The sequence below is a fragment of the Nuphar pumila genome, chromosome 3 (assembly GCF_984573655.1).
Source record: "Nuphar pumila chromosome 3, dmNupPumi1.hap1.1, whole genome shotgun sequence".
NCBI classification, from domain to species: domain Eukaryota; kingdom Viridiplantae; phylum Streptophyta; class Magnoliopsida; order Nymphaeales; family Nymphaeaceae; genus Nuphar; species Nuphar pumila.
This window is the reverse complement of record NC_143251.1, coordinates 110,342,450-110,480,062: the sequence shown is the minus strand read 5'-3', so window position 1 is coordinate 110,480,062 and position 137,613 is coordinate 110,342,450. Positions and strand designations below refer to the sequence as shown.

At 37.1% G+C, this 137,613-nt stretch overlaps 3 protein-coding genes across 3 annotated transcripts; 2 read left to right on the top strand and 1 right to left on the bottom strand.

Moving 5' to 3' along the window:
• Positions 1-51,645: 51,645 nt before the first annotated feature.
• On the top strand, positions 51,646-99,450 carry LOC149843282 (actin-related protein 2/3 complex subunit 4). The gene is made up of 8 exons (XM_090001766.1): positions 51,646-51,671; positions 52,469-52,534; positions 54,910-54,962; positions 61,946-61,973; positions 64,080-64,154; positions 69,009-69,113; positions 98,130-98,219; positions 98,636-99,450. Exons 1-8 carry the CDS (start codon positions 51,669-51,671, stop codon positions 98,723-98,725), a joined length of 510 nt encoding a protein of 169 aa, XP_089857892.1. The 5' UTR covers positions 51,646-51,668; the 3' UTR covers positions 98,726-99,450.
• A 3,688-nt stretch (positions 99,451-103,138) lies between these two features.
• On the bottom strand, positions 103,139-105,386 carry LOC149843281 (pentatricopeptide repeat-containing protein At1g04840-like). Its single transcript, XM_090000871.1, has 2 exons — positions 103,442-105,386; positions 103,139-103,290 (listed from the first exon to the last, which is right to left on the bottom strand). Exons 1-2 carry the CDS (start codon positions 105,384-105,386, stop codon positions 103,139-103,141), a joined length of 2,097 nt encoding a protein of 698 aa, XP_089856997.1.
• Positions 105,387-113,020: 7,634 nt separating this feature from the next.
• LOC149843280 (uncharacterized) lies at positions 113,021-136,851 on the top strand. The gene is made up of 13 exons (XM_089999693.1): positions 113,021-113,301; positions 113,400-113,450; positions 113,560-113,713; positions 113,822-113,917; positions 114,965-115,041; positions 117,174-117,256; positions 118,239-118,299; positions 133,098-133,165; positions 133,300-133,381; positions 135,288-135,371; positions 135,448-135,525; positions 136,332-136,451; positions 136,526-136,851. Exons 1-13 carry the CDS (start codon positions 113,185-113,187, stop codon positions 136,700-136,702), a joined length of 1,248 nt encoding a protein of 415 aa, XP_089855819.1. The 5' UTR covers positions 113,021-113,184; the 3' UTR covers positions 136,703-136,851.
• The last annotated feature ends 762 nt before the right edge of the window (positions 136,852-137,613 follow it).

The window sequence follows — 137,613 nt, the reverse complement described above, 5'->3', positions numbered from 1 at the left end:
AATTCATCTACAAATAGTTCTTGAGACATTGATAAAACATTGGTTGTGTGCCAAGTTTTCAAAGTGTGAGTTTTGGCTAGATCACATTATGTTTTTGAGGCACATCATTTCTAGCAGTGGCGTGGAGGTAGATCTAGCCAAAGTCGAGGTAGTCTTGTCATGGGAACAACTGAAGATTGTCTCAGAGATTCACAGTTTCTTGGGATTTACCAGGTATTATCACTGGTTTATCCAAGAATTTGTGAGGATAGAAGCCCCTATCACTAAGTTGTTGAAAAAGAAAGCCAAGTTTATATGGAATCTTCTGTGTGAGGAGGGTTTTTAAGAATTGAAGAGGAAGTTGACCACTGTGTTAGCATTCCTAGTGGATTCGGAGGTTTTATCGTATATATCGATGCTTCAGGTATCGAGTTAGGTTGTGTGTTGATGCAGTACAAAAAAGTGATCGCTTATGCCTCTAGACAATTGAAAGTTTATGAGCAAAACTATCTCACCCATGACCTTGAGTTAGCAGTCGTGGCGTTCACTTTGAAGATTTCGTATCTTTACTTATATGGTGAGAAGTTTGAGGTTTTCTCTTACCATAAAAGCCAAAAATATATGTTTTCCCAAAAAGAGTTGAATCTGACATAGAGAAGATGGTTAACATTTTTGAAAAACTATGTCTTCTCCATTACCTATCACCCTGAGAAGGTGAATGTTTTCGCCAATGCCTAATCAAGAAGGTTACAACCTCTTGTTTGATTAGTCAGAGTTGGGGACTAATTAAAGAATTGATAGCATGACAACCATTCGTGGGTGAGTCAGGGTGAATTCAGTGTTCGAACTTGAGTGCATGACCTGAGTTGTTTTTCAGAATCACCCAATTGTAGAAGTCAAACGTGGAACTCAATAAGTTTATTGTTGCTACATGGGATTCAGAGTCCCATTTTGTCTGTCATAAGGATGTGACCATCAAGTTTATAGGAAGATGGTGAGTCTTAAATGATCAAGCCTTTCGAGATGAGTTACTCACATAGGCACATAGATCCAAATATTTTGTTCACTTAAAGAGTATGAAGATGTACAAGGATATGCAATGTACTTTCGGGGACAAATTTATTTTAGGGAGTAAGGATGTAATATTTGAAAATTGTAAAATACGAAATTATATGGTGACATGATGTGTCTCACACTCATTTTTTTTTTCCAGATCCAAATGTGTAGGCGAAAGATCATTGTAGTATGAGGACTTCAGTTTTTGAGATGAACTAGATTGGACATCTTTTATATAATTTTGGTTGTGTTTATAACTCTGAGTTTTATTTATAAAATAAATGAAATGGGTTTTTGAATGTGTATTGTAAATGTCTTGAATGATTTGATTCTTTATTTGTGATGTGCTTGAGTTTGAGGATTGTTTTCGAATATTTTTTAAAAGACTTCTAATATCTTTCATTTAAAACAAAAAAAAATCCCTCAAAATTTTGGAGCATCACACTACTAGTTATACAACCATATTATTTGGGTTTTCAACTTGCAACGTCCCAACACAAGGTGATGTGCACTAACTTCCTTTTAGTGCATGAACCTTCTTCACCAAAAATGCTTTTACATTTGACAACTGAAGCACGTATGCACGTGCATGTATACAAACATAAGTGTGTGTGTGAATATATATATATATATATATATATATATATATATATATATATATATATATATATAGAGAGAGAGAGAGAGAGAGGGTTGTTAGCTGCCTACTATGTTTTGTGCCTACTGCAAGGGGGCCTTTGGGTTATTTTTCGCAAGGGGCACCAAGTGAGAGAACAAGGGAGCCTTTGGGTTGTTTTTGGCAAATATGACCATGCAGATGCATTTGACATGGTCGATTTGCTAGGTTACAACACTTGGATTGTGTATATTTATAAAAATTTATATCATTAATTTTCAAATCTTATAAAAACCTATACCCATGCAACAAAATTGGACCATGCAAGAGTTGATTCCTATAAAATCAAACGTAAAACTGCATGGTGGTTGGCACAAACTAGAATAGGCAGCTACTCTCTCTCTCTCTCTCTCTCTCTCTCTCTCTCTCTCTCTCTCTCTCTCTCTATCGCTATCGCTATCTATCTCTATCTCTATCTATCTATCTATCTATCTATGTGTGTGTGTGTAAGGGTGTCAATAGGTTGGGTTTGATGTGGACCCAACCCGTATCAAACCTTATAGGGACAGGGTTTGGTGATAAATGAGAAGGTTCGACAACAATCCGGGTCAGACCCGAAGGGTCGATTAATATATGGAGCCAAGTATTGTTTGTGAAATTCCATTCCAAGACTCACACCTGACCCAAGTTCTGACTAAGATCCACAAGTTTTCTATGTAAAAAGGATAAAAAATTTATTTTATTGAGTATGGTTCTGGTCTGGTTCATGTAATCCTTATAGGATTCAGGTAAGGTTTCTCTCATGGTGGGTCTAATTGGACTCAGTTTCGGTCCTCGTACCAGCATCTCAAATTATGTCTGGGTCTGGTTCCACTTGGGTCCGAATGAATTTTTTGTATTTGAATAAGTGAAATAATAGTACATTTATTTCATACATGGTAGGTTTATTAGTATTTATGCACCTCAAGTAGGTTTAGATGATTCCATTAAGCGTCAATTTTGGGAAGATTTAGATGGAATAGTACAAGGAATATCTTATAGAGAAAGGCTTTTCATCGGCGGTGACCTTAATAGGCATGTAGGCATTAGTAGGGATGGATTTGAGAGTATCCATGGAGGCTATGGTATAGGAGAAAGAAACGAAAGTGGAGAAAGAATTTTAAATTTTGGTTTGTCCTATGATATGATCTTAGCAAACACTCGGTTTAGGAAGAGGGAGTCTCACCTAGTAACATTTAAAAGTGGGGTTAATACGAGTCAGATAGATTTTTTCTGACTTAGAAAGAGAGATAGGGGTTGTTGCATCGATTGTAAGGTTATACCCGAAGAAAGTGTAGCTACACAACATAGAGTCTTAATTTTAGATCTTAGAATTAGACAATGCCGCAAAAGGGATAGACACAGGATAGATTCTAGAATTAAGTGGTGGGCACTAAAAGGAGCTAAACAAGGAATGTTTGTAGAGCGGGTAGTTAAGGAAGTTGATTGGTGTCTCGAGGAGGATTCAGAATCAATATGGAATAAGATAGTGTGTGGAATGAGAAAGGTGGCTAAGGAGGTATTGGGTGAGTCTAAAGGCGGTGCATCGCTAGGTAAGGATACATCATGGTGGAACGAGGATGTCAAATTAGCTATTAAGGTTAAAAGAGAGTGTTATAGAAATCTAAGTAAGAGTCGTGATAATGAAAATTTGGAGAAGTATATGATAGCAAAGAAGGAAGCTAAAAAAGTAGTTCGAAACATGAGGGATAAGATATATAAGGAGGTTTGTGACAAGTTGGATACCAAAGAGGGCGAGAAGGATATTTATAGGCTTGCAAAGATGAGAGATAGGAAATCGAGGGATCTGGGTATGGTTAGATGTATCAAAGATGAAACACAAAGGGTTTTAGTCAAAGATGAGGAGATTAAGAAGACATGGAAAGATTATTTTGATAAGCTATTTAATGAAAGTCATGCTCAGGATCTGGGAGACTTCTCTGTTCCTTTTCATGAGATGAATCGTGACTTCATGCGCAAGATTCAAAAGAAAGAAATTGCAGAGGCTTTGAAAAAAATGAAATCAAGAAGGGCAGTTGGCCCAGATGGTATTCCTATCGAGGCTTGGAAATGTTTGGGAGAGAAAGGTTTAGAATGGTTGACAAATCTTTTTAACAAGATTTGACGGACAAATAAGATGCCTAATGAGTGGAGGAAGAGTACTTTGGTGCCTCTATATAAGAATAAGGGTGATATACAAGATTGCACAAACTATCATGGTATAAAACTCATGAGTCATACTATGAAACTTTGGGAGAGGGTGATTGAGTCTAGGTTGAGGAAGGTTGTCATGATATCAGAGAATCAATTTGGTTTTATGCCTGGAAGATCAACTATGGAAGCTATACATCTTCTTAGACAACTTATTGAGAGAAATAGAGAGAGGAACAAAGATTTTCATATGGTTTTTATTGATTTAGAGAAGGCATACGATAGAGTACCTAGGGACGTTCTCTGGTGGACAATGATGAAGAAAGGTGTTTCTGTCAAGTACATTAGTATAATTAAAGATATGTATGAAGGAGTAGTAACCAATGTTCGCACTTGTGGAGGGGTGACAACCAATTTTCCTATAACGGTTGGGTTACATCAAGGATCCGCTTTAAGCCCTTTCCTATTTGCTATAGTGATGGATGAGCTTACGAGACCAATTCAAGAAAATGTGTCGTGGTGTATGTTGTTTGCTGATGATATTGTTTTGATTGATGAGTCTAGAGCTGGGGTTAATGCTAAGTTAGAATTATGGAGAGAGACATTGGAAGCAAGAGGTTTTAAGTTGAGTAAGAGTAAGACAGAATACATGAAATGTCGATTTAGTAAGCAACGAAGTAGTGATGAGAGTGTAGTGAAGCTTGGTGAGCAAGAAATACCGGTGGATGATTGTTTCAAATATTTGGGATCTATCATTCAAAAGTATGGAGAAATTGATGGAGATGTAAATCATAAGATAAAGGTTGGGTGGATGAAATGGAAGAGTGCAACTGGAGTGTTGTGCGATCGTAGAATGCCATTGCGGTTGAAGGGAAAGTTTTATAGGACGACTATTAGGCCCGCTTTACTATATGCTACGAAATGTTGGGCTGCCAAGAGACATCATATTCAAAAAATGAGTGTAGCTGAGACGCATATGCTGAGATGGATGTGTGAAAATACAATAAAAGATAAGATTTGGAACGAGGAGATACGTAAGAAGGTAGGTGTTGCACCCATTGAAAATACGATGAGAGAGAATCGTTTACGGTGGTTTGGACATATTCGACGAAGGCCTAATGATGCTCCAGTTAGAAGGATGGAGAAATGGGAAAATATATTAGTTAAAAGAGGTCGGGGTAGGCCTAGGAAGACATGGATGGAGGTGATAGGAAAGGATATGAATGCTTTGAACCTCACCGCGGACATGGCATTGGATAAAAATGATTGGAGGAGAAGGCTTTATGTGGAAGACCCAGAATGATTTTCTTTTTTGGTTCATATCGCCGACCCCAATTGTTTTGGGATGAAGGCATAGTTGTTGTTGTTCTTTCATACCTGGTATCTATGATTTATACGGGAATAGAATAGATGGGTAGCCGGTATGTACGACTACACAAAAAAAAACATGACATTTAGCACCATTTGCCAACACCACTGACACCTTTATTGCTCTTTTCAAACATTGAAAAATAAAATCACATGAGAAACTGAATCTCTGATTTCCCTTCAGTGCACGTGGGATATCTTTTTGGCCTTCGCCTGGGCAGGAGGTGAAGTTTGATATGGAGGAACAAGCCTGCCAATTGGATTTGGTCTCAGGATTACTTTTAAGCAAGGTTGCCGGGAAGGAAAACAAAAACAAGAAACGGGTTGGGAAACAGAAACAGGAAACTAGACTTTCTAAAGTTCATGTAAAATGGGAAATGTGACACACACACACACACACACACACACACACACACACACACACACACACACACACACACACACACACACATATATATATATCATTAGGTCTCATTAGGCCCTTTCAAAAATCATAGTTTTAAGTATTTATTCTCACGTCTAACACCGTAGATGTGATCTAGGTTTTGTTTAGTGGGAACCGACTTTTGAATCACCGGAATCTGACCTGTATTCAATTTTTTTTGGTGAATCCAAAATCAATGGCTATGAAGGTACCGGTTTTTTCTTGCTCAAAAAATATAATTTTTGGTCAAAAAAACCCCATGCAAGAGTTGATTCCCACTAAATCCAGAATGCTAAACACATATAATGGTTGAGATCTATTATAAAACACTTAAAACCTTTAGGGCAGAACAGGGGCAAAATGAGAAATGAGGCCTAATATGTTTAGTTCTCATATATATGTGTGTGTGCATGTCGAGCAAAAGTTTAAATATCGGTATTGTGCACCAAGAATATTATAAGTTTACAAAAATTTACTTCTTTACTAATATTATGATAAATAGCAAGAATTAATACAAATATTTGTTAAAAAATATATGAACATTAACAACTATAAAACTATTATAAAGTTATTTTATATAAATGACTGTAGAATCAGTTTACATTTCATAAAATATCAAATATCATAAACAACATATTTAAATGCAACATAAATTTAGATAGAATATAAAACAAGAAACAATAATATAGTTGCATTAAATTTTGAAATTTCTCCATTTCATCCAACACACAACATTAACATATATCTCAACTTTTAATCAAATGAAGAAATTTCTTATTTAATGAAAACATGCAAACAATATATGAAAAACTTCTTTTCCAAATAAGGGGAACGAGTTTCCCACATAAAGTAAATTGGTTTCTCATGTGATGTGAAACGAGTTTCTCACTCGACGAAAACAAGTTTTTCATTCATTTTTATAAGTTTCCAACAAGTTTCAGAAATGCTTGCTTTCGGGTTTTGAAGCCATTTCTCAAAAAATGAGTTTTCCATGTGTAAGTCGAGTTTGTGGTAACCTTGCTTTTGAGTTGTAACCCTTCTACATATTTTGTTATTGTATATTTGTCTATATATTAATAAAGGTCAGTGGCATAGTCCAAGCACTTCCCTTTATGGAAAAAAATAGGATATATATATAAGGAAATGAAAACCTCCCAAACCTACTCAATAAAAAATATTTATAGGATTTTTGGTGTTTTTTTAAATTATGACCTTACATATGTATTCAGCATGATTGGTTTACTAGAAATAGACACTTGGGTCATGCATTTTGGATGAAAAAATTGTATTTGGAGACTCAAAATTTTATGAAATTGTCGACGTTGATTTTTAAAACCTTATAAAAACATATACATGCATTGGAATTAAATGCTCCAAAAATTGATTCCTATAAAAACAAGCGCATAGATGACATCTGTAAGGTCATAATTTCAAAAAAATATAAAAAATTTGATAAATGTTTCTTATTGGGTAAGTTTGGTAGCTTTACATTCTCATATATATATATATATATATATATATATATATATATATATAGAGAGAGAGAGAGAGAGAGAGAGGGAGAGAGAGAGACGAGTGGAGTGTTGTTGGGTGTCCATTGCGGGAATGATGTACGCTCAGTAGAACCCCCCTAAAAAATGTTGGAACATTTTTTTGTGAAAAAAAAACCTTTAGCGACAATTTTGGACCACCGCCAAAGGTTCCGGCTAACCTCCTAAGCCCACAACACTAAGTAATCCAAGACAACCCGCATTACTAACGCTTCACTTTACGTGTGCTTTGGGCAAAGAAATATCAATGCAGCTATAAAGCTATGGAACTTTATGAGAAATTGTCAATAGAAAGTGGCTAGTCCATCAAAACTCCTCACTTCAATAATGCTCTTTGAGGTTGGCCATTCAACAATAGCTTTGGTCTAAACTGTACTGCTCGATCATTTTGTTCCTTCTTTTTCTTCACATGGGTAGTTAATCACCTACTCCACAAATTCAGGGATGGCGCTTGCGCTGTCAGGCGATGGACAAGCGAAGCAGGTTATATGTTCCCCCCGAAACACACAGATGCGTGTTCTCGGGTCTGAATGAGCGTCACATATGTAATCATGTGGGGCTCATTTTTTCGTGTGTGCTTGCATCACTTAGCATCGAAGTCTGGTATGTTTGCAAAGATTTAAGTACCCTTTCCCACCATTAGCGTCATAAAACGATGTTTTGAGGAAATGACAAAAATGACTGCCTACCAGAAAGGGTTAAAATCATCATCGTTTTTGCCCTAAGGAGTAAACTCCTCTACTTTAACAGGAGCTTCTCACAATATGTCATCCTAAACATTTCAGATCACCCTTTGACGATGCACCATCTGCTGTAACAGGCGCTCCGATTGATGATGCACACTTTGTCGTCGGCTACTGCCGTCGGAGCACCCTTTGTCACTGTCTACTGTCACTGGACCACCCTTTGCCATCGTCTGTTGTCGTCAGAGCACATTTTGTCGTCGTCATTGTCTATTATTGTCGGGGCATCCTTTATCGTCATCTATTCATGAGAAATAGTTGAACTACAAGAAAAACCAACATTCGGTCTATTGTTCATCATGATACCAGGGTGCAAGCGTCGAACTGAGTAGACAATGAATAATGATTTACAACAAAGATAATGGTGCAATGTCAAACTGAGTAGAGTAGCGATTTACAATAGAAATCAGATAAGAGAGTAGCGATTTACAATATAAATCATATCAGAGAGTAACAATTTACAGTAAAAATCAAATAAGACAGTAGCAATTTATAGTAGAAATCAGATCAGAGAGTATCAATTTATAATAAAATTCAAATCAGAGAGTAACGATTTATAGTAGAAATCAAATCAGAGAGTAGCAATTTACAATAGAAATCAGAACAGAGAGTAGCGATTTATAATAAAAATCATATCAGAAAGTAGCGATTTACAGTAGAAATCATATCAGAAAATAGTGATTTACAGTAGAAATCAAATCAGAGAGTAGCGAATTACAGTACAAATCAGATCGTCATTCGATTTGCAACATCCTTCAGCAAATCGTTGTTCGATTTGTAGTGTCCTTCAGCAAATCTTCATTCGACTTGCTATTTTTCTTTAGCAAATCGTTATTTCGATTTGTAGTGTTCTTCGAAAAATCACCATTACGATTTGTAGTCCTCTTTAGCAAATCGTCATTCAATTTGCGATATTCTTCAATAAATTGCAATTACGATTTATAATTTTCTTTAGTAAATCGCAATTGCGATTTACATTGTGACTTAGTAAATTGTTGTGCGATTTACAATTGTTTTCAGTAAATCGCTATTGTGATTTACAATGTCTTTAGTAAATTGCTATTATGATTTACAGTGTCTTCAACAAATCGCTATTGTGATTTATGGTGTTATTCAGCAAATCGTTATTCAAATCAGGGTCAACTTGCCGTAGACGTATCTTCCTAACCGAAGATCGTATTTTCGATCTGTAAAAAGCACTGTCTTTGTGATTAAATCTAGTTTATTTTTGCTAATTTGAAGTGATTTTTATGGTCATTTCACACCCCATTTTAATTAAAAACCAGACCTCTATCATTCTACATTATTTATATTACTCAGATTTTAGTCCATTTTCCCAGAGTCATATCTCCCCAACGGGAGATCATTTTCCAGATCTGTAAAAAGGGTTGTCTTCTTTTATGTGTCTAGTTTATTCCTGCCAATTTTTATAAATTTTTATATCTAATTATTATTTTAATTCTGTTTAAAATCAAAACTAGTTACAAAACTTCAGGTTCTGTAATAAGTTCATTTCTTGAAACAGAATGGTGACTTCCCGAAGTCACAATTTCTAAACCAGAACTGATTTTATCATTATGTAACTTGAAAAAGTTTCCTAATCATGTTAGAAAATTTCTCCCACAAATTTGGTACAATTTGAATTCATATGGCCTCTGAAACATCTAAATTATAGAAGTTTGTTTACTTTTTCTCAAATTCTTGTTTTTGACAAAAGGCCTTTAGTTTCGAATTTTCCTTCCATGATTTCTCAAAAATCTTCAATCTTAAATGGTTTTAAGATAAGTTCAAAGTCTTTATAATGATTATGAGCATTTTGATACATCATTTATTTTATTTTACTTAATTTTCCTTGTTTTGGAGCTTAAAATGCCTATTTTGGATGATTTCCTTCAATTTTCCAATATTGAAGGAAAATTCGACTAAGCCTACATTTATTACAAATATGTTTACTCAATTTTGCAGGTATTTTATTTTCTTTATTATTTTCCTTTTTAGTTATTGTATTCAATTCGAGGGTTGTAATTAAATACTCAATGAAAATTTTTACTTTATGCTTAGTTTAGGAATGAATGAGCATTTAGTTTAAGCTTAATTTTATGATTACCTTGTTTCATTTATTTTTATTTTTATTCAAATACATAATGAAAAAACACAAATGACACATGCACCATTCTAATAAGAGGTAAATAACCCTAAGTAAATGATTCACATTTATGACCATAGTCAAAATGTGAACAATACTTAGGATTTTTATCTTTCATGGGATAAAATTTGACCTCCACTTCAGGTCCCTTTTTTAAAATCATCATACTTGTCTAAAATAAATTTTTTTTCTTCATCTATCAGAATTTAAGATATAAATTATTTTGAGATATATTTGTGGCACAACAACCACAACAACATACTCTGGCACAACAACCCTTACGAGTCTAATTGTATAACAGTATCCATGAGCATGCATATGACTCAATCTCAACGGATCAGATGCTCGGCGTGAATCACCACAATGAGCAGTTGGCCTATTCATGGCACAACAACGACTATGGCTCTGCGACCCTTATAAGTCGTGGCCTAGTCAAGGCACAATAACTATTCTGAGTCTGCGGCCTTTATGAGTAAAGTGTCTTTACAGGCGAAACATGGAAATAGGCCATTCTGGCAGTGTTCTAACAATATGACATCTTTGTGCCATTCAACTAGTTCTGACAGCTCTTCTGCCAACCATTTTGATAGCACTTCCCCTGCTTCAACGATAGGAGTGAGTCAAACATTTCTACATTATAGAAAGTACTTGACGGAATATGGGTGACACCTCCTCTATATGATGGAGTAACATGCTACGCTCTTTTCGAGCTTGGTTGAGCTTCTTCAGAATTTTCTGGAGCACTCCCTCTCTTTATTTGATGAAGCATGTGTTTCCTTTAAGCTCGGTGAGCAACTTTTCAGAATTCCAGCAGCACTTCTCCTCATTGACAGGAAAATCGCTACGCTTTAACTCGAGAATGGATGCGCACTATTGTGCGTACTTTGCATCCATTAAGGTTCGATAAAACCTTGGGCCATATCGAGGCCATGCACAAGTGACTTAGTTCTTATGAAAAAGCAATTTTGCACAAACGTGAAGCCTTTCCAATAGGGGCTTTAAATTCAAAATGAAATTGAAAATGAAATTGAAAAATGAAATAAAAAGATAAATTTAAATTTATAATTAGAAATAAAAAATGACTTTGAATTTAGAAATGAAAACTGTTTTTGAAAACTTATTTCAAAAATCACTTGGAAATTTAAAAATAATTTGAAATAATTTGAAAAAAGATAAAAATTACTGATGCAATTCTATCTTAATTGATGAATACACAATATTTTTCCATTGTGTATTTGAAACAAAATAAAAATAAATGAAACAAGGTAATCATAAAATTAAGCTTAAACTAAATGCTCATTCATTCCTAAACTAAGCATAAAGTAAAAAATTTCATTGAGTATTTAATTACAACCCTCGAATTTAATACAACAACTAAAAAGGAAAATAATAACGAAAATAAAATACCTGCAAAATTGAGTGAACATATTAGTAATAAATGTAGGCTTAGTCGAATTTTCCTTCAATATTGGAAAATTGAAGGAAATCATCCAAAATAGGCATTTTAAGCTCCAAAACAAGGAAAATTAAGTAAAATAAAATAAATGATGTATCAAAATGCTCATAATCATTATAAAGACTTTGAACTTATCTTAAAACCATTTAAGATTGAAGATTTTTGAGAAATCATGGAAGGAAAATTCGAAACTAAAGGCCTTTTGTCAAAAACAAGAATTTGAGAAAAAGTAAACAAACTTCTATAATTTAGATGTTTCAGAGGCCATATGAATTCAAATTGTACCAAATTTGTGGGAGAAATTTTCTAACATGATTAGGAAACTTTTTCAAGTTACATAATGATAAAATCAGTTCTGGTTTAGAAATTGTGACTTCGGGAAGTCACCATTCTGTTTCAAGAAATGAACTTATTACAGAACCTGAAGTTTTGTAACTAGTTTTGATTTTAAACAGAATTAAAATAATAATTAGATATAAAAATTTATAAAAATTGGCAGGAATAAACTAGACACATAAAAGAAGACAACCCTTTTTATAGATCTGGAAAATGATTTCCCGTTGGGGAGATATGACTCTGGGAAAATGGACTAAAATCTGTGCAATATAAATAATGTAGAATGATAGAGGTCTGGTTTTTAATTAAAATAGGGTATGAAATGACCATAAAAATCACTTCAAATTAGCAAAAATAAACTAGATTCAATCACAAAGACAGTGCTTTTTACAGATCGAAAATACAATCTTCGATTAGGAAGATACGTTTACGGCAAGTTGACCCTGATTTGAATAACGATTTGCTGAATAACACCATAAATCATAATAGCGATTTATAGAAGACACTATAAATCATAATAGCAATTTACTAAAGACATTGTAAATCACAATAGCGATTTACTAAAAACAATTATAAATCGCAATAGTTGAATAATGATTTATTGAATGACACTACAAATCGAACAACGGTTTGCTGAAGGATGTTGCAAATCGAATGACGATATGATTTCTACTGTAGATTGCTACTCTCTGATCTGATTTATACTATAAATCGCTACTCTCTGATTTGATATCCACTGTAAATTACTACTCTCTGATCTGATTTCTATTGTAAATCGCTACTCTCTGATCTAATTTCTACTGTAAATCGCTACTCTCTGGTCGGATTTCTATTGTAAATCACGACTCTCTGATTTGATTTCTACTGTAAATCGCTACTCTCTTATCTGATTTCTACCGTAAATCACTAATCTTTGATTTGATTTCTACTGTAAATCGATACTCTCTGATTTGATTTATACTATAAATCGCTCTTTTCAATAGAGAAAATAAAAAAAACCATGACCGCTTAGAGAGAAATCTTATTACTCTTTTCAACAGTTGCAAGAGAGAAAGAAAAGAAAAAATTTATACAAGGCAAGGGTGACAACCCTAAACCTAAACAAGTTGGGTCTGATCCATAAGAAACCGAGTCTCAAACATAAGCCCAAAAAAAAAAATCTTCAGGGGGGGGGGGGCGCTGCTCCCCACAACCCCCCCACCCACCCCAGACCCCCACCCGCTGACCGCGCAGCGGGACCCGCACTGAGGGAAACCCTCGAACCCCCTTTCTGTAAGAGAAAAAACTATGAATCAGGCTCTAAAACTCATCAGGTAGGAACGAGAAGGCGGTCATGTGTTGTAACACAAGCTAAAAACAAAGGTGAAACGTGCAAATCTATTCACGGGGAGTGGAAAGACATTTTCATTCAACATATCTATTTTACGAAAGGACATTTTCATCAAAAGCATATCTATTTTTTTTATATGTTATTTTATTATAAAATCAGTGTAGGCAACATTGGCACGTGAATTATCGCGGGTCCCAAGATATTCCTCCGTACACACAGGAACACATGAATTTGTGTTCCGGGGAGAACACACACCACCCTCCCATGGACAAGGGTTGAGGATCGGATAAGGAATAGAGATACCGCAGGAGACACTTATTAATTGTTCATGATTGATGCATGCAAGTATTGAAAACTAGCTTGAATGATGGGACCGTTTATATATGTAGAAAGCGAGAGAGTAATGTGTTGGTTTTGCCCCTGTTATGTCCCTTAAAATTATAGTTTTTGGTATTTTTTTCTCATACCTAACAACATAGATATGATCTATAGGTTTTGTTTAGTAGAAATCGACTTTTGGATCATTGGAATCAGACCTACATACAGGTTTTTCTGGTGATCCAAAATCAATGGCTATGAAGGCATAAATTTTTTCTAGCTCATAAAAATATATTTTTTGTCAAAACATAATTCAAAAGTAGATTCTCACTAAATAGAGCATGCTAATGCTAAACACATCTAATTATTCAGATCTATCATGAAACACTTAAAACTATGAGGCCTAATGGATCAGAACCAGAAAAGAGGGCTTAATATGTTCAGTTGTCATATATATATATATATATATATATATATATATATATATATATATATATATATATATATATATATATATATATATATATATATATACATACACACACACAACGCAATTCCAGGCATAAACCCCAACTCAATCCAGTTGGGGCTCCAAATACTGCGCCCAACAGGGACAGGCATCTGTAGCCCGCAAGCTGCCCACCTAGGGGTGGCAAAATCTGACATGACCCGCCAACCCAACCTGCCAACCCGCTTCTTAGTCGGGTTTGGGTTTGGCTTAAACGGATTCATGTTGTAAACAGGTCGACCCGCCTAACCCGTTTATTAAACGGGTCGGGTTCGTGTTAGGGGTATGCCAACTCGTTTGACCCGTTTAATAAATGGGTTAGGCGGGTGGGTCAACCCGTCTACACGAACCTGTCAACCCGCAACTCGTTTATATTTAACATGGTTCTTTGGGATGATTAAATCCGCAACCCGTTTGTAATCTAAACTGGTAATCGTGTCGACTCATTTTAAATATACAGGACACTTTTAAATATTTAAAACCTTCCCTGCAGAGGTGACAAGACTTGAGAGCAATAGCATTAAATGTGAGAGAAAGAAAGAGGTGAAAAGTTAATCAGTGGAGTCCCACTGCAGAGGTGACAAGACTTGAAAGCAATAGCATTAAATGTTCTCATCTGAAAAAAGCATTAATTTTTTTTACATCAAATCAAACTAAAAGTATAACTCTTTTTAATTTCTTCTTACTTAAAATAATCTTCCCTTCTTATTTTCTGCTTGCAACATCTTTTAACGGAGAGATATAATCATGTCGGGTCGATCCGACCCGTTTATTAAACGAGTTAACCGTGTCGGGTCGGGTTACCCGTTTAATAAATGGGTCGTGTTCGTGTTTGCCACATCCGACCCATTTAATAAACGAGTTTGGTTCGTGTTGAGGTGTTCTGACCCGCCGACCTGACATGATTGCCACCCCTATGCCCACCTCTGGTTGCCTGCGTTCCCAACCACCGACCCCAGCAAAGCCTTTGAAAACCCTTACATCTCTAATAAAAAATTCCCCAATCAAAGAGGTAGAAACACTTTTTCTTTCTTTCTCATTCCTCCAAAACTGCTAAACTCATAGATTCCAAAACACTTACCCACCAAATGCAATACCTTAACCAGATTGATTGAAAACAAGAAGTGTTGAATCTTCAAAGCTGCTAAATTGGTTCAGCCATTGGTTGGCATAACTCATTAGAAAAAACAGACGATTCAACCAAACTCCCAGCATTTCTTCTTCTTAAAAAAAAAAAATCTTATAACAAATCTTCTTGTTTTGCTAATTCCACCAATTCCAATCGAAGACCAAGAAAGAAGAAACTACCTAATTCCCTTGTAAATGTGTAAGAGTAACAGTGGCATCAATAAAAACGCCTTTGAACGTGGCTAACATTTTTATATACTACATTCATTTCTAAGCATGCCAACACAATTACCGCTTAAACAATCTTGGTGTAGTAGGCTGTCATATTCTATTTATCATCTCATGCTCCATGTGAATGGTCGAGTCCTTCCCAATTATTGGCAATTATGGACTATACACTTCAAAGTCAAGTTAGCTCATCTCATTCTTTTAGAAGAGTGTTGACCTCCAATAAACTCCATGGATGACTCTGATGTGAGCTAGGTGGTCGTGGTCTTGGAGACTCAGCTTGAATTTCGGGCTGCATGACTCTGAAGTCGGCTAGGTGAGCTTGGTCTTGGGGACTCGGCTGACATTTTTGGCAAAAAACAAATAAAACATGATTAATGTAAATTCTGATGGGGTTTGCCATGCCAATCTTCTTTTGTAGATGGGACTTGATCTTGAGCTCAAATGTTAGCTTCATTCTTTGGTGAAGTCAAGCAGATTAAGATCTAGCATTAATCTTCAATGCATTGTCCAATTTTAGCACCAGTCAATTCGATGAGGGGATTTGGTCACTCATTATACAAAGTCTTCAAACTATAAGTTTGAATGCATTTGGCCAAATACCAGTAGCAAAAGAGTTGAAAGATTTATGTTGACCACCCAAGTCATCCAAATAAATTTATATTCAGGTAACAATTTGAGTAAAACAAGTACTTCTGGTTATATTCGAAAACAAGGTATTCACTTCAAAACAAATTCAAATACTCTGCTTTTCCTCTGTGAGGGAGCATGTCCTTCGGATATGTAAGGATGAGGATCACCCAACCGTATGGAGATGGCGAAGTGCAGGCTTGTGGCTGCCTAGTGCCTCCTCCAGAGTCCTGGCTTAATCTTTTTAGTATCTATGGTCGATCTTGGATCTTAGGATACATGATTCGCGATGCCTGGACCTCTTGATCCGTTGCCTGGTTCAATTTGATAATCCTGGTGCATCATGTTTCCCGACGTCACAATCGTTTGGCCAATCTCTTGTATCCACTTCTTTGGGTAGATTGCTAGGTAGGGGTGTCAACGGGCCTGGTTTACCCGGATCTGACCTGAACCAAACCCTATAGGGTCTGGGTATGGTGATAAATATGAAGACCCGATTAAGACCCGGGTTTGGACCCAAAGGTCTTGGGTACAGTTTGTGAAAATTTATACCACACCTGGACCCGATCGACCGCAGTTTTGTTTAAGGTCCACAAATTTTTAATATAAAAATGATAAAAAAAAATAAGATTTTATTGGGTATGGTCCAAGTTTAGTTCATGTAGTTTTTATCAGGTCCGGGTATGGTTTTTCTTATATTGGACCCAATTAAACCTGGGTCCAGACCTGATACCATACCCAAAAATCTAGTCCAATTCTGGTTTCACCAGGGTCCCAACCAAATCCGACCCATTGACACTCCTATTGCTAGGTGGTTGAGCAAAGTACCCAAATCAGGTAGGGCCTTTTATGAAGTACAGCAGATCAGGTGCAATCACATTGTCCACTTTTGTGTGCCCCTGCATCTGATCTGCCCTTAATTTTCTGTTGGGCCTCACATCTGACAGCCTGTACCCCATAGATGGAGGGCAGTCAGGTGCAGCGGCACACCCAAAAGTGTGCAATGTGATTGCACCAGATCTGCCCTTGAGCTCGGAGAAAAAACAAGACCCTGTCAAGTCCAGCCAACTACACCTCAGATCTTTGCATATATTAAAGGATTTCAGTCCCAAACCCAAGTATGTTCTGATTACTGACCGCTCCCAGTCTCCAACTGTGGGCCCAAACCCAGCCCAGGTCAAGATAGGCAGCCAAAACTCAGCCTAGTTTGACACGAGGAAAGCAATTGAATGGCATTAAGAAGTGATTTTGAGATGTCTGAGTTCCCACATCCTGCCTACATATTTCTGTTCATTTTTACAAATTCTAGATTATTTGAGAACATATACAGAAAGCACACACACGATAATGGACTTGGTTTAACGTAGTTGGGCTATTATTGCCTACATCTATGACCAGAAAGTTTCTCTCCTCGCTCTCACGAGGTTCCTTATATCATAAGAGTTTTATATAAAAATAAGGAGATTTTTCCAATTAAACCTATCTCCTGCAATCAAGGTCAAAACCTTTTAGGATTGTAGACACTCAATTTTTCACAATGCTAGAATGCTGATCTCTTTTGAAGAATTTGCTCTCAAGTCCTAAGGCGAAGATTCTAGAAGAAATATCATAATTTTAAGAAAATCCTAAAAAAAAATCACTCTTTTTACATAGAACAACAAAGTCCTTTAAGGTCCGAACTATAGGATGACAAAGACCTTTGCAGTCGGACGTCCCATGGGCCAGCAAAGCCCTTTGTTGTCCTTCTGTGGGACAACAATAAGCTTCATCGTCCGATATTGGGACGACATAACACTATGATGTCCGAAACTTGGGATGACAATCATCTTTGTCATCCAATCCTAAAACGGCAATATGCTTTGTCATCCATTCACGGGATGACAATCTCCTTTACCGTTTGTCTAGTCAAAGATAAGGATAAGCCTCAAAAGAGACATGTTCCAATCATACTCGAACTTCTCCTGTAAGTTTCCAAGTAGGCATGTATCCCCCTTCGTAGGATAAGCACAAATCCATTTTGGGTTGGATTCAAATCAAGAAAATTCTTGATCTGGGCATCCCATCTATGATTCCTAAGGTTGACCTTTAGAGCATTAGGATATGAAAATTCCCTACTTGAGTGCTAGTCTTAGAGAGAATGCATAGCCTAGCCTTGACCTCACTCAATCCCTTACTCGTCCTGATCCCTAAACTACCATACCTACGTAGAGATGCTGTTGGATTAAAAAGAAGCTATTCTTTAATCATCGTACAAGCCTCGAGAGGGGTCCTAGGCCAAGAAAAACTTGTCCCCAAAGTCCGAAAAAGATTAACTTTTAAATTTGTTTGATCATTTATTCATTTTATTTTGTTTTTTTACATTCTTTATTATTTTCTACATAAGTGCTTATACACGTGATTTTATTGCATATCTCGCATCTAGGGGGGTTGGAATCTCTAAGTTGGGTTGTTTGGACAATAAGCTTTGAGTTGCAAAATTCGAAACCTGCTTCTGTTTTACCTTCTCGTGAAGAAGGATAACCAAAGCTTGAAACAAGTTCAACATTTTTTAAACAAATTTGAAAAAGGTTTTGCAAAATTAAGGTGAATACATATTTATTTCACCGCAAAATTTTTATTGACAATGACGCATACATAAGTTTCTTTATTTAATTTTAATTTACCAACTTTTCTGCCATGTTGATCCTCACTAGACTTCGCCGAATTTGGACATTCTAGAGCCTTTTGTGAACTTTGGATCTGGACAATACTTTGGATTTGGATCACGGTCTCTCTCAATAATCTTTGAATTGGTTGTGCATTAATTTTTTCTTTTAACACGTTTAGAAAAAATATGACTTTTTAAAAAAAGAATAACAAGACAATCTTTCTCCAATCTTTTATATTTGATTTTTGCATGTATCACTTCCTATAAGGTCGAAGCTGGGTGTGCTCTCTAGCGAACAAGGAGGATATGGTGTCTTATGCCAATGGAAGCTGCAAATAGAAAATAAGTCAACTGATTGTACGTTCCAACAAACACAAAAACTATAGATCTCTCTTTCTCTATATATATATATATTAGAGAGAGTAATGTGTTCCTTAGGCCCCCTTTTTTGTTAAGTCTCATTAAGCCCTTTCAAAGATTGTAGTTTTAAGTATTTTTTCTAGCATCTAACACTGTAGATGTGATCTATAGGTTTTGTTTAGTGAGAACCAGCTTTTGAATCGCTGGAATCTGACCTATATTCAGGTTTTTTCAGTGATCCAAAATCAATAGTTATGAAGGTACCGGTTTTTCCTGGCTAAGAAAAATATATTTTTTCATTGAAAAAACATGATCTAAGAGTTGATTCCCATTAAATGGAGCATGCTAAACACATCTAAGAGTTCAGATCTACCATAAAACACTTAAAACCTACGGGGCAGAGCGAGAAATGGGGCCTAATTTGTGAAGCTCTCTCTCTCTCTCTCTCTCTCTCTCTCTCTCTCTCTCTCTCTCTCTCTTTTGCGTGATGGGGGTATTATGACATATATCGGCTATGACTCAAAAGAGGTATGAACAGAAAAACTAAAAAATCAAAAGATGAAAGGCCAAGAAAATATCAACGGAATTGCTTCTATTTTGAGTATGATATTGAAAACAATGTAAAATGTATCCATCCCTTTTCATTCTGATTGGAAGAATATGCTTTTTATGTACTATCTTACTCAGTATTTCTCAAATTTCATTGTTCACCTAATATGGACAAAATGGCGTTCGTGCACGCACGAGAGAGAGTGAGAGGTCATATATTATTGGAGCTCAACCTAAATACATTTCTTTGTGCCCTTAGTCCAAGTTCATAATATCCTATGATTTCTTTTACACAATATTTTACATGTATAATACAACCCTTGTGTGTAAAAACTTTAGCCCAATACTACACTATAATATTTATAGACAAAGTACTTGAACTGATTACTTTAAGGTTAATGGAGTTATTTTGGATATTTTATATGGTCTCGCATAACTTTTTGATGAAAATCCATGGATATTCAAATATGACCTTGATTATGTTCATGAATTGTGTTTTGGTATTACTTGTAACTAAAATTTATGCAATATCTTATCATGGTTTTACCATTTTTAGTTGCAAGATGAGTTCTTTAGAAACTTATATAAGTTGTGTTAATTTGAACATGGAAAAAAAAGCCTAGCATTAAAATTTTGGATACACTGTTTTTTATGTCTTACAAATCTAGTTAGGGGTATAAGCCTGAGTGAGTTAGGGTGATGCAGTGTATATTCTCTTTTTGTAGTAGGGTCACTTGAAGATGAGGACTTTAAGAGATAGACCAATATGAGAAAATTAATTGATGACTCAAAAGACCGTGAAGCATATAACACACATGCTTGAGTAGACCCGACATTATCTCTCTATCAATTAGGCAATTTGATATGCGTGGGGATAGGTAGCCCTATTGAGAGGCAATGGTTAATAGCCACACTAGTTAGTAACATTCAAGATATGATTGACTCTTAAACAATTAGTGTGTCCTATATTAGTACCATATGTTTATGTACTGGGTGACCAAAACTTTTTTAATGCTCGTAACGGTAGCTAACATGAGCACATTATATTAAGGTCATACCTTAAGTACATCTTTCAATGTGGTCTCAGTTAGTATCTTAGTAAATATGCATATATTGAGTCAAAGTCATGATTTGCCCAACACGATTTTTGTAAATTATATTTTTTAGACTTGTTTATAATTAGTGTTTGTTAAATTTGGTTTTTGCTATCTTCAGAATATCTATAATTTTTAGAGTTTTATTTTAATTAAAAATATTACCTAATGAGAGCTAACCTTATCAATTTAAAAAGTGTGGTCAGAGATTGGCATCAACTGAGACATTTTTTCTTAGTGGGTGACTTGAGTCCTAATACTCTATAAATAGTCGAATTGACATAGTCAATTTGCAAAAGCCATAACTCTGCAATCATATATCAAAATTCATTGATTTTTTATGCATTAGAAACCTTATTCAATTCTGTAATTCTTTCTTTTTATGTTTGAAATTGCATGATAATCAAATGATTTTTATTTTAACAAATTTGGTTGCGTATTTAAATAAGCTTGATTTTATTTTTTATCTTAACTAAAATCATATTGATAATTGTTGATTATAATTATTTTTTATTTATAATTTTAAATATATATTATTTAAAAATTTGATTCATCTAAATATGTTCAGATATTTTAATTAGTTATTTATGTACTTATATACTAATTTACTATATTGATTTGGTCATTGTGATTTCATTTGCATATTTAAATTGACATGTCATATAGATCATGCATTGTAAAACCCACGTTAAATATATATATATATATATATACATATATATATATATATATACATATATCGGACCCGGGTCGGGTCGGGTCGGGACCCGACCCAGGCCCGCCCTCGTTGGGGTTTTTAAAATCCAACGCAGGGGAGGATTTGTTTAAAAACAAACCCTCTCCCCTGTACGCCGCACCCCCACCACCCCCCCCCCCCCCACTCGTGTCGCTCCACCCTCCTCGGCAGGATAAGGAAACCCCTTGAGGGTTTCCCCGATTGTCGCCTCCCCCGAGCTCTTTAAGAGCATGGCAGAAAGGGAGGGGGGTACACCTCCCTTCTCTTCTCCTCCTCCTTGCTCTCCTTGCGCCGACGACCCTTCTCGCAAACCCCGCCATCTCCTCTCGTCCCCCGTGACTGTTGTCGTCGACAAACAAAGCTGCCAGCCACCTCACCTTCTCTCCTTCCTTTGTGGCCACCAGCGACCGTCGCCGCCGGCGACCTCACCTCTCTGCCTCTCCCATCTCTCGTTTCTTCGGCGTCCACTGACGACCAGAGCAGATGACCTCCCCATCATCGTCCCTCCCTTTCGTCTCCCATTCTTTTGGTTTTCGCCCGCAACCCTTATCAAAACTTCGGTGAGCTACCCCTGACACCGCCTATTCCTCTCCTTGCCTCTTCATATCCTGCTTGTCGCTTGCAAACACAGTCGTCGCTGGCGACCTCCGCAAGCCCCAATCATCGCAGTCATGTCGTTCGACCATCGTTGTATCGACATCGGCGACCTCGAGTCCCCTCAACTCCCCCGCTTTGACATCCTCGTCGGCACCTCCTCTTTGACAGCCCCAGGTAAGCCCTCCCACCTCTTCTTCTACCTTCTCTTCTCCCGACAGCCACAGGCAGGGGCCAAAGGCCCCTGCGTCTCTCTCTCTGCTTACCTTCCGGCAGGGGCCATCGACCCCCGTCCCTCTTTTTTTAAAACCCAGTAGGGGTCGATGCCCCCTGCCCTCCTCCTCTTTTAAAGACCAACAGGGGCTGATGGCCCCTGCCCTTTTTTTTTCATGAACGACAGAGACCATTGGCCCCTACCTCCTCTTTTGAAAGCCGCAGGGGGCCTTTGGCCCCTGCGCTCCCTCTCTCTGCTCATTTTTCCAGCAGGGGCCATCGGCCCCTGCCATTTCTCTTTCTGGTAGGGGCTGATGACCCCTGCCCTTCCTTTAAAGCCAGCAGAAGCCTTCGGCTCCTGCCTCCCTTTTCGGAAACCCAGCAGGGGCCGATGGCCCCTGCCCCTCTCTTAGTCGTCGAGCAGGGGCTGATGGCCCCTGCCCTTCTTTAAATATCCGGCAGGGGCCGATGGCCCCTGTACCTGTTTCCTTTGGCGGCATGGGTCATTGGACTCTACCCCGTTCTGTTTCAAGTCAGCAGTGATCGTTGATCCCTGCCTTATTTTGCAGAGAAGCCGAGACCCCGGTCCTTTGTTGTCGTTTTCCCTATTCATTTAAATGCATACTAATAACGTACCTTTGCAGCTTACGCAACAGGCCCCGTTCGTGCTCCGCGGCCAGACCCTCGTATTATCCTCACACGTAGGCGTACGCAGCTACACAACATTCTGAGGTAGGGTAAAGTCGCATAAAGGGCAATAAATGAACCTATTTAAGTTGAAATAATTAAGATGCCCGTGCTAGACATGCTTAGAGTTATATTGCTTCTGCATTGAGTATTTTCTTGTTTTCATGCTCATGGGTCGAGGTACAATTTCATTCTTCGATCATTATTTTGCATAGTTGCTTATGAGTTTGAGGTGTGGTTTCGTACTTCGTGCAATACCTATGCTCTTGTTTGCGTGCATACATTTTTGCCTGCACGTTTCCTTTGAGTGAGTTACGACTTCATGTCTCATGTATTACTTATGACCTTATGTGTTTTCCTATCTAAGTGGCCAAGGTATGGTTTTGGTACCTCGTGTATTACTTATGTGCTTTTCCCTCGATGTGCGGCATCGCAAGTCGAGAGTTGCTTGTCATGTTATAACCTGCATATGCTCACATTTATGGTAAATATGTACTTACATAAATGTAGTCTTGTGCCTATCCTGTTATCACTTGTTTTCAAAACACTAGAAGTTGTGCTTGTGCATTGCAGTTCTTTAAAAGCGAGTTTCCTTCTGCCAACTCAGTGCTCTTCAAATTGCACAACTTTTGCAAAGTTAAGTTTTAAGTCTCGCAGGATTGCGAAGTCACATTTGGGCCCTCCCAAGTCCACACTTGGGAGAAATGTTTTATAACCTCGATTCAAGTTGCGGCTCAATTTGAATAACCCCGATTGGGGGCAGGAGTCGGTGATCGAGTGAGGTTCTGTTAAAGGACCCATTCTTCATTTATTAAACTTAGTGTCGTGTGTCGTGCGAATCATGTCGATATTAAGATAAATTTTGAATGCAAGATTGATAGTGATGTGCCTTGTGTGAATGACTCAATGTGGCATTGTGGCTTTTAAGGATGAATCGTGCCAAATGAGCACTCCTATATTCTCTTGATCGTTATGAAGTTGTGTGTTGGGTGTTCCTTTTGAGAATCCTATACACCCCCCCTTTTTGGTGTAGCGTACTTTTAGTCATGCACGACGTGTTAAGTACTTTGTTGATCGGACAAGAGATCCGAGACGACCTTGTATCATGAAATATGCAAAATATTGTTGAAATGAATTCAAGACTGATCTTGCCAAATTGTATTGTGTTACTTCTTTTGCAGATAATATCTGTTGGGGTTTCTTTGGTGAAATCATTTCCCTTTCATCGTAGTCGTACTTTTGACAAGTACATCCATACTTTTTGACAAGTATGTCTTCTTACGTTGCGATGATTGGATGAGTAGGTTGTGGCAACCTTGATGAGTGCAAATAACAAAATGTTGAGATCACCTAAATAAGTGATGATTTCTGCCTTCACCATCAAGATACTCGAGTTGGATCGAAAGACCAGAGTATGTAGAATGGGTCTTCAGTTAACTACCCCCGATGTACTCATTTGAACCGCTGACTCCTGTCAGGAGAGAGGACGGAAAGGTACAAAAACTTCGATGGACAAGCCATTAATGGCAGTTACGACCAAAAGACTCGGCTTTCCCAGTCATCGGAGTTAGGGGAAGGGGACTACCATAATTATCCTAGGTGGTAGCTCTCCATGTTCAGGATGCATCCATTGTTTATGCTGCTTTGGGGATTTCTCTCTTGGTCACTGACCATCCTCTCAGGTGCGGACTCAGTCAGCTATCCGGGTTATCTTAAAATACATAGCATAATAAACCCTCAGACCAGTCTAGGTTGTTTCTAGAGTCGTGCCTTGTGTGTACCCACTTGGCCAGCTAATATCGAAACATAATTTAAATCCGATCACATAATTTATTGAGTTATGCACGTATGAAAGCTATAGCATGCAACGGGTTTCAATACTTATGGAATTGTGTGTGTGGTTGATGTAACATCGTATTTTGCTAGTTAAATTGCTTATGCAGTGCTTTGCTTATAATAATTAGCCTACTTGTGCCAGTGAAATGCTTGTAATAGTTTTAGCATTTTGCTCATGATAGTTGCTCCATGAATCTGTTGAAATTAAATTGCTATATCATTGCCTGTCTACTTGACATATTAAATTATTTTGCTTAACTATGTTCTATATCGTCTTGTATGTGCACCTACCAGTTTTTAGTGAAACTGACCCATTTTATGGGCAGGTAATGGATAGGTATTACAGTCTGTGATGGCACGCTGGTGTGATGAGATCAAGATAGAGTTTTTTCCCTAACGTTTCGCTTCTGAGGACATGTTGGTAAATTTGGTATAAAGTGTATTTCAAAATTTCTCTTTTTATTAAACCTTGAGTTACTAAAACTGTTTTAGTAAACTTTTTCTTGGTTTCAACAAACAAATTCTTAATCATTGAAATTGCATTTTAAAACCATTTGATTTCAATAGTTGTGCGAAATTCGGCAAAGGAAAGTTTATGCTGTAATGCGCTCAAGGTCCATTGACTTGTGGTTTTAAAAATATCATTTTCCGCTGAAGTACTATTTAAACACTGATAGTCGTATGATTTCAAAGCCTTCTAAACCATTCTAAAAGTTACAAGTCCTGGATTTTTGGGGCGTTACATGCATACATGTGTATGGCCTTAATAAAGATATCCCTATGTCATAGATTTTTTGGGTATACCTCACAAGGATATATCTTACTGAAAATCCCCTTGGAGAGGGTAGGCGGTACCTCCCTTGTGTGACAAGTGTTATTGTTTGGTAAGTGTATTATTGCATTGTGTCTCACTTGGTATCTAGTCCATAGGTGATAGGAAACCCACACTACCGAATGTTGTCGTAGGTGGTAAGTCCATGTCTTATGTAGAAGTGTTAGGATGGATCTTGTTTGCTACCACTTGTGGATTTTCTCTCAGTATTAGACCCCCTCAATGGATCCACTTTAGTAAGTTACTCATAAAAATTAAAAATATATAGTATAATAAACACCTGAGTAGTCTTTTATATTATAATAATTTGGCCTATGTGTACCTACAGGCGTAATAAAAAAAGAAACAAAAACCTTATGCAAGAACACATTTATTGTATGCAAACTTATGTGAAAACTTGCCTTAATAATTCAAATGCATATACATGTAATTATTTTTGTTTTTTGATATGTTGCATGAGGCATTGACTATGCATGTTCATTTTAAAATATTGTTGTGATTATGTGAAATATATGAGTTCTTATTGCTATTGATGTCATTCTTAGTTTGTATATGCATGCATGATTATTGTGTAGCCTATTGAGACTTGTGAAGTTTGACCCCTACTTTAATATAGATACTGGTAATGAGTGAGCAATTATGGAGTGGTTGCAAGATGCTGCAGGGGTGCCGTGTAAACCAATCATTAGGATCCCGGGGACATTCTTTTGATTATTTGCATTATTAAATTTTAAAGAGGATGTATGCACTTTTATTTATGTGATGAACATTTAAATTTTATTTATGAATGAATGTGATGTGCTTAAGTACATGTAACCCACCTAGAATATTTAATCGATTTTAAATTAATGAATTCTATTGTGATTTCAAAATTTATTTGAATAAAGGATTTTATAAATTAGATATCTTTTCTCAAACTTATTTTTAAGGAGCTATTAAACATTGGTGTTTGTGCAAGATAACTACTTAGAGCTTAATTTGGTTAAGGTAATGTCATTGATGTGACATTGCATTTAATTGCGCATGAAAAAATAGCAATTTTTTGGGTTAAAATTTGGGGTATTATAGACTTGGTATTAAACCCCAATGATTAATTTTTTGGTTTGTGGCTCATCCAGCTACCCAACATCAGTTTGTAAGTATGTTTTATTTAAATTGTTTGAATTCAATATTTGTATTAAATTATTGTGAAGAACTTGTTGTGTGCAAATTCAATACTTAAAAATAAAGAGCTAGATACATTACATAATAGGCTTATTTATAATACATACATCAAATTTAATTTTAGATGGCACAATATGGAAATGGTAATACAAACATCGCTGATGATTGGTAGAGACATAAGGGCTTCACCAACTAGTGTAAATCATAATCTTGGTCCAGTCACATATGAGAAATTTATGAAACTGGACCCTCCCATGTATTCAAGAAAAGTCAACCTTGAAGTTGCTAGGAGCTGGCTCAAGGAGATCGAGCGAGCCTATTGAGTTTTGTCAGTACCCGAGGACCGATAGATAGATTTTGGTACGTACCGACTGAAGGGTGATGCCCGAAAGTGGTGAGACATGACTCAATTGATTCGGTTCTCAAGGGCAGGGCAGATTCCTTAAGAAAAATTCTGAAAGATTTTCCTAGAGACGTATTTTCCTCAACATTTTCGAGACTGAAAGCAACAGGAATTCTTAGAGCCTATGCAGAAAAGCATGCGTTTAGTAGACCACCAAATTTTGGAGTTTACAGTGTTACTACATGAACCTTTTCATTAATGATAAGGCTAGGGCTACCAAGTTCATTCAGGTAAGATGAACTTCGGTATCAGGTAATGACCAACAGACCATCAACTTTTGCGGATGCAATAGAGGTTGTCACAACTCTGTCTGAAGAGTGGGAGAAATCAAAGAGGGATCAGTCTAAGAAGTCAGTTGGTAATGGTGAGGCCCAGAAGCAATAATTTTTTTACAAAAAGAAGTACACCCTACCTACCAAAAAGCAGAAGCAGCAGGCAGAAAGGGAATGGTCATATCCAAACTAGTCAGTTGTGCTCTTGTGAGGGGAGTTTCTTCCATTACTGAGGAAAGTCAGTACACTATATTTGGGACTACTGCAAGAAGGCGGCAGATGATCACTAGGGGGAGGTCAGCCCCAATGTCAGCAGCATCAGCCTCAGTAGCAACACCAGCAACATATCATAGTGGCTGATCGTGTCTATGCCACCATGGCAAATTAGTTGCAGAGAGGTGACTTGGTCCAATGTAGGGTGTTTATGATGGGACAAGCCTCTTTGTATTATTTGACTGTGGGGCAACTCATTCTTTTATTTCTATGGTTTTTGCTAAACAATTAGGATTACATATAGATCCACTAAACTTTGCATTAAATGTATACAACCCGGTTGGGGATAATTCATTATTAGTGACATACATGCCGGAAGTAAACATAGAGTTACAGGGACTGTACCTACCTGCCAATCTGGTCCTACTTGTTATCACAGAGTATGATGTTATATTAGGTATAGATTGGTTATATGAGCACTATGTCATTGTTATGTGTCGGGAAGGGAAGGTCATACTATCTAGACCAGGTGTCCCGAAGATAGAGTTTAGGATATGTAGACCCATCTTGAAAGACAACATCATCTTAGCGTTGAAGGCTTATAGGTGTTTGAAGACAGGGTGCATTGTGTTTCTAGTTAGTATAACTGAGCTTGAGCCAGCGACCCAACCCATTGAGGGGATGAAAATTGTCAACGAGTATCCCCACATTTTTTCAGGGGAGCTACATGGACTTCCACCACATAGAGAGGTAGAATGCAATACTAACTTGATGTCTAGAACTGGACCAATTTCCAAGGCACCCTATCGTATGGTGTCGATAGAGTTGAAGGAGCTAAAGAGGTTGTTACAAGAGTTGATGGAATGAGGATTCATTCAACCGAGTGTTTCGTCGTGGAGAGCATCAATTTTGTCTGTATAGAAGAAACATAGTTCGATGAGGTTGTGCATCGACTACAGAATGCCTAACCAGATCACCATAAAAAACAAATATCCTTTGCCCTATATTGAGTGCATGTTCAACTAGTTGCAGAAAAAGGTGTTCTTGAAGATGGATCTTCGGTCTGGCTACCATCAACTCCAGGTTAAAGATGATGATATCCTGAAGATGACATTCAGGATGAGGTATAGGCATTATGAGTTCGTAGTGATGCCTTTTGGACTCACAAATGCTTTAGCTGTATTCATAGACCTAATAAATTGGGTATTTCGGCCCTACCTAGATTTCTTTATGTTTTTATAGACGATATTTTAGTATATCTTACAAGCAAGGAACAACATCGATACCACTTAAGGATTGTGTTAAGAACACTCAAGGAACATCAGTTGTATTCTCAGTTAACTAAGTATGAATTTTGGCTTGAGAAAGTCGTGTTCTTGGGTCATGTGATCTCGAAAGATGGTGTTTTTGTGGACCCTACTAAAGTAAGAATGCTTTCTCACCAAATTTTTGATAAATAAATATGAAAAATCGTATTTTGTTGGATTCTAATAAGTAAATCTCAGATAATTTAATAGGTGGATGCAATATTGAATCATGAGCATTTGAAGAATGTCGGTGATATTGGGTGCTTACTTGGGTTGGTAGGCTACTACAAATGGTTTATTCAGGACTTTTTATGAATAGCCTTGCCTATAACCAAGCTCCTACAGAAGGAAACCAAGTTTGAGTGCACCGATAAGTGTGAAGATACTTTCAAACTCTGAAAGAGAAGCTCATAATGGCTCCAGTATTAACCTTGCCATCTAGACATGGCGGCTTTGTGGTCTATACGGATGCCTCAGATGTAGATCTAGGATACATCTTAATGCAACACAGAAAGGTCATAGATTTCGCATCTCGACATCTGAAGATGCATGAAAGGAACTATCTCACACATGATCTAAGGTTGGTTGTCAAGGTGTTTGTACTAAAGATATGACAACATTATCTATATAAGGAGCAATTCGAGGTATTCACCGATCATAAGAGTCTGAAGTATTTGTTCTCTGAGAAGAGCTCAACATGCTATAAAAGACGGTGGTTAGAGTTTATCAAAGGCTATGAGTTTACCATCTCATATCATATAGGGAAGGCCAACATCGTAGCGAATGCTCTTAGTCACCAGGTAAAAGTTATTAGAAGACTTTGTTGATTGAAAGCTCTTTTTTTATAATTCTGGAGCTATTCGGTTGTCCAATTTAATGGTTCAACCAAAGTTTATCACCAGAATCATCAAGGCATAAAAGGAAGACCCTCAGTGTGAGAAGCTGAAGGCACTCGCTCAGTAGGAGCATACCTCCTTTATACTGAAAGAAGATGAGAGTTTATGAATGAAAGAGCAGATCTGGGTATCAAATGACCCCAAACTGAGAGAAGAACTACTAAAGAAGGCTCATAAGTCTAAGTACACCATACATCCGGGTAGTATAAATATATATAAAGATCTATAGTGGAGGTATTGGTAGAATAGAATGAAATAGGAGATCATGAGGTAAGTTGTGTTTAATAGATTCTTGAGTGTTTTTATAATATATCAAAGACCTATATAACATTGTATTTTAACTTGAATTGCCAGGTACGCCTCAAGATGTTTGACTTGTCAGAAGGTCAAGACCGAACATTAGAGACCTGATGGTATGATGCAGCAGATGGAGATCCCATAGTAGAAATGAGAGGATATCACAATGGATTTTGAGAAAGGTTTGCTTAAGACTCGATGACAACATGATGCGATTTGGGTGAATTGTTGATAGACTCATCAAATCGTCTCACTTCCTACCCATTCGAATCAACCAGTCATTGAAGAGTTTAGCAGAGTTATATATTAGGGAGATTGTTCCACTGCATGGGATGTCAGTCTCAATCATATCAGGACGAGATGCTCTCTTCACTTTATGATTTTGAGGGCAATTGTAGAAGGCCTTAGGTACGAAGCTGAAGTTTAGTGTGACATTTCATCTCCAAATAGATGGACAGTTGAAGAGGATGATACAAACACTCGAGGAGATATTCAGAGCTTGTGTCCTCACCTAGAAGGATGATTGGGACATGCATGTAGCATTGCTTGAATTTGCTTATAATAACAACTGCTATAGTAGTGTTGGGATGACATCCTATGAGGTTGTTGATCCTCGATTTATTGGAATGAGGTTGGTGAGCGGGTAGTGAAATCACTAATCATACTGTAACACTATACCTAGTAGTTGTAGATGATTCTTGACAGGTTGTGTATGGCCCAGAGTCAATACAAGAGCTACGCGAACCAGAGGCGCATGGAACTCACTTTTATGGTGAGAGATCTAGTTTTTGTTAGAGTATCTCCTACCAGAGTGTGTTTTGGTTTGGTAAGATGGGAAAGTTGAGTCTCAGGTATGTCAGACTGTTTGAGATATTGGAGCATATTAGTGAGGTTGGATATTGAATAGCTCTACCTCTTCAGATACATAATGCCTTCTATGTATCAATAATGAGAAAATATGTCCATGATCTATCTCATGTGATATAGTACGAGGATGTGGATATTCAAGAAGACCTGACCACGAAGGAGAGACCAGTGACAATCTTGGATTGAAAAGAACAGGTGTTGAGGACGAAGACCATTCCTCTTATCAATGTGCGAAGACAACACCATGGCAGCGAGGAATGCACATGGGAACTAGAGGATAGCATGCAAGAAAAATACCCCCACTTGTTTGAGTAGTACTTGTATCGAATTTCTGACACAAATCTTTTAAGGGAGAAGGATGTAATACTCTCATTTTTTTGGCAATTATTAAAATTAATTAAGAGAAATTTTATGTCTCAATTATGGATTTAATTGTATTTAAAATTGTATTAGAATGTGTATGTTAATTTGAAATTTAATCTCATGTTAACTAGAAGTTTATTCAATTCAATTTAAAGTTTAAATTAGTTTGAATTTAATTGAAATTTAGATTTAATTAAGTATAAATTTGATTTAAAAACAATTTGGATTTGGATTGGATATAGGATCTAAAATTAATTGGATATAGTATTTGATTTGAAATCCAAAAGAAAATTTTAATAGGATTTAATTAGTGTAATTAATCAATTAGAAGACCTAAGAGTGTGGGATGCCCCTCCCTAGGTGGGGCCATCCTACTTGGCTGGAATTATATCTTCAAAAGTCCTAGATTAGTGAGGAGCATATCTTAATTTAAAAGTCTTCTATTATAAGTGTCTTAGATTAATTATGAGTCCTAATTAATTAGGTAGTTTTGTAGTATGTTTGGACTCTAGGTGAGACCCCCCTATGTGAACCCCACCTAGGCTGATAGGAGTGCATACAGAATGGACTCCATTATGAAAAAGGTTTCTCAAAGGGGTGCGATATCCCCACCTACCGTATCTAAAAAAATGAAAACCCATATGGATTGGGAGTCCAAATTGGCTCAACCCAATTTGGAACTCATTTTGGGGTTGGAGACCTACCCAATATGGGAGTCACTTACACCCCCACACAATTTTGGAGTGGGAATCCACATGAGATTGAGAATCACATGTAAACAAATCTATATAAGGGAGGCAAAATTACCCCCCTCCATTACCTCTCTCAAGTTGTCTCCTCTCTCTATTCTCCTTTTCCTCTATCTTCCATGTCCTTTAGACCTTCTTGGAAGGTCTGGAGCTGGTATGAAGATCCTCCATTGTTAGCAGCTTAGTGAAGAAAGACCATCTCCCTCCTATGGCCATGATTATCATTTTAATCATGTTTTTTTTTTGCTTTTTGAGGTAGGTGCGCTCTGACCATCGATGCATATCAGATACTAAGGAGTATGTGAATGTTGTGGGAGGATTTTTATATGCATACTTATATGAAAATCAGTCATGAAAGGGCTAATATTATACGGATGGGGGTTTTAAAACTCCAAAAATAATTTTTACCAAAAATGATTTTGGTTATTGCTTAAATTAAGAAATTTCTTTATAAAATCATTTTATGTGATTCTTGACCGACGTATGTCTTAAATTTAGTCATGAATAACATGTTTTAATGTAGACTCAGGCTAGATCTGATGTATTTGATCATTCTTGATGTATTATATTAAATCAAATCTTATAAAAACATACTTATATTATTTATTTTATGAAAAACATAGTTTCTTGTGTAGAAACCATGAATTTGATGGGTGAATCATGCTATGAATGTGAGTTTTTTGTTTCCAGCATGTTTGAACATGTACATGTATGATAGGGATGTGGATATATTGAATTAAACCATATTAAAGCATATTTAAATTGTTTATTTTATAAAAACCATGAAATAAATAATATTTTGTAATTTGAGTAAATGTTGTCCTGAATTTTATTCCAACCAGTTTTCAAGAACTTTATCATTTTTCTAAACGGCGAATCCAAAAAAATTCAAATTTTAGAGGGATATTTCAAACACATAGAGGAAGTCTAAAACAAAAATTGACTATGTTTGAGTCTGGATTGGGAGATACAGCCTTTGTAAGTTAGGACAAAAATTTTATCCTGTCAGAAATTTTGTAGCCAACTGCACTGCCTTTCAAATTTTATATCTCCTAAATTGTTTTATGGTTATGTCCAAAAATTTTATATGTTAGATTACATATTGAAGATCTTTTAATAAAATTTTGATGCATAGATTCATTACAATCTGTGAAATAAAAATTAAAAAATATGACTCCAAAACCTAAAAAGTTCTAAAACTCAACCTATCTAAACACATGACCAGATTGCAGTCCTTGAATCTAATTCGTAGTTGAGATAGAGTTTAGACTTGATCTCTATGAGAGATTTTGTTAGACATATTCACCTAGCTACCATAAAATTTATAGAAATTTTCTTATTCTATAAATTTGTTGTTCAATGCTTTATCAGAGGGACTCAACTGGATAGGTCAGTTCAGTGAACCAAAACCTAGTTTTGATAAAACATTTATTTCTTCCTAATTCAGAATCTGATTAAGGCAAGGTTTGTGGGTATAGTTAGGTAATACATTTAAGCATATAGTTAGGTATGATATCCGTTTATAAATTTTGTTGATGCACATATATGAAATATGTCAATATTACATGTGAAAAACTTGTTTGATATGTGATATTTGAAATGTTGTTGATGTGAACCCAGAAATATGCCTAGGACTCATATTTATTGTATAATCTTTTTTTCGCGAGATGGTTTGGGTATGAAGGGTCAATGACCTAATGAATACTCCCATCAGTTTAAATGATTATATAAATTTTGAAGACAAAATTTCTTTTAAGGTTTAATAGTGTATTATGGTTCATGAAACCTTATTAGTTAAATGTGTGATTTTATGATTTAAGTATTATATGAAGTGATGTATGATGTGATATATATTGATTGTATACATGCTTGTGTGCATGTTGGTGGCTATCGACCCTGAGAGTAGTCAATTGTATTGATGCATGTATGTTAATAATTTTCACTATATATGGTACTCGTTGAGGAACTATTCTCAAACGATTATCTGTGAGGGTGTGCATGACCAGATCAGGTAATCCAGCTAGAGTGGTAAGTCTTTGTGAGGAAGGGCATTGTTCAAGAGCCGATAGCCCACAAAGACGGTATATTTTTGTGAGGAAGTGCATTGTCCAAGACCAGATAGACCATCTGTCTAGGGTGGTAATTCCTTTTACTGTTGTATATTTCCCAGGCTAGGCAATCCAGTGTGGGTCTTGTGAACATTTATATGATTAAATAAAATGTTATGATGAATTATGATTTTCTTCTGAGTTGATTGAGATAGTGACTTATGAATCTATAGATTTGGCTTTTCTGTTGTAACATGATTATATACTGAACTCAAATGTAAGAATTAGATCATTACTGATTTTAGATCTTGATATGAGGTTATGATTGTGATGCTTATGTTAGCGCATAGGTGAATGATACATCACGCCTACAAATGACTAGTTTTGACTTATTAGGTGAATGACACACCATGCCTACTTAGTTTCGTTGCAAATTATTATATTATGATTGTTTGAGTGAATATATCATACCTATGTATCATGATTGATGTGTATTATGAATATCTAACTAAATTGCTTAAAAGGTATTTGCATTGTTTCACGTTAGAAATGGTCAAATATGATTTGACTTATTGTTTATAAGAATTATAAATGCATATTAAAATGATGTGATGATCTGAATGCCTTAGATGCATATAAATATTTATGCGATGACTTGTACGACTTGAATGCATATAGATTATACTTTATTATGTGAGTTAAGGTTAAGTAAAATATTAAGTGATGAAATGCTTTTAAATGCTTTATGTTTGAATGCTTGAAATAAATGACTCAAAGGACGTTGTTTTCTTATCTATCACTTGATTGGTGAACAATATATCATGTCTTTACCTTTAAATGCTTGATATGTTTTCTTTAAGTTTGAGTTTGGGTTGTTTTACCAGACTTTAGCGAGTCTAGCCTCATTTTATGAGAGACAGATAATGCAGGTAAAGTATGATGAGCAGTTGGAGCGAAGGATTGGTCAAGCTGCATCCTCGAGGGTCCATTGTTACCTTGCGATCTTGGTAGACATGATCTTTTCATTTTAAGTACTTGATCATGTAAAAACTCAACTATTGTTTTTATACTCTAATTTGAAATAAAATTAAAAGTCTTTATATTTCAGTCTTATATTATTGTACATAGTTTGAAATTTGTATATCTCGTACATTTGATTTGATCCCAAAGTCTTAACCATTTTTTAAAATTGTTTTTGCATTATAAGATCTTATTTACTTATACTTATAAAAAAAAATGGTAGCAAAATTTTAATATTTTAACAACAATTAAGGTTAAAATTTTAAGGGCATTAGAAATGCTATCAAGGCAGTTTGGTAACAGTGACCACGAGATGCGCGTAAGACGACCTTCACGGGTAGGATATCCGTTTGTAAATCTTATAGATATACACATAGGAAATGTGTTGATATTAAATATGAAAAACCTATATGATATATGATATTTGAAATGTTGTTGATGTGATCCTAGAAATATCCATAGGACCTATATTTATTGTTTGATCTTTTGTTCGCCTGATGGTTTGGGTATGAAGGGTAGATGACCTGATGAATACTCTCACATGTTTGAATGATTATATAAATTTTGAGGACAACTTTTTTTTAAGGGGGTAGAATGTAAAACATGTAAATTTTGGATGTCATTAATAAAAAAATAATTCATCTTTTTCTTAGAGTTAGAAATATGTTTCTATCATTTAAATCTCATTTATTGGTGTTTAAATGCTCAATTACTCATTTCTGGCTAACAAGTGTAAATTTGGTATTTTTAAAACTGTTTAAGATATTTAACAATCAATTATGTTACTTCTAATCAAAAACATGCTTTCAAGAGTTTTGTAAATTATTGGTCTGATATCATTGAATTTTAGAATTTACTAGATTAATTTACCAAGTTAAAAATCTTAATGTTTAACCAAGGGACATTTTGGTTATTTTAATCTAAAGTACTATTTAAAATATTTAATCTATGTTTTGCAATAACCAAATTTGGTGAGATGGAGATGTGGGTGTATGCAACATTTTTTTCTCAACAGTTAATATTTATTGGTGGTTCACCCTATCTTTCTAGATTTTTGGGGATTTTATATTTTTAGAGTTTTTGGCATTTTCGATCGCGCACCAAGTGTTCGATGTATCATTTTTTGAGTGATCTTTACAAATTTCAAAACCCCTCAATCTTTTGGGTTTCGATTTGTTGTTCTTCACATTATTAAAGTAAGTTTCCTTAACTGAACTTGTAGAGAGCATGTTTAGGCACTAATTGCGTAAGCAGGATATTGTTGTGCTAAATAATTGACTGAATTACAAAAACAAGTTATGTGCACACACCGCACGTAGTTGGGGATATCTATGGGTGCTATGGTTGCCTATATGTTTAACTGATTTGAGTGCAGGATATACTAAAAATGTGATACTTATGCTAAGTATCAAAACAACTATAAGTCAACATGCATTGAATGCAATACAATCCGAAATGCAAATCGGGTAAATGCCTGTGGTAAGTACGCGGTGCAAATGCATCACCCAATAAATTTATTTTTATTGTATGTAACGTTTTCCTGCTCACAATCACCACTTAGTTGTGGATATCAAGGACTGTTGTGATTGTAGTTTGGAGATCATGCTTAGCATGATTTAAATGTATGAGAATAGAAGTGATTTTCTTATCGTAGTTCGGAGATCATGCTCGTTATGATTTCAAATAGCAAAATTTGAAGTGTATTTGTTGCAAGTACATGTTTGAGCATGCATTTTATGTAAATGAATGTTGCATAAATTTATGTGTTTCACATGTCCATATTGAATGCTAGTGTTAAATAACAATTATGTAAGCATGCACAAAAGCATGAGTGATAAAATCATGTTCATGATAGAATTATGCAAATACCGTTATGCATGGACTAATACATCCTGCGCTCTCATGAACGGACCTTGATTTGTGTGAATGCTATATATATATATATATATATATATATGTGTGTGTGTGTGTGTGTGTGTGTGTGTGTGTGTGTGTGTGCATGATATGCATTATACATGAAATGCTTGCTTTGCATATTGATTCATGTGGTGAAACAATGCATATATAACTTGAATTCTGTGTGCATAACTTGAATTACGTAGGAGTTATGTATACTGAGGTTTGTTTGCTTCGTATTATGAAATGTGCATATTCACGTATGCATGCATAGAATTCGTGTTTTGTTTATGCATGCTTCGATGTTTAATTTACAACATGCAATGTTTCTTGTGGTGGTGATATGATGCGTAGGATAATATGCTTCTGGATAATATGATTTAAATGCCACATGATATGAAATTAAGAATGCATATGATAAACATTTTAAGTTCAATAATGAACTATGGTTCATGAAATCTTATTGGTTAAATGTGTGATTTTATGATTTAAGTATCATATGAAATAATTTATGATGTGATGTATATTGATTGTACATAAGCTTGTGCCCGTGTTCGTGGCTATCGACCTTGATAGTAGTCAATTGTATTAATGCATGTATGATAATAATTTTCACTAGATATGGTACCCGTTGAGGAACTGTTCTCAATGGATTATCTGTGAGGGTGTGCACGACCAGATCATGTAATCCGGCTAGAGCGGTAAGTCTTTGTGAGGAAGTGCATTATCTAAGAGCGGGTAGCCCACAAAGATGATATATTTCTATGAGGAAGTGCATTGTTCAAGACCAGACAGACCATCCATCTAGGACAGCAACTCCTTTTGAAATTGTACATTTCCCAGATCGGGCAATCTGATCTGGATCTTATAAATATTTATATGATTAAATGAAATATTATGATGAATTATGGTTTTCTTCTGAGTTGATTGAGATAGCGAGTTATGAATGTATAGATTTGGCTTTTTATATTGTAGCATGATTATATATTGAACTTAGATGTGAGAATCAGATAGGTGAATGATACATCATGCCTACTTAGTTTTATTACAAATGATTGCATTATGATTGTCTGAGTGAATATATCACACTTATGTATCATGATTGATGTGTATTATGAATATCTAACAAAATTATTTATAAGGTATGTGCATATGTTTTACGCTGGAATGATCAAATGTGATTTGACTCATTGTTTATAAGAATTATGAATGCATATGAAAATGATGCAATGATCTGAATGTCTTATGATGCAACTTTTTCAATAGAGTATTTTTAAAATTATATTTTCAATAAAAATGTTTGTGCAAACTGTGTATCAAATAATAATAACTGGCTCACACTAGTGGTGAAGTCTGGGTCGAACTTAGGGAACATAAAAAGTACTTTTATATCCCACACAATACTACTTTATTGCCCTGAAAAGGAAATTAATTAATTAATTAAAATAAATAAAAGGGAGTGTTTCCCTTTGTCGAGGGCTTACAAAGGAATAATAAATGATTTTATTATATACCCAAATTAATAAAAAGAATAAAAATCCTAATCTAAAATAAAGTGAAAAAATTTCCTTCTATGCTCGAGCTTCTTGTCCTTTATTTGTTTTCCTTTTTTCTTATTGTTGTTGTTTTGAGGATTCCCTAAAGGTCTCTGGGGGGCTGAAGGACCTTTTGGGGACCTTAGAGGGTTCTTCGCAGGTACCTTTGTGGGTTCACCGCACGTTTGAACGCTTTTCTGTAAAAAAAAGTAAACGAAACACAAAGATACAAGAGAAAACTACAAGAAAATCCTAGGTTAGTTTTAAGAAAAATCACAAAAACACTAAACAACTATGAAATACACTACACTAAAAGATAAATTAACATAACTAATTATATAACTAACATAAAATAGCTATGAATCAAACTAGCTAGAGGACAAATTAACATAGCTAATTAACTACTTAACAATAAACAAACTATGGAATTAACTAAAAACAAATATTAAGCAAATTAATTGATTAAAAGAAAATGTGAACTATAATTAATATAAACTAAATTAATTTATCTTAATTGTTATACTAACCAAATTCTAAAAAGGAATTAAATTAACTAGTCAACAAAGCAATCAAGGAAATAACTATCTACTCAAATTGATAATTTAATGCAATAAAGAAAATCAACTAATTGTACTTAAATCAAATTTAATTAACTAATTAATTCTAACTAATCTACTGACATAAATTGAACTTAAATTAATCTATTTGGTACAGAAAAATCATATTTAACATGAAACTAAATTCAACTAGTTAATTGTAGGAAATTAAATCTACCTAAATCGGTTAATCTAATTCTATCTAGAAAAAATGATAATGAATAAATAATAACTAAATTAAAATCTAAATGCTGGAAATATAAATTTTAAAATTTTAAATAAACTAAACTAATTGCTGAAAATCAGAATTAATTCTAATCTATTTTGCTAAAAAAAATAAACAATTAAATGATCTACTCTACTTAATCTAACGAGCCATCTAACTATTCTATAATTCAGAAAATTTACAAGAATCAATCAATTAAACTAAATTATCATATTAAAGCACACTAACTAAGAAGTAAATAATTAATTAATTTATTAATAACTAAAGAGAAATGTTAGCTTTATTGAACAAAAAAAGATTAAAATAATAAGAAAAACATAGAGACTAAAAAAATGTTATTAAGTTAATGCGATTATTCTAAGTTATTTCTAATTAAACTAATTCCTAAAATTAAACTAATTAAAAAAAACAATAAATAATGTGAGTCAAAATCAGAAATTAACTAAACCTGCGATTATCTACTTACATGCAATCCAAGAAAAATAATTATTTTATTATTTCCTATTTTTTTTCTTCTTTTCCAAAATGATAAACAATGGATATATGATATGCTGAAATTAAATCATGGAATGTGCCATGAAAATAATGAAAATCTAAGTACAATGCATGCTATGAAACTAAACTATAAAGAAAGGGGAAGAAGAAGAAATTGGTTTTTTACCTGTGCAACCAAACGAACTCTTCTCCCTCTCTGACAGAGGGGATGCGAGGAACCAGCGATGACAAGGTTTAGAAGGAGTAAAAAGCATAAGAAGCAAGAAAATGGAGGTAGGCAACCAGTCGATCGAACAAGGGGGAGAAAGAAAGAAAGGGAGGCATATAAGAGAGAGAGAAGGGGGCACAAGCTACAATGAGAAAAACATTTTCTCTGGTCCTCAAAGGTTCTATTTATAGTTTCTAATTAGGTTTCGAGAAATTATTTTAAAAAGAGTCCAATAATTTTTTAATGTTTCCAAAAAGCCTCTCTTTTAAAAAGTAATTTCTAAAAACTTAATTATTCTCCCCTAATTACTCCAACAAGGCTCAAAATTGCTCAAATTCCATTTTTTGATAAAAATGTGAAAACCTTCGCAAACAAGCATTTTTAATCAATTATCGCACATGATCATGCATGAAAAATGTATGAATTTATGCATAAGAATTATGCATGATCATCTTAGATCTCTATATATATATTTATTTATGTGATAACTTGTATGACTTGAATGCAAATAGATTATGCTTTATTATGTGAGTTAAGGTTCAATAAAATATTAAGTGATGGAATGATTTTAAATGCTTTATATTCGAATGCTTGAAATGAATGACTCATAGGACGTTGTTCTCTTGTCTATCACCTGACAATTGAAAAATAATATATCTTGTCTTTACCTTTAAATGCTTGATATATTTTCTTTAAGTTTGAGTTTGGGTTGCTTTACCAGACTTTAGCGAGTCTGACCTCATTTTATGGTGGATAAGTAAAATATGATGAGTAGTTAGAGTAAAGGACTGGTCGAGCTGCATCCTCGAGGGTCCACTCTTACCTTGCGATCTTGGTAGAAATATTTTTTTCATTTTAAGTACTTGATCATGTAGACTGAACTATTGATTTGAAATGAAATTAAAACTCTTCATATTTCAGTCTTATATTGTACATGGTTTTAAATGTGTATCTCCCATATATTTTGATTGATTGTTATCTTTAGTGTAACCTTGTCCAAAGTCTTAACCATTTTTTAAAATCGTTTTCCCATTATATGATCTTATTTACTTATAAAAAAAAATTGGTCTCAAAATTTTAATATTTGAACAATAATTAAGGTTAAAATTTTAGGGGCGTTACAATGGTTCAGAAAGTGAACCAGCTAGACATAAATGATGTTCAGAACTGACACACATGGACACCCCACTTGCTTAGGTATAGGTTGTGGTCCTAATAATGACCCATTTTTGTTGTAGATTTACTCATTAACATGTTTTAATGTAGATTCATTCTATATTTGACATAATTGATCATGGTTGATGCGTTATATTAAATCAAATCTTGTAAAAGCATGCTTATATTATTTATTTTATGATAATATAGTTTATGAAAAGCATGCATAATTGAATCATGCTATGAATGTGTGGATATATTGAATTAAACCATGTTAAAGCATGTTTGGATTGTTTATTTTTTGAGAACCATGAAATAAATGACATTTTATAATTTGAGTACATGTCCTAAATTTTATTCCGACTAGTTTTCACGTTCTCCCGAATAGTGAATTCAAAAATTTCCAAATTTTAGAGGGTTGTTTCAAACACATAGAGGAAGTCAAGAATTTTTTTTGTCTCTGTTTGAGATATAAATTGGGAGATACGAATTATGTAAGTCGAGACAAAATTTTTGTTATGACAACAATTTTTTAGTCAATTGCATGATCTTATAGATTTTATTTCTCCTAATTTGTTTAATGGTTATGGCCAAACATTTTGTTTGTGTTGGATTACATATTTAACAACTTTTAATAAAAATTTAATGCATAGATTAATTATGTTCTATGAATTAAAAATTACGATGGATTACATATTTAACAACTTTTAATAAAAATTTAATGCATAGATTAATTATGTTCTATGAATTAAAATTTATGAAAGGTGGTTCAAAAAACCTGAAAAGTTTTGGAACTCAGTATGTCCAAAAACATGACCAGACAATAGTACATGAATTTTAATTCACAGTTGGGATAGAGTTTGGACTTGATCTCTATGGAAGATTTTTCCAAACATACCCACCTAGCTACAATAAAATTTACATAATTTTTCTTCTTCTAAAAATTTGTTGTTTAATCTTTCTTTAGAGGAACTCAACCAAACATGTTTGTTCAGTGAAAAAAACCCTATTTTGATAAAAACATTAATTTCTTTATGATCCAAAATCTGATTGAGGCAAGGTTTGTGGCTATAGTTAGGTAACACATCTGATCATATACTATAAAAATTTTAAATTTTATTTTACTATATTCTTGTAATGGCAGAATTTACACCGATGGATAAATTTTGTCCAAATTGTTATGAGTTGAAACTCATGTTTGAATATATGTCATGGTTCAAAAAGTGAACCAGCTAGGCATGAATGATGTTTAGAACTGACACACATGGACACCCTACTTGTTTAAGTGTAAGGTGTGGTCCTAATAATGTTAATTGGCTTGTTGGTATTTGAATATGAATAGGTGATTATACATAGTAATTTTTAATTATAATGTTAAATGAATGCATAAATATTTAAATGATTGAATGAGAATGATATGCAATATATATGTTTATTATAAAATATTAGGGCATGCATTATGATGTTAATTATTGTTGTTATGTGCCATGATACATGAGTTGCATGTTTCATATGTGAATGCTCCCAAATGAGTTTTTTGGTTCAAAGAACTGAAATAGTGCCAGAAGAGCATGAATGATTGTTGCATATACAAATGAAATTTTGTGATATGAAACATGAAAATACATGCATGCACATGAATGAATTCACATTCGAGGAACCTATGTGGTGCCCTTGTGCACAATTGAATTATGTTTGACATGTAATTTTTAATGCTGATTTCAGTATGTCATGAATTTGTGCCTGTAATTCTAAAAAACTTATGTATGCACTTGTGAGCTCATTAATATAGGTTGAGCATAAGTTCCAAATGAGAACCAAACATACTAAATGCAATAAGTTGTCTTTATGAATATGTCAATTTTACCTATGACATTAATAAAGATAGCCTTATGTTGGGATTCTCTAGGTATACCTCACAAGGGTGTATCTTACTGGAAATCCTAGTCTACGTTAGAGAGGGTAGGCGGTACCCTCCTTGTGTGACAAGTATTATTGTTTGGTGAGAGTATTTCTGCATCGCAACTCACCTGATCTCCAATCCACAGGTTGTAGGAGGCTCGAACTACAAAATGTTGTCTTAAGTGGTAAGTATGTGTCTTCTGCAAAAGTGTTAGGATCAATCCTGTTTGTTGCCACTGGTGAGTTTTCTCTCGGTATTGGACCACCCTCAGTGGATCCGCTTTAGTAAGTCACTCATGGAAATTGAAAATGCATAACATAATAAACACCTGAGTAGTCATTTTTGTTGTGTTGATTTGGCCTGCGTGTACCCACAAGAGTGATAAAAAGAGAAACAATGACCTTATGCAAGAATACATTTATTCTGCGCAAACTTGTGTGAATACAGACCTTAATAATTCAAATGCATATACTTGTAATTATTCATGTTTTCTGATATGTTGCATGAGGCATTGACTATGCATGTTCATTTTAAAATCTTGTTATGATTATGTAAAAGATATGAGCTCATTGCTATTGATGTCATGTATTCTTAGTTTGTATATGCATGCATGACTACTCTGTAGCCTACTGAGACTTGTGAAGTCTGACCACTACTTTAATATAAATACGAGTAATGAGTTAGCAATTATGGAGTGGTTGTGGGCCGTTACGGAGGTGTCGTGTGAACCAACCATTTAGATCCTAGGGACATTCATTTGATTATTTGCATTATTAAATTTAAAACTAGAGGTATGCACTCTTATTTATGTGATGAACAATTAAATTTGATTTACGAATGGATGTAATGTGCTTAAGTACCTGTAACTTGCTCAGAATGTTTAATCGTTTTTAAATTAATGATTTTCATTGTGTTTTCAAAATTTATTTGAATAAAGGGTTTTATCAATTAGATGTCTTTTCTTGAACTTGTTTCTAAGGAGCTATTAAATGTTGGTACTTGCGTAAGTTGAGTTCTTAGAGCTTAATTTGGTTAAGGTAATGCCATTAATGAAACATGCATTTAATTTAGCATTAAAAAAAATTCTCTATGTTTTGAGTTAAACTTTTAAGGCATTATGTAGTGATGTTGTCCATAACTAGCAGAAGCATGAATAACAATATATTTGAGTACCTCTTTTTGCGAAATAAGTGTGTCTATATGTGTTGTGTATTTGTTAATAATTCTTGAACCACATTGTTTATATGTATTTATCAAGTATTTTTTAATGAATTCTTTAAATGTCTTACGTCTTCTATGTATATCTTAACTCTTTCACGAAATGTCACATAGAGAAAGATGTGACAGCATGAAAGGAGCTAAAGCCCCAACCTAAAACAAGGATCCCATTGTGGTAAGATGTATAATTAAACAAGTTGTGCTTGTATACAAATAATGGTACTACATGTACATGATTTTATTCACTTGTAATTGGCCATGAATAGGTTGATGACAACCAACCACATATAGTATTGAAGATGAAGAGCTTCTCGAACATGATTTTTTTTATAGAAACTTTGTTGAGCAGTGGTATATTTGTTAGGTTTGCATGCTTGTTTGTTTGTTACGTTTGTATGTAGACTCATTTGAATTTAGCATGAATGTATCACATATGTCGATTGTGTAGCATTTGTGTAGATTCATAAAAAAAATTTATTCATAGGCATAATCAGGACATGGCATCATGTATGAAACAAACAAGTACCTTCATATTTTTCAGTGAGTCTCCAAAGTAATAGTACTTATGTTTTTCTACCGACTAAGATAAACTAAATGATTAACATTGTTCATAACACGTAATCTAATGTCTTAATATGAAAAAAGGGCTTATTCTTTCTTAGATAACTAAAACTTGTTGTATCTTTATGAGCATTGTGATAAGGTATTTGTTGAATAACATTGCATACTTACATTTATGTTTACATCACATACGATGTATGCTTATGTCTTCAACTTGATTTATATTGCATATCTGAATTCCTCTCAATTGGGGCAATCATCATCACTTTGTTCTATGGGAGATGACCATAAAATAATGAGTGTAGACTCTACAATTCCACGGGGACAACAACTAATGCAGGACATCAAACATCTAATATAAACTCATTACTTAATCAATAATATCTTAGGTTTTTGCTTATATTATGTATAATTAATGTTGAGTTTTAAGTTTTTTTTTGCAAAGTGCTTTGGCTACGCTTACTATGATTTGATGGCATGCCTTGTTGATGATATTCCTTAATAAAAAAACATGTAATTACTTTACTCATGTGTCTAAACTCAATACATACATGTACATATTATTGACTTTGTATATGATTGTTACATGATTGCTTGTGGTATATTTGTCGAGATGTACATCAATACTTGGGCAGAAACATATAACTCGATTTCACGCATCTGCATGTTTATATTTCATGTTTTATTGTATTTTTGCGATGTATGCTAATTAGTTATTTGTCAATAATATTTTTTCAGGCTGATGCAACAAAGTGCAGAAACAAAAAGATAAAGGCTAAAAGAAGGCATAAGAGACAACAAATAAAAAATGATCGCAACATAAAACAAAGAAAAGAGAAGTGAAGCCAACTACTATAAAAGGTTCATAGGCTAAGCGAAAGGTAGATGGTGACAAACAAAAGAAAGCAGAGGATGAGGTGCCAAATGACCTTGTTGATGAAGCTGACATGAAGGAAATGTGTGATTGAATGAGTTGTTGTTGATAACATTGTAATAAGATGTTTTATAAATTAAAATATTGAGGAGGTGCCAAATGGCCATATTGATGAAGCTGACATGAATGAAATCTGTGATTGAATGAGTTGTTGTTGACAACATTATAATATGATGTTTTGTAAGTTAAAATACTAGCATCAATTTGTGAATGTCATTTCTCATTTGTATTGTTTATTGTTACCTTTATATAAAATTTACTTTGATTACAAAGTTATGCACTTGTTATGTAATCACAGGTTATACAAAGTTATATATTCATAGGTATATAGGTCACAGTTCACAAATACAAGCCTATGTTCATAAATATGTGATGTAAACTCAGTTGTGAATGTTCTGAGCTTCACACATTCTTATGTGCAATGTCGTCCAATTGATAAGGTTGTCCTCAATTGTGAATGTCTTGAGAACCATGCAATTCTTTCACAAAATAACTGATCCATGCTAATGTTTAGCTAAAATAACTGATTCATACAAAAAATATTAAAAAATAATTGATTCAAATGTTAAAGATGTGTTGTCGAGATGTCCTGGATGCTAAAAAAGTCACCGATCAAGTGTCATCATGCAATAAAGAGCAAAAAATAGCGTCGATAAATTTTGCCAAAAAATAGTCACCAAAAAATTTTTGTTTGAGGAAAGACGATGGGGAAAGAGGGGTAGGAAAAAAAAAGTAAAATGTGAAAACCCCCTAAAATGTGAACCATCATTTAAAAAAAAATGTTGCATTTAATGCTCATACAAACATTCGCAAAACATGGGGAGATTCATATTTAACTCTTGAGAAAATTTGAGAATCTCATGTCCAATTTGTGAATGTTTGAAAATTTTGCAAATAAGGTCATAAGATCCACATATATAGAGGATATTCACGAATCATCTTGCGGACGTCACGAGGACATTCACAAATGAGTGAAGACATTTGCAGACCTCCTCGAGGAGTATTTAGTTAAAGAAGGTTCACATGTTTTCTTCACGAAAGTCATAATGTATTTGTAGAGGTGTGATTAGAATACGAAAGTCATAGACATTCACAATAGGTATTTGAGAATGTTACACAATTGTGGAGCCCCTTAGGAGTATTTACTTAAGTGAGGTTCGCAGGTTATATTCGCAAATGTCATACTATATTTGTGTAAAACCTGTAAGTTTTGGATATTATTAATAAATAAATAATTCATCTTTGTTTTTTAGTTAAAAATGTGTTTCTATCATTTAAGTCTCATTTATTGGTGTTTAAATACTCAATTACTCATTTCTGGCAAACAAGGATAAAATTGGTATTTTAAAACTATTCTAGATATTTAACAATCAATTATATAACTTCTGATCAAAAAATATTTTTAAGAGTTTTATAAAATATTGGTGCGATATCATTGAATTTTAGAATTTACTAGGTGAATTTAACAAGTTAAAAATCTTAATTTTTAGTCAAGGGCATTTTGGTTATTTTAATCAAAAGTACTATTTAAAATATTTAATCTATGTTTTGCAGTAACCAAATTTGGTGAGATGGAGATGCTGGTGTATGCAGCATTTTATGCTCAATAGTTAATATTTATTGGTGGTTCACCCTATTTTTCTAGTTTTTTGGGGATTTCATATTTTTAGAACTGTTAGCATTTTCGATAGCATACCAAGTGTTTGGTGCATCATTGCTTTAGCGATCTTTGCGAATTTTAAAACTTTTCAGTCTTTTGGGTTTCGATTTGTTGTTCTTCACATTATTAAATTAAGTTTCCTTAACTAAACTTGTAAAGAGCATGTTTAGGCACTAATTACATAAGCATGATGTTGTTGTGCTAAATACTTCACTGAATTACAAATATAAGTTATGCTCACACACCGTACATAGTTGTGGATATCTAAGGGTGCTATGATTGCCTATATGTTTAACTGATTTGAGTGTGGGATATACTAAAAATGTGATACTTATGCTAAGTATCACAACAACTATAAGCCAATGTGCATTGAATGCCATGCAGTATAATACGAAATACAAATCAGGTAAATGTCGGTGGTAAGTACGTGGTGCAAATGCATCACTCAATAAATTTATTTTTATTGTATACAACACTTTTCTGCTCACAGACACCACTTAGTTGTAAATATCTAAGACTATTGTGATTGTAGTTCGAAAATCATGCTGAGCATGATTTGAATGTACGATAATAGAAGTGATTTTCTTGTCGTAGTTCGGAGATCATGCTCGTCATGATTTTAGATGGTGGAATCTAAAGTGCGATTGTTGCAGGTACATGTTTAAGCATGTATTTGTGTGAATGAATATTGCATAAATTGATGTGTTTGACATGACCATATTGAATGCTAGTGTGAAATAATATTTGTGTAGTCATGCATGAAAGCATGAGCGATAGAATCATGTTTATGATAAGATTATGCAAATACCATTATGCATGGACTGATACGTCTCGTGCTCTCATGAATCAATCATGATTTATGTGAATATTATTTATATATATATATATATGTGTGTGTGTGTGTGTGTGTGTGTGACACATTATGCATGAAATGTTTGCTTTGTATATTGATTCATGTGGTAAAATAATGCATATATGACTTGAATCCTGTGTGCATAACTCGAACTACGTAGGAATTACGCATGTTAAGGTTTAGTTGTTTCGTATTATGAAATATATATGTTTATGTATGCATGCATAGAACTCATGTTTTATTTATGTATGTTTCAAAGTTCAATTTATGAAATGCAATGTTCTTCATAGCGATGATATGATGCATATGATAATATGCTTCAATATAATATGATTTAAATGCCACGTGATATAAATTTATGAATACATGCGATAAATATTTAAGTTCAATAGTGAACTATGGTTCATAAAACATTTTTGGTTAAATGTGTGATTTTATGATTTAAGTGCCACATGAAGTGATGTATGATATGATGCATATTAATTATATATATATGCTTGTGCCTGTATTGGTGTCTATCAACCTAAAGAGTAGTTAATTGTATTGATGTATGTATGACAATAGTTTTTACTGGATATGGTACCCGTTGAGGAACTGTTCTCAAAAGATTCTTTGTGAGGGTGTGCATAACCAGATCAGGTAATCCGACTAGAGCGGTAAGTCTCTATAAGGAAGTGCATTGTCTAAGAATAGATAGTCGGAAAAGACGGTATATTCATGTGAACAAGTGCATTGTCCAAGACCAAGCAAATCATCCGTCTTGGGCGATAACTCCTTGTGAGGTTATACATTTTTCAGACCAGACGATTCAATATAGATATTGTGAATATTTATATGATTAAATGAAATGTTATGATGAATTGTGCTTTTGAATTCATTGAAATAGCCGGTTATGAATCTATAGATTTGGCTTTTCTGATGTAACATAATTATATACTAAACTCAAATGTGAGAATCAGATTCTTATTGATTTTAGATCTTGATATGAGGTTATGATTGTGATGCTTATGTTAATGTATAGGTGGATGACACATCACGCTTACAAATGACTAGTTTTTACTTATTAGGTAAATAATACATCACACCTACATAGTTTCATTACAAATGATTGGATTATGATTGTTTGAGTAAATATATCACACCTATGTATCATGATTATGTGTATCATGAATATCTAACTAAATTACTTAGAAGGTATGTGCGTGTATTTCACGCTAGAATAGTCATATATGATTTGACTTATTGTTTATAAGAATTATAAATGCATATAAAAATGATGCAATGATTTGAATGCCTTATATATATATATATTTATTTATGCGATGACTTGTATGACTTGAATGCATATAGAATATGCTTTATTATGTGAGTTAAGGTTGAATGCTTTATTAAGTGATGAAATGCTTTTAAATGTTTTATACTCGAATGCTTGAAATGAATGACTCATAGGACGTTGTTCCCTTGCCTATCACTTGATGATTGATGAATAATATATCATGTCTTTACCTTTAAATATTTGATATATTTTTTTAAGTTTAAGTTTGAGTTATTTTACCAGACTTTAACGAGTCTGACCCCGTTTTATGGGTGACAAGTAATGCAGGTAAAATATGATGAGTAGTTGGAGCGAAGTACTGGTCGAGTTGCATCCTAGAGAATCCACTCTTACCATGCGATCTTGGCAAACATGATATTTTAATTTTAAGTGTTTGATCATGTAGAGGTTGAACTATTGCTTTTATACTCTGATTTGAAATAAAATTAAAATTATTCATATTTCAGTCTTATATTATACATGGTTTGAAATATGTATATCCCATACATTTTGATTTGATTGTTATCTTTAGTGTAATCCTGCCCAAAGTCTTAATCATTTTTTAAAATCGTTTTCGCATTATAAGATCTGATTTATTTATACTTATAAAAAAAATTGTCTCAAAATTTTAATATTTGAACAATAATCAAGGTTAAAATTTTTGGGGCATTACAATTTGTGAATATCGTATTTGTGAATGTTCGCAAAATCTTTTTTTTATTGAAAATTTGCAAACTTCTCATAGATCTATATATCGCGTGAACCTCAATAGGTTCACATGTACAAAGGAAAAAAATATCCTAAAAAAGTCGAGGATCCACAATTTTTGACATGCCGGAGATTTTGTCAATTTTGTAGGTATTTCAGGAGGCACATTATTTGCATGGACAATACAAATATTTTTACTTAACATTTAAAAAGCAATTTTTAAAAAAACGAGTCAGCTAGCGAGCTTTAGCTCAGTTCAAGGGTGTACCCTTAACGAGCCGAGCCCGAACAACCCAAGCTCGACTCGTTTACCAGCTCTATTTGCACTAATTATGAGCTTGAACTCTGCTTGGTCCACCACAAGAATGAGCCCTTGATTCCTTGAACACTCTAGCTTGTCTCATAGTCCACCAATAGCACCTAACCTATGCTGCTGATTTTCATAGACCATGCTCCCCCCCGGCGAACTCTTGGGGTTTGGACGTGACCAAAGGCCAGAGGCAAATCCGTTCACAGTCCTACGGACCAACGGCGTTCTAAGTTGGGTGGCCCTATGGAGTTAATGTTCCGAAAGCTTAAGTTGACAGCCTATAACAGTCATGTTTGATTGGGCATTCACTCAACCTAGCCGCCGGGTATGTTGTCAGCAAAGCAACTCAACCGTAGGGTTAGGCAGAACCGTTGTGGTCTGATGGGAACTTCCCTCGTATTGCTATGAATGCTAGTTGAGCTTTGTTCCTTAGCAGCTCTTTACCAGCCACCCGTATGGGGGTGCAAATAGATCAATAAAGGCCAGATTGTGCCAGATCCTAAATACAAGCAGTGGATTCAAGTCTGAGTCTGGATTGCCTGATCCAAATCTGAATCTTAAATACAAACAGTGGATTCAAGTCTGAGTCTGGATTTAGATCAGACTCAGACTTGGAGGAGACCAGGCCGGAGACGGACATCACCCATCCCAAACTCAAACACGCCACTACAATTATACTCCTATATATACTATTTACAAGGTAGAGGGTCGTAACAGGTTGATTGGCTAATCCGAACTATCTTAATGGCTCCAGATCTTAATATGTTGGGTCGGGTCTGTAAGACTCGATCCATTTCAGGACTAATTTTGTGAGTGGACCCTACAAATTCCGAAAACTTCCTCTATTGTACGTTATTTACAAATCGCAGTCTTTCTAAAAGATGGTTTTCTGCAACAGGCCCTTCCTCTTGGCGGCAGAGTTCTTCGGGGGGTTTCGGGAAGATGGTACTCTCTCTCTCTCTCTCTCGTTTTCTTTTCTATTTTCTTCTCTCACTGTGAATATGTTAGTTTGTTTTCCCTCATTCCTAGCGATCACCCTCATCCGATCTAACCCATGCGACGCTGAATTCTTTATGTTCGATGCGATCTCTCGTATTCTTAACTTAATTTCGTTCATTCTTCAACAATCGGTATCGAATTCGTCTCTGATTACGCTTTCAATTTAGTTTTTGTTCGCTTGCATAGTTTTGTTCATTCTTCGTCTCATGGCTCAGAATTGCTGTGCGCGATCTTTCCTCTCGAACCAGAGATTGCGGAATTGTAGTTCTAATGTTTTCAGAATGGATCATTGCTGTTTCCGCTTGAATTGCTTTGTTTTCCTTGGAAGTCTCGGCAAGACAGAATGTGTCATTGCTATGCTTCTGTGTTTTCTCATGCCTCTTATCCGGTTCGACTGGTTTTGTTCTTGTGGGTGATCGTGTTTCTGGTTCATTCCGCCATGAAATGTTCTATGATGATGTAGTCCTTATGAATTTGTTCGTCGCCGCGGCATTTCGTCCACCGGATTATGTGATTACACGCATACTCGTTTTGTGGGTGAGATTGCCGTGCATGATTTACGGATAAAATGACATTTCGAAGCAATTAGGACCGCGTTAGGTCTCACAGGGCATTGCAGGAACGTCACCACTCATGGGAATGTTTATTTGAAAAGAATAAACTTCACAATTTTCTTTGCTTGAAGTCATAAGTATAATACGGATTTTTTTCTTCTTTAAAATTGTGCTTGATTGATTGTTCAGGCGAACACTCTGCGGTTATATTTGACGTGCATAAGGAACACTCTGGAGGCTGCAATGTGCCTACAGGTAGTTTTGGACGCTGTCCTCGATTTTCTCTTTCCAAGTTTTGAGATATTTCAAGTTTTAATTTGTTCTTGATTCATAAAAGCTCAATTAATAGATGATACATGCATTAGTTTGTTTTTAGTATGATATAATGAATGCATTTTCCCTTTTCTCTGTAATTTTATCAAACACAGAGTAGTTTCATCTAGTTAGGTTCGTAGTCCAGGCACCAAGTAGATTTATGTATGCAACGATCTTTCCTATCATTTTGCAAATGGTGTAATTTTCTTACCTGTTGATTTTTTTTTTGAGGTGAGATAACTTTGAATATTGTCATTGATAAAAATTTGAATCATGTTGCAAGAAGCATGCTCATTGCTAAATGAGTCCAGATGCTTAATTTGTTTTCACTGGAAACAAGTGAAAAAAAGAGGAGCGAAATCATCAATATTTAATTGTCTAAATACTTTTATTTTCTTCTTTCCTTGTTCTCAGTTTCATTGATGAATGGGAAAGAGGTGATTTCCTTGATGGTGTAGTTGTTCTGTGTGGATCCAAAGCATACTATTACAACTACAAGTAAATGGTTCTTCTAAAACCCCAGGTTTGCAGGGATTTGTGTCCAGATGGGTCGATTAAGAGACAAAGCCATTTATTTTGACATTTTCACATGCTGTGGTTCAGCAGAACCAAAATCCCATTCTTCCAGCACTTGTGGATATTGGTTGCTGGGATCTACAAAGTCAGTGTGATATAGCACAGCCATTGTGTAATGAATGCCACCAAATCAAAATTACAAGGACTGGAACTGGGTGGGTAGGGTGACAAGGTGTTGCTGCTGCCCACCCAGAAAAGAATGAAACAGACAGTTTTCTTTCTTTTTTCCCCAATTTCTAACTTGTCAAGGACACATGATTTTGGTTTGGTCATTAGTATTATTCTATCTTATGTGTTGACACACTCCAAGTTAGAACAGTTATGAAAAGTATGTATGTTTTATCCTAACTTTTTGTGAAGATTCACCAACCCTGAAGCATTTTCTATCCTTATCTTACTCATAAATCAACTTGAAGTTATTAGTGACTTAACTTTTTGTGACTGACTCATTGACCATGATAGATTAAAATGAGATGTAAAAATGGCCTATGAAGAAGAGGCTTTTTTTTTTGGTTGACCAATATGTGGTTCATGGAAACAAACAAGAAAATGATTTAGCATGAGATGATAGTAGCAAATCCTAGACCTTTATGTGGTGCCGTAAGTTTTGTTTTGTGTGGACAAATATGCTTATGAAGAATGCAATATCGAAGAGGGATTCTGTATGTTATGATGTATAATTTTGCTCTCTAGTTTTTTTATGTTATTATTATAAGTTTTGGTTTGGTCATTGAACACATGGTTATGACCAGAGTTACCGAAAGCTTCTTAGTTAAGTGGGAAGCCCACTTCCCGGAAACTCGCTTCGGAAGCACGATACTCCTCGCTTCCAAAACTTGATGGGAATCTCAATTCTCCCACGCTTCTCCTATGCTTTTCACACACTTCATCTATTCTTCTTATATGTTTTCTCACTCTACGTTTCATATTTTTTTATGTGTTTCCCCTCACACTTCTTAATCACTTTCATGTGTTTTCTTTAAATTTGCAATCATCATTTTTAGATTTTGTTAAAAAATTAATTTTTACCTATGTCACAGGGATTCGGCTAGCAGGGTGCCACACCTGCATTGGGTGACGTGATGCAGGTGCGGTCAACCCGACCCCGGGTGCGATCAACGCACCCAGGGTCATTTTGGTCAAATTTTTTGGACTTAAAAAAAAATTGCCAAGAATTTTTTTTTAATATATGTCACAGGGATTCTCCAACTAGGCGCCACACCCGCACCCGCAACCGATGCGGTCAACCTGACCCTGGGTGCAGTCAACGCACCCAAGGTCATTTATGTCCAACTTTTGGACTTTATATATATATTTGCCGCACCCCTGCACTCGGTTTTTTTGGAAGTGCCGCACCCGCACCCATGTGACATAGATTTTTACAGTAAAAAATCATAAACTTTAAGAATAATCACTTTTATTTGTGTTCCATTTCTATTCCCATTCAGTTCTTATATATTTTTTTATTCCTCGCTTCCTATACATTTGAAAATGCATCGATTCTCGCTTTTGCTTCCTGTATTGTTTCCCGCTTCCACTTCCTAGTCTGGCAACCTTGGTTATGACCATTAAATGGGGTAAATTATTAGTTTTAACATGTTAAATTTGTTTTTGTATGCTGTGTTTTATATGACTTTTGGGTGTTCTTTAGATGATGTCATTGGAAGTTCAGGGTGTTGTTTTCTCTTGTGTATGACATGTTAGGTCTCTGTGACTAATATTGATGTTTTTTCTTGTAGAATTTCCCATGCCAAGAAGTTGAAAGACATAACAAGCCAGAGGTTGAATTGAAGTAAGTTTTCTTACTGAAAATACTTTATAAAGCAGTGAGATTGATCACCCCATGATGTTGCCTTTGGAAGGAGGTTGTTAGTTCAACTTGGTGCAACAATATGCTGTTTACAGAAGTTTTTGCCTTCATATGCTTGCATCTCTTGTATATGTTTTGCAACTTTCAATAAAGATTGCTTCACAAATCTTTTTCTTAAGCTACAATGTTATGAAGATTGTTCGGCAAGCTGAACTAGGTTTTATGAAGTAATCATAAAGAAAATCATTTTTGTTTTTCAAAAGGAAGTTTAGCTCAGTATTGTAAAGTATATGTTGTAACTTGTTTGATAATATCCCCTTTTTTAGCATGATGAGACATCCATACCATTATAGATATTGATAATTGGTTGTGGCATACTAAGATTATGAAATTACCTGATAATTCAAGCAATAGAAAATATCACCAAGAATGCATGAGATACATGAGATATTCAAAGTATATTTGCTCCTATACAATTATGTTGACTCCCTAATAGTGGCTGCTTAGAGAGCATAGTATGTAAGGGGTGGGATCAGGTGGATAGAGACTCTAGCATATAGGATCTAGTTTCCAAAGTTGAGAACCTGCTAATAATGTTACAGATAGGTCAGTTAAACTTGTTAAATAATATGTAATATCCTAGGCTAACTAGGAATTGTTTTTCTTTTTAGTCTAGTTAGAATAGGCTTTTTCTTTTTATTTTCGTACCTTTTTAGCCTTTTTGACTAGTCAACATTTGACTTAGTCAAAAAGTAAGTCGTTGGACTCTTCTACCCTCTTTCAATGTATTATAAATATGGGGCAAAGTCCCCTCACTATGTATGATTTTCTTATGGGTGTTTACCCATTCAATAATATATTTTTTCTCTCTTATTATTGTATACCTTTTTTTGGGTATTTTGTATGAACCTTTGTGGTTCTTGTTAATGAACTTTTTTGGCATTTTGGTTGGAGCTATTTAAAGCTTTGTTTGGTGATGATCCAAGAACTCATCTTCTTATATGGTACCAGAGCTTGGTGATAAAGCTAAGTTTAGTTTCGGTGCATCAGGAAACGTGTCATTCAAAGTTTGAAAAAGAAGTGAAGTTCTTTTCAAGTATATGTGAAATTGTGATCATATGAAAGCTTGGAGGAGCACTCATACTCGTTATTGGTGGTGTACTCATTATCCTCTCCTTCATCTCTTCTCTTCTCTAGTCTTCTTATTTCTTCTTTTTCTTTATTTTTTCTTCTCAAACCTTGTAAAATAGATGACAATGATAATTTCACCATTAAACCCATTAAGCTCAACGATTCTAACTATGTTACATGAGCTTCAATCATGAAGCACCTTATATGGGGAAAGGGGTTGTGGGGATTAATTGATGGAATCGATTTGGAACCTAAATTAATCCTTACAAAGGTAGAAGGTGAGAAAGAAATACCTCTTCCAGAGGTTGAGAAAAACAAAGTCATTACCACTTACGAGAAAAAGTAGAAGGAATGGAGAATGGGACATGCCAAGATTATGTCTTGGCTTATAAGTAGTGTCGATATTAAAAAATGTTCAAGTCTTGCAAAATTTGAACATGCAAATGATGTTTGGGACTATCCTAAGAGAATGTATTCTCTTAAAAATATTGCACATGTGTGCAACTTACAAGACAAAGTTCGAAATATAGTTCAAGGAGACAAGAGCATTAGAGCGTACTATAATAGCTTGTCCGAATTATGGGAAGAGTTGGCTCTCCTTGAACCAAAGTGACATTGTTCACAAGACATAGAACTTTGTCAAAACCAAATAAATGCAGAGCATTTCTTTCAATTTATTAGTAAATTAAGATTTGAATTTGAATCAACCAAATTCGTTCTTCTTTATCGAGGAAAGGTTCCTTCAATAAAAAACACAATAGAAGAATTAAGCATGAAAGATAATAGGGTTAAGAAGAGAATTTCCAAGTGTGAGGATGACTCGGTTCTAGTCGTATCTAGACCAGAAAACCATGTTCGTACATACAAACCCTCACAATATAGGAGGACAAATGATGAGAAATAAGAAAATGAATTTGAAAAATGGAAAGTCATTTGTTACTATTGCCGAGAATCGGGACACGTGAAAACTTATTGTCCAAAATTGAAGAAACCCTATGAAAAGAAGGTTGCCTCTGTCGGATCTCCACAAGAATCAAATGAACCATCCATTGGAAGCATGTCCTTAACACAATTAGTGGAGGCACTTCAACCACTACTCAAAGGAGCATCTTCATCCACTGGAGCCGCAGTTTCTTCCATCGACATCTCTGATCTTTTGCTTCTTGACTCAAGTGTTTCTTTTCATATGACATCAAACATTGATATGTTATCCGAATGTCATAACTCATATGGGTCAAATGTTTTTACCACTGATGGGACATCTCTTGAAATCAAAGGAATAGTAAATTTTGAAAATATTTATTAAAACTTAAAAAGATTTTATATTCCACAAATTAGATATATTCCCAAACTTAACCTAAATCTTTTATCTGTCTCTGAATTATCTAACCATAGATGTAATGTCTCATTTTCTTTTCGTGGTTGTCGAGTGCAGGATCACCAGTCAGGAAAGCTGATTGGGGAAGGCCATACTACATGGATTTTTGGAAATACCTAAGAATACATTATGTTGTAATGTTTAGAAAATGAATTTTGATCTTTGGCACAAGAGACTTAGCTATCCTAGTGTATCAAAGATCCACTTTTTCCAAAGATGGAAATTTTTTGTAATTTTGAAACCTTTACATGTGAAAAATGCATTCTTGAAAAAATGAAGAGATTACCTTTTCAAGAAAGAACCTTTGTCTCTTCTCGACCACTTGAGTTAGTACATTCGGATATGTGGGGACCCGCAACTGTTATATTAAAAGGTGGTTTTATGTATTATGTAATTTTCGTAGATGACTTTACAAAACATACTTGGATCTATTTTCTTAAGCATAAATCCGAAGTTTTCTCACATTTTTAAATATTTCATAATCTAGTCAAAAATCAATTTAAGAATGATATTTGAATCTATACAGTATTACATATCAAAGATCATGTCCCTATACTCCTCAACAAAATTGTTTAGCAGAAAGAAAACATAGGCATATTATAGAAACAACAAGAACTTTACTCATTACACATCAAGTACCAAAGACTTTTTGAGTCGAAACCACTCTAGCTGCAGTTTATCTTATTAACAAAATGACATCCTCTTCATTAAACAATATATCTCCTATTGAAAAACTTTTCAAGCAAATTCCAGATTATTTTAGGTTAAGGGTTTTTTGGTGCAAATGTTTTGTTTTTTTCTGTAAAAAATGACAAACTCTCTCCTCGTGCTATTCCTTGTGTTTTCTTAAGATATGCAAATCACCAAAAAGACTAGATGTTTTGACCTTGAAACTAAAAAGTTATATGTATCAAGGAATGTATCCTTCTTAGAAAAGAAAAGTTTTGTTGAAAGTGAGAACTCTAAGGAAATAGATGAGTATTTTTTTTTTGGACTTAGTTCCAAAGATTGATGAAGGTGATATTGATGAAAGTCAAGACGATCAAAATGACATGATAAGTACATAATCATTTAGTGATCATCAAGATTGTATTCAATATTCTAGGCGGGAAAATTTAGAAAAAACATGTGTTCTAAAAAAATATACTAAAGAACAGGAACAAATATCAACTAGAAAGTCATTTAGAGGGTCAAAAGTTTCCAAAAAAATTGTCCTATTGATGCAGTTTGATGCAGCGGGAAGAATCAACTTCGATGCACTTGACTGGGGGAAAATGATGGCACGACCTTCCCAGTCGTGTGACGTGCAAGTAACAAGAAGAATGACCACCGAACGATGATACTTATTTATATTTTCAATATAGTCTTCAATCACACAAGGGAACAAACTTTAACAAAAAAGGAATAAACAATGGGAAAGAATAAAAGTTAAAGGGAAAACTGCTGAAGAAAAGAATCAGAAGAAGGCTGCTGAAAAAACCATCCAAGTCTGCCCCATGCAACCCTAGGAGATGTTTTTTAAAGACGGTTGGCGGATCCGGGTCTCGGGTTCAGTCTGGGACCTGAGTCGTTTTCATGTTGTTGTTAGGTCTGTCGTCCGGGCCTGGGCCTGTGCTCGTCTGGAATAGGTACGCAAGGGTACATCGCCCCTGCGTCTTGGTGCCGTGATCTGGATTGAATCCACTACTTGGGTCCGATCCTCGATCCCATCGTGCAGGTCCGGTCTTCTGCCTAGGTCAGGCAGTATGGATCTGGGTCGATCCTGCTCTGCATCACCTATGAGTCTTTTTCACCGAAGTATCAAGCCCACATTGCCTTAATACACTCCTACGTAGAGCCTTCTAACTATGTTGCAACAAAGGAACCGTCTGAATGGGTCAAACTAATGACAACATAATTAAAAGCCTTAGAAAAGGCGAAATACCTAGACTATTCAAGATATTCCACCAGGCAAAAAGCTTATAGGTTGTCGATAGGTGTATAAAGTTAAAACCAAGAGTGATGGCACTCTTGAAAGGTTTAAAGCCCGATTAGTTGCCAAAGGCTATTCTCAAGAGTATAAAATAGACTATGAAGAGACTTTTGCCTCAATCGCTAGAATGACCTAAATTAGGATCCTAATAGCTCTTGTCTCTGTAAAGAAATGACATATATATCAAATGGATGTCAAGAATGTATTTCTTAATGGAAGCCTAGCTGAAGAAGTGTATATGAAACCACCACATGGCATCAATATTGTCAAAGAAAAAACTCTTCATTTAAATAAGACTTTTTTATGGGTTTAAGCAAGCCCCAAAAACTTGGTATGATAAATTTAGTCAAGTTATGCTTGATTTTGATTTTCAATCTTGTGTTACTGACACAACTTTGTTTGTTAAGAATTCTTATGGAGGTATTATTATTCTTTTCCTCTATGTAGACGACATGATCATCACTGGAAGTGATAAACAAAGAGTTGATAACATTAAAAAAATTCTCAAAACACACTTTGAAATGAGTGATTTGGGTTTTTTAAAATTCTTTCTTAGCATAAAAATTACTTATTCCTCTGGAGGCTATTTGCTAACTCAATCTAAATTTGCTCTAGATATTGTTGACAAGTCTGATATCTCAGATGAAAGACAGGTCGACACTCTCGAAGTTGTAAATATCAAAATGAAGATTGATGATGGAAAACCGCTTGAAAATCCAACACCTTACAGACAACTTGTCGGGGTACTGTCTTATCTCTCCATTACAAGACCTGACATTGCCCATGCCATTGACACAACAAGCCAATTTCAGCATGCTCATACCACTCTTCATATGGGAGTTGTTTTACGTATTATTAGATATATTAAAACTTTCATTTTTCGAGGAGTTTTTTTGTTTGTTTCTTCTTCCTTAGATTTGACTGCTTATACTGATGCATATTGGGGAGGTGATCCTAATGATCGACATTCAACTACTAGTTTCTGTGTATTTTTAGGTGAATCATTGATTTCTTGGAGGTGCAAGAAGCAACAAAAAGTCTCTTTCGTCAATCGAAGCCGAGTATAGAGTTATGGATACAACCACTATGGAAGTAGTCCTATGTTACATAGACTCTTCTAGTAGGGCACTGCACTCGCACCCAAGCGAGTGCGACACTTGGACACAGTTTCCTTTGTGTTAGGTGAAGTCAACCACATTGAGGTCCATTTTTATCCAAAAGTAGATTCAATTAACCCTAATGAAGTTCATTTTTATTTATATTATATATATATATATATATATATATATATATATATATATATTCCCCACACACCCGCACTCAAGTTTTTTTAAAGTGTTGCATCCGCACCCGTACCCGCACCCGCACCTATGTGATATAGAAGTAGTCTGGCTAAGGCGCTTGCTTTATGACATGGGTATTGAGAGTACAAGAGCATCACGACTATGCTGCGATAACAAAAGTTTTATTTACATTGCCAACAATCGGACATTCCACGAATGAACCAAGCATATCGAGATGGATTGTCACTACGTACAAGAGAAATTTTTACACGGCACCATTGATCTTCCCTATATTTCTTCAGAATATCAATTGACAGATTTCTTTACCATACCTCTCGCTGCTTCATGATTTTACTTTCTCTTGGACAAACTTTCGGTTATTCAACCGTAAGTTTGAGGAGGAATATTAAATAATATGTAATATCCTAGGCTAACTAAGAATTGTTTTTCTTTTTAGTCTAGTTAGAATAGGATTTTTCTCCTTTTTATTTTTGTAACTTTTTAGCCTTTTTGACTAGTCAACATTTGACTTAGTCAAAAAGTAAGAGAGTGGTTGGACTCCCAACGGCTCTATTTAGAGCCGTTGGGAGCCTAAAGACTCTCTCTTCTACCCTCTCTCAATGTATTATAAATATGGGGCAAAGCCCCCTCACTATGTATGATTTTCTCGAGGGTGTTTACCCATTCAATAATATATATTTTCTCTCTTATTATTGTATACCCTTTTTCGGGTATTTTGTATGAACCTTTGTGGTTCTTGTGAATGATCTTTTTCGGCTTTTTGGTTGGAGCTATTTGAAGCTTCGTTTGGTGATGATCCAAGAACTCATCTTCTTACAAAACTTATTGCATACGCTGCTCACTCAAGTCTAATAAAGATAGGGGTATTGAGAGTAATAAAATTAAGATTTCGTAATCCTAGTTAGTGTTTATTAATTTCATTTCTATAGTTTCTTGAAAATAACAACAAAGTAAATGCGTATGTCAGTACAGAAGTCTTTCTAGCAGATATCTATGAGAAGTTGGAGAAACTACATGAAAGTTCCTAAATAGATGATGGAAGTATTTTATGATCAGGTATCTTACAGAGGTTTAATTTCCACCATGTAATGCACATCCTTTCCTATCCTACAGGTCTGATATTAAATGTTTATTGAACTGGACCCTCGATGGATCTTTGACACTTCTTCCATATATGCAGGACCAGCCCGGAGCTTCTGCTGAATCCAGTAAGTGTCTATTCTCTTGATCATTGAATATTATGGTTATCTGCTCTCAACTCTTAACTTCACTCTCCATGGAGATATTTTACAATTTCCATCATCTATGGAAAATGTCTATAACTTGGTTAATCCTTATCACAACTTTTTAGGGCTTCAGCTGGCTTTGACCTGCTATGTTCTCTGAATAACTCTTCCATGCAGCTTTGTTAGAAACTGTTTATTAGAATGAGAATTGCATGCATGCTTTTTCATATATACAAAATGTTGGAAACATATGAAGCTTTGTTGTGTTTGAAAATGCTATGACCAAGAACCGAACGCTAAGTTCTTATGTATTATTCTCTTAGTCATGGTTGTACATTCGCTGTTAGTGTAGAATAGTTATATAACCTTGGACTTCTCTTATTGGATAATAATCAACTAGGCCACACCATATTGGAAGTAATTTGGGCGATGGATTGGCACTACTGTTCTAAGTGATGTGTCTCTAAGGTACAGAAACTGCTCATGGAATGTCATAGCTATTAGAGCTTCTGAATCAGAGTGATTCACAGGAGGCCAATGCGAAGAACAATGGTAGTTATATATTTTTTCCTTTTTTGATATGCAAGCTGGGGAATAACCGCTATTGGATTCAAACTTGAGACCCCTCAGTTATGATGGTACGACCTAACCATCCAGCTATCTCTTTTGGTCCTGGAAGTCTTATAGTATGTCACGTGTACGAACTTGGTAGCACTCATGAACCAACTTAATAGGTGCTTTACTAGTAGGCCAAGTTTCTCATTAACTTCAATCAGCTGCCAAAGTTTTTAGTATCCTCAACCACATAAAAAAGACAACCAAAGGGTAAATAAAACTGTTCAAGACTAAGAAGATACCAAAGAGCACCAAAGACTTTTCATCCCAAATATTTCATTGCTTGGCTATGTTAGATTCTAATACCATGCTGTCTGCATCATTTATGCAAAAAAACAAAATATTTTATATTTGAGCTGGAAAAAGTAAGGGAAAAATCATGATAATTTTGATGGAGGTCAAGTGATAAATTGCAAAATTGAACTTCTTAAAGAAGTCCAAGGGGCCCATTTTAGACCATATAGAACATTTCCTAGGTTTGCAGCTTGGTATAAGTATATTTGATTTGCCAAGTGGTAATGGCATCTGCATTTCCTTATTCAAGTATCGTCTGAAAATGCAACTTCAGCATTTAACTGCCATAAATGCTAGTGCAATTACTGGCAATATATGCTACCAATTGTCTTGAAAAGTCAATCAGTTCACTGAAAGCTTGAATTCTTGCATATGAATGCTACCTTGTAGGAGCTGCAATTTCTTCTCTGACAATTTACTGCAACTTAAGCCATCCCAGTTGTCACTCTATAAATTTGTGTTCCAATGTGAAAAATGAAATAAGGTTGACAAGAACTTTACAGTACCCAAGTTAAATTTAGAGATAGAAATCAGAAAGACATATTCTCACATAGTTGATCTTATGAAAATTGTCAGTTACATACTTGTATAGGAAGTTAATGCTGTTCTCTCTTTGCTTTCTTCTTCCTCTTGGGGTTGACACTTTGTTGCTTCCTCATATTCTTTCTTAAAAATAAAAGTATGCTTTGTGATTTTGAGAAAAGAAAAGATGATTCAGGTCAAAAGGCCAAATATCTGAAGTTTATTCAGTCTAGCATACAATGGCATAAACATCAAAGGAGAAGAAGCACATATCAGCTAATTAATTGAATGTACACATTCCTAAGAATAGCATTATTGAGGAACTGGAGATTTACTTGTCTATTTTTTAAACTGCCCGTGTTTCATTTAAATAACATTTATTGACATTATTGTATATCTATGCATGAATTATATCCTGTGAAAGAAACAATATTGGTCTTATGATTTCCATTTCTCTAATTTGTCATAAGCAGATTATTGTTTATTGATTGCGTTTGGATATTCATTATTACTTGGTCTTGGAAATGGTCTTGGAAATAAACTTACCAGATCTAGTTGTTAATGTTGTACTTTTGGACCCCGTGGAGCCTAAGTTTTGTAAAATATTTGAATAGATTTGATTGTTGCATGAAAAAGTAAGTTTCTTTCTTCTTTCAGGTTTTGGTATGTCGAAATGAAGCAGAGAAGTGCTTGATTGAGACATCCATCAATTCTCTTCGCATAAGCATTAAGGTAAAATTGTTTTGAATGGTACATCTTTTGATACAATACATGTTATTACTATGGCTGGTTAATGGGCTGTTCCATTGCAGGCCAGTCCATGGGATGGCCACAGAACTGCCCGATTTTTAAAGGGGAAAGACATGGGCCTGCTGGCCTGAGCCACGGTTGGGCTGTGGGCCACCTGACCTGATTTCCATCCCTAGTTATCACTAGAACAGTGAAATAAAGTAGGAAGTAGCACCTCCAAACCCATCACTTCATCACCAAACTCCAACATCCCCTGCTACATCCTACCAAATAGTTTCATATTTATGGACAAGAAACAGTGGATCGTGATAGTGTCTGCTGACTCCGTTCTGCTGTTTGCCCATTCCAGTATTAGATTTTAGGTATTGTTTTCCGATATGATTCTCAAAGCAATCATAAGAAAGGAAGAGAAGAGGAGAAGATGTTAGGGGTTGTGCTGAAGCACGATTTTCCAATATGGAATTCGTGTGTTGTATTCTCCTTTATATACATGCTGCAGTTACAAATCATATCACAGTTACAGATTTTCCCTTGAACATTATGCATATATCTATACACATGAATGGGTGAAATTAGAAAGAATAAAGCAGATACATAAAATACATGTAACAGTTCAGATCTGAATCTAAATCTAGACTCAAAACCAATGTCATGTCTCATTAGCCTCCCTCAAGTTGTACATGGTAATCACAATGGATAACTTGGACTTCAACTGTCAAAACCTTCGCTTGGTCAATCCCTTAGTAAACAAATCTGTCAACTGATTTTCTGTCCCAATAAATTTTGCTTCTAATTCTCCTTTAATCTTGCTTCTAATAAAATGTTGGTTGATCGCTATATGTTTTGTCTTTCCATGATGAATATGATTCAATGAGATCTTGATAGCACTTTGACTATCACAAAACAAAATTGACCGAGGAATTTTCTCATTCAAATCATGCAACGTCTGATCCACACAAATTTTGAAGATGCAGCTGCCATAGCTTGATATTCTGCTTTTGTGCTTGATCCTACAACCCTTTGTTTTTTATTTGACCAAGAAACCAAATTTTTTCCCATAAAAACACAATAACCTGAAACTTACCTCCTCTCATCTGGGTTACCTGCCCAATCCACATATGAGAAAACCATGACTATGAGCATATCTTCACTTTGCTCTCTTTTTCTATAATACAACCCATCACCAAGTGTTCCTTTCAAATAACGTAAAATCCTCTTTACAGCTTCCATATGACCCGTTCTTGGTTGGTGCGTGAACTGGAATGCTTTGTTTACAACATACACCACATCAAGTCGAGCAAAGATAAGGTATTGCATCATGCCCACCATGCTCCTGTATTTTGTTGGGTTCTCATGTATAACATGGACTCTTCTAACAGGGCATTGCACGCACGTCGCACCCACACCCATGCGAGTGCGACACTTGGACATGACTTCCTGTGTGTCAAGTGAAGTCAACTACACTGAGGTCCATTTATGTCCAAAAGTAGATTTAGTAATCCCTAACCAAGTTTAGTTTTATCTATATTATATATATATAAATACATACATGCACAAACTTAAAACTCTTAAAAATTATATATATATATACCCTCCTGCACCCCCACACCCAAGTTTTTTTAAAGTGCTGCATCTCTACATCCGCACCCGTATCTGCACCTACACCTATGTGACAGGTTCTCATATAATTTTCCATAATTTACCCTCAACCTTTGATGAATGACACTTGGTGTCGTTAAAGGCTTGCAATCAGACTGTTCCAAAACCCCATGTTTTTCACTTTTTTGTTTTCTTGATATAAATACCTCTCGACACTCTTCAGTGCTTATAAAAGGCTTTGCTCTAAGAAGCTTCGGGTACAAGGTGAATTTGGGGTCCCTTTGTACTCGTTAACTTTTGTTAATAGAACTTTCTGCATTCTTGCCTTTTATTCTCTTTGCCTTCTTGCTTTCTTTATGTGATTGTGCGCGCACATGCTTGTGCGACTATGCTCGTGCGCTTGATGAGCGATGATCAACTCGATTTCCGCTGTGCACTTGAAAGGTCATTCTGGTGTTGAGGTACATCAGGTCACGTCACAGGGGCCTTCGCTTTTATCCCGTGACACAGACATACCTGACTTCTTTAGGAGATCCAAGGTGTACTTGTGTTCACTTAAGATAGGACCATCTTTGATTTTATCAACTTCAATACAAAGGAAATATTCCAACTTTTCAAGGTCCTTCGTCTTGAACCTCTTATTGAGAACCCTTTTAATTTCTTTTATATGATTTTCAGAACTCCCTGTAACAATAATATCATCCACATAAATAAGCACGATAGTGTACTTTAGCCCTTTCAATGCTTGTGCACAGTGAACCCTAGCCCCATTACACTAACACAAGAACAACAAATATTAACTAAGGGACAAACAAACAATCATAAATCATCTACAACAATATATAAATTTCTATGCGAAAAACCGTAAACATAGTAAACACTAAATGTTAAATCCGGTGGTTGAAGACTTCGATGACAATACAAAGAAACATGCAAAAAACATCCATAGCAACAACCAAACACAAATATGCATGGGGATATTCAATTATCGCAAGTTGGATCCTTACACACCCCTCATTGTAGGCTGCCATATTAAACAAAAATATGCATGGGGATACCCACTTATATATTATATAGAACTCATATTTCGAACCATTGGATGGGAAAGTTGATCACAAAGATGATACCACAACCCCCTCAGAATGCAGAAATTGTTGCAAAGGTTATACAGAGAATTTCTTTGTAGACACAAACGTGAAGAAGAAAACCCTTGAACAAAAACGAGTATATATACGATTCGACAAAATCGCAACTATTAAGAAAAAATGCATATAATAAAAAATTCACAAATATTTAAGTAGCATATTTGTGATTTTGTGGGTTTCCTTTAAGTCGAGTCTCACACATAAATTTATGCGATTTCAGTATATATGTGAAACAGTATGATATTTGTGAGAGGTGATTCACAAATATTTTTATGATTTTTTTTTTTATATGCGAAAGCATAGGATATTTGTGATTTCAGTGGTTTCAGTTTCACTGAAAATTCGCAAATAAATTATGCAAGTTCGTGAGGTCTGCATAAAAAATCTGTGATTCTGGATTTAAGTGAGAGTTGGACTTAGTCGACGGGCAGTATAATTTTATCGCAATAAGGCCTCAATTTGCACTTGCGAAGGGTAAAATAGTCCTAACGATATTGGATATTTGCAATTTTGGACATCGGGAGAATATCGAAATTTGTAGGGTTTTTACCGAAGTGGGTCAAATTACCCATACAGTACGGTCATTTTTCGAAAAAAATACATCTCAGATTGAAAGGAAGAATCAAGATGTTTAATAAATATCATGGTGTCCGTCATGATCATGATCCGCTGGTTGTAATCAGTTGTCAGGCACCTACCAGATATTTGATGTTTGAGGGAGTGCAAGACCTTTGATGGTTACAAACCCATGATGTAGTAATAATGCCAATAATAAGGTTTGGTGTCATTTGGTGGGGTGATTTAAAATTGATGGGTAGGCCCAGTAGGATCATAACAGATTTAGGCATACTCATTGTACAGTTCCAGAGGAACAAACTTACATTAGAGTGGCACAGGTTCTCAAAATATGTGCACATTTATCCTGAATAGATGCAGGGTGAAGACTTGTGACAGGGGCAACCACTGACAATATTCCTTGTATCACAAGGTAATAAAAATCCAATCTGGTGCTTTATTTTGTAGTGAAATAGTATAACTGAAAGCCTATTATCCTTCAGAACTGGATAGGGTTTCCTCGTCTCTACCACTAGGCAAATTCTTGCAGTTGAGAAGAGCAGCATGGGACCTGATACACCAGGTCTACCCCATTGGCTAAGGAGCCAAATGAACAGGGTTTTGGATGTGTATCTTTAGAGCCTGCCTGAGCTTGGTTCATCTAGCTCGGCTCGATGGGGGGAACCAAACTTGAGCTTCTGATGAGGCCGAGCCAGACGAGCTGAGCTCGAATTGGGTTATTTATAATAAAAAAATTATTTTTTAGGATAAACCGTGTGCATCAAACTTGTGATCTGTTGGCTACAAGTACACTGTCCTGCCAGTTGATCTAGCATGTTATTTTTTACATAAGTGCTACATAAGTAATATGCACTTACCTTGACAAACCTATATGAGCTGAGCTGAACCAAGATGGATAGCCTTTGGTCAGCAACTTTTCAACATTTTTTTTTCTTTTTGAAAAATGACATTTTGTGGATGCTGTCAACATATACATCAGCGACAATGAAAACAAATGATTACTTCTAAAGAAAAAAACTTGGTGGCAGTGAAAGAATATGAGCTTCACAATTGGATAATGCTCAAACCCTCTGCAATAATTCTCTAACATATAAGATTGGGAGAACATGACATTATAATTAAGTAGAATGCAAAGATTCCCCTACCTGATTGCATTAAAATAGGTGAAAACTGAAAGCAGACCAATCTGCACTTGATGGATGCAAATATTTTGGAACTATAAGCTTGAAAAGAAATGTAAGAAATGCAATTTGAAATATATTGGCATGCAATGTGCCTTACTACCTTGAAATTTGGGAAAGTGCAAGAGAAGCTATGGAAACATTAAAAAAAAGATCAAATTTGTTTTGGTAGATGAAGTAATTGCTTCAGTTGTTTTGAGAATTCAAACTTAGTGCAGGTGTTTTGACGAGATGATTTTGATCATACAGTGCCATTACTAATCACTTTGGTGCTTTCTCATGTGTAAAGCTCCCCTTATACATGTATGCATCTACTTCTTTGTTTTTTCTTGCAGGTAAAGCAGGCAGATGAGCTTGAAAACATACTAACAAAAAAATTTCTAAGATTTTTGTCCATGAGAGCGGAGGCATTCCAGATCTTGAGGAGGAAGCCCGTACAGGTGTGCTATTTGATGCTTTCCTTTGCTTTTCCCCTGGTATTGTTACTATGATCAGCCTGCTTGGTGTTAGGAGACTCCATTATCAGAAATTATTCATGACAAATAATACCATGTGCATGATACAATATCCTGCTTTTGTGTTACTGTGCTGTCTGCAGGGTGTGTTAAAATGTATCTCCAATATCTTTGTTGTAAGTATAAATATATATACTTATATACATAGAGATACATATACATATATATATTATATCTATGTCACAGGGATTCGGCTAGCAGGGTGCCGCACCCGCGTCGACGCGACTCAACGCGGGAGCGGGTGCGGGTGCGGCACCGGGTGCGGTCAACCCGATCCTGGGTGCGTTGACCGCACCCAGGATCATTTAGGTCCATTTTCTTTTTTGGATTTTTTTATTTAAAAAAATTTGCCCTTTGAAATGGGCTGCAAAATTTTAAAAAAAAATTACTGTTGACAGCTGAGACAGCAGCTTTTGACAGCTTCTGTCAGCTGCTGAGCTGCGAAATTTTTTTAAAAAAAAATTCTGCTGACAGCTGAGACAGTAGCTTCTGTCAGTTGCTGTCAGCTGCTGAGCTGCGAATTTTTTTTAAAAAAAATTCTGCTGACTCTGCTTTCAGCTGCTGACTCTGCTGACAGTTCCTTTTTTTCGTAAAGGGTTTTCTCTGTTGACAGGAGCTGTCAGCTGCTGACAGCTCATGTCAGCTGCTTTTCAAATCCTTTTTTCGTAAAGGATTTTCTCTCTCCCCTTTATATATATATATATATATATATATATATATATATATATATATATATATATATATATATATATATATATATATATATATATATATATATATATTTACATTTTTGCCCCTGCCGCACCCCCACACCCGGGTTTTTTGGAAGTGCCGAATCCCCACACCCGCACCCGCACCCGCACCCGCGCCCGCACCCATGTGACATAGTATTATATGTATATGTATCTCTATATATATAAATATATATATTTATATCCTTTTTTTATTTTCTTACCCGAAAAGGGTATTCTTGTAATTTCCTATCTTGCGCATATTCCATTTGGAATATGTTGTATTTTTCCATCTTTATTTTTTGTATTTCTTTTTTTCTTTTTATTTTTTTTCATAAAAGGTGCATTGGGGGTCCCCCAATAGAGTCGTTGGGGGCTCCCCAACGACTCCTTTGGGAGCCTCCCTTTGCACCTCTTTCTTCTTGTATAAATAGGGGTGTTCCCCCTTGTAATTCCTAAGCTTGAGAGTCTCAAGCATTTGCTCCTTTTTATGAAATACATGCATTATTGCATGTTTGCTACTTTTGCGCTTTTTGCGTATTTTGTTCAAGTGTTGTGAGAGTGTCTTCGTACACTTCTTTTATAAAGTGTTTATACTTGTATGCGTATTGTCTTTTCATAGACTTTTTCATATGGTATCAGAGCTTGGTTGGTGATAGAGGATTGTGAGATTCTCTTCTCTTCAAGTGCCTCGAAAAGCGTGCTTGGGATCTTTGGAGGTTGAAGTGGTGGATCTTGCTTCTCAAATATTTTAGAAGAATCTTGCGCAAGCTAGCATTTGAAATATTGTGTTGGTACGCCATTTCTCCCTTTCTCTTTACTTCATAATGGGCGAAAAAGAGTCTCATTTTACTCTTGGCTTCAAATTAAATGGGTTCAACTATCATATTTGGGCCGGAAACATGGAGGCTCATATAAAAGGGAAGAGGCTATGGGGTTATGTGCAAGGCACAATTCCGGAACCGGAACCCAAAATAACTATGGTAAACGGAAGTGAAATCAAGATTCTTGAAGGAGAAGAAAGGGTTAAAGCTCTTGAAGAGTATTCTAAGAAGTACGATGAATGGGAAATGAAGAATTTCAAGATTCTTTCTTGGTTCTTTTCATCCGTTGAAACTAAGATTAATGCCAACATTATTAAGTTCAAAAAGGCATCAGAAGCTTGGCATTATCTTGAGAAAATGTATACTTCGAGGGATCTATCTCATAAGTATTATCTTCAAAAGAAGGATCTCTCTCTTACTCAAGGTGAAATGACTATTAGGGAATATTTTGCCGATCTTTCCTTCATTTGGGATGAGCTTGCCATGCTTGAACCAAAATGGAGTGGAGAGGCAATTGAACTCCGTCACAAGCAACTTGAAGAAGATCGGTTCTTCAATTTTTTGAATAGGCTAAGGCCCGAATTTGAGCAAATAAGGTCTTCTCTTCTATCCTCATTTACTCCTCCCTCTCTTGAAGATGTACTCACCAAATTGAGTGGTGAGGAGACTCGTATGAGTTTATGTAAACAAGGATCAAGTGTTCTTGTGGTTCCTTGTAATCATGAAGAATGCAATGAGGTCAATGCTGTATCAAGACCCGGGAACAATGTGAAAACCTATCGTCCCCCTCATTTTAAACCACAAAATCAAGGTGAAAATGGTGGGCAAAGAGGAAAAAGGGACTATAGCAAAATTATTTGTCATTTTTGTAAAGAACCCAAACATATCAAACCCATATGTCCCAAATGGAAAAAACTTCTTGCAATGGCTACCACCGGTGTACCACAAAAGGAGTAGGCATCATCAAGTGGGTCACTCTTGTTAAAATGTAAACTGTAATATATATATATATTATTTAATATTATTATATTTTCTTTTATTATTTTCTTTTTCTATTTTTCTTTATTTTCTTTTTTAGCATCTAGTTCAATAGAAACTAGATATTTGATCCAGTCAAGTTCCTGTTGGAACTTGTCTGTGCAAATAGTTGTTGGACTATAGTCCAACAACTATAATAAATGCTGTTGGACTGTAGTCCAACAGCTATAATAAGAGACGTTGGACTACAGTCCAACGTCTCTTTTGGAGAGCTCAAAATGAGCTCTCCTCTCTCTTCCACTTTTTTGTATATATAGGGGTGAACCCCTTCAATGTAAATTACTATGCTTTTTAAGCATTTTGTTCATGAATAAAGTATTATTTATTTTTCAAGTGTTCTTCCTTTTATACCCTTTCAAGGGTCATGCTTGTAGTGTCTCCAATAGACACTTGTTTGTGAGTTATTCGTGCATTTGTTGAAGACCACCATTTCATTACATGGTATCAAAGTCCTATTCCAATAGACACTTGTTTGTGAGTTATTCGTGCACTTGTTTGTGATGTTGGATGTGACCTTGACAATGATCAAAGTCCTATTGTTGTTGAAAATGATGATAATGAAGAGCAAATCCATAGGGATGTTAGTCTACAATATTCAAGACGTAGAGAGCAAAATCTTCCATGTGCATTACAAAAATACTCTGAAGTCTCACCTAGAAGAACGTCTAGAATCTCTAGACCTCCAGAAAAAATTGTCTTATGAATCTTTTTCACCCACGTATAGGGCCGCCATTACATTAATACAATCATATGTTGAACCATCATCCTATTCTCAAGCCAAAAATCATATAGAATGGATAAAAGCCATGAAAAAAAAATTGAATGCACTAGAAAAGGCCAATACTTGGACGATCCAAGATATTTCTCCAGTTAAGAAACCTATAGGCTGTAAGTGGGTATACAAAGTCAAAACCAAAAGTGATGGGACCCTGGAAAGATATAAGGCCCGTTTAGTAGCAAAAGGATATGCCCAAGAGTATGGCATCGATTATGAAGAAACATTTGCTCCTGTGGCAAGTATGACCACTGTTAGAACTTTAATAGCCTTGGCCTCCATTAGAACATGGTCTATCTTTCAATTAGATGTCAAAAATGCTTTCCTGAATGGGAATCTCGTTGAAGAAGTATACATGGAAGCCCCACCTTGTATTAGTATCCCTAAGGGTAAAGCTCTTCGTCTTAGAAAAAGCTCTTTATGGTCTTAAACAGGCTCCAAAAGCCTGATATGACCGATTTAGTCATATTATGCTTGATATTGGTTTTCAACCTTGTTTAACTGACACTGCTTTGTTTGTTAAGAAATCTGATGCAGGCAACATTATTCTTCTTCTTTATGTGGACAATATGATCATCACCGGAGGCGACAAATAGGGAGTTGCAAATATCAAATCTCTTCTTAAAACTCACTTTGAAATGACTGACTTAGGTTTATTAAGATATTTTTTAGGCATTGAAGTTGCTTATTGTAATAACCTCAATTTTTGATATTTTATTCGTTTAAGAATATGGGCATTTTTACTAATTTTGGGCCTTGGACCCGTTACCATAATCGGATCCATAAGAGAATCCGTAACTAACCTACCATTGGGAATGTTAAATTATACTTATAATACTAATTATTAATTAAATAATTAATTAATAGTATTTATAAGAAAAAATTAAAATAGTTTTTATGCATAGGGTCGGACCCACAGTTGGATCCAAACGGATCCAACTGAGGATCCATCACTCGTAGGCAAACTGGGTCCATTTTAATAATGGACCCAGCGTCGCGGGTCACGGGCTCGGACCCGGACTCGACCCTCTCGATTTTAAAAAGGGAAAGTGGGTTTTATTAAGGCAACCCGATAAGGGTTGCCCGATTTCTGTAACAGGCATTAGGGTTCTGAGAGAACCCTAACCCCGATCGCAGAAACGGAAAGGGGGGGCGCAGGGGGGTTACGCAGAGCGTAACGACCCCGCGCCCATCTCGGCAGAGGAGGGGGAGTCCGGGTCGATAAAAGGAGGTGGAGAGGAAGCCCTCTCCACTCGCCTCTCCCTTTTCACTCAGTCCTTCTCTCTCCCTCGTCTCTCTCCCTGTCTGCGTGCGCGCACCGGAGGTAGAAGATCGTCGGCGAGCTGCGACAGCCACCGCAGCTCCAGCAAGCACCCTTCTGTCACGGCAGCAGCAAGGAGCAACCCCGGCCGACCCTTCTCTTGCAGCCACGACAGCCTCCGATCGCCGGAAATCTTCAATAAGGTACGGGGCTCCTATCGAATCTAGGTGAGGGATCGAACATGGGTTCGATCCCATGTAATTCTTTGAGATGAGGGTCCATGGGAACCCTTTTGAGTAATACAGGATCTACCTGTATTCTCTGTTTTTAGCTGTGTTTCTATTGTTTTCAAATGAGAAAAATACGTATTGGGTCATTTGGGTTTTGTGGGATTTGGCTGATGGACCAATCAAACTCGGTTCGATTGGCCGATCAGGCCTCAACCATGATAGCAGACCCAACCGAGTGATCGGTATATATATATATATATATATATATGCTGCGCATTGGAGGGTGACCGGCCCAGTCGACCCAAGTCGGCTGGGTGCTGTGCACCTTTTGAACCGGGCCATAGCAGGCCCAGCTGACCCAGTCAGCTGGGAGCTGGCCTGTAGCTCGAAAAAAAAAAAGGGGGAAATTTTGCTCGGCAGGCCTAGGAAGACTTGGATGGAGATGATAGGAAAGGATATGAATGCTTTGAACCTCACCGAGGACATGGCGTTGGATAGAAATGATTGGAGGAAAAGGATTCATGTGGAAGACCCAAAATGAATTTCTTTTTTGGTTCATATCGCTGACCCCAATTGTTTTGGGATGAAGGCGTAGTTGTTGTTGTTGTTGTATGCATAGGTAATCCAACTTGGTAGGATTTAATGTGATTTTCAGGTGTATTGTGTTGCAAAGTTTGCATTATGCTGTGTTCCACCCCAAAGTAAGTAGTTTCGAAATTTTGAAGGGTTTTCGTACAGATACAAGGTGTTTTCGAGTAAAGCTAATCGGCAATATCCTTTGGTATAAAGAACTGAATGGATTACATGTTGTTTAGTTAGTGTTTTTCACAGTTTAGCGTGAGTTCTAAATGGTTTAAACAAAACCTATCTTTGTAAGCAGTGACAGATGAAAAGAAAGAAAGGGGGAGAGGTAAAATCATGTGTATAAATATAAATAGCTATACCCTTGTTATGCCTATGATAGTGCTGGATTTGGTGAGAAATATATTTGTTTCAAGTACTTGCATATGAATGATCGATGCATGTTAATATTAAGTGGGCAACACAGGTATGACCTACTGTTTCTAACATGTTCTAAAAGTTGCTATGTTCCCTGCTTGTGAATAATAACTACAATACCTAGGTTAATACAATGTTAATAAGTATATGTTGATAGCTTTATTTGTTATTATCTATATAGTCGTGTTCTGAATAATTGGTTACACATGCCAGCATGCTTGTATTCTTTATATCTTCCTAAATACTTAGACTCGCTCTGAAATTGGTTATGAAATATTGACCGTACCTAAAATATTTTACCTGCTAAACTGCATATGTGTGGGTTGTTTCAGCATTGAACAAAAAATGATATTCTTGTCATGAAATTGCATATATTGTGGTTTTCTTCGGTGCCAAAAAGAAAATAAACTTGTTATGAAACTATGGGGGTGCGTTGGTTGGAGCGATGCTATACCAGGCATAGCAGCAGCACAATGCGTGTTGGAACACGCTCAATATCATACCTATGTTCGTTAGGGTTAATGCTGCTTATAATACGGTTTATTCTATGATAGGTTAATATATGTGCTCATAAGTTCTGCCAGTGATATGTATATGTGATTGACTTTATTAAGCAGTAGTTACATGAGTGTGAGCATGATTCAATTATTAGTAAGTCTTCTTGAACATGTATGCTTGATTTATATGTGAAATGGTACATGTACACTCATACACTTAAAGAAACCATGGATTGGTTAATACCCATATGTGATGTAGGTAACACACACATATTGAAAATGCATATGAATGAATTATGACATGCATATGTAAGTTTATATTTGCATGAATATATATGCTTTTGGTATTTTGGCTTAGTGTTATAAATGAAACACTACTTTGGGTTTTGTAATGAGATGCACTGATGGCCTAATTGGACCATCATCGGCCTGGACAGCCGTGAGTTTGGTTTTCTTTCACATATGTTTCTAAATGCATCACTTGGCACATTACTACACTGTTCTAGTGGTTGATACGGGCTGGAGTCCCGAATGGGTCCCCGCAAGGGAGGATGCGGGTTTTTCACTTTACTTTTGCATATGTGTGGCAAACTTAAAGAAATAGACTTAATTAAAAATATAATGAATAAGAACAGTGTAATATACCTTCTGGGATATCTCATCTGGAGTATGAGAATCTTAGTTATCCGGTCTTGGGGAGACTGTGAGGATACAAAAACTCCGTGTGCGTTGTTGCCCCTGAACCCGATATTGAGGTTCTTCTCCTGGGCACGGTTTTAGGGAGAGCCCGCCACTTTACCCGGGAGTGGTGTGTTAGTCACAGCTGTGAGTTTTTGGTACCAAGGAAGTGACACTTGTGGGCGTGGGGTGTCCCTTGTGTCCCCGACATTAGATGTGGAGGTCTAATGTTCCGATGGATGGTGTTGTTTCCTGATATCGGTCGAGGGCTAAGTTGGAACCCAGTAATAAAATAAAAATTGTATGTTAAGCTACCCTGGGAACCTACTTGACCTCGGGGTTTGTACCCGTTTGGTGTATCCGCGGGCAACTGTAATTAAAAAGAGGAACTTAAAGATGTGTGCATTTAATAGGGCATGCATATGGAAAGACGAAACTTAAATTGAAATATAACAGAAGAAATCATGCATTGCACACAATCATGCATTTTTCTGTTATGCATTAGATCATGCATGGTTGAATCATTCTTGATATCATGACATCATTTGGTGGTAGCATATGACTTACTTGGTGAAATCAGGCTGAAAGGTTTGATTATTTAGTTATTGATCTATGACACTGTTTTACTGTGCTTGACTGGTGAGTTATGTAATTATTGGTAGTTATGGATATTTGAATGTTGCAAACTTTATATCTGTACTCACTCAAATCACTGCATGAAATCTTATCCATGTTCTTTCTTTCACCTGGTTTCTTTAGAAGTAGCTGTGCTCAGAATTTCGGTTGTGACACCCTACTTTGTTGGTTTTTCACAGGAAATGATGAACAGTGAAGTTGGACATGCATCTGGGGATGGATGAGTTATACTTGGGCTTGTCAGCTTCAGTAGAGGTCATAATGGCTCTTCCTTTTGTCTTTTAGTTCTTTTAATTTCTGCAATTGTTACTTTACTTTCAGTTGAAGAAAACCTTGTCTTTGAAATTTTCTTACTCATTAATAAAAGAGTTTTAGTTGGTTGATATAGATGATAATTGCAACTTCGTTTGTGGTGTGTGGTTATCCAACTGAAATTGGAACTGTAGGGACCCCAGGTCTCTGAGAAGTTTTCCGCAATTCTATGAAAAAAAGTTATTCCGCATTTTTAAAGGGGCTGGATTGGGGTCGTTACACTTATTCCCCTCAGGGGTATTTGATATCTCAATCTAAATTTGCTCTTGATATCGTTTCCAGGTCTGGAATTACAGATGATAAGAAAGTAGACACTCCAGAAGTTGTCAATGTTAAAATGAAAATTAATGATGGAGAACTTCTTGATGATCTTACTCCTTATAGACAGCTTGTTGGAGCTCTTTCTTATCTTTCCATTACTAGGCCAGATATAACTCATGCGGTTCATACAGCCAGTCAGTTTCAGCATGCTCCCACTTTCGTGCATATGGGAGCAATTTTGTGTATTATTAGATACTTAAAATCCTCTTTTTCACGAGGACTCTTCTTGTCTGCTTCATCTTTATTAAATTTAATTACATATACTGATGCTGACTGGGGAGGTGATCCCAATAATAGACATTCAACTATTGGTTTTTGTGTGTTCCTAGGTGAAGCCTTAATTTCGTGGAGGTGAAAGAAGCAGCAGAAAGTCTCTCTTTCCTCCACCGAAGTTGAATACAGAGCCATGGCAACCACCACTATGGAGGTTGTTTGGCTCAGACGATTGCTAGCGGATATGAGAGCTAAAGCAACGCAAGCTTTAAAGATGTGTTGTGACAACAAAAGTGCGATCTACATTGCAAGCAACCGGACATTCTATGAGCGCACTAAACACATTGAGATGGACTGTCACTATGTCAGAGAGGAATACTTACATGGAACCATTGATCTGCCATATGTTACATAAGAATATCAATTAGCAGACTTCTTCACCAAGCCTCTCGCTGCTCCCAGATTTCACTTCCTCTTAGACAAACTTTCGCTCATTGTACCGTAAGTTTGAGGGGGAGTGTTAAAATGTAAACTGTAATATATATATATATATATTATTTAATATTATTATATTTTCTTTTATTATTTTCTTTTTCTATTTTTCTTTATTTTCTTTTTTAGCATCTAGTTCAATAGAAACTATATATTTGATCCAGTCAAGTTCTTGTTGGAACTTGACTGTGCAAATAGCTGTTGGACTGTAGTCCAACAGCTATAATAAATGTTGTTGGACTGTAGTCCAACAGCTATAATAAGAGACGTTGGACTACAGTCCAACGTCTCTTTTGGAGAGCTCAAAATGAGCTCTCCTCTCTCTTCCACTTTTTTGTATATATAGGGGTGAACCCCTTCAATGTAAATTACTATGCTTTTTAAGCATTTTGTTCATGAATAAAGTATTATTTATTTTTCAAGTGTTCTTCCTTTTATACCCTTTCAAGGGTCATGCTTGTAGTGTCTCCAATAGACACTTGTTTGTGAGTTATTCGTGCATTTGTTGAAGACCACCATTTCATTACAACTCTCTATAAATCAAATAGTGGAAGCCCTTCAACCTCTCCTCAAGGGAGCTACCTTCGGAGCTGTCCCTTTCACAACAGTCAAAAAAAAAAGTGTAAAAAGAAAAAGGTGTAAAAGGCCAAAGTAAATAAAAAAAGAAAAAGTAAAAATGTGCCCATTACGATGACTGACACCTATTGAGTAAAAGGACTGAAATACCCTTGATGGGTATTTCAGTTTACAGTTAAAAGAGACATAATATTTTAACAAGAAGAAGAAGAAGCTGGCAAGGAAAAGGGAAAGAAAGGAAGAAGAAAAGGGAAAAAAGAAAGAAGAGAGAGAGGGGAGGGGCGCGAATTCCAAGAGGAAAGATCCCCCCCTCTCTAATCTCTATTATTTATAAGGTTCAATTAGGTTTTAGCAAGTGTTTAAGATATTTTTCTAAAACACTTTCCAAATTTTCAACAAATTCATAAAACCTCTTTTTTCAAAATTAATTTCTAAAACCCTGTTAGTAAAAACTGAATTTTGCTAAAACACTTAAGTGGATCAACACTTGTTTATTTTTCTATTTAATTGAAATCAATAAGTACCCAGCAAGATCACACCAAACATTAATCAAACATGGGTTTTTAATGCTCATTCCACACAAAATCATGCATGCAAATTATATAAAATTATGCATAAATTATACATGATCAAATTCCCCCATGCTTATCGTTTGCTAGTCCTCGAGTAAACTTATCCTTGACAAAAGCAAAGTAAAACATGCAAATCCATAACCTAACTCACTTTCGTAAGAATCACGGTTGCATTTAGCATATGCAATAAGGCCTTTAAACCCCTGGGTTACCCCACTGGACGAGTAAAGTCTCGTGAGGGTTTGCAGTGATGCTACCCACAAATATCTCTGTCATGTATAAATAAAATTCAAATTCAAAAAGCATTAGGCAGTTAAGAAATTCGTCTAAACAAATATTTTTTGCAATTACATTTTCACAACATATTTAGAGTTTTCACATGCCACCACAGAAGAAAAACCTTTTCTTTTACTTTTCTAAAAATTACAATTATCTATGCTTTTTTCTCAGAAAATCAAGTACAATCATGTTATTGTTCATTTATCCTCACCTGTATGTTTTCTGCATAATTTTTGATAATTATTTCTAAGCAATGAATTTGTCATTAAGCTCTTGTTATACTTTTTCTTTTTCAAATTTTCACACTTTTATTTTTTTTTCCAGTTGAGCACTATATCAATTTTCAGGTTCTCATGACCCGTGTAATAAGCTTTGGGTCAGTGACTCCCAGGTCAGACGACCTTAGGGTACCAGATACAGAGTATCCCTCAGACTTAATTGCTCGAGTCACTAGACCTTAGGTTTATAGTTTTACGTATAGTTTTCTTATTGTCATGTGCAATGTCGACATTTCTTAGGCTCTCTATTAAATCCATGTAATGGGCTTTCGGGCCGGTGGCTCCCAAACCAGATGACTTTAGGGCACCAGGTGTAAATACCCCTCGGGTCCTACTTGCTCGAACCAAATAGGCCACAGACATCAACTAAACAAATAAGTGATCTCTTTCGTTGTCCTTTTCAGCATGAGAATCAAACACTTCAACTTATGTCTGAGCCTAGCTACTAGGGAACAACCAAGACATCAAACAACTAAATGTATGCTCTTTTTCTTTTGAAGCTCTTATTTCTTTATGTTTTCATTTGCTTAGTTTTTCAAAAAAAAAATAAAGTTTTGCATATTTATATTTGTAATTCAAAACAAACTCTAACATTCATGTGCCATTTTTTTCTTTGAAATCCATTTACATAACCACTCTTTCTAGATTAGTTTGAGAAAAAAAAATTCACATAGGGCTTAAAAATTCTCTAAAATATCAGATTATGTAAAACATTCATATATGCTTAAAACCTATGTCACATGGGTGCGGGTGCAACACGGGTGCGGAGCGATTTCAAAAATTTTGGACACGGGGACACGACTATATATATATATATATATATATATATATATATATAACAATAATAAGATTGTAAATTTTAAAGCAAAAATAAAAAAGTAATTCTATTGAAGTAATAACACAAACTTACCAAAATATAACACATAAAGAAGCTTGTGAGTGTGATAAAAGCAAAACTTATCATAAATCTGCCTCATCGTCTGAATTAGAGGGAAGAACAAGATCGAGGTAGTCCATGTTGAGAGTATGCAAATCGTGTTCTCCCTCCAAGTCAAAATCTTCTGGATTTACATCCCAATACTTGGACGGTCCACAACTGCATCAAAATATAACTTAGTATATAACTTCAAACTTTGAATACAAATATTTAAATATGAACTTTGAATACAAAAGAAAACAAAGTACCCATACTCATCTTTGGTGCGTTGACAAATATTTTAATAAATGGACAAAAATAGACTCAGTCAAAGTTGACCGAGTCCAAAATGTGGACGAACTCGGCCTCGGTGCGTTGATCAAGTCTGACACTTAGTTGACCGTGTCTGAAGCTGCACCTGTGTCTGCACCCATGTTGAGGCGTGTCGATGCGGGTGCGTCGACCTTTTAGCCGAGTCCGTGTGACTTAGCTTAAAACTTGTTTCTCAATGCCTAATCGTATGAGTTTTTATCAGAGCAGATACATGGACAGAAAAAAATTTGGGTGTGCATACTATACTCTTGTTAAAATGTATCTCTTATATATATATAATATATATATATATATACATATGTATATATATAATATTACATCAATACCCGATAGGGGTATTTTTGTAATTTCACATAGTTGTTTTAGAAAACAACTATTTTCGGTTTTTGTTAAAATGTATTTTTCTTTTTTTCTTTTTTACATTTAATTTTTGTATTTTTTAAGGACCAAAAGGGGCTCCAACCATAGAGTCGTTGGAGCCCCCAACAGTCACAAATGTGACCGTTGGGGGCTTCCAACGACTCCATGGGAGCTCCCTTTTGGGCTCTCCTTTTGAGGCCTTTGGCCTCCCTTTCTCTCATCTCCCTCTTGTATAAATAGGGGTGAACCCCTTGTATATTTTTCATTCTTGAGAGCTCTCTCTCTTTTCAATAAGAGTTAGTGGACTTGTGATATTGTCTCTTTTATTCATTGTTGTAAGTGCTTATAAGCACTCTTTATATTTCTGCAATATCTCATTACAACTCTCTCCTATGCTTGAATGACATTGTCCTCAGTGGCACTCCCCCATGTATATGCAACTGAATGAATGCACATTAGGGAATAAAAGAAATACGAGAGAAAGGATAGATATAACCTGATGTATGTGATGGAACCCTGCATGTGCTTAACACGGTTCACTCTGTAATTCCTCCTTGAGAGGCTCCAAATTGTCCTATCACTTGCAACTCATAAACACTATCCAAAAAGTGAAATGTATACATGATCTATCATTCATGTTCATAAAACAAAAGAAAAGAATAAGCAACAAAAACTACTTGGTTACAAAAAAAAATGCACCCTGTTTTACAATATCACAGGTTTCTGAGTTTCTCAGAAATCATATGGGTTGCCTCCCAAAAAGCGCTAAGTTTTACGTCTTCAGCTAAATGGATCTCTATTTACCTTTCATCATCCATGAGATCAATGGACTCAAGGTAATGCATAATCGGGAGGTCTGAGATATATGGTTTCATCATTTGCCCTGTCTACTATGTGTCCTAAAACTATATCCTGTTGGTCCATAAATGACTCTTTTCTCAGCTATGAACGAAATTAGTCTTCATGCATTTTTGCAGAACTTTTTGAAACTTATGGAGACAATCCTCAACTAATGAGCCATAAACTGAAAAGTCATTCATGCAAATTTCCAATTGTGGTGGATCAGATTGCTTCCATTGGGGATTAGTGTCATCCACATGGAAACATTCGTCATTTTCCGTCGGTCTCATGGAAGTATCAAAGATGTTTAATCACATTTTCTTGTTGTCAAATGAGACATCCATCATCCCGTATGACAATTAATACAAGCATTGGCAGTGACCAAGAATGGTTTGCCCAGAATGATGGGGATATAGCGAACAACATCAGAGCCTTTTATATCCAGAATAATAAAATCAACAGAGAAATAAAAATCCTCGACCTTAACTAACACATCTTCCAATATTCCATGAGGAATCTTGGTAGACCTGTCGGCCAATTGTAGGGTGATCGAGGTGGGTTTTATGTCCCCAATCCCGAAAGTATCATACAGGGAACCTGACAATATATTTACACTAGCCCCAAGATCGAGCAAAGCACGCTCGATGGTTATGTTCCCTATAACACAAGAGATGATCGGTGCCCTAGGATCCTTGAGTTTAGGTGGAGCTTGGTGCCGAAGCACTGAGCTCACTTGCTCAGTCAAGAAGATCTTCTTGGTCAGAGATCTTATTTTCTTTTCTACGTACAAAATTCTTTAATAAACTTTGCATATGCAGACACTTACTGGATGACATCTAACAAAGGGAGGTTTATTTGTACATGCTTGAATATCTCAAGCATCTCTTGCATTTTCACCCATTGCTTGCCAAAGGACCTCGGCTTCTCAAGTGCTTAAGGAAATGAGACTTTGGGTATATACGCTCAGGTTGTAAAGCCCTCCCACTTTCCTGGGGTGAATCTAAGGGAACCGACTGATCACTCTTCTGTCTTTGAAACTCTTCAGTGGTCTCCCTTATTTCATGAAATTCCTTCCCGCTCTTAAGGGTAGTGATCGCCTTAGCCTGTTCTTGGTGTGAATTAGTCGTTATGCAAACCATGGATAGGTTCTTTTCCCCTAAGGTTGACCATGGGTTGGCTAGCTAGTGTCTCCTCGTTACGCCTGCTTAACACCTCAGCAAGTTGTCCCATCTGTGTCTCTAGTTTCACTATGGACTGGGTATGGGAGTTCAGATTTGCCTTAATGTCAACAAAAGCCTAAAGCATTTTGTCCTTAAAGGTCTGACTAGAAGTGGGCTCTTGAGACTGAGGATGGCTAAACATGGGCTGACTCTGAGGGAAACTAGGTCTTTGATAGCTTGATTGATAGACACCTGGTCTAACTTGGGTCTGGGAAGGAGCAGGGGGTTGCTGTTATGGATTTCTTTACGCAAAGTTGGGGTGGTTTCACCAACCCAGATTATAAGTAGGTGCCTATGGATCATGCACCGGTCTGACGAAACCTTGGGCAACATTCACCTGCTCCTGAACAAACTCAAGATAGTGAGGTGCTGCCGGACAATCTGTTATATAGTGTGCAGGGCTAGCACATAACTCGTACACTTGACTCACTTGGTTTATTGTAGTTGGGTCGGCTAACAGTTGGTCTACTTTTCTAGCCAACTGGTCTACTTTGATTTACAGCGCTTGGTTGGACCCAACTTCTAAGATTCCTTCATTTTTAGGACAACTTGGATCAGAAGTGGTCATATCAAACCTCGAAGATGAGGCATGGTGCATAAAGTTATCGCTCAATGTTTCAAAAAGTGACAATGCTTCATCTTCATTTTTTAGCGTGAATGTGCCTCCACAAGCAGCATCCACCATTTGACGGTTCTTTTCAGTAAGACTGTCATAAAAATATTGCACCAACTGATAATGCATGATAATGCATAACTTTACACTTTTCTAAAATTATCAGGCAAGTAAAAGCTATTTTTAACAAGTATATTTCAGATATTCACATTTTTTCATTTATTGAATCATTTATGCCTTTACAGTGGAAAAAAATCTTTCTATCTCTTTAGATTTCTAGATTATCTATGATTTATTTTTAGAAACATTTGTTTACTCATGTCATCCTCTATTTATCCTTACACAAATGCTTTTGCAAGGTTTTGTAAAAATTTTCAAGCAATATTTTTCTTTTCTTTAAGGTATTTTATTTTTATTTTTATTTTTTTTTCGTTGAGAACTATGTCAATTTTCAGATTTCATGACCCATGAGGCCAGTGACTCCCAGGTCAGACAACCTTAGAACACTAGACACAGAGTGTCCCTCAGACTTAGTTACTCGAGTCACTATATCTTGGATTTTCATAGTTATACATATTTTTTTCTTTGCTTTAGCAATGTCTCTACTAATCGGGCTTTCTAATAGATCCTTGTAGCGAGTTTTGAGCCAGTGACTCCCAAACCAGATGGCTTTAGGGCACCAGGTGTAGAACACCTCTCGGGCTTAATTACTTAAATCCAAAAGGCGTCATGTGATAATTGCACAGAGAGTTTTGATATTCTAGTTGTCCTATTCTCTTGAGTACAAACACTTCAACTCATGTCTGAGCCCAATGATCAGGAATTCAATCAAATCAATACAAGCACTTCAACTTGTTCCTGAATCTTGTTTTTAAATGCACTATAGCTAAAAGTGTCAAAATACTATTTGTATGTTGTTTCTTTTCTTTTTTTGTTAACATTTGCTTGTTTTTGAAAAATTCAATGCATTTGTATTCATGTAAATCATAATAGTTTTTCACAGTTATAAATAAATATTTTCTTTAAATGCCACGTAAGTAATCTTTTAATCTAAATTGATTTTGGAAAAAATTTCACAATGGGGCTTAAAATTCATCTCAAAATTTCAAAGATATGCAAAAACCATCATATATTGTTAAATTTTTGCTTTAAAAATGCTCAATTTTATGAGTTTTTCAAAAAAAAATTATACATGGACATAAATTTTTAGGTAGATCATACCTTCCCTCATGCTTGAATGTCACTGTTCTAGTGACACTCCCTCATGTTAGAATGAAACTTTATAAATGCATGAATGCACAAAAAGAGAATAGAAAAACAAAAGGAAAAGATACGACCAGATATAAATGCTGGAGATAAGATATCTTGTGCTACAAAGCTCCAGACTGTCCAATTCCTGTAACTCATTACAATATGTATGCATGATCTATTATTTACGCTCACGAGACAAAAAGTAAAAGAAATAAAGCGATAAAACAACAAAACTACTAATTTACAATACTAGTGTAGGTTGCCTCCCACCGAGCGTTAAGTTTTACGTCTTCAGCCAGACGTCAGATAGTGCTTAGCCCTCACAGTTTATGAGATCGATGGACTGCATGTCATGTCCCTCACCAAGATCTGAAGCCTGTGCCCATTAACTTTAAAATGCCCTCCCGTTTTGGGGTCCACTAGAGTGACTTCTCCATGAGGAAAAACTTCGTGAAGCACAAACGGGCCATTCCATCTAGACCTAAGTTTTCCTGGAAAGAGTTTCAATCTTGCATTGAATAGCCAAACTTTTTGTCCAGGCACGAATTGCTTCCTATTGATGTGCTTGTCATGGAAAGCTTTGGTTCGTGCTTTATAGATCTAGGCACTATCATATGCTTCATTATGCAACTCTTCCAATTCACTCAACTGTAGTTTGCGTTCCTTACCAGCCTAAAATAACTCAAAATTGAACGCTTTGATGGCCCAATAGGCCCTATGTTCCAGCTCAACGGGAAGGTGGTATGCTTTCCCAAAAATTAATCGATATGACGACATTCAAATGGGGGTCTTGAAAGCAGTCCTATATGCCCATAGAGCATCATCCAAACACTGAGACCAGTCTTTGCGCTCTGGTCTGACTGACTTTTCTAAGATCCTCTTGATCTCCCTATTGGAGATCTCAACTTGCCCGCTGGTGTGTGGGTGATATGGGGTGGTTATCTTGTGATACACAAAATACTTCTTTAGCAAAGAAGTAACCTGCACATTCTTGAAATGTTTGCCTCCATCACTAATGATGGCACGTGGCATACCAAATCGGTTAAAGATGTTATGGTTAATGAACTTAAGCACTACCTTGTGATCGTTGGGTTCTAGTTACCACTGCCTCTACCCACTTGGATACATAATCCACACCAACAAGAATATAAACAAAACCGAATGAAGGTTGAAAGGGACCCGTGAAATCTATCCCCAATACATCAAAGAGCTGAACTATCAAAATGGGGATCAAGGGCATTATATCCCTCTTGGATATGTTTCCCATTTGCTGGCACCGCAAACATTTATTACAAAACTCATAAGTATCCTTATGCAATGTGGGCCACCAAAATCCAGACTGCAAGACCTTTGCTGCAGCCTTTCTACTAGAAAAATGTACTCCACATGCTAAGGAATGACAAAAGTTCAAGATGGAATGAACCTCCTCCTCGAGTACACACCTTCTAATGACGTTATCTGCTCCTAATCGAAAAAGTTTTGGATCCTCCTAAAAGTAATGCTTTACCTGCGCCATAAAACGATCCTTTTTCATTTTACTCCAATCCACAGGTAATTCTTCTATCACCAAATAATTAACTATGTTGGCAAACCAAGAGAAACGCCTTACACTCAAAATCTGCTCATCAAGGAAGGAGTCATTAATTGGCCCCAACTGAGGAGATGACTCAACTATCAGTCTCGAGAGATAATCTGCTACTACATTCTTTCACTCTTATCTCGAATTTCGAGATCAAATTCTTGTAGTAACAAGATCTATCGGATGAGTCGTGGTTTGGTATCCTTCTTACTCATCAAATACTGCAAAGCGGCATGGTCTGAGTAGACGACCACCTTAGAGCCCAAAAGATATGATCAGAATTTATCTAATGCGAAAACTATAACTAGTAGTTCTTTTTCTATGGTAGTATAATTTAGCTAAGCATCACATATGGCTTCCGATCAATTCTTTGACGGAGAATGGCTCCAACCGCAAAATCAAAAGCGTCACACATAATCTCAAAAGGAAATGCCCAATCTGGAGATATCAGAATAAGGGCTGAAATCAAGGCTTCCTTAAGCTTAAGGAAAGCATACATGCAATCATAACTGAAATTAAAGGGCATCTCCTTAGAGAGTAATGCACATAAAGGACATGAGATCTTGTTGAAATCTTTGATAAATCTACAATAAAATCTAGCATGCCCTAAAAACGAACGGATCTGACGGACTGGGGTAGGTGGAGTAAGTTTTGAAATGGTGTCCACCTTCGCCCTATCTACCTCAATACCTCTTTGGGACACGATATGGCCCAACACTATGCCTTGTTTTACCATGAAATTGCTCTTTTCCCAACTCAAAACTAGGTTTGTTTTCATACATCTTTTTAGTATTCGTGTCAACGTTTGGAGACAATCCTCAAAAGAAGAGCCATAAACAGAAAAGTTGTCCATAAAAATTTTTAGGACGTCATCAACCATATCTAAGAAGATGGCCATCATACACATTTGAAAAGTCATTGGGGCATTGCATAGCCCAAATGGCATTCGTCTAAACGCAAAGGTGTCATAAGGGCATGTGAATGTGGTCTTCTCTTGATCTTCTAAGTGAACGATCATTTGATTATATCCTGAATATCCATCCAGGAAAAAAAAATAACTCTGGCCTGCGAGTCTTTCTAAAATCTGATCAATGAATGGCAACGGAAAATGATCTTTTCTCGTTGCATTGTTCAATTTTCTATAGTCAATACAGACTCGCCACCCTGTAGTGGTTCGCATGGGGATGTTCTCTCCTTCTTCATTCATAATCACTGTGAGTATTGATTTCTTGGGAACAACTTGGGTATGACTCATCCACTAGCTATCAGAAATAGGATATGTGATCCCAGCATCTAATCATTTAACTTCCTTTTTCACCACCTCCCTCATATTTGGATTTAACCTCCTCTACATCTCTCTGGAGGGTTCAACACCCTCATCCATGATAATTCTACGCATACGAAAGAAAGATCAATCCCTTTCAAATTCGCGATTGATCACCCTATTGTTGTCTTATGCTCTTGAAGGACCTGAATCAATTGATTCTCCTGATCGCTTGTCAGGTCCGAAGCAATATCGACGGGAAGTGTTTGCACATCACCTAGAAAGGCATACTTGAGAGTAGCCGGTAAGGGCTTCAACTCAAGTATTGGCGAACACTCAATAGAGGGTTTGGCAGGTCACTCTGCCAACTCAGGGAGGGGTTCAAAGGTCCATGCTGCTCTCCTCTCGCTTGGTGAGACCACCATCACATCATTATCATCCAATTAATCTTCTGAACATGTAACAACATCCTCCTCCTGAGGATGGTCTACTGACATCCATAAAGGCTCGACTTCAACCAGGTCTTTAACAACATCAACCTGTAAACAAGCATCACTTCCTGCAGGTCCCATGGCAGCATTGAAGATGTTTAATCGCATCTTCTTGTTGCCAAAAGATATATCCATGGCTTCAGTGCGACAGTTAATGCAAGCATTAGTTGTAGCCAAGAAGGGTCGACCCAAAATGATGGGTGTCTGCCGGATGTTATCTACGCCTTCCATATCCAAAATTGTGAAGTCAACGGAAAAAAAGAAGTCCTCCACTTTGACCAATACATCTTCAAGAATCCCTCACGGGACCTTAACAGATCTATCTGTGAATTACAGTGTCATAGGTGTAGGCTCGATATCCTTAAGCCCAAATGTATCATAGAAGAAACCCAACAAGATATTAACACTTGCCTCAAGATTAAGCAATGCACGCTCGATAGTAATGTTTCCTATGACACATGAAATGATGGGCACCCCTGGGTCCTTGAGTTTAGGTGGTGTCTGGTGCAAAAGCACTGAACTCACCTGCTTTGTCAAATATACTCGCTTGGGAGTATTGAACCTTGACTTCCTCTTTTGGGTGCAAAGTTCCTTGAGGAACTTTGCATGGGCTGAAACTTGCTGAATTGCATCAAACAGTGTGAGGTTTATGTTGACTTGCTTAAATAGTTCAAGCATCTCATTCATTTTCACTCCCTGCTTGGCAAATGACTTCGACTTCTCTAAGTGTAATAACCTCGAATTATTTATTTATTTACTTGAAATTATCTTAAAATAATACATAATTTTCTGAATCGGGCTTGGGATCCCAGTTTCAGATCCAGGATCCATAACGGATCTACATATATATTCTCATATAGATATATAAGTACGAGAGAAAGAAATAGAAAAAAATTTGATGAATGATAATAATATTATAAAAATTTAAATATAAACAAAATACATATATATATATACCGAGGGATCCACAGTTGGATCCATTTGGATCCAACCTTCAGATCCACATCGCAAAGGTGGCACAGGTCCAAACCCGTGGTTGGATCTCGGACCCGGACCCGGACCGCGCCCAATGTTAAGAGGTAAGTTAAAAGAAAAAAAAACCCACAACACTAAAGTTGTGCTGGCCCGATAAAAGGGGCGTTAGGGTTCTGAGAGAACCCTAACACAGCCAAAAGGGGAAAGAGAGGGGGGGGGGGTTATGTGCGCAGCCGCCGGGTGAAGAGAGGGAGGTAACCGACCTCCTTCCGTTCCGGGGCACCGTCCTACAAAGAACCCTCCCACACCTCTCTTCCTCTCACGCTCTCTTTCCCTCTCTATGTCTCCCTCTCTCTCCGTCGCCCGACCTTTCCTCTCCCTCCCTCTCGCTCCCTACGTTCGACCGCTGCCATCGCCGACGAACTTCCAGTGGAGCGGGAGTGGTCGGCTGCACCAGTTGTTTTAGGTTTCCAAATTTATAAGGTTCAATTAGGTTTTAGCAAGTGTTTAAGACATTTTTCTAAAACACTTTCCAAATTTTCAACAAATTCATCAAACCTCTTTTTTTCAAAACTATTTTCTAAAACCCTATTAGTAAAAACTGAATTTTGCTAAAACACTCAAGTGGGTCAACACTTGTTTATTTTTTTATTTAATTGAAATCAATCAGTGCCCTGCAGGATCACGCCAAACATTAATCAAACATGGGTTTTAATGCTCATTCCACACAAAATCATGCATACAAAGTTACAAATTGTATAAAATTATGCACGATCACTCACATTTTCAAATATTTCACAATTTGGTCAAAAACCAATTCAAGAATGATATTTTATCTTTCGCATTGATTCAGGGGGAGAGTTTTTTATCAAAAGAATTTAAAGGCTACCTAAACTTAAATAGTATCACACATCAAAAATCTTGTCCTTACACCCCTCAATAAAATGGTTTGTCTGAAAGAAAACATGGGCATATTATAGAAATAACAAGAACTTTTCTTATTACAAACCAAGTATCCAAAGAATTTTGGGCTAAAGCCGCATTAATTGCGGTTTATTGTATTAATAGAATGGCATCATCTTCTTTGAAAAATGTATCTCCTATTGAAAAACTTTTCAAACAAGTCCCAGAAGATTGAGTCTTTGAGTGTAAATGTTTTGTTTTTACCGAGAAAAATGACAAACTCTCTCCCCGTGTTATTCCTTGTCTCTTTTTAGGGCATACAAATAATAAAAAAAGCTATAAATGTTTTGATGTTAAAAATAAAAGGCTATATGTTTCAAGAAATGTGTCCTTTTTAGAGAAAAAAAGTTTTTTTTAAATTGAGAAAACTAAGAAAATAACTGAGTATTCTTTTTTGTTGGATCTAATTCCAAAGATTGGTGATTGTGATATTGATCAAGATCTGGAGGTTAGTGAAGAAGAACCTTATGATATGAGCCACGAACCATTTCATAAGGATCAAGGTTGTATCCAATATTTTAGGCATAGTAATTATGAACATCCATATGCTCTTGAAAAATATATCAACGATGAAAAACATGTAGAAACACAAATTAAAAGATCATCTAGAGTATTAAAACCCCCTAGAAAAGTTGTCTTATAAGTCCTTTTTACCTAAGTATCAAGCTTACATTGTGTTGATACATTCCTATGTAGAACCCTCCAACTATGCTGAAGCAAAGGAACATGCTGAATAGGTAAAAAAAGCAAATACTTAGACTGTCCAAGATATTCTCCCAGGAAAGAAACCTATAGGGTGTTGATGGGTATATAAGATTAAAACTAAGAGTGAGGAACTCTGGAATGGGACAAAGCCAGATTAGTTGCCAAGGGATACTTTCAAAAGTATAGAATAGATTATGAGAAAACCTTTGCACCAGTTGCCAGAATGACCACTATTAGGACCTTAGTAGCTCTTGCATCTACAAAGAAATGACCTATATATCAAATGAATGTTAAGAATGCTTTCTTAATAAAATTTTGGTTGAAGAAGTGTATATGAAAACACCGCCTGGTATAATTATTCATAAAGGAAAGACTCTTTATTTAGATAAGGTCATGTATGACCTTAAACAAGCACCAAAGGCTTGATATGACAAGTTTAGTCAAGTTATGCTTGATGTTGGATTTCAATCTTGTCTTACTGATACAACTTTGTTTGTGTTTGTTAAGATTTCTGATGAAGGTATTATTATCATTTTCCTCTACGTGGATGATATGATCATCACAGGAAGTGATAAACAAAGAGTTTAACACATTAAAGGGCTTCTCAAAACACATTTTGAAATGACTGATTTGGAGTTTTTAGAATATTTTCTTAGTATAAAAGTTGTTTATTCTTCTAGAGGTTATCGCTGACTCAATTTAAATTTGCTCTAGATATTGTTTTCAAGTCTGGTATCTCAGATGATAAGAAAGTTGATACTCTTGAAGTTGTCAATGTTAAAATGAAGATTGATGATAGGGAACCACTTGAAAATCCAATACCATACAAATGACTTGTCGAGACATTGTCGGATCTCTCAATTACGAGACCTGACATTGTGCATGCAGTTCACATAGCGAGCCAGTTTTAGCATGCTTACACCATTGTCCATATGAGTGCAATTTTGCATTTGAGGACTTTTTTTGTTTGCTTCTTCATCCTTAAATTTAATTGCTTATAGTGATGCTGACTAGAAGGCGAGAAGGATATTTATAGGCTTGCAAAGATGAGAGATAGGAAATCGAAGGATTTGGGTATGGTTAGATGTATCAAAGATGAAACGCAAAGGGTTTTAGTCAAAGATGAGGAGATTAAGGAGAGATGGAAAGATTATTTTGATAAGCTATTTAATGATAGTCATGCTCAAGATCTTGGAGACTTCTCCATTCCTTTTCATGAGATAAATCGTGACTTCATGCGCAAGATTCAAAAGAAAGAAATTGCAGAGGCTTTGAAGAAAATGAAATCAAGAAGGGCAGTTGGCCCAGATGGTATACCTATCGAGGCTTGGAAATGCTTGGGAGAGAAAGGTTTAGAATGGTTGACAAATCTTTTTAACTTGATTTGGCGAACAAATAAGATGCCTAATGAGTGGAGGAAGAGTACTTTGGTGCCTTTATATAAGAATAAGGGTGATATACAAGATTGCACAAACTATCGTGGTATAAAACTCATGAGTCATACTATGAAACTTTGGGAGAGGGTGATTGAGTCTAGGTTGAGGAAGGTTGTCATGATATCGGAGAATCAATTTGGTTTTATGCCTGGAAGATCAACTATGGAAGCTATACATCTTCTTAGACAACTTATTGAAAGATATAGAGAGAGGAACAAAGATTTGCATATGGTTTTTATTGATTTAGAGAAGGCATACGATAGAGTACCTAGGGACGTTCTCTGGTGGACAATGATGAAGAAAGGTGTTTCTCTCAAGTACATTAGTATAATTAAAGATATGTATGAAGGAGTAGTAACCAATGTCCGCACTTGTGGAGGGGTGACAACCAATTTTCCGATAACGGTTGGGTTACATCAAGGATCTGCTTTAAGCCCTTTCCTATTTGCGATAGTGATGGATGAGCTTACGAGATCAATTCAAGAAAATGTACCGTGGTGTATGTTGTTTGCTGATGATATTGTTTTGATTGATGAGTCTAGAGCTGGGGTTAATGCTAAGTTAGAATTATGGAGACAGACATTGGAAGCTAGAGGTTTTAAGTTGAGTAAGAGTAAGACTGAATATATGGAATGTCGGTTTAGTAAGCAACGAAGTAGTGATGGGAGTGTAGTGAAGCTTGGTGAGCAAGATATACCGGTGAATGATTATTTCAAATATTTGGGATCCATCATTCAAAAGTATGGAGAAATTGATGGAGATGTAAATCATAGGATAAAGGTTGGGTGGATGAAATGGAAAAGTGCTACTGGAGTGCTGTGCGATAGTAGAATGCCATTGCGGTTGAAGGGAAAGTTTTATAGGACGACTATTAGACCCGCTTTACTATATGGTACGGAATGTTGGGCTGCCAAGAGACATCATATTCAAAAAATGAGTGTAGCTGAGATGCGGATGCTTAGATGGATGTGTGGAAATACAATAAAAGATAAGATTCGGAACGAAGAGATACGTAAGAAGGTAGGTGTTGCACCCATTGAAAATAAGATGCGAGAGAATCGTTTACGGTGGTTTGGACATATTCGGCGAAGGCCTAATGATGCTCCAGTTAGAAGGTTGGAGAAATGGGAAAATATATTAGTTAAAAGAGGTCGGGGTAGGCCTAGGAAGACTTGGATGGAGATGATAGGAAAGGATATGAATGCTTTGAACCTCACCGAGGACATGGCGTTGGATAGAAATGATTGGAGGAAAAGGATTCATGTGGAAGACCCAAAATGAATTTCTTTTTTGGTTCATATCGCTGACCCCAATTGTTTTGGGATGAAGGCGTAGTTGTTGTTGTTTGTTGTTGTTATAGTGATGCTGACTAGGGAGGTGATCTAAATAACCGACACTCAATCACTGGTTTTTATGTGTTTTTAGGTGGCTCATTGATTTCATAGAGGTGTAAGAAGTATCAAAAAGTTTCGCTCTCTTCAACTGAAAAAGAATATCTAGCCATGGATACAACCACCATGAAGGTGGTATGGCTAAGAAGATTGACGGCTGACATGTGCGTTCAGAGTAAAGGAGTATCATGACTATGCTATGACAACAAAAATTTCATCTACATTGTCAGCAATCGGACCTTCCACGAATGAACCAAACACATTGTGATCCTTGTCACACAGACTCGGCCAAGGGGTCGACGCACTCGCGTCGACACGCCCGGACACGAGTGCGGCTTCGAACACGGGCAGACACGATCAACCAAGTGTCGGACTCGGTCAACGCATCGGGGCCAAATTCGTCCACATTTTGGACTTGGTCAACTTTGACCAAGTCTATTTTTGTCCATTTTAGGGCAAAAAACTATAAAAAATCAAATTTTTTATATTTTATATATATATATAGCATATGAAATGGGTTGTGAAATGAGCTTTATCATGAAGTTCAATGTACACCCTTATGCTTTATCATGAAGTTCAATCCTTATTTGATTCTAATTATGCTACTATACATATTCAATATTATGCCACTATAAAATCTTCTTAAAATGGCATGTTGGTCCTCAAGGATGCAGTAGCCATTCATTCTGCTATTTGTTCCTGATGTTTTCTGAATTCGCGAGTGTGCATGTTTTTAAAAATCGATTTGAAATTGCTCATGTGTATAGGAAACTTTGTTTTTAAAAAAATATATATAATAAAATCTTCTTATTATTGTTATATATATTTATATATATATTTTTTTTAAAAATATATATATATATAGTCGTGTCCCCGTGTCCAAAATTTTTGAAATTGCTCCGCACCCTTGTCGCACCCGCACCCGCACCCGCAGCGGACTTCTTTATCAAACCTCTTGCTGCTCCTAGATTCTACTTTCTCTTTGATAAACTTTCAGTTATTCAACCATAAGTTTGAGGAAGAGTGTTAAAAATGTAAATGTATATACAATGTATGTGTATATAAATATAAATATATATATGTTAGGTAAGTACTTAACTAGTAAATAATAACTAGGCTAGTGTCTAAATAGGCTAGTCTTCTTTTTACCTTTTTTTCCTTTTACTTTTAGTTCCTTTTTAGCTAGAGACATTGGAGAGAGAGCCCAACGGCTTTATTGGAGCCGTTGGGACCTCTCCCACAGTCTCTCTTGGAGACCATTGTGTATAAATAGGAGTGAAACCCCTTCTCAAATGCAAGCTTCTTCCATGGGTTCAGATGAATAAAAGTATTATTTTTTCCTTGTTGTGCCCTTTGGTGGGTGCTTGTGAGTGAACCTATTTGTGTTTTTTGTGTTCATTTTGGTATTTTGGTGGAACTCTCTTGAGTGTCCACTTTTGGTGATTTAGTGAACATCTTTGGAAAAACCCATTTTCTTACAGAAGGAACATACTTGAGCTTCGAATTCAGGTCCAACCGAGCACGGGCATCTGAAGGATCTTCCTTGAAGACGTACATATTTTTACATCGCTCCTCTTCAGCAAACGTCTTCCTCGTTCGAATGTCCTTGACATACATAAAAGAGAGAGTAAATTCAATGTAAGAATTTGTATCATCCACAAGTTTAGATACAAATATAATATTCTTTTTAATATTAGAGAGAAAAAGAACATTAGAAAACTCGATAGACTTAAAATTAGATACAAGAATAGAGACATTTTCAATGTGAGTAATAGGGTAACGATTACCATCTCCAATAACTGTGTTACTCCTACCAGAGTAAGAAACTAACTTAGAAATTTTACTTGCATCACATGTGACATGGTTGGTTGCACCTCAGTCAATATACCAAAGATCTTGATCATTATGCTTAAAGCTCATGCCAATAGTAACTTCTTGTGTAGCCCACTCTAAGATCCACTAGTCTGCCCCTTATTCTAACCCTGATTGTTTTGTTCTTTATTCTATGTTTGTGGATTGTACCTAGGGTCGTCCTTGAACCAACAATTCACTTTCACATGCTCGGTCTTCTTTCATATATAACATGTAGGTAGTCTGTTTCGGAGTGGGAAGCAAACCTTGTCCACCTTGATAACTCCCACGGCCACGGCCACGGCCACGGTCACGGTCACGATCTCCTCGGTAGCCTCCTCATCCATGACCTGTATTCTGTAAAGAGGCACTGGTAACCAATACATCATGAGAACCTTTATTCCCTTGTGTTGTATCTTCGAGTCTCCCTTTCATTGACATTTCATAATGCAGTAATTTGGACTTTAGTTCATCAAAAGTGAGAAGTTGGGGAAGATACTGCAGTGTCGTAGAAAACACATGAAACTCAGAGCTTAATCCAAATATTGCCTGTTGAACTTTATCCATGTCTGTGATGCTCTTGATTTTATTGAAGTAATCCAAGATTGATGAATCTTTCTTCAAAAGCTGAAATTCTCTCTTAAAATACATTACCTTTGCCTCTAAAATGTGAGAGCATGTTTCGACCAACGTGGTCCATAAATCTAGTGTTGTGCAATCATCAGGAATTTCAACCAATACCTCTTGAGAAATAGTAGAGGTAATGTATGTCACTAACGTCTGGTCTCGCTTCATCCAACTCATGAATTCTGGAATCCGAATTGTCTTGGTTGACAGGATAACCCCCTTGTCATCCTTTTCTTCCTGCAAAATAAATTATGGTGAGATGGGAATGAAACCATCCGGATGACCAACAAGATCTTGGCTCCTAATAAAATGAATGATCTGCCTCTTCTAGGTAAGAAAGTTGGAGTTGTTGAGCTTCTGAGAGACTAGCTGAAGATCATGGGCACAATGCGTAAGTGCAGAATCTGAATCCGGAAATCCCGGGCATGGCCAGATAAAGTAATGCTCAAATGAAATTCACTCAATTATATCAAATACGGCTAGAAAAGAAAAAACTGAATCTGATGTGTGTTTTTTTTCAGATCACTAGCAAAAACAAGGGACAACAAATCAAATGTTGTTGTCAAAACAAATCTGAATAGCGATGGACCAATGTATTGCTGCCCTTGAAATCCAAAATATCAAGATCGTGTGAAAGGGAAAAGAGAGAACGATTTTGCTTAAAATAATATCTCAAATGAGGAAGGAAATAAGAGAGAATAATACCCAAAGCAATATGTAAAGAACCCAAAACAGAATAACAAGAAGAACGGCTGAGAAGAGAGATTTAAAGGCATGATTTCAAGACGAGAATAACTATAGCAAAACTGATTGGGAATCACAGCCTTAGCAAGAACACTAATCTGAATCAAGAGAGGAAGAAAGAAGGATTACCTTAAGAAGAGGCAGGAGTATCGATCTTAATGGTCATACAGATGTCACGATCACCAAAACCCTAGATCTCTTGCTCTGATACCATGAGAAATATGCAGTTTTACCAGAAATAATTTGCAGAAGAGGATGACACAGCAAATCAATATGGGGCTGTAACATGCACACTTCCCAATGAGGATTTGTGCCTTAATTATCTTCATTATATATTAGAAACAGAACATTTTACATGATGATAATACCCCTATTTAATATACAGACAGAACTGTTACACATAGGGATATGTAAACTGATAAAATATAAACATGGATTGGGTATGGACCCCATCACATACCAATCCATATATTTGTACTCGCTTGTTTATATTGTGATGTTAATGTGTTCTTACTTTTGCATCTTATGAATCAACTTTTATGCAGGTAAGATACAATCTAGCTGTGTGCTTGAAACCTGTGGCATGAGTGTTGTCTTTGAAATGCATGATAATATGTCTTACTGAAAACTGTGATTCCTTACTACTTGGCTTATGGCATTTGTATTGCAGGGTTATGACATTAGCTTTCTCATCACAAACTTCCACTGTGAGGAAATGCACAAGCATAAGCTCATTGATTTTATCATTCAGTTCATGGAGGTAAGTGGTGTTATACTGTTGTGGAACAATTATCTTCAACCATCTATACACCTGCTGCACTACTTGATCACATGGTTTTGCTTGTCCAAAATACTTTCATCACTACGACCAGTTTATCCATCTCTTGTGGAAGTTGCGATTTCTGTTTTCTTTCGTTACCTGCCAATCACAATTCTTCTTTCATTTTTGGGAATTTCAAGGTCTCAACAAGGTTTTTTCTTTTTGATGCCTTACAGAATGATGAAAGAAATTTCATTTTGTATGAGTTTGGTCTGTGTGATTAGTTTCTAGGGCTGCTTTGATTAACCAGAAGTTTATAGGTGATAATTCTCCAAGTTGGCACGTACATGTTGTATCCCTGTACTCCTCACTGGTAATAACGAGACCGTTGTCTGACTTTTTTCCTTTTTTTATAGGACATTGACAAGGAGATAAGTGAGCTGAAACTCTCAGTTAACACCCGAGGACGGCTTGTAGCAACAGAATTTCTGAAACAGTTCATCTAGTAGTCTCCCAGTTTGTAAATTTCTTAAGCTCTTTTTGAATTTGTAGCTGGATTGGTAGAGTCGCACCATCTTAGCCAAGGGGTTTCAGGGTTGAGTACCACAAGGTGCTATACCACAATACTGAAAAAAGAAAAAGATGGCAACTCCCCAGTATTAGGAGAAAAGGGGAAAAAGAAAATTTCAAATCTTTAGTTAGAAAGTAGCTCTTGTTAATGAGAAATAATTTATGTATGGTATAGAACAGAGCAAGTGGTAGGACAGGATCTGTATTTAGTAATTGGCTCCGTACCCCAAGTTTGAGTTGTCCATGTGCAAGGTAAAGCAGGAGGCTCCCTGGGGGTTGAGGGGGGGAGCCCACGGAGTTTTACAACACCGGGATGGTTACCATAGGTAAAGCAGGCTAAGACCACCACAACCAGGTCTCTGTTATGATCCCAGGTGCTGTTTCTCCGTGTGATAAACAGAGAAAAAAACGTGTACTCGGTACTCCTTTATCTGTAATAGATTTGATACATTGAACCTAAGGATGACATTGTGTCCAACATACCTGAATGTATTTGTGACTATGGTTGCAATGAGACTCACTGGCCAATGTGGATGCCAGTGTCATCACACCTTGTGGTGTACTGTAAGAATGCGTTTTACCAGAAGTTGTCATGCAATCTGGTGACCCAAAAAACATCATTGAGTTTTATGCCATGAAATAGAGGTTGCTTGCATCGTCCCATGATATTATTGAGAGAGAGAGAGAGCATCTTGCACATTATTTCACTTCCTAATGCTGATTAAATTCCATGTTGGTCAGGAGACCCAGGACAAGTGGTCCGGTAACACAGGTAAGATATCACCAAGGGCCTGTTTGTTTCAACGCACTCTACGGGGAAGTCATTCCATGGGAGAGGGTACCCAGATTGGATCTTATCATGCATACCCTTTCCCACTGGAAGGCCTTCAGCAGGTTCCATGAGAAAATGCGAGGCCAACCACCGCAACACAGGTTGATGACTTTCTCATGGAATGTGCTTGTTTCACTTTCCGCGAGAAAATGGTGATTTTTCTGCAGGAAACACTGCCTTTCCCAAGGAACAAACAGGCCTCAAGAGCTAGTTCGTAAAACCCACGAGGTCCCGCTCCTTGTTGGGGAGCACACCCAACTTCGAGCCAAGGGATGCCCCCCATCGTTTCTACCTAGTGATCTGTCAACTTGATGTCATTCACAAGGAACCCCTACCAGATGAGCTGAGTCCTTGTGGGCACCCAAACATTCATAAAACCAACTTCAAAGCTGATGGTGCTGCACTGCCCCCTTTCTTTTGGTTTCATGCTTGGCCGCACCCACTTTTTGTCTGAGCCCTGATCCTCGATCACAAAGTTTCAGAACATCAAAGCCTATGACGCACCAGTTATACAGAGAATCATGTTCTCACCCCATCCAAGCCATTCGTTTGCACTAAACTCAGCTCGTTGCACATCTCAATTGGGTCAGAGCCAGACCCATTTGACATGCTCAATTTAATCTCTCTCTTAATCTAGGGTTTTTATATAAATCAGTAAGTTTTTTTGGGAGAGTTTAGAACTTAGAATGAAGTCGTCTTCATTGGACCCAAACCAGGTTCCATTGTCAACCTTAGCTCAGATCCTTTTTTTTACCTCTAATTGGTAGGGTTGTGGATCTGATCGGCACTTTCTTATCACTGGGGTGTATCCATCTTAAAATAATGTTTTATATGTATTATGTATAATGTATAGTTTCAGGCCTGAACAAGATTTGCTTGAATGAAAGTTGAGATCATTTGTGATTCAGGCTATACTGTGAAGTTAAGACACGATAGCAATATACTTCAACCTTTTTTCATTCTAATCAGGGTCTTCTTGTCATTTCCAATCAAATTTACACTTCCGGTGGAGAGTGATTTATACAGTCCTAAGAATGTTATAGCTATGGCCCCCATTATGCCATCATCATGAACAAATTATTCAGTTGCAGAATGCATTATGCCATCTTCTTTCTTCAGTTGTCATTGTCATGGAACTATAGTATTATCAAATCAGTTCTACTCATCCCCTGTCATCCATATCTTCATACACATCTTTGAGATTTCATTGATGCAAGTTGTTTTGATCAAATCGGACTCCATAGATATGATCCACATCATTCATTTAGTGAAGATCAACATTTAAATTGCCAAAATACAACTTGTGTGCAGGTGTTTTTGGCAATTAAAAATTCAGTGGTTGACAAAACACATTTTTTTATTTAAAAAACAAATTTTTGTCAAAAAATACAAGCCAATGGTCGTTTCATATTAAATCAACCATGTTGAATCCATCTATAAGGTCAGATTTGTTCAAAAAACTTATATCATAAGATTCAGGAGGGGTATGAAGATAGGGGATGACACGGGATGAGTGGAACAGAACTCGTAGTATTATTGAATTATTCATGCAAAATGAGCTCTTTGTAGAAATGATATCCTTGAATGCATGTTTTTATGGTTTTCACAGAAAATGTGCATTTTCTCTTACATACAAACACCCCCTGGATATTTCTAAGATGCCCTCACAGATACACAATCTCGTGAAGATAGGTTTTTATACAATGGGTCTGGTATCTGAGTCATCAGGGTATATCCGAAACTGCTCAAAAAACAAATTGTTGGGTTTAGGTTCAGGCTTTGCTAGATCACAAAACAGAAATCCCAAATCTGGATCTGTATAATTTCAGAAGTTTACTTTTACTAAAAAATTACATATAAAACACTTGGGTCGGGTTAGATATCCAACCAAAAAAAATGGGTCGTGTTGGGTACCCAACAAATATCATAACCCAAACCCATGTTGTATATTGCTCGGGTAGGCACTTTTTATACCCATATCCAGAAATTCGAGGTCAGGTCAAGTCGGCTATGCTATACAAACCTGACCCATTGACAGCTCTATCTAAGATTCAGGAACTTGATGACCTACTCAGACCCACCAAACTATCAGGCCACCTAATGGCCTGACTATCATTGCGCCTAATGCTTAACTAACTTGATGACTCTATAATGATAAATATTGTCAATATTTGAAAATACCGTAGAGAACATGATATTTTGGTTGCCATTTTAAATGAGCCAAAATATCACAATATTTACATAATATCGAGATTATCGTTTATGTCAAAATACCTTGAGTTGCAATATTTATTTTACAAGCAAATAAAAGTGCTAATGCCACAAGACGGTAAATTGTTAAAGCTTTCATAAAAGCCAGACAAAGCAATAAAATACCTCGTTGTCTAGCAATACCTTCTACTTCACAGCTATACCTTGACCGACTTCAGGTCCAATAGAAGCAAGTCCTATGGCCAATCAAGCAGCAAAGCAATAAAGAAAGCAGCAGAAATTAGGGGATTCATGGTAAGCTCCTTAAAACAAAGAAATGAAGAAATGGTTAATGATATAATTAAATAAACATCTTATAAATATTTTTTTAAGTAATTTATTTTAGCCAAAAAAAAACATGAGAAAATGAAAAAAGATACAATTTCTCACGACAATTTGCTGCCGTTATTTTTTGCAATTTAAAGCATTTGTCACTATGGATGAGTTATGTATGGTATCGAGATTTTGGTCAAGCACCACTTCCTCGTTTAGGTTTCTCTTTGCTGTTCAAACGACACTATATTGTCTCATGCAACCCAATTATGGCTCTAAGTTGACAAATGCCTCGAATTTTGAGAAGTACAATATTTTCTGGATAATCTTAGAACAAAAATATTCTTACTTCTACGGTTCTACCACTTCATTCAGGAGGCTCAGAAACGAACTTGCTGCCAGAATTTGGTGCCTGAACTTGAACAATCCTGGCATCAGAAGTCTGTTGCATAAACGTTCCACAAAATCAACGGTATTTGCTCCCAGGACCATGATGCACAAACATTGCTAGCTCATAGTTGATGAGCATGTGTGACTACTAGTCTCATTTGCTTGCAGGTGTATGAATTCTGATAGATCCTTTTGGGTTAGTAATCAGGTTGCACAGATTACGTCCATTGCATTCATGTCTTCCACATTCAGAATCCATTCACAGTATCTGAATCCAGTTACTCAAGATCCCTCATATTCGGATCAACTTGCCGTCTTTAAAAATGTAAAATGCATTTCATTGTTATAATATGTTCATCTGATCTGAACCATCGACCCGACAACGTGCTTACATATGATCACTAGCAAACTGCGGGGTCTCAGTTTGAAATCCCATAGTTTGCCCACTAAGTAAATATAAGCTCTTTCTCAGGTTCATTTATGTTAGGCACGAACTGTTGCCACTGTACAGCAATCTCACAAAATCCTAAGTTTCTTTGCAGTTGTAAGAAGTGGTCCCTGGTTCAGCACCAAGAAAACCAACAGCAAGAGGTTAACTTCTCTGCTAACATTTCCAGCAAGTCTTGCTCGAGCTGATATCTGTTGATCTGTTCCATTTTCCAGTATATCTCTTCTGCATGTCCACGGTCTCCAGCAACCAAACTCCAACTGGCTTCACATTTGAAGCCAACCTGCTCTGTCTCATGCTTTTGTTGTCTATCAACAGGACCATGAATCAGATTTCAATATAATCCTGCATTTCATGCTTTCAGGTGCTCATTCAATCTGAACCATCAACCAAATTTATATGTTAAGATGTCCACATTAGACTTTGCCATTCACCAGTAGTCCCCACATGTACATACACCTGCTTTAAAGCGGTGAAAACGCTTGATGTCTCTCAATATTATCTCTCTCTTAGGTTCACCCATGTTGGACACAAACTTCATCAAAGTATGGCAATCCCCACAAACTCTAAGGTTCTTCACAATCCTAAGAGTGGCCCCAGCTTCAGTAGCAATTAGACCAAAGGCAAGGGCCAATTTCTCGCTGTGACTTCCTAGTGCACCTTCCTTTTCTTCTTCCTCCACACTATGCAAGACCCATCCTGTGTCTGGCACATACCCAGCAAGCTTTGCTCGTGTTGTTATCTCTTCCAATTTCCCATATATCTCTTGCGTGCATGTGTGTGTGCGGTCACCAGCAACAAACCCATGCACCTTACTGCCCACCTCTATAAAACTCCAGCCGGGTGGCTTCTGAATGTGCTTGCTCTTCATTGCATTCCGTATTCTTTCAACTTCATCCCATCTTCCAGTGGCTGCATATATGTTCGAGAGGAAGATGTAGCTGCCAGGATGCCGAGGCTCGAGCTCTAGTAACCTTGCAACAGAAAATTCTGCTACTTCTGCATTCTTATGAGCCCGGCAAGTGGAGAAAAGTGCACCCCAGATCACAAAATCTAGCTTGATAGGCATGCTCTTGATAAAAGCAAGAGCCTCGTCGAACCGACCTGCCCTACCAAACAAATCAACCATGCATGTGTAATGCTTGACTGTGGGCATGATACCATAATCTTGCCTCATGCTTTCAAAATGTTTGATTCCCTGCTCTACTTCTCCAACGTGAGCACAAGCAGATAGCACTGCCAAGAAAGCTACATCATCAGGCTGAATTCCGGCCGATCTCATCTCATTAAACAACTGTAATGCTTTATTGCAGAAGCCATGCATAGCAAAGCCAGAGATCATGGCACTCCAAGTAACTAAGTTTCTCTTAGGTATCCTCTTGAACACTTCGTATGCCGCCTCAATATCCCCGCATTTAGCGAACATATCAACAAGTGCAGGTCCGATTGTAGCGTTTACCTGAAAACCATTCTTGCCTATGTAATCAAGCACCCTAATTCCGGCCTCCAGTGCACCTAGTCGAGCACAAGCAGAGAGCACAGAGACCACAGTGAACTCATTTGGTTTCACTTCCGTTTCAAGCATCCTAAAGAACACACTCAACGCTCGCCCATACTCCCCGTTCTGCATATACCCAGAAACCATCGTTGTCCACGAAACAACATCCTTCTCAGGCATTGTTTCAAAAAGAGCAGTTGCTTCAGCTACCTGTCCATGCTTGAAAACCCCACAAATCAATCCATTCCATGATGACACTCTTCTCTCGGGCATTTCATCAAAGAGTTCGCGGGCGCTCCTCAAATCACCGATTTTGCAATAACCATTAATCATTACATTCCAAAGCAACACGCTTCCAGCTTTCAACTGATCTGATGTTTCATCAAACAATTGGCGGGCGACTTCCAATGCCCCAAATTTTGTGTACATTCCCACAAGACTGATCACAACAAATGTATGGAAATCCAATCCGAGCCTGATCACCATCGAATGTGAAGCAAGGCCAAATCCAGAGTCGGGCAATTGAGCGCAGGAATCAAGGACAAAGGGGAGGGTGAGTCGGTCAGGGCGGAGGCCAAGGCGGAGCATGTGAACGAAGTGGGCGATGGCTCCGGCGAAGTGGGTGGCAGCCGAAAGGGCGCGGATGGCGGAGTTGAATAGAGGGGTAGTGGGGTGGTGGAAATTTCGGAGGATGGTGGTGGCATAGTCGATGGAATCGAAGGAAGCGGCTGCGGTGATGAGCTGGGTCGCCGGGAATGCGGCGTCGGAGAGGCCGGAGAGGATGAGGCGGGCGTGGGATTCCTTCAGGTGGCGGATGGATTTACACCGGCGGATGAGAGAGACAAAGTGGATCTCGAGACGCCAGTTTCCGGCTATCCGAGCGGCAGTGGTGGTGGCGACGCTCATCTCCGCCGCTGGGAGAGTGAATTTGAGGGTGGAGGGAAATGCAACGCTCTAGATGACCAACACTGGTAGGGATGGCAGTGGACCGGGGGAAAGCGGAGCCCGGCCCCGCCTCGCCCCGTTTGGACCGGGGATGGAGGGCATTAAACGGGGATGGAGGCGGGGATGAAGGTTAAAATCCCCGTGCGGGGATGGACTGACCCTTTCCCCCGCCCCCACCCCTTCATATTTTATATTCTTTTACTGACCCTAACCCTATTTTATCAGTCGGAGCTGTCGCAGTCGCCTCTTTCCCTTCTCCATCTGCATTCTCGTTGGAGCCGAGCCGTCGACAACCACCGAACGCCGGCCATCGCCGACGCCCCCTCCTCTTCCCATCTTACACTGGTGGCTGTCAATGGGTCGGACCTACGCCAGAAATGGGTGGGTCCGAATCCGATTAAGAGCACCATACCCGATCCGATGAAATCTTTTTACAGAGAGAACCATACCCACATCCCATATAGATTACACATAAACCATACTCAATCCTTACCGGATCAAAAAATGATTTTATGCCTGAATTTTTTGTTGCACATTGGTAAAACCCTTGATGTCCCCAAGCTCACAGGGGAATTTCACCCAGCTTTGACCTAGAACAAGGGACACCAGCGGGTGGGTTTTACATTGAAAATTTGTGGATCTTAATTGAAACTTGATTGAATGGACCTAGGATTGATGTGAAATTTCAAACACCATACCTAGGTTTGTATGCTAATTGAATTTCATGAGTCTGACCCAGATAGTTAATCAGACCCTTTTCTTTGTTACCCAGTGAATCTTCTATGGTCAGGATCAGATCATAACAGACACATTAACACCCCTGTCATCCCTACTTTTCTATTGTTTGGATGCAAACAAATTTGGATCCAACTTCACCCTTTCAGATCCATTACTAAGACGTCTCCAATATTGACGATTTTTTGCAGCAGCATAGCTCATTAAGTGTAATGTATCCAACAACTACACCTTCATCCCAAAACAATTGGGGTCGGCGATATAAACCAAAAAAAAAAATCATTTTGGGTCTTCTACATGAATCCTTCTCCTCCAATCATTTTTATCAAATGCCATGTCCTCGGTGAGGTTCAAAGCATTCATATTCTTTCCTATCATCTCCATCCAAGTCTTCTAGGGCCTACCCCGACCTCTTTTAACTAATATATTTTCTCATTTCTCCATCCTTCTAACTGGAGCATCATTAGGCCTTTGCCGAATATGTCCAAAACACCGTAAACGATTCTCTCTCATCTTATTTTCAATGGGTGCAATGCCTACCTTCTTACGTATCTCCTCATTTTGAATCTTATCTTTTATTGTATTTTCACACATCCATCTAAGCATACGCATCTCAGCTACACTCATTTTTTGAATATGGTGTCTCTTGGAAGACCAACATTTCGTACCATATAGTAAAGTGGGCCTAATTGTCGTCCGATAAAACTTTTTTTCCAACCGCAATGACATTCTATGATCGCACAACACTCCAGTTGCACTTTTCTATTTCATCCACCCAACCTTTATCCTATGATTTACATCTCCATCAATTTCTTCATACTTTTGAATGATAGATCCTAAATATTTGAAACAGTCATCCACCGGTATTTTTTGGTCACCAAACTTCACTACACTCCCATCACTATTTCGTTTCCTACTAAACCGACATTCTATATATTTGGTCTTACTCTTACTCAACTTAAAACCTCTTGCTTCCAATGTCTGTCTCCATAATTCAAACTTAGCATTAACCTCATCTCTAGACTCATCAATCAAAACAATATCATCAACAAACAACATACACCACGACACATTTTCTTGAATTGATCTCGTAAGCTCATCCATCACTATAGCAAATAGGAAATGGTTTAATGCAGATCCTTGATGTAACCCAACCGTTATAGGAAAATTGATTGTCACCCCTCCACAAGTGTGGACATTGGTTATTGCTCCTTCGTACATATCTTTATTTATACTAATGTACTTGAGAGAAACACATTTCTTCATCATTGTCCACCAAAGAACATCCCTAAGTACTCTATTGTATGCCTTCTCCAAATCAATAAAAACCATATGCAAATCTTTGTTCCTCTCTCTATATCTCTCAATAAGTTGTCTAAGAATATGTATAGCTTCTATAGTTGATCTTTCAAGCATAAAACCAAATTGATTCTCCGATATCATGACAACCTTCCTCAACCTATACTCAATCACCCTCTCCCAAAGTTTCATAGTATGACTCATGAGTTTTATACCACGATAGTTTGTGCAATCTTGTATATCACCCTTATTCTTATATAGAGGCACCAAAGTACTCTTCCTCCACTCATTAGGCATCTTATTTGTTTGCCAAATCTTGTTAAAAAGATTTGTCAACCATTCTAAACATTTTTCACTTAAGCATTTCCAAGCCTCGATAGGTATACCATTTGGGCCAGCTGTCCTTCTTGATTTAAATTTCTTCAAAGCGTCTGCAATTTCTTTCTTTTGAATCTTGCGCATGAAGTCACAATTCATCTCATGAAAAGGAATGAAGAAGTCTCCAAGATCCTGAGCATGACATCCATTAAATAGCTTATCAAAATAATCTTTTCATCGCTCCTTAATCTCCTCATCTTTGACTAAAACCCTTTGTGTTTCATCTTTGATACATCTAACCATACCCAAATCCCTCGATTTCCTATCTCTCATCTTTGCAAGCCTATAAATATCCTTCTCGCCTTCTTTGGTATCCAACTTGTCATAAACCTCCTTATATACCTTAGCCCTCGCGTTTCGAACTACTTTTTTAGCTTCCTTCTTTGCTATCATATACTTCTCCAAATTCTCATTATCACGACTCTTACTTAGATTTATATAACAATCTCTTTTAACCTTAATAGCTAATTTGACATCCTCGTTCCACCATGATGTATCCTTACCTAGTGGTGCACCGCCTTTAGACTCACCCAATACCTCCTTAGCCACATTTCTCATGTCACTCGCTATCTTATTCCACATTGATTCTGAATCCTCCTCGAGACACCAATCAACTTCCTTAACTACCTGCTCTACAAACATTCCTTGGTTAGCTCCTTTCAGTGCCCACCACTTAATTCTAAGATTTATCTTATGTTTATCCCTTTTGCGGTATTTTCTAATTCTAAGATCTAAAATTACGACTCTATGTTGTGTAGTTACACTTTCTCCCGGTATAACCTTACAATCGATGCAACAACCTCTATCTCTCTTTCTAAGTAAAAAAAAATCTATCTGACTCATATTAACCCCACTTTTAAATGTTACTGGGTGAGACTCCTTCTTCCTAAACCAAGTGTTTGCTAAAATCATATTATAGGACAAACCAAAATCTAAAATCTTTTCTCCACTTTCGTTTCTTTCTCCTATACCATAGCCTTCATGGATACTCTCAAATTCATCCCTACTAATGCCTATATGCCCATTAAGGTCACCACCGATGAAAAGCCTTTCTCCATAAGATATCCCTTGTACTATTCCATCTAAATCTTCCCAAAATTGACGCTTAATGGAATCATCAAAACCTACTTAAGGTGCATAAATACTAATAATATTAATAATATTCGTACCTAATACTAATTTAATAAGTAAAATTCTATCACCCTTCCTACAGACCTCAACTACTTTATCTATAAACTCACCACTCATAACAATCCCTACTCCATTCCTATTCCTATTTATTCATGTATACCAAATCTTATATCCCCAAGGTTCTATCACTTTTGCTTTCTCACCTACCCATTTGGTCTCTTGTAGACATAAAATATTCATCTTTCTCCTACACATAACATCTACTAACTCTGTCAACTTACCATTTAAAGACTCTATGTTCCAAGTGGCTAACCTAATTTTATGGTCTTGAACTATCTTCTTCACCCTTACTCGTCCAACAAAGTGAGAGAACCCTTGCCTATTTGACACCACACTCGAGCGTCGGTGTGACGCGTCGCTTTTGGGCGACAACCTAGCAACCCTTGCCCATTTATCACGAGTCATAACAATCCCTACTTCATTTCTATTCCTATTTCTTCCTGTATACCAAATCTTATATCCCCAAGGTTCTATCACTTTTGCTTTCTCACCTACCCATTTGGTCTCTTGTAGACATAAAATATCAGTCTTTCTCCTACACATAACATCTACTAACTCTACCAAGACCCTATGTTCCAAGTGGCTAACCTAATTTTATGATCTTGGACTAACTTCTTTACCCCCACCCATCCAACAAAGTGAGGGAACCCTTGCCTATTTGACACCACACCAAGGCGCCAGTGTGACGCGTCGCTTCTGGGCGACGACCTAGCAACCCTTACCCATTTATCACTGCCTCTGGGCCTATAGAGTACAACGCGTTGCTCAGTAGGGAACACCCCAACGAAATTTTCATATTGGTTCATATTCATAGGGTGTGACTAAGTTTTTATGCTGGCTGTCACTGGCCTACCACAACCCTCCTCCGTTATCCGGGCTTAAGATCGGCAGTGTATAACTATTACACAGGCATCGTTTTGTAATGTATCCAAGCAAAATAAAAAAAACCCAGATAAATTGAAACATGATATTTCTTTTCTTTTATTTTCTTTTTTAATAATCCAAGGGAAAACCTCATCACCGACTGCACATTGGCTGGCCTCCAGTTGGTAAAAGCCTTGAGACACCCCATGCTTATCTCTGGTTACCTTGCAGCAAGAGACGCCACCCATGGGTTTCAAACTTGTGATGTCCTGTCTACTTGGTGACATTCATAAGTCGCCCCTACCGGATGAGCGAAGCCCTTATGGGCAAGTTCTGGTGGTTTTATTATGAAAACACACAAATCATGAAAAGTCTAATTTATTTAAGATAAACTCACTTGATTGATAGGAGTGCAAATCTTATATTTAGAGTGGAGATGGATTGGTAAAGATCAGATCTCCAATCAGAATCACAATAAATTCATGCTTTTTCATGTAAAATAACTGGTTCATACTCTTACTTCTGGGATCAAGCATTACAGATGCAGCATAGAACTACGGCTCATATTCAATTGCACCTTTTGCATGAAAATTGGACTTGGGTTTAGATTAGGATAGACTATAATCTGGTTCACATCTGGCAGGCAGGCAAGACAAAATGGTAGGGCACTACAATGAGTCTAGCTAGCTTGGGCTTAGCTGGTTTAAGACTGTTTAAACTTTTTCGAGTAAATGGCTGCCCTTGAGAAGGATATCGAGTTCATTACATATTGACATAGGAGCAAGACACTATCGGGTCTATAGGGTCCATTTGGATTTATTTTTTTGTAATTATTTAGTTTAGATCTTATTTTAATATCATATTTTAGATCTTAATTGACATCATATCTATCTCAAATCTTTATTAGCATTAGGGCTTTTAGAGTTTTACTTTTGTTTGCTACAAATATTCATTGCAAAGAAGTGGAAAGTGAGGTAGACAATGAAATATTCATGAAATTCAGTTATTTTCAATAAATTTCAGTTATTTTGGGGGGCTCATGGATGATCCTGTTGTTCACTAGATCAAATTTACTTCACATATGAAATAGTTAAGCTTGATCAAGCATCTGAGCTTAACTCAATTAACCCGACTAAGCTCAACTTCTATACAGTTATATAAAAGTGGATATTGGGATAGTAGAAAAGTTGTTGAATGAAATGAAGATAACAAGTTATTTAAAAAACAAATGAACAGGATGTTTGGGTTGTAGGTATGATTAAGTGGGTTCAAACTCCTAAATCACATGTCGCTCGACCCACCAAAAATGATTGATGCCTGCAACTCAAAACTTTATCTCACTCACTAAGAAGTCTTTATTTTTTTTTATTATTATTATTATTTAAAAAAAATCAACCCCGCTTGAACAATATCTGAACAAAGATGCATTTTTCTAAACAAGTGAAGTTCAATCAGCCCTTGTTTGTTATAATCCAATACAAGGGAGCTACTAACGTCACCTTGTGTTGGGATGTCGCAAGTTCAAAACCCAATAGTACATTGTATAACTGGTGGTGGTCGGCCTAACCCTAGCTTGACTATTAAGAAAAAAAAGCAAAGTCTAGCTCTCATTGATAAACACTTATAGCTTTAGGGGGTGTCAATGGGTCGGGTTTGGTACCAACCTAGGTGAAACCAGACTTGAACCAGATTTTTTGGTATGGTATCGGGTCTGGACCTGGGTCTACTATAAGAGAAACCATGCCCATAGTGTTGTCAATGTAACTGGTTTACCTGGACACAATCTGAACCAAACCCTATAGGGTCCCAGTATGGTGATAAATAAGAAAACTCGATTAAGACACGGGTCTGGACCCAAAAGTCTGATTAATACCTGAACTCATGTATGGTTTGTGAAATTTTATACTAGACCCGGACCTGACCCGAGTTCTGATTAAGACCCACAAATTTTCATTATAAAAATGCTAAAAAAATATAGATTTATCGGGTATGGTCCTGGTTTGGTTCATGTAATTCTTAGACCTGGGTTCATATCTGATTAGACTCGAGTTCGGTCCTGATTTCATACCCAAAAATCTGGTTCAAGTCTGGTTCCACATGGGTTTGAACCAAACCCGACCCGTTGACACCCCTACATACCCGTATACGATAAGAACTACATAAACGAGACCTGGGCCATACCTGATAAAATAATATTTTTATCACTTTTACATTGAAAATTATGTGTCTTAATCGAAACTCGGGTCGGGTCCAGGTCTGATATAAAATTTCACAACTATACCAGGGTCCATGTATTAATTGGATATTCGGGTCCAAACACAGGTCTTAATCGGGCCTTCTTATTTGTCACAGTACCCTAACCCTGTAAGGGTTGGTCCGGGTAAACTTGACCTGTTGACACCTTATATAGCTTGCCTCCATTTTTTATGATTTTTCAAAAGCTGATATAATGTCGAAAAAACGGTATCTTTAAAGATCACTTATTTTGGTATCATGTCTTTTAGCACCTTATTATTTAAAAAAATGTTTCAAAATTTGTTTTTTAGCACCTTATTATTAAAAAAAAATTGTTTCAAAAAATGTTTTTTAGCACCTTATTAACATGATACAAATATATTCTAATATATTTGTATATATTCTGTAATTTTATTTTTTGGAGAAAATCAAAATTTTCGAATGATCATGAATTTTCCCTTGCCTCGGTTTTCCCATGAATAGGTATGTGAACGGTTCGGATTCAGGTCGGTTTAGGATATTGGCTTAACAGATTCAGATCCAGATGGAAAAAGCTGATACTGAATCCGTTTTTTTTTATGTATAATTGGATTCAGATAACTGTCAGGTCCAGATATCCATCGGATTTGGTATTAAAAATTCAAGACTAGATTCAAATGATCAAATCCAAGTATAATCGGATATGGTTTTAACTTACCGAATTCGACTAAACAGGGTTGGATTCGGTAGGATATCGGATACAATTCAATCTTGACATCCTTACTCGAGAACGAGAACTGTGAGATTGTTCAGGAGGTACGGGACCGGACCCTCACAAAACGGGTCAACATGGGTTTGGATCCACGGCCCTAAACACATGCGAGAAGGCCTATAAATGGACGATGCCCGGCTGCGTCACTCCCGTCTCATCTAGTCGTAGCGATTACCGAGGGAAGAGAAGGAGGCAAAGAATCCCGAAAAGGCAGAGGCCGATCGATCGATCGGTCGCAGAGGGAAGGCGAAGGGGAGGGAATTTAGGGCATCTTGATCGCACCATTGCCATCGGTGCTCGCTCTAGATGGCGGGCCTCTCGCTCAGATGCGGAGATTGTGGCGCCCTCCTGCGATCTGTGGAGGAGGCGCAGGAGCACGCCGAGCTCACCTCCCACTCCAATTTTGAGGAGTCCACCGAAGCCGTAAGCCCTAATTCTCATCGATCGGTTCGCTTTCTTCCGTGGAATCCGTTGTTTTTTTTCTTTCGGTGGCTGAATTTGTTCGATTTTTTGTCATCCAGGTGCTGAATCTGGTGTGTTCGTCCTGCGGGAAGCCTTGCAGATCGAAAATCGTAAGTCAAAGGGAGAATGCATCGCTTTCTTGTTGGATTTGCGTTTTCTTTTTTTGCGTGGTGTTTGTGGTTAGTAAGTATGGTTTTGTTTTATTCGCCGGGATCAAAGGAAAGTGAGCTGCATACGAAGCGTACCGGGCACACGGAGTTCGTCGATCGGACTTTGGAGGCGGTGAAGCCAATCGACCTCGAGGCCCCAAAAGCTCCTGCTGCTGTTGATGATTCCGTTGAGGTTCCTGATCCTGGGAGTAATGAATCAGAAGGTAAAATTTTGACATGTTCTGTTTGCTGGGTAATGAATGTGTGTTGCAGAGCCGAGGAACTGATTAAAGAGTGTCTACTTTGGTTTATTGTATATTCGAGTTATTCAGAAATGGTTGTTCCGGATGTTGATAAAAAATTGCTGGAAGAACTAGAATCTATGGGATTTTTGACTGCCCGAGCCACTAGAGCACTCCATTATTCTGGTGAGTTACTTCTAGGGAAGTAGTTTTTGAATTACTTATTTATTTGAGTAGCTAATGTTTGATGAACTCGTAGAAGCTGATTTCACCTTATCCAGAATGGGAAAATATAGAAAAATCATATTTTTGTTCTGATATTTCTGGTTCCGTGATATCAATTTATACCAAAATAGATGGCGCGGTTGTGGAAAAATATAGAACTGCACATAATTGGAATAACTTGCCATGTCAGAAACTATCCTTCTTAAAATAAAATAAAATAAATGCATCACAAAAGTGACGTGTGTTTGCAGCAGTACTCTGTGAATCTTTGATATTGCATTTGTCATTTTACCATTACATTTATTTTTGAGAAAAGTTTTTGGAAACGTTAGCAGGTTCTTTTATTCATCGTCTGCACTGCCTTTATGTGGTTCTTTTGATAGTCGAGTGATGTTGAGTTTTGAGACCACCCAAAAGATTAAATCTTATGGAGTTGCTGTCTCAACATTTTTAGGGCCGTGACTATAAAATTTGTCTATTTTTCATCTACAATGAACTTTATGAATAATGGGTTGCTTATTTTTTTTTTCAATTAGGTCCTTCCTTAAGTTTCAACCTGATATTCATTGAGTCTCCATCGTTATTCTGGAGCTTGTGAAGCTATTAAGATATCATGGCCAAAGCTAAAGGAGAAAAGAAAGCAGCAGTGCATGTGATGCTCAAATTCTCCTTAAATCACAGTTTGTGAAATATTGCATTGCATAAGTTCTTTCCTCTGCACAGTGACTCAAAGTGAATCAGCATTATTTCATTTGACATGTAGTATCACTGTCTGACAGTTTTGGCAGACATATTGGGACATTTTAGTGCAAGTGTGTTGCTCTTTGAGGTTCTACACTGAAACCATCATATAGCTTATTGCTTCTAGATATTAGAAACCTTGTTGTTAAGCATGAGCATGTATAACTGGAAGCTCTTGCAGCATATAAAATCCAGTATCTATGTTTGTTTTAGTGAACCCTTGTGCGCTTTGTCATGTTTCTTGAACTTGTCTTGTCCTTTTCTTAGGCAATGATGGAATTGAAGCTGCCATCAATTGGATTGTGGAGCATGAGAATGATGAAGACATTGATCAGATGCCCTTGGTATGGTACTTATCTTTTCATTAGAGTTGTTCATAGATGGAATGACATCGTTCTGTCTTTTCTCAAAGTGATCTCATAGTTTGAGACTGTTACCTCCAGATAAAGCATCAATCATTTAGTATTAATCTTGAAAACATTTTACTTTGAAAGGGTTTTACTTTTCATCCTATGGATGGCTATGAACAGGTAATTGCTAGGTGTAAAGTTGGCACTAAATTTTCATGTTAAGATATAGACACTTAACATGTGTTTTGATATGTGATGGTTTCCATTGCGTAATGCACTTTAGGATGTTATAGTTCTTTATGGGAGAGAATTACCTTAGATTAACATTATTTCTTGTTTTTTATGCAATTTACATGATTATTTGGAAGACAAACATTGGAGAAACCACATTTCCTGTCATGTTCAGGGCATTGAAGGGAAACTTGTAACTTATGAATTATTTGTATGGCTAGAAGGATCTCGATTATGTTGGATAAAAGTTGGCCTTCCGTGTAAGTGGTGTCTTTGACCTGCAATCCTTAATTTCTGAGGATGATTCTTTATCTTAAAAGAGAGACTTTTCCAGTCAGAAAAAGGTGAAACTTATATGCATGGTGTTAAAGTTATGTAAAATGCCCAGTGATTAATTCCCATCCAAAGAGAACCATTTGTTAGATTTCTTTAGCTTTTGAAAAGCTGATGCTAATATGGTGAGTCTTTTGTCATTGTGAAGTCTGTCTTATTTTGCGAACAAACAATGGTATGATGAGCAGTCTAATGATGGCTACAAGAGACCCATCAGGCCTACCATTACTAGTATATCAGCAAGGTGATAAGTTTCACTTCATGACTCCTTTGATGATTCAAAGTCGATGGTCTCATGGGCTTTTTTCTTGTTTATATGGTGGTGACTGGTGATTTGATTTGCAATAGATGCCTCAACTAGTTTGCTGTGGCATATGGTCCTATGGATGAGGATGCTAAAACTAAATCAAAAGGATATGTATAGTACAAGTGTGCAATCTTAAAATGAATTCTGCAATCTCAGATGAGTAAAGCTAATAAACTCGTGTATATGCATGAGTGACTTTCTGAGCCATGTACTTTTCTCTACCTTCCTGAAAATTTCTTGTGCTACTGCTGGAATAAGTCTCCGTTACACACATCCATATGGTATCAATGAGTCAAAACTCATAGTGCAAGTTGTCTTTACTCAATTTGACACCGTAGATGTGATCTACATGTTTGATTGGATCACCAGATTCTGATGTATCAACAGGTTTTCCGGCAAATAAAAATTCAACGGCTGAAATCTTTTCAGCTTAAAAATATATATATTTTTGTCTAAAAATCATGATCTAAGGGCCGATCTCCACTAAATCAAATATGTAGATCACATCTACGGTGTCAGATTGAGTCAAAACAATCTGTGCCTATGAGTTTTGAGTCTTTTGACTCATTGATACCGTATGGATGTTGATTCTGGAGACATATCCGCTACTGCTGTATCTTTGCCAATGCCATGTGACATAGTATGCTACCTACCACTAATTTTCTTTATGAGAGCCTCCTTCGTTATTTAGTTACCCAATAAAATGTTGCCAGTTTTAGCGATTGGGTCTGCAATTCTTCATTTTTTGATTGTTTTTCAGCTATCTTTTAGTGGAGTAGAGGAGTTTCTTCAACTTCATAAATGTGTCTCAATTATGTGCTTTTCTATAATTTGTTTCACTAGGCTGTCATGAATGTGTATCTATACAACAACAAACAACAACAAACAACAACAACTACGCCTTCATCCCAAAACAATTGGGGTCGGCGATATGAACCAAAAAAGAAAATCATTCTGGGTCTTCCACATGCATCCTTCTCTTCCAATCATTTCTATCCAATGCCATGTCCTCGGTGAGGTTCAAAGCATTCATATCCTTTCCTATCACCTCCATCCATGTCTTCCTAGGCCTACCCCGACCTCTTTTAACTAATATATTTTCCCATTTCTCCATCCTTCTAACTGGAGCATCATTAGGCCTTCACCGAATATGTGTATCTATATACAAATAAATAAACGTACGTGCATATACTTATGTATGTATATTTGTGTGTGTTAATATATTCTTTCCTTTCATGCAATCTCATATTTTCAGATACCTGTGCATACTGCTAAAGCTGAAACTGCAAAACAAACATTGACTCCTGAGGAAATGAAAGCCAAAGCACAGGAACTGAGGTTTGTACTCTCAACTTAATATTGTATGGAAATATATTGTACTCAGGAAAATGATATAGAGAAGAATGCTGGAGAGAGTACTCATCAAACTTTTCATTTTGGTTTACTAAAAGACTGAAATTTTTGACTATGTTGTGGTTTAGTAGACTGCTTATTTTCTGTGGATTATTTTAAGCTATTGAATTTGTATGAGTTCTCTTTCATGGTTTATGTTTGATGTTTGATCACCCCTCTTTCTCTCTCTCTAAAAAACCATGGTTCATGTCTTTCTAATTAACAGGCATAGTTATCAGATACAAATTCTAATGATTGTGATATTTTCTGAAACTACTGACCTTTAGAGGGCCACAGTAGATGCTGTGAATTTCAGAAAAAGGGTGCTCAACTGCTCATGGTTTTTCGACTGTAGCCAAGAACAATATTACTCCCTGATTTTCTGTGTAGTTTATCTGGTTGTCTGTTAATGTTTTGATTAGTTGGATTGCCTTCATCAGAATCTCCAAGATTCCTTCAATAAGCAGAGAATTCACTAATGAATGAGACTGTTCTAAGTTGATTATCGTGTCCTTTTTATCAGAATGAATCTTCTCCATATGGATGGAAGCATAATCCAGTAGTGGTTTTGGTTGTGTTTTTTTTTTGATAAACGAATCCTTCCTCTGTCTTTGTTTTGTTTTTGGAAGTTCCATTTCTTTGTTTTGTCAAGAGTTGTTACACAGCTATGCCTATGCCTAATGCTGTATGTGTCACATCATTGATCAGCAGCTGATGCATCTTATATATATATATATATATATATATATATATATATATATATATATATATATATATATATTCCTTTTTTCTGTACATGCTGGCGTGGTTCTATTAGAGATATATCGGCAATCCTTCCATTCCTGCTATTGTTTACATCTTCTTTCTGTAATCCTGTAGTTGTACATCTATTTTCTAATTTGAGACTGATAACCTCACCTATTTGTAGGGTACGGGCTCGCAAAAAGAAAGAAGAGGAAGAAAGACGAATGGAGAGAGAAAGAGAGAAGGTATCAGTAATTGGCATTGTGACATTTTCTTTTTGCTTTCAAGAATTGATGTTGATGGCAGGAAATTGGGGTATGCTTCAATGCATTTTAGTGAACTCACCAGAAAAGTGTAGGAATAATAGGGTGAGGATGATGCTTGCACTGGAGTTCTAATTGCTGAAAATAAATTCTTTTAGTTTAATATGGCAGATATCAGGATTTATTTCCTTTAATGGCATAGGTCTGCAGGACCTTCCATCTCCTATTCTTTTCTTATGAAGGGTGATTCTGATTGGTGTACTATAAGATGGTAGAAGGTCTTTTCTTTCATGTGTGTTTTCCTTTGTTTTCTTTGATCAGTTATATTATGTGTTGGATATTTATTGAAGTTTTTATTAGTTTATATTGTCTTTTCCACTTCAGAAAAAAAATCATATCAGTTTAATTTGTATTGGTTTTTCTGTTTATTAAATTAGTTTTCAAACATTAGCTTATTATACGTGCTAAGCTATGCCACGTGGGTACGGGTGTGGGTACGACACGACAATTCCAAAAAATGTGGGCACAACTATATATATTACAAGATATTTCACATAAATACAAATTTCAAGTAATCAAATTCCAACAACAATAAATTAATTTAACATTTAGCAACAAACTAACAGGATTAGTTTACTCAATTTTCAATAACAAGTAAGAATTGAGGGGGAGGGGGCTAGGGTTTATAGTGTCAAGGTGGGGGACAAAAATGACCTACCCCGCCCTTTGACCTAGGTCAGAACACAAAAAACTGTTATTTGGGTAGGGTCAAGGTCGGACCCAACCCAACATGTACCCATACCTGCATCGACATGGGTACAGTGTTAATATATATATATATATATACACACACACACACACACACACACACACACTATTTATGCCATTGCCATGAAATTTGCTTTTTGAATAAAGGGTATTTTAGTCTTTTTTTGTAATAAAATAATATTTAGGGACTGCATGTAGCTCCCTTTTTCCTTTTCTTATTTTTTATTTTTCTTTTTTCTTGTCCTTGACCAAAAAGGCCAAGGACCAAAGAGCTGTTGGGAGCTACCCAACGATCATATTTATGACCGTTGGGAGCTCCCAACAGTTCTTTGGAGCTCCCATGTGGTCTCCCCTAAAAGGGGCCTTTTGTGTCTAAATAAAGGTCGCCCCCCTCTTATTTTTCAAGGGCTTGTAGTAAAATTTGATCAATTAAGGCTGATGTTATACAGTCTTGTGTATTTTTCTTTTTGCCTTATTGATCTTTGTATTGTCCCATAGTGGACTTGTGCATGTGCACTTGAATGATTGTGATCTTGTAAGCCCTTAGTGGCTAGTGTTTTTCGTGTTTCCGCATATTTCATTACATGGTATCAGAGCCTTGTGGAAGATTGCCATCAAGTAATTGTGTTTGTGACAAAAGTCTTGTAAGGGATCATGCTCTCCTCTTCTAATTTCTGCTTTCTTTCTCTCTTGCTCACACAATGGAGACTAAGATTGATCTCTCCTTAAGCTGAAAAAAAATACATGATGTGGGCTTCTGCCATGAAAAACAATCTCAAAGGGAAAAAGCTTTGGGGTTATGTGATGAGTACTACCCTCGAACCTCAACTCAAGCTCACAAAACTAGAAGGAGGTTAAGAGAAAGCCTTAGAGAGAGATGCTTGTGCCAAGGCTATTGAAGATCATTATAAACAAGTGAAAGATTGGAAAAGCAACCATGCAAAAATTCTTTCGTGGTTCATAAACAATGTCGAACTTAATTATGTGCAAACATTGCAAAATTTCGAAAAGCTAATGAAACTTGGTTTTTTATGAAGGGTATGTATATCCAAAAGGATCTTGCAAGAGCATATTTTTTGCAAGAAAAGGCTAAGACTATCAAGAAAGGTGAAATGAGTATCCAAGACTATTATAGTGCTTTGAATCATCCTATCGGATGAACTAGCACTTTTAAAGCCTAAGTGAGTTGCTATTAAAGACGTGAAACCTAGGCAAAACAAATGGAACATGATAGTTTTTTTCAATTCTTATATGGGATTCATCCCGAATTTGAGCAAGTTAGATCTTCTCTCCTATGTAGATCTACTCCTCTTCCTCTAGAAGATGTTATTGCCGAAATCATTCAAGAACAAACTCGTCTTGGTATGAGTAAAAGTTTTGATAAAGTCTTGGCGGTATTTAAACCCAACAATCATGTCAAGACCTATAAGCCTCTATACTTTGAGAGGCAAAATAACTATAATAATAATAACTATAGTGGTGGAAGAAAAATGATTATTTGTCATCATTGTAATGAACTGATTCACATTAAACCTGCTTGTCCTAAGTTGAATGAAACCTTCAAGTATAAGGTTGCTTCCGTTGAAAAATCTAATCTCAAGAAGGAAGAAGGCAAAAGTGGAGCGGATCTTAAAGGCACACTTGGTCAAATATTCATGGCACTTCAACAAATTTTAACGCAACTTCTTCTACATCGGGTGCTGCTATCGCCTCCTTATCTTCTCCCGGTACGTACTCTTGGATTCTAGATTCAGGAGCATCTTTCCATATGACTCCTCATGAGAATGCCTTATCCAATATATGCACTAATTCAAATATATCTTGTGTTTCTATGACCAATTAAACCATTTTGAAAATTAAGAATATAGAAACATTAAATTCTAAAAATTTTCAAACCTTTCTTATTCCAAAAGCTAGAGTTGTTTCCATACTAAATTTAAATCTTTTTTTGGTTTCTCAAATTGCCGACCATGAATGTGAAATATCTTTTTCATTTAAGGGTTACTTTGTGCAGGATCTCCAGCCCGGAAAACAGATTGGGCAAGGCCATAGGAAAGAAGATCTTTATTTTATGGACTCTTTGTGTTCCCTTGCGACTTACAGTGTACAGTTGCGCTTAGAGTCTGTTTTGCTTTTGTTGAGTCTGATGTAAGCTGCCCGGTTCAGGTGAATCAATACCCCGAAGGGGCAGCCCGTATACTTGAACTGTAATAGCCTGCGGGCAAAATTGTGAATGAAGTAAATGCGTTGAGCTTTCTTTTGTTCACCCTCGTTGTGATTGCTTCTTGTGATTGCAATTTCTCTCCCTCTATTCTCTCTTGCTCTCTTGCACTCTGATTACAAGCTTCCGCGATCGGCAAGCGAGCTGACGAGTAGGCTTGCGGCGGTGAGGAAGGACCGTCGGCCGCGCTGGCCCATTGAAGGAAATAGGCCCGTGACAAGTGGTACCAGAGCCCGTTCTCGTGTTGGGGAAGGGACTCTAGAGTCGGTGTCGACAGACACGCCGACAGGCTGTGATTTGTGAGCAAAACATCGTGGCGCCTTATTAACACTTGCGCAACACCAAAGGCAACGCAGTTGCCGAAGCTGAGGAGATGAGTTCACCTCGGGGCCAAGAAGAGTTGGCTGCAACTGTTAACAAGCTGGTGGAAGATGTGACTTCATATGATGAAGCGATTTCACGCACATGTGAATTATTCAATGGATTGAATGATGTGGTGGCGAGCTTGCAAGAGCAGGTGAACTTACTAATGGGGCAGGTCACTTCATTAACGACTACAGTGACCTATCTTGAGTTGAGAAACCGTACGTTGCAGCGGACGGTGACCCTAAATGGCGGAAATGGTGAGAGACCATCAAGGATTGATGTACCTAGACCCGCAAAATTCAATGGTTCTCGCGACAACAAGGCCATTGAGAACTTTTTGTTCAAAGTAGAATACTACTTGGATATCCAGAATGTGACCCTCGAAGATCTGAGGATCAAGGCTGCAGCGGCCTTACTTGATGGTGATGCTATCGCTTGGTGGAGGCGGAAGCGCAATGACATGAAGAGGGGTCAATGTGTGATAGACACCTTTGATGACTTCAAAGTAGAGTTGCGCAACTACTTCATGCCAAGAAATGCGCAGAGACAGGCTTACCGGATGGTTCGTGAGCTCAAACATACTGGTTCGTTGCAATACTATGTCAGAACGTTCCAGAAGCTTATGTTGGAGATACCTAACATGCCAGAAGACGACATGCTCAACTGGTTCATTGTGGGACTTCAGCAATGGGCACAGTCTGAAGTGGAAAGGAGCAACCCCCGTATTTTGGAAGATGCATATGTGGCGGCTGAGCGCTTAGTTGACACTCAGCGCAAGCCTTTCACCCCATCAATTAAAGTTGGGAAGAAGCCTGACCACGGAGGCAAGAAGGATGAGCAGCGCAATGATAAAGGTGAGGCGTCGACACGCCATCAATCCGAAAAGAAACAGAACTTCACAAAGCATAACAACAGCAACAAGGGTGCGGTTGTGACATGTTGGTTCTGCGGCGATAGACATATCGTCAGGCAGTGCCCAAAACGCCTTGTAAAGGACGACGGGCAAGCCAATGCTGCACGGGAAGAATGCAGCGATACTGAATGCAGTGACACTAAGACCATGCAACCAAGGATGGGGGCCATGCGATCGAGTAACACAGCTAGAAGTTGCGCAGCTAAGAACATGCAGGTCAGTAAGGAACTTATGTATGTAGAAGTCATTATGAATGAAAAGTCTACTTCAGCAATGGTAGACTCGGGGCCACACACAACTTTGTCTCGCGGGAAGAGGCAGAGCGGTTGGGCTTGAAAACTGGGCCAAAGCAGAGGACTATCAAAACAGTAAACTCTGAGGCCAAACCCATCCTTGGTGAAGCAAGAGATGTGGCTACTCAAGTGGGGAGTTGGGTCGGCAAAGCCAACTTCTCTGTGGTGCCCCTAGACGATTTCAAGGTGATTCTGGGTATGGAGTTTCTGCGAAGCCAGAATGTTATGATGCTGCCAAAGTTTAACACGTTGACGATTATGGGGTCAGACTTGTCACACACAGTGCAGTGCATTACGCAGAAAGGCAAGTCTTCAGTGTTATCGGCAATACAACTGAAGAAGGGTGTCGCAAACATTCTTAGTTGCAGTGCGTGCAGATGAAGGGAAGGTAGAAGCAGCAGTGCCGCCGACCCTAGCCCCACTATTGGAGGAGTTTCGGGGGGTGATGCCCCCGGAATTGCCAAAGCGTCTTCCGCCAATACGCGAGGTCGACCACAAGATTGAGTTGACCCCGGGAGCGAAGCCTCCTGCAATGGTTCCATACCGTATGGGGCCAGCTGAGTTGAAGGAGCTGCGCAGGCAGCTAGACGAGATGTTGGACGCAGACATTGTTCGTCCATCAAAAGCTCCATTTGGTGCCCCGGTCCTTTTCTAGATGAAACATGATGGCTCCAAACGGTTATGTGTGGATTACTGTGCTTTGAACAAGGTCACGGTGAAGAATAAGTACCCATTGCCATTGATAGCGGAATTGTTCGATCAGCTAGGTAGTGCCCGTATCTTTTCCAAGCTAGATCTGCGATCGGGTTACTGGCAGGTGAGGATTGCCGAAGGTGATGAGCCGAAAACAACTTGCGTCACCCGCTATGGTGCTTACGAATTTCTAGTAATGCCATTCGGGTTGACAAATGCTCCAGCCACATTCACGACTTTAATGAACCAGATCTTCTACCCTTAGACAAGTTTGTGGTAGTCTACCTGGATGATATCGTGATCTACAGCAGCAACATGGAGGAACATGTTGAGCACTTGCGAACAGTGTTTCAGGTGCTGAAGGAGAATGACCTCTGTGTCAAACGAGAGAAGTGTCTCTTCGGGCATGAGGAGATTAGCTTCCTTGGCCATGTTGTGGGGCGTGGTGTGTTGCGTATGGATGGGCAGAAGATAAAAGCCATCCAGGAATGGGTTTCGCCAAGCAAAGTGCCAGAATTGCGGTCATTCCTCGGTTTGGCAAACTATTATCGGCGTTTCATCGAAGGTTATTCCCTCATTGCTGCGCCCCTCACAGATTTGTTAAAGAAGAATTGGGTATGGCTCTGGACAGGAGCGTGCCAAGATGCCTTCGATGGCTTGAAGAAAGCCTTAGTGAGGGAGCCAGTGCTGCGACTGCCTGATCATTCGAGACCTTTTGAAGTCCACACTGATGCCTCAGACTTTGCCATTGGCGGAGTTATTATGCAAGATGGTCATCCGATCGCATATGAGAGTCGCAAGCTGAAGGATACAGAGAGGCGTTACACAATGCACGAACGTGAGATGACTGTCATTGTGTATTGCCTCAGGACCTGACGGCACTACCTTTTGGGTGCCGAGTTCGTCGTCAAGACGGACAATGTGGCCACGAGCTATTTTCAGACACAAAAGAAGTTGACGCTTAAACAAGCTCGATGACAGATGTTTTTGGCTGAGTTCGACTTTGCCTTGGAGTACAAGGTTGGGAAGACCAATGTTGTGGCGGATGCCATGAGCCGTAGGGCTGAACTGGCAGCTGCGCGCGCGGAGTCTTCTGAAGTGCATTTGGAGGGTGCATTGCTGAGCCGCATCCGCGAGGGTACGCAGCAGGATCCGACCGCACAACACCTTGTTTCTCTGGCGCAGGCAGGGAAGACTCAGCGATTTTGGCTACAGGATGACCTCCTCGTAACAAAAGGGGGACACATCTTTGTACCACGGTGGGGAAGTCTTCGCCGGGAGCTACTCAAGGAGTGCCATGATACACTATGGGCCGGCCATCCTGGTCAGGAGCGGACCTTAGCACTCCTTGAGCGCGGCTACTGTTGGTCGCAGATGAGAGACGACGTTGAGGGCTATGTGCGGACATGCCTCATCTGCCAGCAAGATAAGAGGACAAACCAGAAGGCTGTCAGTCTCCTTGAGCCTCTACCAATTCCAGAACGTCCTTGGGATAGCATCTCCATGGACTTTATTGTTAGTCTGCCGAAGGTAGAGGGCCTCAGTTCTATTTTGGTTGTGGTGGATCGTTTCTCAAAGTATGCCACCTTCATCCCAACTTCCAAGGAGTGCCCTGCAGAGAAGACTGCAGAGTTGTTCGTAAAGCATGTGGTGAAGCACTGGGGCATACCAAAGAGCATTGTGAGTAATCGCGATGCTCGCTTCACGGGCAAGTTCTGGCGTGAAGTATTTCGGCTACTTGGCTTTGAGTTGCTGTTTTCAACAAGCTTTCATCCGCAGATAGATGGACAGACAGAGCGTATCAACGGGATATTGGAGCAGTACCTTAGGCACTTTGTTAGTGCGAATCAGAAAAATTGGGTGAAGCTCCTTGATGTGGCACAATTTTGTTATAATCTGCAGAAGAGCGAGTCTTCAGGCCACAGTCCGTTCGAGATAGCCACGGGGCAGCAGCCACTGACCCCGCACACTCTTGCCACACAAGAAAAGGGAAGGCCATCATTCACCTATCAGTTTGTTCGTGACTGGCACGAGCAAAATGAGTTGGTAAAGACATTCTTACACAAAGCGGCAAAGAGAATGAAGAAGTGGGCGGACAAACACCGTCGGCCCGCAGGGTTCCAAGTTGGGGACCAAGTGTTGGTGAAGTTATACCCTGGTCGCACAGGCATCTTCGGTGGGCGGCACCGCGGACTACTCAGAAAGTATGAGGGACCCTTCACCATCACAAAGAAGGTGGGCAAGCTGGCATACAAGCTGGAGTTGCCCCCAGACTTCAAGGTGCACCCGGTGTTTCACGTGTGCAACCTCAAGCAGTTTCATCCAGATGATGGAGACCCGGAACGCAGTGTGTTACAACGCGCTCCCATCATGCAGAGGGCCCTGACAGCACAACGGGCCGAGAAGCACCTCAGTCAGATCCTTTGCCACAAGGTCAACTACTTGGGACAAACGAAGAAATACTTGATGCAGTGGGAGGAAACATCAGAACCAACGTGGGAGCCTGCATTTCAAATGAATAACCGCTACCCGACTGAAGTCAGGGCTTACCACAAAACAGATGGCGCCGAGGACGGCGCATGATTTGAAGGGGGGAGCATGTTCCCTTGCGACTTACAGTGTACAATTGCGCTTAGAGTCTGTTTTGCTTTTGTTGAGTCTGATGTAAGCTGCCCGGTTCAGGTGAATCAATACCCCGAAGGGGCAGCCCGTATACTTGAATTGTAATAGCCTGCGGGCAAAATTGTGAATGAAGTAAATGCGTTGAGCTTTCTTTTGTTCACCCTCGTTGTGATTGCTTCTTGTGATTGCAATTTCTCTCCCTCTATTCTCTCTTGCTCTCTGATTACAAGCTTCCGCGATCAGCAAACGAGCTGACGAGTAGGCTTGCGGCGGTGAGGAAGGACCGTCGCGCCGCGTTGGCCCATTGAAGGAAATAGGCCCGTGACACTTTGTCTCTTCCTTTAAAATCATTTTGTTCTTATGTCCAAGATAAGGGTATTGAAACTTGGCATAAAAGACTTGGACATCCAAACTATTCTAAAATGTATCCTTTTCTTTTTGGAGACAAATCTTGTAATAAAAAATATAAGACTTGCAAAAATTGTATTCTTGGAAAAATGAAATCTATCCCATTTTCAAATAAAATCTTTGTCTCCGTAAGACCTTTTGAATTGATGCATTCGGATGTATGAGGTCTTTCTCCTATCATATCTAAAAGTGGTTACTTGTATTATGTGACTTTTATTGATGACTTTACTAGATATGTATGGGTTTACTTAATCTTAAGTCAAAAGTTTTTTCCTTCTTTAAAGAATTTTACATAAAAGTTAAAAATCAATTTCAAAGCAATATATCTATTTTTAGATCGGATTCGGGTGGAGAATATCTATCAAATGAATTTCAAAACTATCTAAAACAAAATAGGGCTTGCCATCAAAGATCTTGCCTTAAGACACCACAACAAAATGGGCTATCGAAAAGAAAACATAAGCATATAATAGAAACCGCTAGAGCTTTACTTATTTCTTAAAATATTCCCCAAAACTTTTGGGCCGAAGCCACTTTAACTTTCACTTATTTGATAAATCGAATGTCATCATCCACTTTAAAAAATGTTTCTCCTTATAAAAAACTTCTAAAAATAACATCCAATTTCAATCGTTTACGAATTTTTGGTTGTGAATGTTTTGTGCTTGTATACAAAAGAGACAAGTTATCACTAAAAGCAATTGGATTTGCTTTCATTGGATATGGTGAAAATAAAAAAATATATAGATGTTTTGATTTCAAAAATAACAAATTTTATGTTTTCAAAGATGTAACATTCTTACAAGATGAAAATGGTTTTGAAGAGTATGATAAAAGGGAATAAATAAACTATATGTTTTTATATGAACTCTCTCCAAGAGAAAATATACATGCTAATAATGACTTTAAATAATCATGAAATTATAGATGATATCAATCATGAATACTCTAATATTGGGACATCATCGAGTAGTGATGACATCATTAATAAATCTCCTAAAAATATTCAAGTTTATATTCAGCGTAAACAAAATAAACCTACTAGTGCCTTAGAAAAATTTTCTCAATATAGTGAACCTATAAAAGAAACTCCTCTTAGAAGATCTGGTAGAGAATCTATTCCACCAAATAGGTTTGTCTCTTACGAGTCATTATCATCCAATTATAGGACCTGCCTAACAACTTTACATTCATATCACGAGCCTTCACATTATAATGAAGTTAAAAATATTCCTCATTGGATTGAAGCCATGAACAAAAACTTGGAAAGTAGTTGAGTCACCTTATAACAAGAAACCCATTGGATACAGATGGGTCTTTAAAGTTAAAACCAAGAGTGATGGAATTCTAGAGAGATATAAAGTAAGTTTCGTAGTTAAAGGATACTCTTAAGAATATGAAATTGATTATAGGGAGATTTTGCATCCGTAGTTATAACGACTAGTGTTAAGACTCTAATAGCCGTTGTATCAACTAAAAAATGACATATATACTAATTAGATGTTAAAAATGCTTTTCTTAATAGAGAACTAAATGAAGAAATTTATATGAATCCTTCGTCAGGATTTGATATTGAAAAAGAAAAATCTCTTAAACTCTTAAAAGCTTTGTATTGTCTTAAGCAGGTGCCCAAGGCTTGGTATGATAGATTCAGTAATGTTATGATTAATTTGAGTTTCTGTTCATGTTATACTGACACTGATCTTTTTGTTAAAAGTACATGTATTGACATAGTTATCCTTCTACTTTATGGAAATGATATGATTATAATAGTGAACAACAAAAAGGGAGTTACAACAACAACAACAACAACAACTACGCCTTCATCCCAAAACAATTGGGGTCAGCGATATGAACCAAAAAAGAAATTCATTTTGGGTCTTCCACATGAATCCTTTTCCTCCAATCATTTCTATCCAACGCCATGTCCTCGGTGAGGTTCAAAGCATTCATATCCTTTCCTATCATCTCCATCCAAGTCTTCCTAGGCCTACCCCGACCTCTTTTAACTAATATATTTTCCCATTTCTCCAACCTTCTAACTGGAGCATCATTAGGCCTTCGCCGAATATGTCCAAACCACCGTAAACGATTCTCTCGCATCTTATTTTCAATGGGTGCAACACCTACCTTCTTACGTATCTCTTCGTTCCGAATCTTATCTTTTATTGTATTTCCACACATCCATCTAAGCATCCGCATCTCAGCTACACTCATTTTTTGAATATGATGTCTCTTGGCAGCCCAACATTCCGTACCATATAGTAAAGCGGGTCTAATAGTCGTCCTATAAAACTTTCCCTTCAACCACAATGGCATTCTACGATCGCACAGCACTCCAGTAGCACTTTTCCATTTCATCCACCCAACCTTTATCCTATGATTTACATCTCCATCAATTTCTCCATACTTTTGAATGATGGATCCCAAATATTTGAAATAATCATTCACCGGTATATCTTGCTCACCAAGCTTCACTACACTCCCATCACTACTTCGTTGCTTACTAAACCGACATTCCATATATTCAGTCTTACTCTTACTCAACTTAAAACCTCTAGCTTCCAATGTCTGTCTCCATAATTCTAACTTAGCATTAACCCCAGCTCTAGACTCATCAATCAAAACAATATCATCAGCAAACAACATACACCACGGTACATTTTCTTGAATTGATCTCGTAAGCTCATCCATCACTATCGCAAATAGGAAAGGGCTTAAACCAGATCCTTGATGTAACCCAACCGTTATCGGAAAATTGGTTGTCACCCCTCCACAAGTGCGGACATTGGTTACTACTCCTTCATACATATCTTTAATTATACTAATGTACTTGAGAGAAACACCTTTCTTCATCATCGTCCACCAGAGAACGTCCCTAGGTACTCTATCGTATGCCTTCTCTAAATCAATAAAAACCATATGCAAATCTTTGTTCCTCTCTCTATATCTTTCAATAAGTTGTCTAAGAAGATGTATAGCTTCCATAGTTGATCTTCCAGACATAAAACCAAATTGATTCTCCGATATCATGACAACCTTCCTCAACCTAGACTCAATCACCCTCTCCCAAAGTTTCATAGTATGACTCATGAGTTTTATACCACGATAGTTTGTGCAATCTTGTATATCACCCTTATTCTTATATAAAGGCACCAAAGTACTCTTCCTCCACTCATTAGGCATCTTATTTGTTCGCCAAATCAAGTTAAAAAGATTTGTCAACCATTCTAAACCTTTCTCTCCCAAGCATTTCCAAGCCTCGATAGGTATACCATCTGGGCCAACTGCCCTTCTTGATTTCATTTTCTTCAAAGCCTCTGCAATTTCTTTCTTTTGAATCTTGCGCATGAAGTCACGATTTATCTCATGAAAAGGAATGGAGAAGTCTCCAAGATCTTGAGCATGACTATCATTAAATAGCTTATCAAAATAATCTTTCCATCTCTCCTTAATCTCCTCATCTTTGACTAAAACCCTTTGCGTTTCATCTTTGATACATCTAACCATACCCAAATCCTTCGATTTCCTATCTCTCATCTTTGCAAGCCTATAAATATCCTTCTCGCCTTCTTTGGTATCCAACTTGTCATAAACCTCCTTATATACCTTAGCCCTCGCGTTTCGAACAACTTTTTTAGCTTCCTTCTTTGCTATCATATACTTCTCCAAATTCTCATTATCACGACTCTTACTTAGATTTCTATAACACTCTCTTTTAACCTTAATAGCTAATTTGACATCCTCGTTCCACCATGATGTATCCTTACCTAGTGGTGCACCGCCTTTAGACTCACCCAATACCTCCTTAGCTACTTTTCTCATACCACCCGCTATCTTATTCCACATTGATTCTGAATCCTCCTCGAGACACCAATCAACTTTCTTAACTACCTGCTCTACAAACATTCCTTGTTTAGCTCCTTTCAGTGCCCACCACTTAATTCTAGGATCTATCCTATTTCTATCCCTTTTGCGGCATTGTCTAATTCTAAGATCTAAAATTAAGACTCTATGTTGTGTAGCTACACTTTCTCCTGGTATAACCTTACAATCGATGCAACAACCCCTATCTCTCTTTCTAAGTAGGAAAAAATCTATCTGACTCGTATTAACCCCACTTTTAAATGTTACTAGGTGAGACTCCCTCTTCCTAAACCAAGTGTTTGCTAAGATCATATCATAGGACAAACAAAAATCTAAAATCCTTTCTCCACTTTCATTTCTTTTTCCTATACCATAGCCTCCATGGATATTCTCAAATCCATCCCTACTAATGCCTACATGTCCATTAAGGTCACCGCCGATGAAAAGCTTTTCTCCATAAGATGTCTCTTGTACTACTCCATCTAAATCTTCCCAAAATTGATGCTTAATGGAATCATCTAAACCTACTTGAGGTGCATAAACACTAATAATATTAATAATATCCGTACCTAATACTAATTTAATAAGTAAAATTCTATCACCCTTCCTACGGACCTCAACTACATTATCTATAAACTGACGACTCATAACAATCCCTACTCCATTCCTATTCCTATTTATTCCTGTATACCAAATCTTATATCCCCAAGGTTCTATCACTTTAGCTTTCTCACCTACCCATTTGGTCTCTTGAAGACATAAAATATCAATCTTTCTCCTACACATAACATCTACTAACTCTACCAACTTACCAGTTAAAGACCCTATGTTCCAAGTGGCTAACCTAATTTTATAGTCTTGGACTAACTTCTTTACCCCCACCCGTCCAACAAAGTGAGGGAACCCTTGCCTATTTGACACCACACCCGGGCGCCGGTGTGACGCGTCGCTTCTGGGCGACGACCTAGCAACCCTTGCACATTTATCACTGCCTCCGGGCCTAGAGAGTACAGCGCGTCGCTCAGTAGGGAACGCCCCAACGAAATTCTCATATTGGTTCATTTTCATAGGATATGACAAAGTTTTTATGCTGGCTGTCACAGGCCTACCGCAACCCTCCTCCTTTATCCGGGCTTGGGACCGGCAGTGTATAACTACACAGGCGGAGTTAGTAATGTTAAAAATGTTTTAAAAGATAATTTTGATATGTCAAACTTAGGATTCTTAAGATATTTTTTAGGAATTGAAGTTGCATACTCTTTCAGAAGGTACATACTTTCTCAAATAAAACTTGTGATAAGAAAGTAGAAACTCCTGAAGTAGTGAATGCTAAATTAAGAGTTGAAGATGGACTCTTCTTGAAGACCCCACACCTTACAAACAACTAATTGAATCTCTCACTTATCTGTCTATCACCCGACTAGATATAGCTCATGTCGTTTACTCTGCTAGTCAGTTTCAACATGCTCTTACAATGATACAAATGAGTGTTGTATTAAGGATCATCAAATATATCAAGAATACCATAACTAAAGGGCTCTTTCTATCTTCATCCTCATCTTTAGATTTACTTGCTTATAGTGATGCTGATTGTGGAGGAAATTCGAATGATAGAATCTCAACTACTGGTTTTTGTATTTTTTAGGAGATTCTTTGATTGCTTGAAGATGTAAGAAACAACAGAAGGTCTTATTATCCTCTACTGAAGCAGAATAAAAAACTATGACAACTACAACTATGAAACTTGTATGGTTAAGAAATCTTCTCATAGATATGGGTGTTGACGTCTCCAAACCTTCGAAAACATGTTGCGATAATAAAAGTGCAATTTACATTGCCAACAATCACACATTCCATGAGTGCACAAAGCACATCGAGATGGATTGCCATTATGTTTGTGATGAATTCTTAAGAGGAACTATTGAGTTGCCTTTTGTCACTTAAGAATTCCATCTTGCAGACTTTTTTACTAAAGCTCTTGCTGCTCCACGTTTTCTGTTATTTCTCAACAAACTTTCGGTGTTTACACCGTAAATTTGAGGGGGCTGTTAAGATACACATTATTTATGCCATGTAATTTGCTTTTCGATTCAGGGATATTTTGGCATTTTTTCTTGTAATAAAATAATATTTAGGGACTGCATGTAACCCTTTTTTCCTTTTCGTATTTTTTATTTTTTTTGTCCTTGACTAGAAAGGCCAAGGCTCTTTGGTCTTTGACCAAAAAGCTATTGGGAGCTGCCCAACAGTCATATTTATGACTGTTGGGAGCTCCCATGTGGTCTTCCCTAAAAAGTGTCTTTTGTGTATAAATAAGGGTAACCCCCTCTTATTTTTTCAAGGCTTGTATTAAGTATTTGATCAATAAAGGCTTATATTTTACATTCTTGTGTATTTTTCTTTTTGCCTTATTGATCTTTGTATTGTCCCCTAGTGGACTTGTGCATGTGCAGTTGTATGATTGTGATCTTGTAAGTCCTTAGTGGCTAGTGTTTTTAGTGCTTCCGCATATTTCATTACATACGGCAGGTGCATTGACGTGTCTATAGGTACTATGTGTTTTTGCTAGTAACTATCTGGAAAAGGCTTTTTACTTTTCTCAATCTGAAAAAGTGCTGTACTCTTTCAGGAAAGGATTCGGGCTGGAAAGGAGATTTTGGAAGCAAAACGGATTGAAGAAGAAAATGAAAGAAAGAGGTTATTTGTTAGCTAATGTCATTTCTCTCTCTCTTAATGATATCCTCTGTAGTTGTTGCCCTGGGGCATTTAGAACAAGCTCTTAATTATTTGCAGTATATATGCTACTGGTTCTTACAATTGCTTGATGTTAGAATTTTGGCATTGCGGAAAGCAGAAAAGGATGAAGAAAAAAGAGCAAGGGAAAAGATTCGTCAGCGACTTGAGGAGGATAAGGTGCTTCATTATTTCTGTCATGATCTTTAATTCGGTGTTTCTGCTTCCATTGCTTTCTAGTCATGTGCATTTTGTTTATTTATTTAACTTAATTTTTTTTTCAGAGTGAAAGGATGACACTGTTCAAGTGTCCATTCTTGCTTGGTTCTTGTGAAGAAGCTACTTTATTACAACTAGAATTTTGGGCTTCCACTTGATTGGAGCATAGCTCTTAGCTTTAGCTACAGGAAAAATTTGTGGCACTAAAGTCTAATTGATTCTTGATGCTAAGCTTTAATAATGCTGCTTGATTCTGTTGAATACCCATGGAAAACAGTTCATCATGTTGATCCATGTTAGTTCCCATGAAATAGTTCTGATGGAAGTTAACAATATGATACTTTTCAGATATATCGAGATAATGTGGAAGTCCTTTATCTGGTTAAGCACTTCTGTATAAAATCCACAAGTTGGTGCTAGTGCAAATCCTGATGCCGTTGTGTTTTTAATGTTGAACCTCATCTATATTTTCCACCAATTGAACTCTTTTTCTTGGGGTGTATTTGAGAGCCGCACAAAATCAAGGGATCTCAAACACATCCTAAGACATTGCTGTTTGTTGGGACTTGGGAGGTGTCATTTTCACATTAAACAAATTTGATAATGACCTGTCAAAACCATGTTATCTGTAGACCAATGCCACTCTCTATGACGAGATTTTGTTGTATCCTATTTGGTTTGGATATGGGTCCCACTGATTCTTCAATTGAAAAATTCAACCTTTGCTTTTGAATCTCTTGTACTTCATAATGTTTCATATATCAAGATTTTATCCCGGAGGGTTCAATAGTGATGGCTGGAGGGTAAAGTCTAGTCCTTGTAGTTGAAGGGCTCTTGGTTCTAGATCCCTACTCGGGGGCTGCTTTCTTTCACAAAGATCCCAGAAGTGTGGGGACAAAGCATTCCTAGAATAGGTAGGCCTTAATTTTTTTTTAAACCTGTTCCAAGGGCTTCAGTTGACTACATGTTTGGAATTTGTCTGCAAATAGGTGTATCATGGGCTCTTAGTTTCCTGCCTGAGGTCCTTTATCTTCATTACAGGTGGGCATCAGGTCGGGCTTCCCTAGGCCTGGATTTGTCCCATAAGAGTATGACCACAAGCCTGGGGAAATCCCTAAACTGTGGCAGTCCATCGTGGTTCTTATCAAGATTGGGTTGGGCCAAGGTTTTCTCTGGGCAACTGCCAGGACCCAGGCCCATGTGTATGTGTCATCATGTCAGGCTCAAAACTTGTCAGACTGAGCTCCACTTTAAACAAATTATACCATACTGAGCATTTACTGGTTGATCTGGGTTCGACTATGTTTAATTGGATCTCATGCTGCAAATGTAGCCAAAATCTGGCCCATGCTGATCAGGGTATCTGATAGCACATTAGTACCCAACCCAATGTCCACCATAGTCTTCCTCCTGATAGTCATGTCTATTGAAATTTGCAGGATCGATCTACTAGGCTTGTTCCACAAGATGCTTCTTTTCTTATGATTCAAAGGAAAGTAGAGATGTTTTCTTGATTCTTGGTCTGCCATCAAATTGAGTTCTTTTCACTAACATTATAAGATTATCATGCCCTTTTGAGAGGGTTTCTCTTGGACATATGGTGTCAATTTGGATCTTCTGAACAGGTTAATTCTAATTATCCAAGATATAGATATGAAATGCTTGAATTTTCACAGCATAATTCATTTGCAAGTATTTCCTTTTGCGCACATGCGCAAATGTTTTATCCGACCAGGTTACCATGTGTATGGGCATAGCTGCAGATTTTGATCCATTGATATGCTTAGGTTTTGTAAGACCATAAATATTTGTACCTAGGTTTTGTTTGCCTGATGCTGTCTAAAAGTCAGGCATCTATGTGTGACAGGCAGAAAGGCGACGAAGACTTGGATTGCCTCCAGAAGACCCTGCTACAATAAAAGCTCCTGCACCAGCTGTGGAGGAAAAGAAGGTATTATCTTCTAATTTGTTTGTACGGTAATTGTGAGTTACTGAATTAATATCTCTGTTCTGAACAATATTGGTAGAGTTCATTGCCTGTGAGACCTGCTTCAAAAGCAGAGCAAATGAGAGATTGTCTGCGGTCCCTAAAGCAAAGCCATAAGGTAATGCAGCTGTTGTTAGCTTGAATTTCTATTTGGATAGCATGAGATGTATGTTATAGAAGGCAGAAACTAATACATTGTAGTTGAGTGATTAGCTTGTTGCGCTAGGCTTACAGTAAATTCAGTGTCTTTAGATATGTGTTTCCCTCCCTCGTGATGGTGGACTCGTGTTGCCATGGCCAGGGGCGAAACTTCATATATAATTGTATGCTGCCTTGCAAATAAGAGCAATGTAGATTTTCTTCAGCAGAAACTCTTTTTGTGTTTATTTTCTGGACCTGGAGTTTTTTCTTTTTTATAATCCTATATCTTGTATGGCCAACTGCTGACCAAACGGCAAGCAGTGACCAGTCTACTGATTTTCATTCCGAGGATGCAGCTCCTTACTTTCACTGACTGTTGACATACGTGGATATTGATTTGGTCTACTACGTGTTTTATGTTAAATGGAGTAAAATATGGCATGCATGGATAAAATATGCACAGGCACATTTGCTTGTGGAGACTGTATATTGGAAACTTGGTTATGTGGTGGTGAGCATCCATTCAGAAATGTGTCTGTGGAGCTGGGGGTTTCTGCAAGTAATCTTGCGACGTCTGTATCTCCTGCAAGCATCTGCATAATCCAGTGAATGTTAGAGTTGCTGTTTGGTGTGTGTGTCTCGCCCATTTAGTTCTACCGACTTAGTGATGAAAACAATCACCCTATTCTCATGGTTGAAAGGACACAAGTCAGCTTGTTCAAAGACGGTATAAAAGTTGGAGTTTAGCTTGTTCACCCCCTATTTTTGTCTCTTGTGGATCAGGAAGAAGATGCCAAGGTGAAGAGAGCCTTTCAAACTCTGCTAACATACATCGGTAATGTCTCCAAGAACCCAAATGAAGAGAAGTTCAGGAAGATTCGACTTACCAACCCTTCATTTCAGGTATGCTGACCCTGCTTAAGCTGAATTTGGCCTATGATTAATGATTAATAACCAGTCGTTGTCATGCTTATCAGGAGAGAGTCGGGAGTTTAAAGGGAGGTATCCAGTTTCTTGAACTCTGCGGTTTTGAGAAGATTGAGAATGGTGAATTTTTGTTTCTTCCGAAGGAAAAGGTGGACATGACGATACTGAACACTGCAGGATCAGAGCTAAACTCTGCCATAGTGAATCCTTTCTTTGGAGTTCTGTAAGGTAGTTTATCTCAAGATGTACCCGAGAAGTTATATTTGTATGGAAAATAATGCATCTGTTAGAAATGGCATCCATTTCCCGAGTATTGTGAACTATGCAATTTGTCCCAGGCACAGGAAAGTCTGTTTTGAAGCCTCCGTTTCCAGTACTTTTGATCATCACTGGTAAATCTCTAGACGAGTCGGGGTTTGGTTTGATCGAGTTTCTTGCTGAATCCTACATGGCCTAACTATAATTGGGCGCGGACGATAAAAACCTTGCTGCACCTGGACCCAACTAGCTATTTGCTTTTTATCGGATGGGATTTTAGGATCTGTTTTGAAGGGTTCACGATTACTGATTATGAATTTATGATGAAAATTCAAAAGAAGACCTTATATTGATTGGATATTAAAATGTTTAGATCTTAAATATGAGCTGGACCACAAACATTCAATCGTTTTACATTTGTGCTATAAATGCAAACATATCCGCAAGCTAGTTGATTTTGCACGTCCATCTTAAGATTTACACAATAATATCTAAATTAGGCAAAAGTGTTGTTCAGGCTGGGAAATGAGATTGAGTCGTGCCCGCGGCTCGGCTTGGCCAAAGACAAACATGAGCCGAGCCCGAACATGCCCTGTTCCGTTGGTTCCAGCTCCATCCAAAAGGGCCCTCATGAGGGAAACTTGTTCCACAGGGGGCAGGTGCGACACAGTTTTGCTATGAAAAAGAGTTCAGCCACATTAAATTCGTGGGACCAATGTTGTCAGTATCAGTATCGACTCTTTATGGTTTGGCCAACGATTCAGTGAGATACTCAAGTGAATCGTTCTGAATCTGCCAAAAAATAATTAAAAACTATTACATGTCAATCAGAACATGGCACATTTTAAGTATTTTTTATATTTATTAAAAAATAGCCGTT

Coding starts and splice junctions, on each gene's coding strand:
- LOC149843282 (XM_090001766.1), top strand. Junction 52,535..54,909: donor AGGCTGCAATGTGCCTACAG/GTAGTTTTGGAC, acceptor TTTTTCTTGTAG/AATTTCCCATGCCAAGAAGT. Junction 98,220..98,635: donor TTATCATTCAGTTCATGGAG/GTAAGTGGTGTT, acceptor CTTTTTTTATAG/GACATTGACAAGGAGATAAG.
- LOC149843281 (XM_090000871.1), bottom strand. CDS start 105,386: ATGAGCGTCGCCACCACCACTGCCGCTCGGATAGCCGGAAACTGGCGT. Junction 103,291..103,441: donor TTTTCACCGCTTTAAAGCAG/GTGTATGTACAT, acceptor TCCTGTTGATAG/ACAACAAAAGCATGAGACAG.
- LOC149843280 (XM_089999693.1), top strand. CDS start 113,185: ATGGCGGGCCTCTCGCTCAGATGCGGAGATTGTGGCGCCCTCCTGCGA. Junction 113,302..113,399: donor TTGAGGAGTCCACCGAAGCC/GTAAGCCCTAAT, acceptor TTTGTCATCCAG/GTGCTGAATCTGGTGTGTTC. Junction 117,257..118,238: donor GCCAAAGCACAGGAACTGAG/GTTTGTACTCTC, acceptor ACCTATTTGTAG/GGTACGGGCTCGCAAAAAGA.